The following is a 125,742-nucleotide window of genomic DNA, read 5'->3' on the forward strand; positions in this document are numbered from 1 at the left end:
GAGTTCATCAGGCTGTTGATTGTGGCCTGTGGAATGTTGTCCCACTCCTCTTCAATGGCTGTGCGAAGTTGCTGGATATTGGCGGGAACTGGAACACGCTGTTGTACACGTCGATCCAGAACATCCCAAACAAGCTCAATGGGTGACATGTCTGGTGAGTATGCAGGCCATGGAAGAACTGGGACATTTTCAGCTTCCAGGAATTGTATACAGATTCTTGCGACATGGCCATTATCATGCTAAAACATGAGGTGATGGTGGCGGATGAATGGCACGACAATGGGCCTCACGAAATTGTCACGGTATCTCTGTGCATTCAAATTGCCATCCCTAAAATGCAATTTGTTTGTTGTCTGTAGTTTACGCCTGCCCATACCATAATCCCACCGCCACCATGGGGCACTCTGTTCACAACCTTGACATCAGCAAACCGCTCACCCACATGACGCCATACATGTGGTCTGCTGATATGAGGCCGGTTGGTACTGCCAAATTCCCTAAAATGACGTTGGAGGCGGCTTATGGTAGAGAAATGAACATTAAATTCTCTGGCAACAGCTCTGGTGGACATTCCTGCCGTCAGCATGCCAATTGCACTCCCCCTCAAAACTTGAGACATCTGTGGCATTGTGTTGTGTGACAGAACTGCACATTTTAGAGTGGCCTTTTATTGTCCCCAGCACAAGGTGCACCTGTGTAATGATCATGCTGTTTAATCAGCTTCTTGATATGCCACACCTGTCAGGTGGATGGATTATCTTGGCAAAGTAGAAATGTTCAGGGATGTAAACAAATGTGTGCACATTTGAGAGAAATAAGCTTTTTGTGCATATTGAACATTTCAGGATATTTTATTTCAACTCATGAAACAGGGGACCAACCCTTTACTTGTTGAGTTTATATTTATTTTCAGTGTATTTTAACGTTCTAAATCACTGTGATGACTATCAGCCCATGTGGGCAAGGTTACCAGGCTATGCAAAAATGTTTTATCACAACATTAGAACCACTGGGTCTCTCATATCACCTCCTTCAGGGCAGTTAGTACAATCCTTTTCTGTGTCAGATATCAGATGCCGTGTCATGTGGGCTATTCTCTTTGGTGGACCTCTTGGTGCCTGTCAACTACTATTGTTCAGTCATTATTGCATGAATGGGGGATAGAGAAACATTGCTCTAAGAGAAAGTCTGAAGACTGGTGATGCTATGTCAGTGTGGTAGATCTTTCCCTGACTATATAGTTCCCATTAACACACTTCTCTGGGTACACTAGGCTGCAATAGGCTCCTCCATAGGGACATTACACTGAAGTCATGACTCACTGTCATCTACACAACCACCTTGCCTATAATTGTCTTCACTACTAAATTGTGTGTGGTGGATGAAAGTATGGGGTCAATGGGGGTAATCGATAGCTGGTCTATCCGACCTGATGTTTACCAGGTTAAAAACCATTAGATCAAATCAAACTTTAGTTAAAGTGCATTTAAAATTGTAACACTTTAAAGTAACAGAAAACAGCAGTCCCAGATTTATGTAAACAATTTATTCTCAACTATGTACAGATCCAAGCAGTGATTACCGTTAACATCCATCACATCATACAAATGTCTTTACAAAATTACTACAGTACAATATAGATTCTTTGCATGATCCAAAATATTTGGTGGCCCCAACAATTATTATTTTACATTAAAAAAGGTCCAATGCAGCAGTTTTTTAAAAATCTCACTATCAAATCATTCCTGGGTAACAATTAAGTACATTTTAGTCATTTAGCGGACGCTCTTATCCAGAGCGACTTACAGGAGCAATTAGGGTTAAGTGCCTTGCTTGAGGGCACAGACCCGGTTACTGGCCCAACACTCTTAACCGCTAGGTTACCTGCCGCCCTTACTGTGTTTGTTTTCAATTAAACTGGTCCAAAAGAAACAAAAATTGCTTCTTAGCAAAGATCAATTTCTCAGGCAAGAATTTTGCTTGGACTGTCTGGGAGTGGGGAGGGGAAAACTTAAAATGTACTGTTATTGGCAGAGAGGTTTGTAACCTTCTTTCTTATTGGTCTATTAACTAATTTACCTCATGGTGATGTCACCATGGAAAGCCAAAACTCCATCCCACCAAAACAGGCTGAAATTTCAGGCAGTCTTTTCAAACAGCTCTTACACTAAAAGGGCATTATCATTTTCACAGTATTATTCCAACCTCATAGTGTGGAAATATATATAAAACACAGTTAAATAAAGTTTGACTGCACTGGGCCTTTAAAATTCAGCAGCATATATATAAATAAATCACTAGTTTCTTACATTATTCAGCAAAAAGGGTGAAGGCAGACTTGGAGAAATTCTAGTCAAGTTTTTTTTTCTCAAGGCTAAATGAAAGTCACAGGCTATTGTTAGAGGTGTTCTTTAAAGGAGACATTCTACTGCGGTTGGTTGGTGCTGTAAAAATAAACTAGGGGGGCCTCCCGAGTGGCGCAGCGGTCTAAGACACTGCATTGCAGTACTTGAGGCGTCACTACAGCCCCGGGTTCGATCCCAGGCTGTGTCACAACCGGCCGTGACCGGGAGTCCCTTAGGGCGTCGTCTGGGTTAGGGGGTTTGGCCGGGGGGGCTTTACTTGGCTCATCGCGCTCTAGCAACTCCTTGTGGCGGGCTGGTCGCCAGTTGAACAGTTTTTCCTCCAACACATTGGTGCGGCTGGCTTCCGGGTTAAGCGGGCGGGTGTTAAAGAGCGCGGTTTGGCGGGTCATGTTTCGGAGGACGCATGCCTTTTCCGAGCCCGTTGGGGAGTTGCAGCGATGAGACAAGATTGCAATTGGATATCACGAAATTGGGGAGAAAAAGGGGGTAAAAATGTTATATATAAAATTACAATTAACAAAGAGACAAAGATTTTTAATAAAGCATTTTTGCCCCCTCTTCTTCAAAATGAAAGACCTCAATTTGCAAACAAATCTAAGAAGCCATGAGCATATTTGCTTTTCGCTTATTGTGCAAGGTCTTTTTTCCATTATTAAAAATAACCAGACATTATGAATCACCATCAAAATCATCCAGTTGTTATCAAGGCATCATGTACACATATTACATTTTAACACCTTCTAGAAATGTCTTACAATCACTTTGCCACAGTTGCATTAATTATGTGTAAGTTCTCTTCCTAATTTCATATTCCTCAAAGTTATAAGTCAATTTGAATGTCTGTGTATATCTAGTTGAAATGATTCTTTGACACCGACTCTGGGTGTGTGTAAGTCTGTCTCTTACTGGTGAGCTAGCACACATATCAAACGCACACTAGAACTGAACACCCATGGACAGGAGAGGCTTACTAATCTCTTATCGGTAAAGGGAGATGGAAAAAGGCATACATTTGGAAAACAATAACACGAAACAACGGTAAACACAACCTCCTGAGGTTACTACAAACAAATATTCAAGTAGAGAAACTACATCATAGCAGCGGCAATATCGGTACGACAGCACACCAACAGCGATTGTTTTATGTATTTTTTTCATACTTTTTGGGGCGGTTTTGCAGACACAGATAAAGCGAAGTCCTGGACTAAACAAATATTTCAATGGATATTCTCCATTCACCATTGCTTTTTAGTCTAGCACTAGGTTTAACCTGTGTCTCGGTAACCGGCCCTTTATGTTTTGTTTTTAATTCAGTGTGATAAGTAGTGGTAGGACAGAACCAATCAAGCCATGCTTCTTCCAATTTTCGACATGCCAAACAGCTGGAATGTGACAAAGACAAAATAATTTCAACTTCAGGACACGACAGACGTGGCACAAAAACAACGACTACAGAAACAAGTGCCTCCATATATCCCATGATGTCTTATTTGTGTTACTTGACATTAGCCTGGTCAAGTGAAAAGGAACAATCCAGTTTGGATCCAGGCTAACTTGACATACCCCATGTTTTACTAGTGTTAAAATGTCCCATTAACTACAGGTTACCTATGAGCAAAACCCCCATCCAATATTTTAATCATCAATATACAGTAAAAAAAATAAAAAATAAAAAAAAAAGGTATCTTAGTTTGTTGGCTTTGGAAAGGTTTTGTGGCAATATCTGCAGTGCATCATCTCCAGGCTTAGTTTACACCAATTATCGTATAGAGAATTTCTGATATTGGAATCGTATCTTTAAAACAGGTCAAATAAAAACAAACAAGTTTTAAAATATATATAAATAGAAAGGACTATATCATATTGAATACCCAGTGAAGTAATACATTTGAGGTGTTTAGTGTTATAAGTCTCCTGTAAATGAATACTTTGTGAGTACCTAAATATGTGGGTCTACTACAGTATGCATTTATGGGTAGTCTGTTCGAAACAAGTGCTTCTAATGTGCTTTGTGAGGGGGGCAAAATACTAGAATGATTACTCTGACTTACAGACTGAATCTGATTGGTTGGTTGGGCATAAAACTGCATTTTCCCCCACCATGGGATAAATTCAGGCAATCAACGACTTCAAGACTTTTGCACTTTACGGAGTCAAAACAATAACACTCCAAAACAAAAAGGAACCAAAAATATTTGTATCTTTAAGTTCTAGCTTCACAGTATTTAACAAGATAACAATACATTTGGATGTGGGCTACAGGTAAAAGGTTAAGGGAAAAAAATGCTCCTGCAGGTATGTATGAAATAAAAAAAGTTTAACTTTCAAAGTAAAGGTCCAATATTGTATGTCAACTAAATGGTTTGGGAAGTAAAGAGCCACCAACATGCAAGGGATCAAGCGTTAGAGCACCCTGCATTCAAAACGGTCATTACATTCATCCTCAAAGATCATGCTTTTAACACAAAAAGCAAACCAACGACAACAATAACAGAAAAAAAACAACAGTACATAAAAAAATCATTTAAAAACATTGCTTGCTGTTGAGTTTTGGATTGACAACCAACCAAGGTCACAGACAGACACACTATCAAGACAGTGTTATAGTCCTAGTAATAATAATAATAATAATAATACTCAAGGAACAAAGGATGGACACCTCCAGCTAAAGCCCTTTCTCTACCCCTCTCCCTACTCCCCTCCCTCCTCTGACAAGGTTAGCAATACGTTCCCAAGTATTGTTTTCACAAATGTGAGAAAGCTGGAAATTGAGATTTGAAACAATGTGAGTAAAGAGTCAGGTAAGCATCTAAGAGTCGGACATTATGGATGCTAGTAAAACGTCCATGCACACAGAGAACACGTCACTTCCACAGCACAGAACGGAACAGAGGCAGCCTGAGAAAGTTATGACATGTATGAAGCAGTGTTCACGGTCTCTTTTTAGAATCAATACCAAAACCCTGCTAGATGGATTCGACTAGATGAGAATATCAAGATCGTTTCCAGAGTTGTTTGTTTTCTATACTGTTTGTAAACCAAGTTCCTGCTAGACATTGAATGGAAAGCCTCCGGTAAACAAAGGGGTGGTGGGGGGACAAAACTGAAAAGGGAGAAACCACATGGTTGTTTAAGAAACCTTATCACAGGGCTATACAAGAAATCCCACAACTATCCGATGACGCGACACACATCACTCTTACGTTGTACACCCACTGTCCCCACTTCCCACTTTGACGCAAGCATGCTACTTAGTCATTTCCCCCGTTTATAAGACAAGTCACTTTCAACCACAACAAATAAAAATCATATGCACTTCTTCTGTCTGTGATGTGTGATTGACTGACTGCTTTAGGCAACCCAGCTTCTGACCTGCCTAAACATATTAAAACTCTGATATTACTCTAAATATGCCACTGACAAGCTTTTACATTAACTCAATGTAATTACTTTGACGACTACAAGAAAATACATGCTATTCTTATTCTAAGATATGTAGAGGCAGTTTCCCAAATAAAAAGTAAAAACTTGCTGGTTCGATTTTTTTAAATGAATGATAGTATCAGCATTTACTCTACTCTATTGCCCTCCGTTGCTGTTGTTTGGCTATCAGCCGTCCTGGCTGTTGAGGATACGTATGTTGTCTTTGAGACCTTTTTACGTCATTTCCATGCGACTTCCTGATTTTATAACCACCCCTACATAAATTCTATGGTTGGTCTCCACCAGTCTAGTTCTACGCCAACTCCCTCCCTCCCCCTACCTTTGAGTGGCACGTTCCGGCCGATACGTATTGATTTAAAAGCTCTTCTTCACTGACCGCTGGTGCTCAAATCAGCGCTACCCCCTCGGTAAGTATAAAACCATGATTTTACCACAACTAAACGACAAAAGTTTTTACAGAGCTTTGTATAGTTTTTTTCCCCTTGTTTTTATTGTTTTGTTTAATGTCGCTGGAGAGCTTGGATGAAAGAAAGAAAAAAAATGGCTAACCTGACATCTTTTCATTACTGATTGTGATGTTGAAATGAAATTTTCCTCCCTTGATAAAGTTGGCCCACCGGTCCCTGTGCCCCCCTCGCCTGTTGCGTGGGGGGGGGCGTTGAGTGCCTCGGCTAGCTAACACCTCCCTCCCACCCCGCCCGTCCAGAAGGTTGAGGAGGGGTCACGGTCTGCACCCCCTTCCCTCCCCAGCTGGCAGACCCTACCCCCAGTAAAGGGTAACATGTTCCCTGGGTATAAGAGGTTCCCCGTCCGTCGTCTCCCATAGCGAATGACCTGGTAGGAGAGAGACAGAGGGAGACCAATATTAATGGAAAAAAAGATACTTTTTTAAGCCCATCCCCCACACATACAGTCCCTTCAGAAAGTATTCAAACCCTTCACTTTTCCATTGTTGTTACAGCCCGAATTCAAAATTGATTAAATATATTTTTCACCCATCTACACACAATACCCCATAATGACAAAGTGAAAACATGCTTTTAGACATTTCTAATTTATTGAAAATGAAATACAGAAATATCTCATTTACATGTATTCACACCCGAGTCAATACTTTGTAGAAGCACCTTTGGCAGCGATTTCAGCTGTGAGACTTCCTTGATAACTCTCTAAGAGCTTTCCCCACACCAGGATTGTGCAACATTTGCCCATTATTATTTTCAGAATTCTTCAAGCTCTGTCAAATTGGTTGTTGATCATTGCTAGACAACCATTTTCAAGTCTTGCCATAGATTTTCAAGTAGATCTAATTAAAAAACTGTAACTCAGCCACTCAGGAACACTCACTGTCTTCTTGGTAAGCAACACCAGTGTAGATTTGGCCTTGTGTTTTAGGTTATTGTCCTGCTGAAAGGTGAATTCATCTCCCAGTGTCTGGTAGAAAGCAGACTGAACCAGGTTTTCCTTTAGGATTTTGCCTGTGCTTAGCTCCATTCGGTTTCTTTTTTTATCCTGAAAAACTTCCCAGTCCTTAACAACTACAAGCATACCCAACATATGATACCAGCCACCACTATGCTTGAAAATATGGAGAGTGGTCCTCAGTAAGGTGTTGTATTGGGTTTGCCCCAAACGTAACACTTTCTATCCAAGGCAAAAAGTTAATTGCTTTGCCACATTTTTTGCAGTATTAATTTAGTGCCTTGTTGCAAACAGGATGCATGTTTTGGAATACACTACATTACCAAAAGTACAGTGCATTCGGAAAGTATTCAGACCCCTTTACTTTTTGCACTTTGTTACGTTACAGCCTTATTTTTAAAAATGATTAAATTGTTTTTCCCCTCATCAATCTACACAATATAGCCCATAACGACAAAGCAAAAACAGGTTTTTAGACATTTTGGCACATTTATAAAATAAAGAATACGGAAATATCACATTTACAAAATTATTCAGACCCTATACTCAGTACTTTGTTGGAGCACCTTTGGCAGCAATTACAGCTTCGAGTCTTCTTGGGTATGACGCTACAAGCTTGGCAAACCTGTATTTGGGGAGTTTCTCCCATTCTTCTCTGCAGATCCTGTAGAGTTCTGTCAGGTTGGATGGGTAGCGTCGCTGCACAGCTCTTTTCAGGTCTCTCCAGAGATGTTCGATTGGGTTGAAGTCCGGGCTCTGGCTGGGCCACTCAAGGACATTCAGAGACTTGTCCCGAAGCCACTCCTGCGTTGTCTGGGCTGTGTGCTTAGGGTCGTTGTCCTGTTGGAAGGTGAACCGTCGCCCCAGTCTGAGTTCCTGAACGCTCTGGAGAAGGTTTTCATCAAAGATGTCTCTGTACATTGCTCCGTTCATCTATCCCTTGATCCTGACTAGTCTCCCAGTCCCAGCCACTGAAAAACATCCCCACAGCATGATACTGCCACCACCATGCTTCACCGTAGGGATGGTGCCATGTTTCCTCCAGACATGACACTTGGCATTCAGGCCAAAGAGTTCAATCTTGGTTTCATCAGACCAGATAATCTTGTTTCTCATGGTCTGAGAATCCTTTAGGTGCCTTTTGGCAAATTCCAAGCGGGCTGTCATGTGCCTTTTACTGAGGAGTGGCTTCCGTCTGGCCACTCTACCATAAAGGCCTGATTGGTGGAGTGCTGCAAAGATCGTTGTCCTTCTGGAAGGTTCTCCCATCTCCACAGAGGAACTCTGGAGCTCTGTCAGAGTGACCATCGGGTTCTTGTTCACCTCCCTGACCAAGGCCCTTCTCCCCCGATTGCTCAGTTTGGCCAGGCGGCCAGCTCTAGGAAGAGTCTTGGTGGTTCCAAACTTCTTCCATTTAAGAATGATGGAGGCCACTGTATTCTTGGGGACCTTCAATGTTTTGGTACCATTCCCCAGATCTGTGCCTCGACACAATTCTGTCTCGGAGCTCTACGGACAATTCATTCGACCCCATGGCTTGGTTTTTGCCCTGACATGCGCAATTATATCCAATCAATTGAATTTACCACAGGTGGACTCCAATCAAGTTGTAGAAACATCAAGGATGATCAATGGAAACAGAATGCACCTTAGCTCAATTTAGAGTCTCATAGCAAAGGGTCTGAATACCTATGTAAATAAGGTATTTCTGTTTTTAATTCTTTATGAATTTGCAAAAAAAATCTACAAACCTGTTTTCACTTTGTCATTATGATATATTGTGTGTAGATTGATGAGGGACAAAAAAAATCAATTTTAGAATAAGGCTGTAATGTAACAAAATGTGGAAAAAGTCGAGGGGTCTGAATACTTTTGAATGCACTGTATGTGGACACCTGCTCGTCGAACATCTCATTCCAAAATCATGGGCATTAATATGGAGTTGGTCCCACCTTTGCCTCCACTCGTCTGGGAAGGCTTTCCATTAGATGTTGGAACACTGCTGCAGGGACTTGCTTCCATTCTGCCACAATCGCATTAGTGAGGTCGGGCACTGATGTTGGGCGATTAGGCCTGGCTCGCAGTCATCGTTCCAATTCATCCCAAAGGTGTTCGATGGGGTTGAAGTCAGAGCTCTGTGCAGGCCAGTACAGTTCTTCCACACCGATCTCGACAAACCATTTCTGTATGGACCTTGCTTTGTGCACGGGGACATGGTCATGCTGAAACAGGACTTTCCCCAAACTGTTGCCACAAAGTTGGAAGCACAGAATCGTCTAGAATGTCATTGTATGCTGTAGCGTTAAGATTTCACTTCACTGGAACTACGGGGCTTAGCCCGAACCATGAAAAACAACCCCAGAATATTATTCCTCCTCCAGCAAACTTTACAGTTGGCACGATGTAGTCGGGCAGGTAGCGTTCTCCTGGCATCTGCCAAACCCAGATTCGTCTGTCGGACTGCCAGATGGTGAAGCGTGATTCATCACTCCAGAGAATGCGCTTCCACTGCTCCATAGTCCAATGGCGGCGAGCTTTACAGCACTCCAGCCGACGCTTGGCATTGTGCATGGTGATCTTAGGCTTGTGTGCGGCTGCTCGGCCATGGAAACCCATTTCATGAAGCTCCCGATGAACCGTTCTCGTGCTGACTTTGCTTCCATAGGCAGTTTGGAACTCGGTAGTGAGTGTTGCATCCGAGGACAGATGATTTTTACGCGCTGAGCTCTTCAGCACTTGGCGGTCCCGTTCTGTGAGCTTGTGTGACCTACCACTTCGCGGCTGAGCCGTTCCTAGACGTTTCCACTTCACAATAACCGGGGCAGCTCTAGCAGGGCAGACATTTTACAAACGGACTTGTTGGAATGGTGGTATCCTATGACGGCGCCACGTTGAATGTCACTGAGCTCTTCAGTAAGGCCATTCTACTGCCAATGTTTGTCTATGGAGACTGCATGGCTGTGTACTCGATTTTATACACCTGTCAGCAACAGGTGTGGCTGAAATAGCCGAATCAACTAATTTGAAGGGGTGTCCACATACTTTTGTATGTATTGTGGTTGAATCTGTGTTTGAAATTCACTGCTCGACTGAAGGACCTTACAGATTAATTGTACGTATAGGGTACAGAGATAAGGTAGTCATTCAAAAATCATGTTAAACACTATTATTGCACACAGAATGAGTCCATGCAACTTATTATGTGACTCGTTAAGCAAATCTTTACTCATTAACATATTTATGCTTGCCATAACAAAGTGGTTAATACTTATTGGCTCAAGACATTTCAACTTTAAATTAATTTGTAAAAATGTCAAAAAACAAACTTCCACTTTGACATTGTGGGGTATTGTGTATAGGCCAGTAACAAAAAATCTCAATTTAATCCATTTTAAATTCAGGCTGTAAGGCAACATAATGTGGAAAAAGTCAAGGGGTGTGAATACTTTCTGAAGGCACTGTATATCAACTTTGTTTTGCTTGCTTATCATTTTGCTTAAATAAGGTGGCTGACAAACTGAAGAGACACGAAAGTACCTTAGATCTGACATCTCAGCTCTAATTAGATTTTCAACCATTTTTAAACATGAATATGCGACGTACCCCCTTGAACAGGCCTGTTCCTATGGAAAGCATTACACCCCGTAGAAGGCCGCCAGTCGTTCCTTCAGAGGCAGAGGGAACTGGTCTGAGAAACGCCTCCAGTTTTCCTCGCCCACCTGGTTCTTGAACCCATGGAGGATCTGAAAATATCAACACATAATTAGAATGTACACACAAAGCTATGCACGCACATGCATGGATCAGGATATTCTCATCTTCTCCTTTCTCACACACAGGTACTCAGTCTCGTAGACTAGGCCCTACATGGTACATAGGCCTTTTCGCAATTGGATTTGCTCAACTCCTGCGTCCTCTCTCCTCCGTCCACGCTGGCCTCCTTTTGAAAAAGGTCAAAGGTAATCGAGGATAGGCGTGGCGGCGAGGAGAAGGAACGTGGACGAAAATGCGCTTGTATGAAATGAGACTCTCCGTCTCCACTCGCGCGTCATCAAGCAAATTACGTTTACAGGGGTGGAATCCCAAAATAAATGTGTAAAGTCAAAACTAATGTAGCTAGTTGGGCAAGAAATGTTGTAGATGAAAGTATAAATAGCATATTGTTTTTAAATGTTTGAATGCTGTTCTCCTTCGAGAAAACAACTGCTTCAAAGGGGGTGTGGCGGATATCAAAACTCTTCCGCGAAGGACTCGGGTAGGATACACATGAATATCCTAGATGAAAGGTGGCTATCAATGAGGGGAGGACACTCTCCCGTTCGCCTACTAACAATTTGACACTCTCCTCGACCACTTATCTGTTTCCGGGTCACGGAGGAGAGAGGACGGAGGACAGAATTTTGCCTAAATGAAAAAAAGGCCACAGTCATGATCAGTTTTTACCTTGCCAAACATGTCTCGCAGATCATCCTTTGGATTTACCCACGAGGCCACTGCATCACAGAAAAATATAAAATCCTGGAGGAAATGAGAAAAAGTCTGGCTTGAGACAACAGTTTTCCAACTAACATCCTTCACTAATGGGGCCATCTAACCAGTAATGCAGTTCCTTTATTTTTCTTAGTCCTCAACTGATGGGGCCATGAAAAGAAGTGCAGTTTATACGTTATCCTCAAGAGGGCAGCAATGCCCAGGGGCCTCACCTGCACCACTCCTCCTGGGTTGACACTGATCATAGTGCAGATGCCTCGGAACGCTGAGTCTTTCTCCTCATTGTCTCTTATGTTCCGTAGAGAGGTGCACCTGCCAACAGGAACAGCCACGTTTTACACCAGGCCAGAGAGGCTGCCTTTAAGTACTGCATAGCATTACAATTCAAAACCCTTATAGCACTCTGAAGTTACCATTGACTGTATTCAATAAGTTACTTGTACTTGCATAGGTATACCATATTACTTTTACCGTATTTTCCGCACTATAAGGCGCACCGGAGTATAAGCCGCAGCAGCTAAATTGAATGATATTGAATGATGTGTACATATATAAGCCGCACTGGACTATAAGCCGCAGGTGTTTTAATGTTTAATTACCATATGAAAGCTTTTTTTGACTTTTTGCATTGAGACAGTTCTTCCCGCTGGCGTCTCCAACGTCTCACCATTGACTCATTGATGCCAAGGCTACGTGCAGCAGCTCTATTTCCTTCTTTTACAGCCAGATTGACTGCCTTTAACTTAAAAGCTGCATCATATGCATTTCTACGTTTGTTTTCCATAATGAGGGTTTGTGCATGAAAACTTCCTTTGCACAAACTGTCTCGCTCTCGTAATGTCTGTCTGTCTTGCTCTCATTCTGTCTCTCGTACCACTCTCGGTTCCACTTTTACTTTTGCGCGCTACCTGTCTCACTCTTTTCCGGCCTCCAGCTTTTCCTGCTGGAGCCCGCCGCTTAAAGGTGGGGGGCGCGGACCGGTCATAGAGCCCATAGAGTTAAAGTTGGTGGACTGTAACCTGTAAAATCCATAGATTTAGGAGGTCTTCTAGTGGCCGTTAGCTGTAAAAATCCATAGATTAACCGCACCGTTATATAAGCCGCAGGGTCGAAAAATTGGAAAAAAAGGCGCGGCTTATAGTCCGAAAATTACGGTACTTTTCACTAATACATTCTAACATAATTCAAAAACATAAATTCCACTATGAAAATGTAATTTATAAGTAAAATACCTTCCAAAATATAAAAATACTACATATTGCCTCAAAGGGTATTGTTGATTATATGTTACTGTAAAAAAGTACTAAATAGAACCTATAGTATATTAAAAGTAAACTTGCCATTTTTACTCCATACATGTGAATTCAATCTACGACCATTTAGATATTTCAAAGATTTGATACTACCGGAAGTACTTTAACAAAGACTACTTAGTTACAGTGCCTTGCAAAAGTATTCATCCCCCTTGGCGTTTTTCCTATTTTGTTGCATTACAACCTGTAATTTAAATGGATTTATATTTGGATTGCATGTAAATGGACATTCACAAAATAGTCCAAATTGGTGAAGTGAAATGAAAACAATTACTTGTTTCAAGAAATTCTACAAAATCAATAACGGAAAAGTGGTGCGTGCATATGTATTCACCCCCTTTGCTATGAAGCCCCTAAATAAGCTCTGGTGCAACCAATTAATTACCTTCAGAAGTCACATAATTAGTTAAATAAAGTCCACCTGTGTGCAATCTAAGTGTCACATGATCTGTCACAGGATCTCAGTATATATACACACCTGTTCTGAAAGGCCCCAGAGTCTACAACACCACTAAGCAAGGGGCACCACCAAGCAAGCGGCACCATGAAGACCAAGGAGCTCTCCAAACAGGTCAGGGACAAAGTTGTGGAGAAGTACAGATCAGGGTTGGGTTATAAAAAAATATCCGAAACTTTGAACATCCCACGGAGCACCATTAAATCCATTATTAAAAAATTTAAAGAATATGGCACCACAACAAACCTGCCAAGAGAGGGCCGCCCACCAAAACTCACGGACCAGGCAAGGAGGGCATTAATCAGAGGCAACAAAGAGACCAAAGATAACCCTGAAGGAGCAGCAAAGCTCCACAGCGGAGATTGGAGTATCTGTCCATAGGACCACATTAAGCCGTACACTCCACAGAGCTGGGCTTTACAGAAGAGTGGCCAGAAAAAAAGCCATTGCTTAAAGAAAAAAATAAGCAAACGTTTGGTGTTCACCAAAAGGCATGTGGGAGACTCCCCAAACATATGGAAGAAGGTACTCTGGTCAGATGAGACTAAAATTGAGCTTTTTGGCCATCAAGGAAAACGCTATGTCTTGCGCAAACCCAACACCTCTCATCACCCCGAGAACACCATCCCAACAGTGAAGCATGGTGGTGGCAGCATTATGCTGTGGGGATGTTTTTCATCGGCAGGGACTGGGAAACTGGTCAGAATTGAAGGAATGATGGATGGCGCTAAATACAGGGACATTCTTGAGGGAAACCTGTTTCGGTCTTCCAGAGATTTGAGACTGGGACGGAGGTTCACCTTCCAGCAGGACAATGACCCTAAGCATACTGCTAAAGCAACACTCGACTGGTTTAAGGGGAAACATTTAAATGTCTTGGAATGGCCTAGTCAAAGCCCAGACCTCCATCCAATTGAGAATCTGTGGTATGACTTAAAGATTGCTGTACACCAGCGGAACCCATCCAACTTGAAGGAGCTGGAGCAGTTTTGCCTTGAGGAATGGGCAAAAATCCCAGTGGCTAGATATATCAAGCTTATAGAGACATACCCCAAGAGACTTGCAGCTGTAATTGCTGCAAAAGGTGGCTCTACAAAGTATTGACTTTGGGGGGGTGAATAGTTATGCACGCTCAAGTTTTCTGTTTTCATTTTCCATCTTCAAAGTGGTAGGCATGTTGTGTAAATCAAATGATACAAACCCCCCAAAAATCTATTTTAATTCCAGGTTGTAAGGCAACAAAATAAGAAAGCCACTGTATGTACAACACATTCTTGTGGGGAGAAAATGATTTCTCTCAAGTTATCTAAAACGGTATCAGAATTGTGCATGCACATCAAACAAACCTGTCATTCTGAGACTGTGTGTGAAGGCACTTAACTCTATTCACTTACACGTGAGTCACTAAAACTGCTTTATCACTTAAAATAACTTCCATTTGGCCCATATGGCATTCAGGCAAGCCTTTACTATAGCACCTTATCAATGCCAATTTCTTTTGAAATATTAACTTTTTTCTTAAAGGAAGTTTTGAGGAATTCTGGGATAGGCACATGCAGCTGGAGGACTATTGGACGAGATGGGGGTTTGGGAATAATCCGGGAATACTTTTGGGAATTATTTTGGAATGCGTCTGGAATTTTTGGGAAGCCATTTGTTTTCCCTTTTTCTTTCTGAACCAGCAGGCATGTGACAATCTGATCCCATGCACTAATTAGTAGTTAGTGACAATTAACAACGACAAAAAAAATGCTAAATAAATAAACCAATAATGTATCAAATACATGAAGGTGCTACTGAGGCAAAATAAATCACAGACTGAGGGGACCTAAAAGAGGACAAGATTAGTCACATGGTTGGCAATTGATTACGGACTGATTCAGGAGAAACAGAAAATACTTATTTTAGAAAGAAAGATGATGAAGAGACAGAGAAAGACAGTGACAGGGAAGGAAAGCGAGAGTGACAGGACAGGGAGAGACAGACGCGGAGAAAGAGAAAATGAATTAAATAAAAATATATTGAATAATACACACCAGGGTCTTATAAACTGCTGTAGCATGGGTGCCACCTCTTGAGGACAAACGTAACCAAGACGACCAATTGTTATTGCTAAGGTAACGCAATCACGGATATACACCACCAAACGCCAACCAAGACATGAGCAATGAGGAGGAGGAGAAAAAATAAAGAAAAAACAAACAAACAACTCAGAAACATAAATCAACAGAATCTGTGCATGATATTAAACAGAAGAATTCACTAGTGTTGATTACTACTGCCCCGCTCACTACTGGGGGAAAAATGTAAGATAGTATGACACTCTAAAAACAAACAACTAATTTAAGGGAGAACACTTTGACAACACAATATCAAATCAAACGGCAACATGCCTGCTCGGACGTCAGAAATATGACATCAGAAGTATGAATGGTGAAATGGCCTCTGTTCTCTTGCAACAAACTCCTCTCTCCCAAATGTTAAATGAATGATCTTCATCTAAATGTAAAAGTGTAAATGTGAAGTCATTAATGTTTATACAGTTATTATTCCTCTCAAAGTTGGCAGCTGGGAATTGAGCTTTCATAGGTTTCTCCCTTAAACTCACAAAAAGGTTCATCTTTCCATAAGAAACAGAAACGTTCTTTCTTTTGGTTGTAAAAGAAATGACAGTACTCCAAGCCAACTACATGGAAGGAGACTAGTATCCAGCACAGCAGGTTCTTATGAAGAGGCAGAGAGGAGCGAGGACCTAAGTTTAAGAGACACAAAACGATGCAACATTCTCATTAAGAAACAGGAATTTATGAACAGTCCAATGAGACATGCAGAAAGCAGATGATAGGCTCATTAGAAATTGAGTTCAGTGCAGGATAGGCTGATTTGTTTCAAATGAGGGTGGAGGGGAGGAGTTATAGCTATATATGGCCTCAAACCCAATCCACCTCAATTTCAGTGTTTAGCGTTGATGTGACTTTATATGCGTGTGTTTTAAAAGTGCTCTGAATTATCAAATTGGTGAGCTATAAGATAATCAACATGGATACAGTGGGGGAAAAAAGTATTTAGTCAGCCACCAATTGTGCAAGTTCTCCCACTTAAAAAGATGAGAGAGGCCTGTAATTTTCATCATAGGTACACGTCAACTATGACAGACAAATTGAGAGAAAAAAATCCAGAAAATCACATTGTAGGATTTTTAATGAATTTATTTGCAAATTATGGTGGAAAATAAGTATTTGGTCACCTACAAACAAGCAAGATTTCTGGCTCTCACAGACCTGTAACTTCTTCTTTAAGAGGCTCCTCTGTCCTCCACTCGTTACCTGTATTAATGGCACCTGTTTGAACTTGTTATCAGTATAAAAGACACCTGTCCACAACCTCAAACAGTCACACTCCAAACTCCACTATGGCCAAGACCAAAGAGCTGTCAAAGGACACCAGAAACAAAATTGTAGACCTGCACCAGGCTGGGAAGACTGAATCTGCAATAGGTAAGCAGCTTGGTATGAAGAAATCAACTGTGGGAGCAATTATTAGGAAATGGAAGACATACAAGACCACTGATAATCTCCCTCGATCTGGGGCTCCACGCAAGATCTCACCCCGTGGGGTCAAAATGATCACAAGAACGGTAAGCAAAAATCCCAGAACCACACGGGGGGACCTAGTGAATGACCTGCAGAGAGCTGGGACCAAAGTAACAAAGCCTACCATCAGTAACACACTACGCCGCCAGGGACTCAAATCCTGCAGTGCAAGACGTGTCCCCCCTGCTTAAGCCAGTACATGTCCAGGCCCGTCTGAAGTTTGCTAGAGTGCATTTGGATGATCCAGAAGAGGATTGGGAGAATGTCATATGGTCAGATGAAACCAAAATATAACTTTTTGGTAAAAACTCAACTCGTCGTGTTTGGAGGACAAAGAATGCTGAGTTGCATCCAAAGAACACCATACCTACTGTGAAGCATGGGGGTGGAAACATCATGCTTTGGGGCTGTTTTTCTGCAAAGGGACCAGGACGACTGATCCGTGTAAAGGAAAGAATGAATGGGGCCATGTATCGTGAGATTTTGAGTGAAAACCTCCTTCTATCAGCAAGGGCATTGAAGATGAAACGTGGCTGGGTCTTTCAGCATGACAATGATCCCAAACACACCGCCCGGGCAACGAAGGAGTGGCTTCGTAAGAAGCATTTCAAGGTCCTGGAGTGGCCTAGCCAGTCTCCAGATCTCAACCCCATAGAAAATCTTTGGAGGGAGTTGAAAGTCCGTGTTGCCCAGCGACAGCCCCAAAACATCACTGCTCTAGAGGAGATCTGCATGGAGGAATGGGCCAAAATACCAGCAACAGTGTGTGAAAACCTTGTGAAGACTTACAGAAAACGTTTGACCTGTGTCATTGCCAACAAAGGGTATATAACAAAGTATTGAGAAACTTTTGTTATTGACCAAATACTTATTTTCCACCATAATTTGCAAATAAATTCATTAAAAATCCTACAATGTGATGTTCTGGATTTTTTTTTCTCATTTTGTCTGTCATAGTTGACGTGTACCTATGATGAAAATTACAGGCCTCTCTCATCTTTTTAAGTGGGAGAACTTGCACAATTGGTGGCTGACTAAATACTTTTTTTCCCCACTGTATATTTCTGAATGTTTTGATTGGTTAGGGGAAAAATGTTGATTGGGAAACCAAATGGAAACAAAGAGGTTTATGTTTCGATTTATCATACTAAAATAGAATGGCAGTGGTCTGAGCTCAACAGCATAGTGCTATGGCTCCATCAACTCATCACGTATCCTGCATCAAACACTTGCCATCCTTTAACTAAACAACATTCAACATCTATTGGCAGATATGCATTCACATTTAAAAAACAGTAACTAAAAACAACAAATAAACTGACAAACAGAACAACATCTACAAATTCCCCAGTTTCCCTGGTAGGGATAGTTAAGCAGGTTACACTTCACCCTCATTTTGGCTCAGTGGTTCTAGTTTATGACGGGCGGCCATTTTGGCTTTCCCAAGCACAGTCTCCAATTCGAATAGAGCTTCTAAATAAGAGCAGAGTGTAACTGAAGGTTTGTTTGCTAAGTGTAGGTGCTATAACATTTCAACACCACAAAAATGTTTAGGGTGGGATTAACTCTTTTCTCAATCAGCAAAGAAGACTAGTTATTATTATTAATTATTATTATCCGAGTGTTCAGTAAACATTCAGTTTGTCAAATTAACCGTATGAAAACTCTAAGCATTTAGCTGTAAGTGAGGTTGGGAGACACTCATCTGTCTCAGTTAAGGCCTCACTGTCACCTACTGATGCTGCTCAACACTTCAACTTTACTTCAATGGAAATACAGCTAGAAAAACCTGACAACCATAGGCACAATAGAATCAATTCATTTCAGTTAATCACGCCAAGACTGTACACTTACAGGGTTCGCTCGGTTTTTAAACTTACTCTATAGCTAGGTTTCCATCCAATTGGCAACAGATTTTCATGCTAATATTCTAAAATCCGCATAAAAACAATATGCACATTTTCCCACCAGAGATGTGTTTCCATCAAATTGACTTGTAAAAGGCGGTGGGTGATGACATAGTGCACATAAAATAACTTTTGCGGTTAAAAAATACAAGTTAAATGGGTTTCCATCGCATTTTCAACTCTACTGATGGTTTTGTCACAACAAATGTTGCGTTATATCGCTAATGTTCCCTCTCTGGTCTTCGCATGTGTGCTCCAACCAACAGCTCGCAGATACAATGCAGGTAGGCTATCTACATGATGAGATTATGGATAAGAGCACACATTTTTTTTCTTGTCAAAGCGGCAGTCAAGCATCGATCATCATGTCACCAGAATAAGACCCTCAATATTTATTGGAAAGGAGCATCAAGCTCATCACCGTGCACTTTCACCACCCAGTGAAGTTCCTCATCATTTATTTAATCTGTAGCCTAATAAACTGCATGTTTTCCCGAGTCGTAGTGGGAGGACTACATAACATATCATCGCGTGACTCCGAGTTAACTTCGATATGATGGTTATTATATCAATATTTGTGCATAAAGGGATTTCAACCTTGCCTGGCTACCCAGAGTCCTTACTCCAGCCAAACGCTACGCCACGCCCATGGACATTAGTTTCTTCTCTGAAATGAGTCTGGATCTGAGTACCTCCCTGACCCTTCACCGAATGCGAACACATTCAGGGCCATCTGATTGGTCCAGAAACCGATGGGTTGGGCCAGAGCCAGAACACACGTGGGTAAAGTGGCAGTTTGAAAATTCGCCATTGGCTTTGATAATCTGATAGGTTGAATATGATCCAATCAATGAGGACTGTTTTGTACAATGCCCCTCGTGCCCTTCGTCACCACAAACTACTTCAATGATTGCAGTCTCAGACTAAAGTAGGTAGCGAATGACAGAGCAGCAGAATAATTTAGTGTGAGTCGTCAGTCTAGTTTCCGCCACCATTTCTCGCATAATTAATTTTACCAACAAAAAGATCCCACCTTGTCTAGCACATTTTGTTTTGTCGACATTTGGAAAGTTCACCGACAAATGTGCTGTTTCCATCAGGCCTGTCATGACATTTTTTATCCAACATTTACTTTACTCGCATAAAAGGATGGAAACCTGGTTAGTGAGGAACAAAATTTGTATCTATCAATCTCTCTTTATCACTCTCTCTTTCCACCTGAGCAACATTACATTTACTTCAGCAGGGATCCAACAACCCATAAACACAGCCTCTAAGCCATAGATCAGTTGGTAGGAGTAGTTGGGATATTTGGGCGAAACCGGCGAAACCTGTAAGGCCCAGGGCTTGGGGAGCCTTTCAGATAGAGATGAATGGCCTCATCTCAATTCAGAGGGTGCGTCCCAATAATCTCTCCTTCATCCTGAAGTGTGCACTCGTTCACTACCCCCCAAAAACGAAAAACGCATTGGATTAGTCTTGGCACGGGCTAGGTGGAGTTTTCATATACCAGTCATTTCCTGTCAAATCCATGAAGGGAAGTGAACAAGTGCACACTTTGGGAGAAGGGAGGGACGATTGGGATGCGCTCAGAGTAGGCCTGACGGACTGTGCAACACCTCCCTGTGCTGTGGCTGGCGGGCTCAGCAAAGCGCCACCTTGTGGTACCTGTGTTCTCCAGCAGGGTCTTTGGGGTGTTGGGCCTGTTGATGATCTCAACCAGCTGGTGCAGCACCATGGCCACGTAGGGCTGCATCTCAGCGCCTGGGGAGAGGCCGGAAAAATGAAGGTCCGTGAGTGAGGCCGTGGGTGTGAATGCAAGTGTGAGTGCGTGTGTGTGTTCATTAGAATGCATGTAAGCTGGTGTGTGTGTGACCGTTTTGTGACATTTTGTGGACACTCACCCATTTGTATAGATATCTCTCCGATTGCCCATGTTGCATTGTTGCACACCGATATCAATTCTGGGTTCAGATTAGTGCCTAATATAGGCATGAAATCAGCTGCACAGGAGAGAAAGAGGCTTATACCATCGGTAATTGATAAGCTCACATTTGGACTACTAGGCAGTGTGTTACTGCCAATGTGGTGTAAGAGAAAAGAGTACGTACCAATGCATGGCTTTACGTGCTGGAAACAAGCCTTAGTCAGGTCACCCAGCAGAGCAAAGGAGCTCTGACGCACCTCAGGCATTTTGTCCTGAATGAGAGGAAGAGAAAGAAAGAAAGAGGGGGAGAGAGAAAGAGAGAGGGGGAGAGAGAGAGGAAGAGGAAGAGAGAGTAGAGAGAATTTTGCTTGATAACAAATACGATTTTATTTACAGTTACTTTACATTAGTGGCGGGGCTCTATAATAATTGTTTTCCAGTGCCAAGACAGACAACTGTGATGGTAGCCTATGACTTAAAAAGTAAGCCATTTCATCTAACATATCCAGGAAATGCATGATTGATATTTTGATGTGCAACCTTTGATGTTGGATCCAGAATTATCAGATTTCTTTTGGCGCTTCATATTGGCCTATAGGCTATATTATTCACTACCTGAGGAAGTGGGAACGCAAAACACTTAGCTAGATTGTTAACTCTAAATATGATATTGTTGCTAGATAGCCATGTAGGCTAATTGATTAATAATTCTGTAAATGTAGCCTGACTGTCCTACAAAAACTTTCCAGCGCCAAGCCTAGGCTACTTGATGTAGGCCTATTCACTGCAAACGGTGCGCTCCGCTCTGCAGGCGCATCAAAACCATACTAACTACAGCCTACTCCGGTTGTAAAGTGGTGCCATGAACTTAATATTAAGAGGTGAGAAATTCATTATATAAAACACAGAAAGATGTGACTCTCCTCTATGTAACTAGAACAGCAGTTGCTTTGAAAACTGTATTTTTCCCGCAATAGCATTTTGAGCAACGGTCATACGCTTGTGCTTCTCAGAATGCATCTCTCCCTCCTCCTTGCGCAGAGTGGGGAGAGAGAGTGAGAATGGCTCGCTCAGACAGCAGCCGACAGCGAAATCGGTAATATTCGGTTTATCGTCCCAGCTCTAGGTGAGGACACTGGTTACCTGCATGCACTGGTACATGAGCGTGAGGATGTTGCTAGGGGCGACCAGCTGCTCGATGTTGCCGCCCAACCCTTCAGCCAACCCGCTAAGCAGGTCCAGGGCCACAATCATAAAGTCCTTATCAGGGGCCTCGTACTGGTCTGGCTGGGACTGGTGGAGCTGGATGGAGAGCGAGGGGGGAGGGGGTAAAAAAAAGGTAGACGGACGATAGAGGAAGTGAGAGAGTGTGTGGATTAGAATTGGGAAAGGAGAGATTGGAAACAATTAGATGCCACATTCCCCAAGCATGACACCCCACTGCGAGCAGATAAGTCTTCCAAATGTTCTCACACACACACACAAACAAACAATCTGTGCCAATTGCCTCTCCATGGTGTTCAGTGCCAACTCACGCAGCCAGTTGGCACAAACAAGATATTGTTTACAGACAAGAAAAAAAGCAAGGCGCTACACAAACAGTCACTTATGCAACAGACTGATTAGGTGAGCCAGAATCCAGGCAGAAAATGTACATAATTCACTAGACAGACACTGTGTAGGCCTTTAAAAATTAATTGTATCCATTTTAGAATAAGGCTGTAACGTAACAAAATGTGGAAAAAGTCAAGGGGTCTGAATACTTTCCAAATGCACTGCGTGCGTGCGTGTCTCACCATAGCCTGAGCGAGGGTCTTCTGCACCAGGTTAACACAGCGCTGGTACACAGGCTCACAGTAGGGCAGGAAACCACTCTGGAGCGCCGTGGCTACTGACGACAGGCACTGAGAGAGGGATGGAGAGAGAGAGAGAGAAAGAAGGACAGAGATGGGGGGGAAGAAAGGGAAAGAAAGAGTTGGGGTGATTGAGAGAAAGGGGAAGTGACAAAAGAGAGGACATAAGAGGAATAAATAATATTATACTTGATAACCTCAGTTACAGTGGCTTGCGAAAGTATTCACCCCCCCATGGCATTTTTCCAATTTTGTTGCCTTAAAACCTGGAATTAAAATGGATTTTTGGGGGGTTTGTATCATTTGATTTACACAACATGCCTACCACTTTGAAGATACAAAATAGTTTTTGGGGTGAAACAAGAAATAAGACAAAAAAAACAGAAAACTTGAGCATGCATAACTATTCACTGTAGGGATGGTGTTCTCGGGGAGAGGTGTTGGGTTTGCGCCAGACATAGCGTTTTCCTTGTTGGCCAAAAAGCTCAATTTTAGTCTCATCTAACCAGAGTACCTTCTTCCATATGTTTGGGGAGTCTCCCACATGCCTTTTGGTGAACACCAAACGTGTTAGCTTATTTTTTTCTTTAAGCAATGGCTTTTTTTCTGATACGTCAATCTCCGCTGTGGAGCTCTGCAGCTCCTTCAGGGTTATCGTTGGTCTCTTTGTTGCCTTTCTGATTAATGCCCTCCTTGCATGGTCTTTGAGTTTTGGTGGGCGGCCCTCTCTTGGCATGTTTGTTGTGGTGCCATATTTACATTTACATTTACATTTTAGTCATTTAGCAAACGCTCTTATCCAGAGCGACTTACAGTTAGTGAATAAATATTTATTTATTACTTTTTTAATACTGGCCCCCCGTGGGAATCGAACCCACAACTCTGGCGTTGCAAACGCCATGCTCTATCAACTGAGCTACATCCCTGCCGGCCATTCCCTCCCCTACCCTGGACGACGCTGGGCCAATTGTGCGCCGCCCATGATTCTCCCGGTCGCGGCCGGCTGCGACAGAGCCTGGATTTAAATGGTGCTCCATGGGATGTTCAAAGTTTTAGATATTTTTTTATAACCCAACCCTGATCTGTACTTCTCCACAACTTTGTCCCTGACCTGTTTGGAGAGCTCCTTGGTCTTCATTGTGTCACTTGCTTGGTGGTGCCCCTTGCTTAGTGGTGTTGCAGACTCTGGGGCCTTTCAGAACAGGTGTATATATACTGAGATCATGTGACACTTAGATTGCACACAGGTGGACTTTATTTAACTAATTATGTGACTTCTGAAGGTAATTGGTTGCACCAGAGCTTATTTTGGGGCTTCATACATATGCACGCACCACTTTTCCGTTATTTATTTAGTATAATTTTTTGAAACAAGTAATTTTTTTAATTTCACTTCACCAATTTGGATTATTTTGTGTATGTCCATTATATGAAATCCAAATAAAAATCCATTTAAATTACAGGTTGTAATGCAACAAAATAGGAAAAACGCCAAGGGGGGTGAATACTTTTGCAAGGCACTGTACAGGTAGTAATTTATCGTTTTACAGGGTAAGCATTTGTTGTCGGTAAAGTGTGGGAAACTCCTCGAGGCGGTTAGTAGGGTTTTAAAGGGAGGGTATATTACTGGACACTTTTAAAGTTTACCAGTAAACTACAAGAATTCTGGTATCTTTCAAGGATTTCATTTAATCTATCACAAGACATCTAGTGGCCCTTTTGGGTACTTCAGATTATCACAGGTGTCTGTCATTATCTCTGGCCCTATGTGTGGCATGATCTCATGTAAAGTATATGAAATAAATAAGATGATTTTAAAATAAAAATAGAATGACAACGCTGTAAAACATTATCCTAAATATTACCCTAAATGAATACCATTGGGATTTAATGTGAGGGTTTCAGCATGAAATATCCTTTATATTTTCTTACACACTTATTTTACTATGTCAATATGTGACTCGTTTCAGGAAACTAGGCGTATGTCGTCATCACTACTTTACAGGAGAGGCATTTGAACATAAACAATTATTTTTAATCAAAACGCATTTGCAGAAATGCCTTCTGGAACATGTGAACTTTCATGTGCCTTAATAACGAACTTGTATGTCATCTGTAAATACGAATAGAACTGTTACATTACGAGCCTCGTTGGTTTAGCCTCGGAAAAAGACAGGAACCTTGCCGCTAGCAATGATTGGCTGAGAATGTATGGGCTGGACATGTCAAGAGATTAATTCTGATTGGTCTGCCATTTAGCACGCTTATGTCTATAACATGAGCTGCTCAGTATGTGTAGGTAATCCTTTCTAACGCAGCTATTTTGAAAGATATCCCGAAGAACTGCATAAGTGTTGCTAATGCTCTCCAATTTCTGGAGAACAGAGTTTTGAAATCAGTGGAATGCCCGGTGGAAGCAGAGTATGATAGCTAAGGAGATGGAGAAAAGTCTGGCGTTTGATTGCATATATTGTGGAGGGAGTCGAAAAGAGAACACAAAGAAGAAGGCTGTGGAATAAAACACTTGTCTCCGAGTTACATCTTCAAACTAAGGGCAACCATGGCATCCATGACAGAGGGAGAAGCGTTCATCCATGTATACGGGTAAAAGAGTCTAGCTAGCTACATTCAGATTTTATACGTTTCTAATTTTGTCAGAAAGTCATTTTCATTGCAAGTTAAAACGTACTGTTAGCTAGCTAGCTAACGTTAGCTGACTGGCTCGCTAGCTAACGTTATGTGTATGATCTGTGTAGTAATATTATTCATCAGAGCCATTTGCATTGCTAGTTATAGCCTAATGTTAGCTAGCTAGCTAACATTGAACCTAGTTAGTTGATTAGCTTTAGCTACCAGCAGATTCATACAGGGTAGTAATGTTATGAGTTGGGATTATGTTTCATTGTTTAGCTAGCTAGCTACATGTTTAAACAAAAGACTCCACTATGCAAGTAACCATTTCACTGTACCGTTTACACCTTCTGTATCCTGTGCATGTGACAAATAAACGTTGATTTTATTTGATATAGTGTGTGTTTACCAGAGACGGTAATGTATAGAACAACATGACCTGCACCTAAGTCAAATTAGGATATAACGTTAGGCCAACAAGACAGTGTCCAAGTTCAAAAATTATCCGGTAGAAGAATGCCCTGCTTTTATTTTGTCACACTCACAACCGTAAGCTATTATCTGTAATTAGTTCGCCATTAACTTGTAAATAATGATCTGGTTGTGAGTTTATTTTCCTGTAATAACAAATACAAATTAGCTAAAGATAAGACGTTGTCAGCTATATGATATGGTAATTATTTGTACTGGCTAGCCAGCTAACGTAACGTTAGCTAGCTAACAAGCTAGAAACGAATCAAAACATTGTTTAAGAAAGTTGCTTTTAGTTGCCTGGTTTGCTAGATTGACATATACTAAATTCATTTTAAACGGATGGGTTTACTGGTGTTAAAATACACCAATTATGCTATTTTGGACAACCAGGCTGCTGATGTCATGCAGCCTGTTATTTTTGTGTTTATACTTTTTCATAACGACAACGACAAGTTTGATGTCAGACGACAATAGAATGTTCATGATGTCACTGCGACAACAGTCTACAAACATGTCGATAGACGTAGCATAAACCAGCCTTTAGTCTTAAAATCTTTGGTTGTTTAGTACACTACCATACTCACTCTGTATAGAACATGGCCTCCTATGTGAATCCTTAAAGAGATGGGTGGGGCTACGGCTTAAGAGGGTGTGGACGATGCTGAATGGGTGTAGACAAAGGAGAGCTCTCCAATAGGTGTAGCAAAACATTCAAGGGCCATTTTCTCAAAAGTGGGGTTACAAAGTTGATCAACTTTCAAAACAGAATTACTTTCCCATTGTTCCTCAACTGTAGTGTATGACATACCATTTTCTAGCTCTGATTCTCTATTTTTATCCAATGTAAAAAAAACACCATTTAACATTTTGCGACGTAAGGCCGAATCGAGCAAGTCGGTCACATATGTATTTTGGTCAATGTTTTGGTGTCAAACTGGTGACAGTTGTGAAAAAAGTCAATAGTTGGAAGAGTTGCAGAGTTAATTGCAAATAATGCCATTGTTGATTAGATGCTTTTTTTTATTAATTAGGATACTTCCTCTTGAACCTTATGGTCTATCTAATAGAAACTCATGGACAATGTGGACACAGATATGAAACAATTAAGACTATATATGAATACGTTTAAAAAAAAGTTATTCAAGTATAAATTACCAGAGTTACAATAGATCGACATATATTTACTCTTAATTACCTAAATTACTGAAGATTCCGGTAACTTTGGTAAACTACCTGTAGCTTTGCAACCCTAATGGTGAGGCTCACCTCTAGTAAAGGGAACAGATCCTTGTCTTCATCCTTCAACTGGTTCCACTTTGCTATCAGCGGAGGCATCAGCATCTGAATGTACTCCTAAACACATACAGTAGAACACACATTAGCAATCACAATCCGACACACACCTGAAAGGGGAAATCAAATGCAAGTGTAGATGCTGTATTGCTCAAGTCATTGCTGTGTGTGTGGGAGACGTCATTGGCGGAATGTGTGTGTGTGTGTGTGTCTAAAGATGAGAAAGATTCCTAAAGGAACAATGTTTCCCCCCTCCCCACAAATGTTTTGTCACAGTGCATCTGGCTCACCGGCTCTTTCACCTCGTTAATGATCAAATCAAATCAAATGTGTCACATGCGCCGAATACAACAGGTGTAGACCTTACCGTGAAATGCTTACTTACAAGCCCTTAACCAACAATGCAGTTCAATAAATAAAGTTAAGAAAATACCCTAACTAAAGTAAACAAATCTAATCAAAAAGTAACTCAAGAAAATTACATAACAATAATGAGGCTATATACAAGGGGTACCGGTACAGAGTCAATGTGCGGGGGTACAGGTTAGTCGAGGTACAGTGACTATGCATCGATACAGTGGCTTTCGAAAGTATTCACCCCCTTGGCATTTTTCCTATTTTGTTGCCTTACAACCTGGAATTAAAATGGATTTTTTGGGGGTTTGTATCATTTGATTTACGCAACATGCCTACCACTTTGAAGATGCAAAATATTTTTTATTGTGAAACAAACAAGAAATAAGACAAAAAAACACTTGAGTGTGCATAACTATTCACCCCTCCAAAGTCAATACTTTGTAGAGCCACCTTTTGCAGCAATTACAGCTGCAAGTCTCTTGGGGTATGTCTCTATAAGCTTGGCACATTTAGCCACTGGGATTTTTGCCCATTATTCAAGGCAAAACTGCTCCAGCTCCTTCAAGTTGGATGGGTTCCGCTGGTGTACAGCAATCTTTAAGTCATACCACAGAATCTCAATTGGATTGAGGTCTGGGCTTTGACTAGGCCATTCCAAGACATTTAAATGTTTCCCCTTAAACCACTCAAGTGTTGCTTTAGCAGTATGCTTAAGGTCATTGTCCTGCTGGAAGGTGAACCTCCGTCCCAGTCTCAAATCTCTGGAAGACTAAAACAGGTTTCCCTCAATAATTTCCCTGTATTTAGCGCCATCCATCATTCCTTCAATTCTGACCAGTTTCCCAGTTCCTGCCGATGAAAAACTTCCCCACAGCATGATGCTGCCACCACCATGCTTCACTGTTGTGATGGTGTTCTCGGGGTGATGAGAGGTGTTGGGTTTGCGCCAGACATAGCGTTTTCCTTGATGGCCAAAAAGCTAAATTTTTGTCTCACCTGACCAGAGTACCTTCTTCCATATATTTGGGGAGTCTCCCACGGCTTAATGTGGTCCTATGGACAGATACTCCTTCAGGGTTATTTTTGTCTCTTTGTTGCCTCTCTGATTAATGCCCTCCTTGCCTGGTCCGTGAGTTTTGGTGGGCGGCCCTCTCTTGGCAGGTTTGTTGTGGTGCCATATTCTTTCCATTTTTTAATAATGGATTTAAATGGTGCTCAATGGGATGTTCAAAGTTTCAGATATTTGTTTATAACCCAACCCTGTACTTCTCCACAACTTTGTCCCTGACCTGTTTGGAGAGCTCCTTGGTCTTCATGGTGCCACTTGCTTGGTGGGGCCCCTTGCTTAGTGGTGTTGCAGACTCTGGGGCCTTTCAGAACAGGTGTATATATACTGAGATCATGTGACACTTAGATTGCACACAGGTGGACTTTATTTAACTAATTATGTGACTTTTGAAGGTAATTGGTTGCACCAGAACTTATTTAGGGGCTTCATAGCAAAGGGGGTGAATACATATGCATGCACCACTTTTTCTTTCTTAATTTCTTTGAATTCTTTGAAACAAGTTATTTTTTTCATTTCACTTCACCAATTTGGACTATTTTGTGTATGTCCATTACATGAAATCCAAATAAAAATCAATTTAAATTACAGGTTGTAATGCAACAAAATAGGAAAAACGCCAAGGGGGATGAATATTTTTGCAAGGCACTGTAATAAACAGCGAGTAGCAACAGGGGGGGGGGTCAATGTAAATAGTCTGGGTGGCCATTTGATTAATTGTTCATCAGTCTTATGGCTTGGGGGTAGAAGCTGTTAAGGAGCCTTTTGGTCCTAGACATGGAGCTCCGGTACCGCTTGCCGTGCGGTAGCAGAGAGAGCAGTCTATGACTTGGGTGACTGGAGTCTTTCACCATTTTTTGGCCCTTCGTCTGACACCGCCTGGTATAGAGGTCCTGGATGGCAGGAAGCTTGGCCCCAGTGATGTTCTGGACCGTACGCACTACCCTCTGAAAAGATTTGGCATGGGTCCCCAGATTCTCATAAAGTTATACAGCTGCACCATCGAGAGCATTCTGACCGGTTGCATCACCGCCTGTTATGGCAACTTCTCGGCGTCTGACCGTAAGGCGCTAGGAAGCTTGGCCCCAGTGATGTACTGGGCCGTACGCACTACCCTCTGTAGCGCGTACGGCCCAGTACATCACTGGGGCCAAGCTTCCTGACCGTAAGGCGCTACCCTCTATAGCACCTTACGGTCAGATGCCGAGCAGTTGAAATACCAGGCAGTGATGCAACCGGTCAGGATGCTCTCGATGGTACAGCTGTATAACTTTTTGAGAATCTGGGGACCCATGCCAAATCTTTTCAAACTACTGAGGGGGAAAAGGTGTTGTCGTGCCCTCTTCACAACTGTCTTGGTGTGTTTGGACCATGATAGTTTGTTGGTGATGTGGACACCAAGGAACTTGAAACTCTCGACCCGCTCCACTTCAGCCCCGTCGATGTTAATGGTGGCCTGTTCGGCCTTCCTTTTCCTATAGTCCACAATCAGCTCCTTTGTCTTGCTCACATTGAGGGAGAGGTTGATGTCCTGGTACCACACTGCCAGGTCTCGGACCTCCTCCCTATAGGCTGTCTCATTGTTGTCGGTGATCAGGCCCACCACTGTTGTGTCGTCGGCAAACTTAATGATGGTGTTGGAGTCGTGCTTGGCCACGCAGACGTGGGTGAACAGGGAGTACAGGAGGGGACTAAGCAAGCACCCCTGATGCAAGTGTTTCTTAGTTCTTCAGTCTGTTGCATGTAGAATATCCTAGCCTATTCATTGATGATAGGCCCTGCTTTACTGAAGTTGCGAGACATTGCAAGCCAAGAAATTGCAAAATACAGAGTTCCATTGCGAGATACAACTTTTGATTGCTGATAGATAGGCCTAGTGCACGGTTCTGATTCCGTCTGCCTGGTGGCCGACCTGAATGTACTTTGCCCCTCCCTTCTCTCTCCGTCCCTCGCTATGAAAGATGCTAGTGTTTGTGTTCTCGGAAGTACGGTAACTAATCAGTCTCCTCCATTCCAAATATACGGAATATTAGTAGTCGATTCCTAGCGTAAGATGTTTTCTTCTAGTAAATGTCTTGGTAAGTCACGGTATTTAACAAACTTTAAAGCACTTTTTTAGGATAGAGTGGTCTGCGCGCAGGCAGCTCAAGATTATTTCATTGACAGTTCTGGTCGCCATAGAAGGTTCCGTGTCGGCATTTAAGAAGCTGTAGTGTACCCTTACAAACAAACGTGCCATAGCCGAGGTGCTTTCAAGGGTATATTCTTAAGAGTCTACTGACGAACCAGCGCATCAATCTAAGTAAATAATAAAAAAATCCCCATCACAATCCTTCAATTTAGAAGAGATATTTTTAACACGGGCTGTGTCTCAATCCGCCACATCTGCCTATGTCTGCCTTCCGCATCTGCAGTGGAAGGTGGCCGAGCTACAGCGGTGTTTGTCAGACCATGAGTCATCTTCTCACAAAAACTTCTGTAGCGTCCAAAACGTTTGGCCTCTGTGGAAAGGGGAGACTCTCACGAACAAGATGGTGTTCTCTGTTTTGCTCTACAACCCCCACAAGTGCCATTGGCGGATGCGGTTTTGCACCCCATGCAAAAAAACATATCTCTAGCTTAAACGTTAAGCAAAATGTTCCATTTATCACATCCCTAGTATCTATGTGTGTGTCTGTGTATACCGGCTTGTTGAGGTGGTGTCCCACAGAGTCAGCGAGCGTCCCTATAGCGTCGTACAGTATGAGCAGGTTCTTGTGTTGGTACTTGCTGAAGGCAAACACCAGCGTGTCCAGAATATAGGCCAGGTAGGGAACCAACTCTGTACACGCCTCCTCTTCCAGAGTGGCAAAGGCACTAAGAGAGGGGAGAGAGAGAAGAGAGAGGAGGGATGGGGGAGGGGAGGGGAGAGAGAGGGGGGAGGGGAGGGGAGAGAGAGAAAGGGGTGAGAGGAAAAACAAAGAGTAGTTTAGAACAGCACTTTGCAATCAAGCTGTTCAAAAACGTTTCATTGGATCAACCATTAGTCACAATGATCATCATACTTCCACTCCCAAGGACAGTCATCGCTAGCTTGAGTTGTAAAACCAAAAGCCACTTTTACTGGTTATCTATCGATCATTTACACACACACAAAAAATACCGGACACATCTGGTCAAACGTAACGACAGCAAACCGCAAACTGACCGCAACTGAACCACAGCCAACCCCCCTCTCACCTGCAGGCGGCCTCCTGCACCCTCTTGTTGGAGTCAAGGATGCGTTTGAGCAGCTCGGTCATCAGGGGCTTCAGGTAGGTGTCAGGTGGCTGGCTGACCACCCAGTGGGCATAGCGACTCAGGGTCCAGCAGGTGATGGAGCGCACCAGGGCCTTCTTATCACTCAGACACTGCACCAGGTGGGGGATGAGCTCTGGCAGGTAGGTAATCATACCCTGCATACAACCTGGAGGAGGAAGGTGGGTGTTATTACTATAATTAACATGTATGTCAATGATGTCTGCTGGTTTCAAAGTTTACATATAGAAGATATTCTAGCATTGCCATTGGACAATCAGTAACCACTCCCAGGTGAGTCTCATCCTCCCTCCAAAGTCTCTTTCTCCTATCTCTTTCGGGCATAACACTTCCTTCCCTTTCTCTCCTCTGGTTTCTCCCCCCACCTTAGGGGTTAGGGTACTATAACAGGACCTTACCCTCAGCGATAGCCCCCAGAACCAGTATTCCAGACTCCTTGATGACCCACTCTGGGTGGAAGAGGAGCTCTTTGAGGAGAGGCAGGATGGGGAGGAGCAGGTCGTCTCTGAACACGTTAGCCAACACGTCCAACGCCGCTGCTGAACACTTACCTGGAGACAGACAGCGAGAGAGGGACATGTAAACATAGAGAGGTACACAGACAGGCACACACAAAAAAAGGTCAATAATATTGATGGCATAGTCTACATATGTGGGGTAAGGCTGGAAGAGAGACGGCAAGAGAAAGAGAACGAGAAAACGAGTGGATGGAGATTGGAGAGGAGGGAGAGAGAGCTAGGGAAATCGTGAATGAGGAAAGAAAACTGAGTAAGTGAGACAAAGGCAGAGAAAAACAGATAATCAGAGGTCCACTCACGGAGGTTCCAGTCAGAGATGGTGTCGTCATCGTCCAGGTCATCGTCTTCATCGTCGTCTTCCTCAATGCCGTCCCGTTCACCCTCGTGTTGCTGGGCAACCGTACGGGAGCGGTGGAACCTGGGCCTGATGTCCTGCTCGTTGTCAGGGATGGCCTCATCATCCTCCTCCACGTCACCCTGACACACACACACACACACACAGGTATGCAATTCTAATTATTTATACTACTTTAAGACAATGAGCTGCCTTTAGGCTGTAGCTGGGTAGCTGTCAGTTCACCTATCAGACTCTAATCATACAAACAGACAGAGACACATACATATTTATGCATCTTTAAATATTAATATCATTGTAACCATAGTGACTGGCCAGTGACGGGCGATACTCCTACCTTAGGACCAACACACACCCAATATTGAGAGACAGCCATGCACACCCACAAGATTGATTTGCCTGGCCTGCCAATACCCTCCACCCTCTCCCTCCCCCAGGGTTGAGGTGTGATGTGTCCAGTACATCTTAATCACAGTCTCCAGTCCAGCAGCAGGCTAGCAGGCCACAGATCCATTTCCTGGCTCATACTCGGAGCAGACTGACCTTGAGCAGAATGATGTCGATCTCCGAATACTTCATCCCGTTGACGAGCACCGGAGTCAGCCTGAAAACAGACAGGGGGGGGGGAGCGGTAGCAAGGACAGGCCACATTAATACGTCAGCATTGTCACCACCGTGGAACAGATGAGCACTAACAGACAGGATAAGGACAGTACACCCAGGGGTGAGATCTACAATGACTTAGTGTGGGATTGGAGCTAATATTATAGCTAAAGCTTTGATATGGAGGCTGGTGTTGTACTGTGTGTGTGTCACAAAGCATTTGTGCTGCTATGACAGTCTTTTCTTTCCCAAATGCCATCTCTAACATTCTTGTAGCATCATCTGTGAGCTGTTCTCTGTGTGTCTGTGTGTGTGTGTGTGTGTGTGTATATATATATATATTGTGTTACTCACTTGGAGAGGTGGTTACACAGAACATCCTTACAGACAGGTTGTTCAGCCAGGGTCAGCCAGAACTCACAGGCCTCCAGAGCCACGTTCTCATCCTGGTCCTGAGTCCTCTGCAGCATGTACTGAGGAGGAGAGGACCATGGGAAAATGAGTCCTTTTGCATTATACTTGTAGTGCACTTCCTCCATCATTATTCAGGATCCATTTCAAGGCCACAAGCTGGGCAGCCACAATCACCCAACTGATTATGGATCAAACTGGCTGGAAAATATAGCTTTTGGCCACAAGGTGGCAGCTTGAGCTCATTTGATGAAATACTTAGCTGAATCTATTCTATTGGTTCGTTTTCCTCACTTCTTTCCTCTCTATATCCCTCCCCCTCTCCATCTCTTCCTCCCTTCATCTCAACCTCCTTCGCTCCCCCTACCTCAACCTCCTTTCCTCCCCCTACATCTCCCTCCTCTAAACCCATGGTTGTCCCAGTCCTACCCCACAAAGCCCCAGTTCCAGCACCAGTCCTACCCCACCCAGGCCCAGCCCCACCCTACCCAACCCCAGTCCTACCCCACCCAGCCCCAGCCCTACCCCACCCAGTCCTACCCCACCCAGCCCCAGTCCAATGCCACCCAGACCCATTCCTAGCCCCAGTACCCAAGTCCCAGTCTCACCTCTATGATGCTGTGCATGTGTGGTAGGAGACGGTCCATGCGGACCTCCAGCAGCATGACCAGAGCTCTGCACACATTCTTCCTCACCTCAGGTTCCTCATCAGTCGCCAGGGCAAATAGGTTCTACAGGGAGGGAAGGGGGTCAAACATCGTACACCCATGTACCCATACTAGTCTCAAAGGGGCTATTATTCCTCACTTGACATGATTTGTTAAAACATTACTAATGAATCTAAAAGATTGGCCAAATGATCAGCTTCCACCATATTGTTTTCACCGGTCAAATACTTTCTAATCAGTGCAGATGAAAGGAAGGAGACGAGATGAGGACACATTTTGAGGTAATTGAGATAGAGCCATGGAAAGGTTACTTGAGTTCAGACAATAATGTCTTCATGTGCGTCCTGAGGTCTGACCTGACCTGTACCACTTACGACTACTGAGCCTCTAGCCATCTACCAACCACCTGAGCCTCCACTGACCAGGACCATCTCCTTTTACTCAACGCCTGTTATCAACTCTGTCCTTTTGCCTGTTATCACATAACAAAGAACTCCAGTGAAAATAGCTCTATAAAAAACACCCTACAGAAATAAACCAATTCAGAGTGTGTAAATCGGATTCTATGTGACCTGTGCCTCTTCTACGTCGAGTACCCGCTCTCTCAACCCCACAGCTAAAGACAGAGGGACTCAACAGCAGCCTTTTCTTTATCTCTTATCCGCCTGCAATATTCTTCTGCCTGTCATGTGTTGTCAATGTCACTGTGCTGGGTGCATCTGTCCTCATCCAGTGCCCAGCTGGCTGGAATTTAAGCTCATCAGTGGTTAACCTGATCTACTTCCAACGGCTTACCAGCCCTGATCCAATCGGAGGAATTGGGGTTTGTGTACTGAACTGAAGCTAGGGTAGAACAGTGTGGGGCTGCCTAGAGGCTCAGCGCTAACCCACTGACCCACTGCACTGAGAGCTAAGGCCATATACCTGCCTGCCTGCCTGATGCCTTCTGGGTCTTATGGCTGGGATGGGTGTGTGTGTGTGTGATGATGATGTCTAAATGGCCATGTGTGATTGTCAGGAGATGTAGGAGAGGTGTTGTGTGTGTCAAGGGGGTATGCACTAGTTGGGTGGGCTCTGTATGTTTGTGCACATGGTATATGACTTGTTTGCATGACGTAGGAGCCACAGGAGGCTCATGGCATGTGTCTGACTTTGTGGGCATATTAGACAGTCACAGGGCTGTCTGGGGGTTATGGGATGTCAGAGTGTATAGGTCAGAGGTCACTGCGGGGTCAGACTTGCCTCAATGAAGCCATCGATGTGCAGCATGAGGGCCTGGGTCCTACTTATGATGAACTGGTTGACGCAGGCGATGGCATGAGACCTGCAACACAACAAGACAACAGACCCTTTAAAACCTTAACTTCACACAACCTAAATTCACATGTTCCCCCTCATCAATGCTGCCTCGGTCTCTGTTCCTCCCCCCACCTCCCTTTTCTATCCACGTTTTCCCCCCAGTCTCCAATCTGGGATCTCAGACCTTGATAACACCAAAGGATGGATACAAATCAGAGAGAAAGTTTTATCTATAAGCCTGAGGAAAGAGGGATCTGAGGGGCCATTTTGGATCAAAGCGCCTGTGAATGTAGCTGGATCTTAAAAATAAAACAATATACTTGCTATGGGTTGTTTTGGGAGCGATTAGAGGAGGGGCAAGGTCTTGGCTCCCCCAGGAGTGAGGAGTGAGGGAAAGAGGCAAGGCTATGAGCAGGGAGAGAGAGGGAGGCACAGTACACTCATCCTAGAGTACAGTCATTCCTTCTAGGGACTTTTCCTTACCACTGTGCTTCAGCTTGCTATTTGGGGTCTAGGCCAGGTTATTGTAGGGTGTCAAAACAAAAACAAATATTTTGACCAAAGGGTAAGATATGTTAATTGTGTAGATACTCCTCTAAAGAAAACCAATGGTCCAAACCTCATGTCTTTATCATAATCCGTTCAAAAGGTTATTGGTGTTTTAACCCTTTTAGGATGGCCAAAATTAGGGTAACTAAATCAATGGAGGCCCCCCAAAAATCTGGAAAATATAATTGTCAGCTAGGCTGGATGCTGTCAGAGAATTAAGGCTAACTGAAAGGCTAACCGTTGAACTAGTCATCTTTCTTCTCAAATCCGGAGGACATAAAACAATAGAGGTAAGATGGATATCGATTTTCATATTAATACGAAATTCCTGTTATTTTTCGAAGATTTCTCACAAAAACACTGAAATATCAACGGTGCACTGAGCGTACTGCAAGCTTTTTATTTTCAAAGACTTTTACATTTAATTCAGAAGTTGCAGCGAGAAAGCGGCACCGCTCTGTCAACAGAACTCTGTGCTTATTATCGGAACTATTAGGTTACGAAATCCGACATTTTGGATATAATGTTGATATGTTAGAGAAATACTGAACGAACGATTCAGAACATGAAGAATCATATTTGTCTTTGTTAAAATGTATTTTATGACAAAAGGAAGTGAAATGTCCTCACCAAAGTGCATTTTCACCCACTCTGGAGTGGGTGCACACCCTACACATTGTGACAACTGCTGTTGTAAAAAAAGGCTTTATAAATATATTTGGTTTAATTTGATCAGGAAGTAAGGGCTGTTAAGGAAGCTCATTGGCCAAGGAGTGAGGGAGAGAGAGAGAGAAGGCAGTGAGCAGGGGGACCGGGAGAGTTTACCAGTACCTGATCTTCGGGCTGCTGTGCTTGAAGAACTGCAGGAACTTTGGGATCATGACATTGAGCGGACGGTCCAACACGTCACTGTCCAAGACCTCTGCTGAGTCCTCACAGATTTTCTGAAGAGCTCCAAACGCCCCCTGAAAGATTGGGGGGGGAGAGAGAAAGAGTGAGATATAGAAAGATAGCAAGAGACAGGAGGAAGGGATAGAGAGATGAAAAGAGAGGGGGTGAAGGGTTAACCAATATGTTTCAGGGTCAGAGTCGCCTCAAAGACAGGAGATGGAGCACAGACCATATGGACAGTAAACATGTCATACTCCATCAACCCTGAGTCAACCTATAAAAAAAGACAAGTACTGTATCTAACGTCAGCACAAGGATAAACACATAAACCAGACCCGGCTGGCCACTCAGGAAATGAACAGCAGGAGGTATTGGTGAATTTGAAGGTGAAACATAAAACAGCTACAGTGTAGGCCTAATCATGTGAGAGGCAGTCAGACTGTATACTGTAGTCGTTCTATAACGACTACAGTAAAGAAAGCTTTCACCATCAAAGTCAACAGCGCTTCCGTGATACACAGAATGGCACACATGCACACTAAACTGAGTCCAGCAAGTGTCCACTTGGCCGAGCGGACAGATGTACACTACATGACCAAAAGTATGTGGACACCTGCTCGTCAAACATCTCATTCCAAAATCATGGGCATTAATATGGAGTTGGTCCCCCCTTTGCTGCTATAACAGCCTCCACTCTTCTGGGAATGCTTTCCAAATCAAATTTTATTGATCACATACACATATTTAGCAGATGTTATTGCGGGTGTAGCGAAATGCTTGTGTTCCAAGCTCCATCAGTGCAGTAGTATCTAACAATTCACAACAATACACACAAATCTAAAGTAATATAATGGAATTAAGAAATATATCAATATTAGGATGAGCAATGTCGGAGTGGCATTGACTAAAATACAGTAGAATAGAATACAGTATATACAGTACCAGTCAAAAGTTTGGACACACCTACTCATTCAAGGGTTTTTCTTTATTTTTACATTGTAGAATAATAGTGAAGACATCAAAACAATGAAATAACACATACGGAATCATGTAGTAACCAAAAAAGTGTTAAATAAAAATATATTTTAGATTTTAGATTCTTCAAAGTAGCCACCCTTTGCCTTGATGACAGCTTTGCACACTCTTGGCATTCTCTCAACCAGCTTCACCTGGAATGCTTTTCCAACAGTCTTGAAGGAGTTCCACCATATGCTGAGCACTTGTTGGCTGCTTTTCCTTCACTCTGCATTCCAACTCATCCCAAACCATCTCAATTGAGTTGAGGTCGGATGATTGTGGAGGCCAGGTCATCTGATGTAGCACTCCATCACTATTCTTGGTCAAATAGCCCTTACACAGCCTGGAGGTGTGTTGGGTCATTGTCCTGTTGAAAAACAAATGATAGCCCCACTAAGCCCAACCCAGATGGGATGGCGTACCGCTGCAGAATGCTGTGATAGCCATGCTGGTTAAATGTGCCTTGAATTCTAAATAAATCACCTACAGTGTCACCAGCAAAGCACCCCCACACCATCACACCTCCTCCTCCATGCTTCACGGTGGGAACCACACATGCAGAGATCATCCGTTCACCTACTCTGCGTCTCACAAAGACACGGCGGTTGGAACTAAAAATCTCATAATTTGGACTCATCAGACCAAAGGACAAATTTCCACCGGTCTAATGTCCATTGCTCATGTTTCTTGGTCCAAGCAAGTCTCTTCTTATTATTGGTGTCCTTTAGTAGTGGTTTCTTTGCAGCAATTCGACCATGAAGGCCTGATTCACGCAGTCTCCTCTGAACAGTTGATGTTGAGATGTGTCTGTTACTTGAACTCTGTCAAGCATTTATTTGGGCTGCATTTTCTGAGGCTGTTAACTCTAATGAACGTATCCTCTGCAGCAGAGGTAACTCTGGGTCTTCCTTGCATGTGGCGGTCCTCATGAGAGCCAGTTTCATCATAGCGCTTGATGGTTTTTGCGACTGCACTTGAAGAAACTTTCAAAATTCTTGACATTTTCGGGATTGACTAACCTTCATGTCTTAAAGTAACGATCGACTGTTGTTTCTCTGCTTATTTGAGCTGTTCTTGCCATAATATGGACTTGGTCTTTTACCAAATATGTATACCACCCCTACCTTGTCACAACACAACTGATTGGCTCAAATGCATTAAGAAGGAAATACATTCTACAAGTTAACAAGGCACACCTGTTAATTGAAATGCATTCCAGGTGACTACCTCATGAAGCTGGTTGAGAGAATGCCAAGAGTGTGCAAAGCTGTCATCAAGGCAAAGGGTGTCTACTTTGAAGGATGTCAAATATAAAATATACCTTGATTTTTTTAACCCTTTTTTGGTTACTAAATTATTCCATATGTGTTATTTCATAGTTTTGATGTCTTCACTATTATTTCTACAATGTAGAAAATAGTAAAAATAAAGAAAAACCCTGGAATAAGTAGGTGTGTCCAAACTTTTGACTGGTACTGTACATATGAAATGAGTAAAGCAGTATGTAAACATTATTAAAGTGACTAGTGTTTCCATGTCTATGTACAGTGGGGAGAACAAGTATTTGATACACTGCCGATTTTGCAGGTTTTCCTACTTACAAAGCATGTAGAGGTCTGTAATTTTTATCATAGGTACACTTCAACTGTGAGAGACGGAATCTAAAACAAAAATCCAGAAAATCACATTGTATGATTTTTAAGTAATTAATTTACATTTTATTGCATGACATAAGTATTTGATCACCTACCAACCAGTAAGAATTCCGGCTCTCACAGACCTGTTAGTTTTTCTTTAAGAAGCCCTCCTGTTCTCCACTCATTACCTGTATTAACTGCACCTGTTTGAACTCATTACCATTATAAAATACACCTGTCCACACACTCAATCAAACAGACTCCAACCTCTCCACAATGGCCAAGACCAGAGAGCTGTGTAAGGACATCAGGGATAAAATTGTAGACCTGCACAAGGCTGGGATGGGCTACAGGACAATTAGGCAAGCAGCTTGGTGAGAAGGCAACAACTGTTGGCGCAATTATTAGAAAATTGAAGAAGTTCAAGATGACGGTCAATCACCCTCGGTCTGGGGCTCCATGCAAGATCTCACCTCGTGGGGCATCAATGATCATGAGGAAGGTGAGGGATCAGCCCAGAACTACACGGCAGGACCTGGCCAATGACCTGAAGAGAGCTGGGACCACAGTCTCAAAGAAAACCATTAGTAACACACTACGCCGTCATGGATTAAAATCCTGCAGCGCACGCAAGGTCCCCCTGCTCAAGCCAGCGCATGTCCAGACCCGTCTGAAGTTTGCAAATGACCATCTGGATGATCCAGAGGAGGAATGGGAGAAGGTCATGTGGTCTGATGAGACAAAAATATAGCTTTTGGTCTAAACTCCACTCGCCGTGTTTGGAGGAAGAAGAAGGATGAGTACAAACCCAAGAACACCATCCCAACCGTGAAGCATGGAGGTGGAAACATCATTCTTTGGGGATGCTTTTCTGCAAAGGGGACAGGACGACTGCACCATATTGAGGGGAGGATGGATGGGGCCATGTATCGCGAGATCTTGGCCAACAACCTCCTTCCCTCAGTAAGAGCATTGAAGATGGGTCGTGGCTGGGTCTTCCAGCATGACAACGACCCGAAACACACAGCCAGGGCAACTAAGGAGTGGCTCCGTAAGAAGCATCTCAAGGTCCTGGAGTGGCCTAGCCAGTCTCCAGACCTGAACCCAATAGAAAATCTTTGGAGGGAGCTGAAAGTCTGTATTGCCCAGCGACAGCCCCGAAACCTGAAGGATCTGGAGAAGGTCTGTATGGAGGAGTGGGCCAAAATCCCTGCTGCAGTGTGTGCAAACCTGGTCAAGACCTACAGGAAATGTATGATCTCTGTAATTGCAAACAAAGGTTTCTGTACCAAATATTAAGTTCTGCTTTTCTGATGTATCAAATACTTATGTCATGCAATAAAATGCAAATTAATTACTTAAAAATCATACAATGTGATTTTCTGGATTTTTGTTTTAGATTCCATCTCTCACAGTTGAAGTGTACCTATGATAAAAATTACAGACCTCTTCATGCTTTGTAAGTAGGAAAACCTGCAAAATCGGCAGTGTATCAAATACTTGTTCTCCCCACTGTATATGGGGCACCAGCCTCTAAGGTGCAGGGTTGAGTAACCAGGTGGTTGCCGGCTAGTGATGGCTATTTAACAGTCTGAAAGCCTTGAGATAGAAGCTGTTTTTCAGTCTCTCGGTCCCAGCTTTGATACACCTGTACTGACCACTAGATGTTGAAACATTGCTGCAGGGACTTGCTTCCAATCAGCCAGAAGAGCATTAATGAGGTCGGACACTGATGTTGGGCGATTAGGCCTGGCTCGCAGTTGGCGTTACAATTCATCCGAAAGGTGTTCTGTGCAGACCAGTCAAGTTCTTCCACACCAATCTTGACAAACCATTACTTTATGGTCCTCGCTTTGTGCATGGGGGCATTGTCATGCTGAAAAAGGAAAGGGCCTTCCCCAAACTGTTGCCACAAAGTTGGAAGCACAGAATTGCCTAGAATGTCATTGTATGTTGTAGCGTTAAGATTTCCCTTCACTGAAACTAAGGGGCCTAGCCCGAACCATGAAATCAGCCCCAGACCATTATTCCTTCTCCACCAAACTTTACAGGTGGCACTATGCATCGGGGCAGGTAGCGTTCACCTGGCATCCGCCAAACCCAGATTCGTCTGTCGGACTGCCAGATAGTGAAGCGTGATTCATCACTCCAGAGAACTTGTTACCACTGCTCCAGAGTCCAATGGCGGTGAGCTTTACACCACTCCAGACGACGCTTGGCATTGCGCATGGTGATCTTAGTCTTGTGTGCGGCTGCTCGACCATGGAAACCCATTTAATGAAGCTCCCGACTAACAGTTCTTTGCTGACATTGCTTCCAGAGGCAGTTTGGAACTCTGTAGTGCGTGTTGCAACCGAGGACACAAGAGTTTTACATGCTACACGCTTCAGCACCCGTTCTGTGAGCTTGTGTGGCCTACCACTTTGCGGCTGAGCCGTTGTTGCTCCTAAACGTGTTGCTCCTAAACGTTTCCACTTCGCAATAACAGCACTTGCAGTTGATCGGGGCAGCTCTAGCAGGGCAGAAATTTGACGAACTGACTTGTTGAAAAGGTGGCATCCTATGATGGTGCCACGTTGAAAGTCACTGAGCTCTTCAGTAAGGCCATTCTACTGCCAATGTTTGTCTATGGAGATTGCATGGCGGTGTGCTCGATTTAATACACCTGTCAGCATTGGGTGTGGCTGAAAAAGCCAAATCCAATCATTTTAAAGGGTGTCCACATACTATTGTATATATATATATATATATATATATATAGTGTTTCAATGAGAGCCACATATGACCACGTGTCTATGCACTAAGCAGCAGAGCGTAAAGCTTGACTACTGTACAGGAGTGTCTTATCTTCCACTTGTAAGATATGTAATATTTTCTCCCAACCTCTCTTTGTCACTCAATGCCCTTGAGCCCACAACTAGCAAACATCACAGCTGTCCATTAAATACAGTGCCTTTAGAAAGTATTCACACTCTGGACTTTTTCCACATTTTGTTGCATTACAGCCTGTATTTAAAATGGATTACATTTAGGAATTTGTCACTGGCCTACACATACACACAATATCCCATAATGTCAAAGTGGAATTATGTTGTTCAAAATGTTAACAAATTAATACTAATGTAAAAGCTGAAATGTCTTGAGTAAGTATTCAACCCCTTTGTTATGGCAAGCCTAAACAAGTTCAGGAGTAAAAATGTGCTTAAGTCACATAACAAGCTGCATGGACTCTGCATGGACTCTGTGTGCAATAATAGTGTTATTATTTTTTGAATGACTACCTTATCTCTGTACCGCACACATACAGATAATTGTAAGGTCCCTCAGTCGAGCAGTGAATTTCAAAATAGATTTAACTACAAAGACCAGGGAGGTTTTCCATTGCCTCGCAAAGGGCACCTATTGGTAGATTTAAAAAAAACATTGAATATCCCTTTGAGCATGGTGAAGTTATTAAATTACACTTTGGACGGTGTATCAATACACACAGTAACTACAAAGATACAGGCGTCCTTCCTAACTCAGTTGCCGGAGAGGAAGGAAACCGCTCAGTGATTTCACCATGAGGCCAATGGGGACTTAAAACAGTTACAGAGTTGAATTGCTGTGATAGGAGAAAACTGAGGATGGATCAACAACATTGTTGTTCCTCCACAATACTAACCTAATTGACAGAGTGAAAAGAAGGAAGCCTGTACAGAATAAAAATATTCCAAAACATGCATCCTGTTTGCAACAAGGCAGTAAGGTAATACTGCAAAAAATGTGGCAGGAAATTAACTTTTTGTCCTGAATACTAAGTGTTATGTTTGGGGCAAATCCAATACAACACATTCCTGAGTACCACCCTCCATATTTTCAAGCATAGTGGTGGCTGCATCATGTTATGGGTATGCTTATAATCGTTAAGGACTGGGGAGTTTTTCAGGAGAAAAAATAAACAGAATGGAACTAGAGGAAAACCTGTTTCAGTCTGCTTTCCACCAGACACTGGGAGATGAATTCACCTTTCAGCAGGACAATAACCTAAAACACAAGGCGAAATCTACACTGGAGTTGCTTACCAAGAAAACCGTGAATGTTCCTGAGTGGCCGAGTTAGTTGACTTAAATCTACTTGAAAATCCATGGCAAGACCTGAAAATGGTTGTCTATCAATGATCAACAACCAATTTGACAGAGCTTGAAGAATTTAAAAAAAATTAAATGTGTACATATTGCACAATCCAGGTGTGCAGAGCTCTTAGAGACTTACCCAGAAAGACTCACAGCTGTAATCATTGCCAAAGATGCTTCTACAACGTATTGACTCACCGGTGTGAATACTTATGTAAATTAGATATTTAATTTTCAATACATTTGCTAACATTTCTAAAAACATGCTTTCACTGTCATTGTGGGGTAAAGTGTGTTGATGGGTGAGAAAAAAAATATATTTTATCCATTTTGAATTCAGACTGTAACAACAAAATGTGGAATAAGTCAAGAGGTATGAATCCTTTCTGAAGGCACTGCACACACAAATACGCACAAGCCCCTTGAAAAGCTCCATTGTCCAAATCTAACGAGGACATTGACGTTGTAAGCCTGCATCATGTTTGAATGCAGCTGATGTGAAGTTGTGTCTGTATCTGTAAATAATGATAATGCAGCCTTGGAACATCTCTGCCCAGGGAAATATATACTTGATTGACAGCAGTGGCAGGCAAGTTCAATATGCCGGCAGTCGTACATCACACACACGGAGAGGAATCGAATGCAACAAAGAGCACGGCGGCTGTGGCAGCGGTGCTGTCTGGGGGTCGTTTCCTAGGTAACCATTTCCAGGGTGGGCGCTCTTTCCTTCCAACCAGTCAGCTTAGAGACTGAGACCGAGACAACGTGGTTAAAGAAAATATGAGGTTTCTGTCTGTATGAGAGACAGCCGGTCCAACCAAGGTTAAACCAAGGTCAACAATGATATAGCACACAAGGAAGTGGATGCAGCCTATTAGGATGGAGACTGTGTAGGCAAAGGTTAAAGATATTTATAAACCGGGTGGGTCGAGCCCTGAATGCTGATTGGCTGAAAGGTATATCAGACCATATACCACGGTTATGATGAAACATCTATTTTTACTGTTCTAATTTCGTTGGTAACCAGTTTATAATAGCAATAAATCACCTCTGAGGGCTGAGGGCTGTTTCCAGGCACTCCGCGTTGTGTCCTGCTTAAGAACAGCCCTTAGCTTAATTATTGCTTAATTATACCACAGCGTTGTTAAATACTAATTTCAGATTGGCTAGAAGGACATTCTAGAGTGGTCATTATATTTTGTGAGAGATTTATTATGTTTATAATTGATGGGATGACTAACTTAGAAAGAATGCATTCTTGACTGGGCTAATGTAGGTTGTGACACCTGGCAAGCTGTGATTGATGTGAAGAGCTGTTTTAGGAGGTAAAGGGAGATAGGGATTTGTGTCTCCAGATGCTGGAATATACTGGTTCTTTGTGATCTGTGAACCTTCCTTGGACGTAGGAATGGTGTCTAAGGGAGCTGGCTCTTCTCACTATGACAGGTTGTTATGATATGGACATATGCCTGGTAACAGAGATGCATCAACGGATTGACTGAGTAAGTCTAAACCACGCTCAAGTCTCTACTCTAATTGGTCAGCAGAGAGGTGGGAAACTCCCTCTGTCAGAGTATTTGAGCAAGAACCCAGAACAATGGGTTAGTTCTCTGGGGTGCCCTGCGAGGTATTTCAGAGAGCCCGTATATACGAAACATCATATTTACCATTGAAGGTTTTTGCATTAATTAAAATAACTAGTATATCTTAGAAGTCGTGTTGACCTCTTTTGTTCCTAATACCAGATTTGAATTGACGCAACTTTGACAATTTACTGTAGATATACAGGACAGCATTGTCTCACATCAGACAGTGATTCAAATTCACTTTCGAATTCACAAATTCAAATTCAGACGGCCGTCATGCTGATCTGTCTGATTACTTGCAAACACTCATGAGATTGCTAAAAATAAGTTTGGCCAGTTTCTAAACCTTTAGACCCGATTAAGTGCTTCTGCACATGAGCTTAGCTAGTGTAGCACATGGGGATTTGTGACACGTACTCCTTAGCCTTAAGTGTCCCGCTTGCGTCGCCTCATTATCTAGCTTTTGAGGTGGCCGGATCAGCTAAGACGCTTGAGTGCGGTCACGTGTGTTTGTGAGGCAGAAGACCCGAGTTTGTGCCAGGTATGGGCCAAAATAGGAGGAAGTGGTACTTGCTAAGCAGCGTGACGGCGTTTACACTAGCCAACGTCGCCATTGCATCGTCTACAAGTGTTATAGGGGATTTCTATTGAAGAAGCAGTGTCTGCCTATTTTCATACTGTACCGTGTTCATACTGCTACAATATGCTGCCCTAACTAGGGGTGTGAATGTTTAAACGACAGTGGGATCGTTAACGTTTAGAAAAAATCCCTAACCGAAAAACCTAAAATCACAGTGCAGTTATCACAAAACTACCACTAACAGGCCCCGATCATCATAAAGGGAAAAATATAAATAAATGCTGTAACATTAGTAGGAGATATGCATCTTTCAAAAGATTTGCCACGGATCGAAAGCGCTCTGCACGTCATCATCGTTAGCAGTTAGAAAAATGGCAGAGTGAGACAGCAGCGAAGCCCTGTATGGCAACAGCCTACTTTGAGAAGTTACATGAGAAGGTGATGAAATGCAAACTTTGCTAGGTGGAATTGAGCTACATTGGCAGTACAGGTGCGATGCTGAAAGGGATGATAACCCGTAGAAAATCACAGCGCTGATTACTGAAACGATTGCAGTAATGCACTTGATATGCAGCCAATGTGAGAATGTCGGCTTTAATACCCTAATGGCATATCTAGAAACAAGCCTTGTTAGACGTCTATGAATACGCTGTCATACATCACTGCAACGAGCAATCACATTGATGAGAAGTGGGACGAAGTACGTACTGAAAACTGAGAACATGGAGGACAGGCACACAACAGAGAAACTAAAACTGCATTAATCCCATTGTTGCGGAGTGGAAGGTGTGTGCCGTCTGGTAGGGGTTTCCACTAGATACGACAGCCACAACGTCAATATATAATTTTGGGGGGGCTATATTGTAAAAATGTATGAAAACAAATGTATATTTTTGGCCTTAATTTAAGGTTAGAGTTAGGCATAAGGTTAGCAGTGTGGTTAATGTTAGGGTTAGGTTTAAAATCACATTTTAAGAAGATATATTGTAGAAATACGCAGGCGTTATGACTTTGTGGTTGTTGTAACTGGTGACTACCGGTAGGTAGTAGCCAGGACTGCGGCAGATTGAACTGCATTGCCCCCTAACGGTCATACTCAGAACCACATCTGAATTGTGAGCTCGTCATTTTACATGTTTTCATTTATTTATGATATTTGTTTTAATGGCACTTTAACCGTTAAGACAAATGTTACATCCCTAGTCCTAACATTTGATAAATGTTACCAAGATGACGTCACCCACTGAACCCCCTTTCATCCTCAAAAGAGTAGGAGTTAATCTTACCAAAAACGATAAACCTGTAGCTAATATTTACGTTTTTCTTCATGAGCATGTCTTCACTACCTAATTCTACATCTAGCTAAGGTGTTTGTGGTGGTAGAATCAGTATTTATGAAATTTGAAATGTGCAGGAAAATCTAGTAGTATCTGCTTGCTGGCTGAAACAGTCTCAAATCAAGCCATATGAAACGAAAAAGGGAGGGATGCTAACAACGCCAGTTCACACACTCAATGCTGAATACTCCCTCTAGCTAGCGCAGAAGTTGTAGCTAATGCACAAAGGTTATCTCGTTAGCCAACTGTTACAAAGTAGCGAGGCACAGTGCCAGCTTCTGTCAGAGTCAAATACATGCCAATTTCTGAGAACAGTCTCATAACTTTGGTGCCATACAACTTCATCAACAACCTGGCAAACTAGCTACCGTTTGGCCATTCAAACAAGCTTGCTCAGCTGATCGAGCTTGGTTTGCCGCCAGTGCGTCATAGCTACTAAGGGCGAGAGCGGAGTGATTTTGAAAATTAAGAACTAGTGTTAGGCGGATGAGAAAAATCTATTTTTTTATTAATTCCAAGTCCTACAAGACAGATAGGTTGAGGGACGAGCTGTGAGCAGGAGTGACGACATCTGACGTGACACAATGTACGGGACAGTTGGAAAGATATAGGACACCTCTGAAGTAGTTCCAACAATAGGCGCCTTTTTACCGTTCTAAAGCACTGCACCATGCAGAACATACTTGCTACAAAGTTACAGAAAGCTAAACAACAACCACACAAACTGAAATTGGATACATTGTAAATGCAGGTCCAGCAAGGTAAAACTTCGCTAGCTAGCAGTCATTCATTTGTTTTTGCAGAGACATATTTTTTGCAGCTTCTGATGACTGGGACAGGTGTGTGTGTGTGTGTGTGTGTGTGTGTGTGTGTGTGTGTGAAAAGAGAAAGCAGGAGGGCAGTCAGACTAAGAGCACATTGCAATGAACCTGGACAGTCCTTGTAAGACTAAGAGCCTTGCTGTGGAAATGTGCAAGAATGACAACTATGCTAAATAATCCGAGCCTGTTGAGAGGAGAGAGAACGGGGTTAAATAAACAACTAATTGTAATACTTCTTTATCCTCTCAGTTAGAAAGCTATGTTCAGACACAACATGGTAGTCTATACAGTACACTGTACAGTGTCTGAATGAGCAAGCACCAGCCAGAGCTACACTCGGTTGTTCGGTCAGTCGACAGCAACACACACACCAACACCTTCCAACCGCCAGGCCGGCTGTTAATCACCACAGTAAAAACTGCTCTCCAGCAAAACCATCAGCCAACATTCTATAAGTGTGAGGTGACATCACACACACATACACACCTGCTCTGGTCTTTTTATAGCCAGAGGGGCGCGAGAGGATAGAGAGAAAGGGGTGACAGAGGGGAGAGAGAGGAGAACGGGAACAAGAGGGGGAAATAGGAGAGAAGGGTTGAGAGAGGAGAGAGAGGGGTAGAGAGAAGAGAGAGAAGGGTTATAGAGGGCCCCTCAGACTGCTTTGAGGAGACAGAACAGGATGGGATCGGACGCGGTCTGTGGTCGTAGTGACTGCTGTGCTGACAGACACCTGTGTGGAGTTAGCATTAGGGTTGAGTGATGACTGGAATGACACATCGTCCCATCCAAACATTGTTGATATACTATTGTATAGTCTACAAAAAGTCCCACTGTACCTAACATCATTACTGTACTTTAGACATACAAGTTACCAAACCCGGTCTCAGGGATGGCTATCTCTGGAAATTCCTTTGATCTCTACTGAGTTTGGTAAATCAGCTTTTAGTTTTCTTGCACCTTATTTTTGGAACAATCTTCAAAATGTTCCTAAATTTGATGTTTTGGTGCCTCTACAGTCGTGGTCAAAAGTTTTGAGAATGACACAAGTATTGGTCTTCACAAAGTTTGCTGCTTCAGTGTTTTTAGATATTTTTGTCAGATGTTACTATGGTGTACTGAAGTATAATTACAAGCATTCCATAAGTGTCAAAGGCTTTTATTGACAATTACATTAAGTTTATGCAAAGAGTCAATATTTGCAGTGTTGACCCTTCTTTTTCATGACCTCTGCAATCCGCCCTGACATGCTGTCAATTAACTTCTGGGCCACATCCTGACTGATGGCAGCCCATTCTTGCATAATCAATGCTTGGAGTTTGTCAGAATTTGTGGGTTTTTGTTTGTCCTTCCGCCTCTTGAGGATCGACCACAAGTTCTCAATGGGATTAAGGTCTGGGGAGTTTCCTGGCCATGGACCAAAATGTCGATGTTTTGTTCCCCGAGCCACTTAATTATCACTTTTGCCTTATGGCAAGGTGCTCCATCATGCTGGAAAAGGCATTGTTCGTCACCAAACTGTTCTTGGATGGTTGGGAGAAGTTGCTCTCGGAGGATGTGTTGGTACCATTCTTTATTCTTGGCTGTGTTCTTAGGTAAAATTGTGAGTGAGCTCACTCCCTTGGCTGAGAAGCAACCCCACACATGAATGGGCTCAGGATGCTTTACTGTTGGCATGACACAGGACTGATGGTAGCGCTCACCTTGTCTTCTCCGGACAAGCTTTTTTCCGGATGCCCCAAACAATCGGAAAGGGGATTCATCAGAGAAAATGACTTTACCCCAGTCCTCAGCAGTCCAATCCCTGTACCTTTTGCAGAATATCAGTCTGTCCCTGATGTTTTTCCTGGAGAGAAGTGTCTTCCTCGCTGCCCTTCTTGACACCAGGCCATCCTCCAAAAGTCTTCGCCTCACTGTGCGTGCAGATGCACTCACACCTGCCTGCTGCCATTCCTGAGCAAGCTCTGCACTGGTGGTGCCCCGATCCCGCAGCTGAATCAACTTTAGGAGACGGTACTGGAGCTTGCTGGACTTTCTTGGGCGCCCTGAAGCCTTCTTCACAACAATTGAACCTCTCTCCTTTAAGTTCTTGATGATCCGATAAATGGTTGATTTAGGTGCAATCTTACTAGCAGCAAAATCCTTGCCTGTGAAGCCCTTTTTGTACAAAGCAATGATGACGGCACATGTTTCCTTGCAGGTAACCATGGTTAACGTGGTCCTCTGTAGCTCAGTTGGTAGAGCACGGCGCTTGTAATGCCAAGGTAGTGGGTTCGATCCCCGGGACCACCCATACACAAAAAATGTATGCAGGCATGACTGTAAGTCGCTTTGGATAAAAGCGTCTGCTAAATGGCATATTATATTATATTATATTATAAGAACAATGATTTCAAGCACCACCCTCCTTTTAAAACTTCCAGTCTGTTATTCTAACTCAATCAGCATGACAGAGTGATCTCCAGCCTTGTCCTCGTCAACACTCTCACCTGTGTTAACAAGAGAATCACTGACATGTCAGCTGGTCCTTTTGTGTCAGGGCTGAAATGCAGTGGAAATGTTTTTGGGGATTAAGTTCATTTTCATGGCAAAGAGGGACTTTGCAATTAATTACAATTCATCTGATCACTCTTCATAACATTCTGGAGTATATGCAAATTGCCATCATAAAAAATGAGGCAGCAGACTTTGTGAAAATTAACATTTGTGTCATTCTCAAAACTTTTGACCACGACTGTAGGCCAATTCAGAAAGCTGATTGAGGACCTTATTACTGATGAATGTGTTTGTTTTTTATGACCGTGTTTTTCCTTTTTGCTTGCATTTTGTATTTATATTTGGATGTGTGCATTTTCTGTAATTTCTGTAATTCAGGGCTCATCTGTAAAAGAGACCTTGGTCTCAGTATGACTCCGTGATAAAATAAAGGTTAGATAAATAAAGAACATTTAGGCTATGGCAATTAGGGAAAAGGCCATTTGGCATGTCGCCCTGCTGTGTGATCAGTGCCAGACTCCAGCGGTACAGTAAAGTTCAAATATGCTAAACAATCATTTGGGACATCACGGTGTTGTCACCATCGACGATGGCTGTCAAACATCGTCGATAGATGATGCAATCGTAAAATCGCCCAACCCTAGTTAGTGTTCCATTCCACACTGCAGTAGAGTCCACTCAGCTCACAGGGATCTCAATGCAGCGGGACTGAGACTCATCGCTCACGCTCACACTGGAGAGAGCAGGAGAGGGCTAAATACAGGCAATGAGACTGCAGAACAGAAACTCAGATTGTGTCTTTGAGAGCACTGCAGATTTGAACACACTTATAGTGTGCGTGCAATGCAGATTTGAACATGCACAGCTCAAAACAACACATCAGTGTGTGATGTGGATAATCTAGTAATAGGCTAACCGCTAAAGGATCATCTTTATGTATAAAACACACACTGCTCATAGCCAAATCAGAGCCACACCACTCAGTGCCAATAGCACTGCCTGTGAGACCCAGCAGACTTAGAGGTCTTCAATTCTCATCACACAATATGCTACCCAGAGCCCTGTCCCACGCAAAGCTGTTAGGACCGCTGCCAAAGAGCTCAGTCAGTGGAATGCCTTTTTACACACACACACACACACACACACACACACACACAGCAATAGCCACACACAAACACAGCGATAGCCACACACGCACGCGCACACACACACACAAATGTACCAGTCAGCTAGAGTTTACAAGTCCAACGGCTGTCTGTAACATGATCCGGCTGAGGCTCATTCATTAGCTCTGAATAACTCACATCAATCACTGCCATATTAGGCCTACTGTTAATACGCTACATGAATACAATTCTTATACTCTGATGAATGCAGCTACTCTTTCAGCAAATTAAACAGCAGAAGTAGGCTACACAGATCTCATGGTTCCACTTCTAAACCGAATGACGAGGTTCCTCTAGCCGAGTACCCCAAAACCTAGGAGTACCCCCGTCTGCCTGAAGAGTATTACCAAAACACACACAATCACAACTCCCTCCAGCTCCACCACAGAAAATAACTGAGCTAAATCTCTGCTTCTGAACCAGCTCTGTGTTGGAGGAACACCCTGTGGTAATACTGAGAGCCATTGTACAGGCTGTCCTTTGGGAAGTCTGCCAGGCCCAGGCCCAGGCGTACAGGGCAACTTTCTCTCCCTTCGGCTTTACTTGGATTCCCTTTGATGGAGCGAAGATTGTGTCCCATTGAAGATAGCATTGGGACATATTTAAGTGTTACGTCATAACAGAGTGATCTATGCTTCCGTGGTATTATTGTAGAATACATTTAAAAAAGTAAATTATCAATGGCATGCAGCTTGCGTAGCTCTGAATGAGCTATTGACACACACACACGCACGCATGCACGCACGCACGCACGCTCGCTCCTGTTCAAAGAGATGGTAAAAGGAAGTGGAGAGACTAATCTGTCATCGAGCCAAGATTAGGTCATTCTGAAGTACAAAAGGTCGTGTGCTGTCTGTGTCCAATCAACACTACACACAAGTGAGTAAGAAAATGACAGCGTATGTCTAGGCTTTACTGTATATGAATGCATGTAGGTGTGTGTCTGTCTGTGTGTGTCGGTGTCTGGATCTGTATGTGTGTGGGTGTGTGTGTGTGTCCTTCAGAACACAGTGATTAAGGCTGGAAATTGCCAGGGACGATAGAATATATTGGATTCTCACGATTCTATATGTATTGCGAGTCGATACTGCGTATTTATTGCAATTTGATACTGCGTATTTATTGCAATTTGGTGTTCCAAATATATTGCTCACTATATGTCTGCTGCAGAGAGACAAAATAACATGCTGAAAACATGTTGACTATTTAAAACAAGAAGATGGAGAACAAGCTATATGATGAAAAATACTGGAGTTTTGGCGCAGGTACAGCAGACTAGTCCTAGCTAACGCCATATTATATTTTTTACAAATCGATCGTGTGAGTCAAAGCATCGCTATAATATCATCCAAAATAATATAACGATATTTAACTGCGTCAATTCCCCCCCCCCCCCATCACTAGTGTATATGAACAACTGTGTGTGCGCGCGCGTGTGTAGCACCCTCAAATCAGCTCATTTGTGAGGCGCGAGTGCTTTATATTTACTGCTGCTGGCAAGCCGCCAGGGGCCACCGCAAAGCATCCAGGGACAGCCAGGCTATTTTGGGGGCTGTTGCAAGGGAGTGCTTATCCACGATGCAACTCTGCATGAGCAGCACGCAGCGCCAGGCTTGCTGCAAAGTATGACACCCCAATCAAATGTTATTTAAAATACCCTAGCCTCCATGCAAACTCACTCCATTCAATCCTTTGTAATTTGATCATCAAATCTACTTAGTGTATTTTTTCTAACCCCCTCCATACCCTTTACCTGACTTGACTATCTATGAGCACAGCATAGCCACACACACACACACACACACACACACACACACACACACACACACACACACACACACACACACACACACACACACACACACACACACACACACACACACACTGCAGAGAGAGGGCTAAAAATCAGGACACACCCATAACTCCAGGCATGTCAGAGAGGAGAGAGAGCTGTGAGAGGGGACTGGGTGACCAACAGCAGATGGAGTAAGAACTGAGGGGTATACTATGATTGAAGCGAGACCTGAACAAAAATAAAATGCAACATCTATCTATGGATTTCACATGACTGGGCAGGGGCGCAGCCATAGGTGGCCTGGGAGGGCATAGGCCCACTCACCTGGGAGCCAGGACCAGCCAATCAGTTTTTCCCCCAAAAAAGGGCTTTATTACAGACAGAAATACTTCAGTTTCATCAGCTGTCCGGGTGGCTGGTCTCCGACGATCCCGCAGGTGAAGGTCCTGGGCTGGCATGGCTACACGTGGTCTGCGGTTGTGAGGCCGGTTGTACGTACTGCCAAATTCTCTAAAATGACATTGGAGGGGGCTTATGGTAGAGAAATTCAATTCAATTCTCTAGCTACAGCTTTCGTGAACGTTCCTGCAGTCAGTATGCCAATTGCACGCTCTCTCAAAACTTGAGACATCTGTGGCATTGTGTTGTGTGACAAAACCGCACATTTTAGAGTGGCCTTTAATTGTCCCCAGCACAAGGGGCATCTGTGTAATAATCATGCTGTTTAATCAGCTTGTTAATATGCAACACCTGTCAGGTGGATGGATTATCTTGGCAAAGGAGAAATGCTGACTAACAGGGATGTAAACAAATTTGTGCACAAAATTGGAGATTAATAAGCTTTTTGTGCGTATGGAAAATTCCAGGGATTTTTTATTTCAGCTCATGAAACATGGGACCAACAATGTTGCATTGATATTTTTGTTCAGTATACTTATGTCTTTATCAAGTCATTCCCCCCAGGGCTCAAAATTAAGGGTGTCCTGTCATTCCTGGGACGAAAAAAAATATTTATACTGTTCAAAATAGACTAAAAAAGGTTGATGAAAAAAAGGTTGATGCAACAGATCAGACCGTTTACCTTAAAATGCTGATCGTTTAATTTCTTCATATTATACGCTCAACGAACCATGCCTCAAGTATGTCGACAGAATCAAGCCTTTAGACGTCAATTATCATTCATTATATTTGCATCAGCTTGGACAAGAGGCTGTAGCCAATATGCATATCACCTACACTTTGACATGTAGGCTTTTTTTATTTATGTACAGTGCATTCGGAAAGTACTCAGACCCCTAGACTTTTTCCACTTTGTTACGTTACAGCATTATTCTAAAATTGATGAAATATGTTTTGTTCCTCATCAATCTACACACAATACCCCATAATGACAAAGTGAAAACAGGTTTTTAGAAATGTTAGCAAATGTATTAAAAACAAAAAACAGAAATACATTATTTACATAAGTATTCAGACCCTTTGCTATGAGACTCGAAATTGAGCTCAGGTGCATCCTGTTTCCATTGCTCATCCTTGAGATGTTTCTACAACTTGATTGGAGTCCACCTGTGGTAAATTAAATTGATTGGACATGATTTGGAAAGGCACACACCTGACTATACAAGGTCCCACAGTTGACAGTGCATGTCAGAGCAAAAACCAAGCCATGAGGTCGAAGGAATTGTGCGTAGAGCTCCGAGACAGGATTGTGTCGAGGCACATATCTGGGGAAGCGTACCAAAACATTTCTGCAGCTTTGAAGGTCCCCAAGAACACAGTGGCCTCCATCATTTGTTTGGAAGTTTGGAACCACCAAGACGCTTCCTAGAACTGGCCGCCCGGCCAAACTGAGCAATCGGGGGAGAAGGGCCTTGGTCAGGGAGGTGACCAAGAACCCGATGGTCACTCTGACAGAGCGCCAGAGTTCCCCTGTGGAGATGGGAGACCTTCCAGAAGGACAACCATCTCTGCAGCACTCCACCAATCAGGCCTTTTGGTAGAGTGGCCAAACGGACGCCACTCCTCAGTAAAAAGACCCTGACAGCCCGCTTGGAGTTTGCCAAAAAGCACCTAAAGGACTCAGACCATGAGAAACAAGATTCTCTGGTCTGATGAAACCAAGATTGAACTCTTTGGTCTGAATGCCAAGTGTCACGTCTGGAGGAAATCTGACACCATCCCTACGGTGAAGCACGGTGGTGGCAGAATCATGCTGTGGATAAGTTTTTCAGCAGCAGCGACTGGGAGACTAGTCTGGAGGTAGAGAGAGATCGTTGATGAAAACCTGCTCCAGAGCGCTCAGGACCTCAGACTGGAGCGAAGGTTCACCTTCCAACAGGACAACGACCCTTAGCACACAGCCAAGACAATGCAGGAGTGGCTTCGGGACAATGTCCTTCAGTAGCCCAGCCAGAGCCAGGACTTGAACCCGATCGAACGTCTCTTGGATGTAACATAACAAAATGTGAAAAAAGTCAAGGGGTCTGAATACTTTCCGAATGCACTGTATATGAAAATTCGATTAGAATATTATTCAAAATGTTGGCCTCACTGATCCAATTTGGATCGGAGTAATTGCGATTTGTGTGTGATTGTTTTTTTTACTTATCCATTAGGACAACTCAAATCTATATACTTCTTGACCTACTTATTATTTTTTACTTGTCCCAGACAAGAGAGTACAAAGTGTTAATGTCGAGCTCTGCACTACATTCGGGATAAATGGAGTTAGCCCTGAGTTAGCCTGCCCGGGAACAGATTAGTTCTGAAGGATTCGTTGCCATATACAGTGGGGAGAACAAGTATTTGATACACTGCCGATTTTGCAGGTTTTCCTACTTACAAAGAATGTAGAGGTCTGTAATTTTTATCATAGGTACACTTTAACTGTGAGAAACGGAATCTAAAACAAAAATCCAGAAAATCACATTGTATGATTTTTAAGTAATTAATTTGCATTTTATTGCATGACATAAGTATTTTGATACATCAGAAAAGCAGAACTTAATATTTGGTACAGAAACCTTTGTTTGCAATTACAGAGATCATACATTTCCTGTAGGTGTTGACCAGGTTTGCACACACTGCAGCAGGGATTTTGGCCCACTCCTCCATACAGACCTTCTCCAGATCCTTCAGGTTTCGGGGCTGTTGCTGGGCAATACGGACTTTCAGCTCCCTCCAAAGATTTTCTATTGGGCTCAGGTCTGGAGACTGGCTAGGCCACTCCAGGACCTTGAGATGCTTCTCTACGCAGCCACTCCTTAGTTGCCCTGGCTGTGTGTTTCTGGTTGTTGTCATGCTGGAAGACCCAGCCACAACCCATCTTCAATGCTCTTACTGAGGGAAGGAGGTTGTTGGCCAAGATCTCGCGATACATGGCCCCATCCATCCTCCCCTCAATACGGTGCAGTCGTCCTGTCCCCTTTGCAGAAAAGCATCCCCAAAGAATGATGTTTCCACCTCCATGCTTCACGGTTGGGATGGTGTTCTTGGGGTTGTACTCATCCTTCTTCTTCCTCCAAACACGGCGAGTGGAGTTTAGACCAAAAAGCTCTATTTTTGTCTCATCAGACCACATGACCTTCTCCCATTCCTCCTCTGGATCATCCAGATGGTCATTGGCAAACTTCAGACGGGCCTGGACATGCGCTGGCTTGAGCAGGGGGACCTTGCGTGCGCTGCAGGATTTTAATCCATGACGGCGTAGTGTGTTACTAATGGTTTTCTTTGAGACTGTGGTCCCAGCTCTCTTCAGGTCATTGACCAGGTCCTGCCGTGTAGTTCTGGGCTGATCCCTCACCTTCCTCATGATCATTGATGCCCCACGAGGTGAGATCTTGCATGGAGCCCCAGACCGAGGGTGATTGACCGTCATCTTGAACTTCTTCCATTTTCTTCCAGTTGTTGCCTTCTCACCAAGCTGCTTGCCTATTGTCCTGTAACCCATCCCAGCCGTGTGCAGGTCTACAATTTTATCCCTGATGTCCTTACACAGCTCTCTGGTCTTGGCCATTGTGGAGAGGTTGGAGTCTGTTTGATTGAGTGTGTGGACAGGTATCTTTTATACAGGTAACGAGTTCAAACAGGTGCAGTTAATACCGGTAATGAGTGGTGAACAGGAGGGCTTCTTAAAGAAAAACTAACAGGTCTGTGAGCCGCGGAATTCTTACTGGTTGTTAGGTGATCAAATACTTATGTCATGCAATAAAATGCAAATTAATTACTTAAAAATCATACAATGTGATTTTCTGGATTTTTGTTTTAGATTCCGTCTCTCACAGTTGAAGTGTACCTATGATAAAAATTACAGACCTCTACATGCTTTGTAAGTAGGAAAACCTGCAAAATCGGCAGTGTATCAAATACTTGTTCTCCCCACTGTACATTTACCTGTCTGAAAGGTGAGCCACTTTCATAGTATCGGTTATCCAGAGTTGAACTCAGAGTTGACCAAAGTTACCTCGCTACCTTCTCAAATCACATTGGTCTTTGGTCTTAAATGTCCCAAACATGGCATGATGACACATCAACTGAATTAATTAAGATCACACATCTGACTGATCGATTGATTAACCACAGATCTGCTGTGTCAACTAGGAGAGGGCATCAAGGGATACTGTGAGATTCCCTTGAGATTCTGACATAAAAATGGATAGCGTTTTTATGTCTCTGCATGCAGTATGAAGGAAGTTAGTGTTAGTTTTGAGAGCCAATGCTAACTAGCGTTAGCACAATGACTGGAAGTGTAAAAGTACAGTAGCATTGTATCCCTCCCTTTAACCTTACTAACTCTTCTTGCAATAATCAGTCATTCTAATAGTTAGTAACACTAATAGTAGGGCAACCACCCAACATTGACACAGAGTATGATTAAGTGCTAAGAATATTCCCCCCCCCCAAAAAAAGCTTAAGAACAACACCACTTTGATGTTGTTGGCTTGCTCGTAACGGAAGACTGTATTCTTGGCAATGGCGAGAGCCAGTCAGGAAATGAGGTCAGATTATATTCACTGGTATAAAAGGGAGGCAGAGAGAGCGAAAGAGGGAGAGGGATAATATAAGTGATTTCATGTTGAATAAGCTGCAGTTTTGGGTTAGTTCCTATCCAGCTGTGAGTTTTTGCCTTCAGCTGAGCCGGTCAGCAGGACTCCATCCAGATGCTGCTTTATCTGACCCCCCCCTCCCTAGAGACGTGCACACAGACACACACACACACACAAAGTCACCTACATATGTATTGCTTGTGTCTGGTATTGAATGTGAAAAAGGACAAGACAACCAGACTCAAATGGTCAAGGTCACTCATTCAAACACAGATCATCTTTGATTAATCCACAGATTACAGCGACGAGACAACGACTCTCCAGCCAACCTCGATCCTAAACCAACCTCACTAGCAGTCATGAGACAGTATTAGTAGTACAATTGTAAACCTGAGCTCCCAGACAGTCTAGTCCAGTTTTATCCTAACCTAGTCCTCTCCTCACAATATTTAGTAGCGCATTATGACAGTTCAGAAAACCTCCGCTCACAGACAGACCCAGCAGCCCAGTCCTGTGTTAACCTAGTTCGTCACCTCACAGTAGTGATATAGACATATAGCTCAGCTCACAGACCCAGCAGCCCAGACCCCATCCTAGTCTAGTTCCTCACCTCACAGGTGTTGTAGTCATCAGAGTCCAGCAGGAGGCAGAGTTTGGGCAGCAGCTCAGGCCAGTTCTGCAGCTCCCCTTTGGAGGCGATGGTGGTGATGAGGATACCTGGGTCAGGAGAGAGAGAAGAGAGAGAGACAGAGACCGACAGAGAGAGAGAGAGAGAGAGCGAGAGAGAGGACAGAGAGACAGAGATGAGACAGGTCTCCTCGAAGCAACTCTACAATCAATCAACCCTCCCTTATAACAATCACCTCAGTGCTTAGTCATCATCATCAGGATTGGCAGAGCTAATATCCTGCACTTTGAGTCAGTTTATGATAGGTGATTCACACACTCCTGTTTGTTAATTTCTGTCAGATGTGTGGTAACCATGGCAACAGAGCCCTGGCACAGTCTGTTGCCTGCCTGCTGACTGATAAGGAGGCACCATGAAAACACATTTGGTTATCTCAACAAGCCAGCTGGCTAATCAAACCTTCAGAAATAACCATGCAGCCAGACACCAGCGAGATGGAGGGAGTTCTATTACCCTGAGCCGCGGTGTACCAGTCTATGCCCTGTGACGTGAACAGGCAAAAGCGGTGAGGGAGGAGCGCCCTTCTCAAATCAAACAATCAGGGGACTCGTCATGTTGGCAATAGACTTATATTTTCCATAAAATATGTAAGATTTTTGGGAAGGTGGGAAGGCAGATATTTATTTTATTTTTTTTGCAATCACTTTTGCATGGGAAACAATTAATCCTACTCATTACTCCACGTGCATAATCTAGCCTATGCTACGGCACTTTTGTTTTGAGCGGATTTCGCCGTGGGCTTTCAACAGGGCACCTGGCTCACACCTACAAGGCAGCCCGGTTCCAAAAAGAAAGCAATCACTTTTCACCCGGTGCAAACTTCTCCCACAGAGGTAACCCGGGCCAGATAATCGAATCCCCTCAATGACTCAAAGTTTCAGGTCAATACAGTACGAGTCATAATAGCCATAAAACACGGTGGTCAAACATTTTAATGGTTCCAATAGTTTTTTCACAATTCATTTTTCCATGTTGTGATTTGGTGTAGGCTTACCCTCTTGTGACTTTTTGATAACTGTGTAAATCTCTTTCGGACAAGGTGACTTTTATCAATATATTTGTCTGTAGTCACTCCTCAAAGATGAAATGCTAATTAGCCGCTAATGTGGCTATCATACAGAACTACACATGCCTGTCCCATGCTTCACGTAAGTCACCAGGGCTATGATGATCTGGACGAAACCGAGGCAAAGGTAAGAATATCGGGATCATTTAGCGGACGCTCTTATCCAGAGCAAATTAGAGGCGCAATTAGTGTTAAGTGCCTTGCTCAAGGGCACAGAGATTTTTCACCTAGTCAGCTCGGGATTTAAACCAGCAACCTTTCGGTTACTGGCCCAATGCTCTTAACCGCTAGTTAGTTAGCAACATTAGCCTAGTTAGATGGCTACATTAGCCGTCTATTTGTCTAGCCCTTTAAATGCATGAGAAATTGGGTCATAAAACAAGTTTTATAAACCAACAGTCCGACTTGCTAGTTAACTAGCTAACTAAAATGGTGAAGCTAAGCGTTCTTGATAATGTTTGTTTGTGTCTGTCTGTGGGTGAGGGGTGGGTACTTCAAGTACTATTTGACTAGCTAGCTGTATTATTTTGGTCTGGTTTATTGAGAGGTTTCAGAGATGGACTGATTCGCATGCTCGAGTCAACAGTGTGCTAACTTTACTGCGGGAAGACATTGATCTGTTTACCCTCTGGACAGCAGATGCTTATTAGTACAACTATAGGCACATTTATGTAACATTATTTAGTCCTACCTGCTATGGTGGGTTTTTAATTCATTGGTATTCACACGTTGGTTTTTGAGGTAAAGTTACTGTGATGTTATTGATGCCAAATTGCAAACCTTATTTGCACCTTCTCTATTCTAGAACCAATGGGTGCGCGCCTGAGGCTTATCACCTTTAAACCAGGTAAGCGGTTTCAACCTGGAACCAATGTTCCCTCTAAGCTGCGCGTCGGCGCGCAGCTCGCCAGGGACTGCTGCGAAAAAACACACACACACACACACACACACACACACACACACATTAGCCTTTTCAGAGAAGCACAAAATTGAACTTCACTCAACTTTCTAGAGTTTTCCCCGTTAGTTAACACTAACAACGTTTCATTTTACTCTGGGAATTGTGATGGAATCAACACAGTATTAGCCACTATCAATGCAACCTACCGAAACAAAACGAACTATGCAAGACATTTTGTTAGTTATAGGCAGAGCACACCGGAGTAGGATTCTATTGCATTGACAGGCACGACTCAGGCCCGTACACTACACAGACCGGTGCGCCTGTCACGGAATCAGCCGAGGCTGCTCCTCCTCCTTGCTCGGGCAGGCTTCGGCGTTCGTCGTCCCCGGAGTACTAGCTGCCACCGATCTATGTTTCGGTGTTTGACTTGTTTTGTCCTGATTGTGTACACCTGTTCCCCATTATGTTGTATTGTATTCCCTATTTAACCCTCTGTCGTTCATTGTGTGTTGTGTGTTATTGTATTCGTCATCGGCAGTGTTCATGTGCGGGTTATTTGAATCCTCCTTGTGTGGAGATAGTTTTTCTACTCTGGTTACTTTCGAGTAAAGTACGTTTCCAGTAAGCTCTGTGTCCTGCGTTTGACTTCGCCCACCGCATTCACCGTCGCATTCTGACAGCGCCATTACCAATCAGAGCTGCAGTAGGCCTTTATGCAATTTGACCATTGCCATATATGGATTTGTGCCATTCACTTTGAACTGGACTGTGTTTACAGCATGAGCAGTCACGATTATTATGCGCTTGCTTTGAGATCAAAGCGAGAGCTGCATGTAGCCACATGCGCACATTTGTTCATATTCTTTGCTAGTTTTATTTTCTTTTTTATTTAACTAGGCAAGTCAGTTAAGAACAAATTCTTATTTACAATGACGGCCTACACCGGCCAAACCCGGACGACCCTGGGCCAAGTGTGCGCCGCCCTATGGGACTCCCAATCACGGACGGTTGTGATACAGCCTGGAACCAGGGGGTCTGTAGTGACGCCTCAAGCACTGAGATGCAGTGCCTTAGACCGCTGCGCCACTCGGGTGAGTTAGTGAGTTATTAGCCCAGTTATAGCTCATTTGTAGTCGGCAATTTTTTCACGTATTAAAAGGGGCAGTGTTGTATTTTGAGACAGGCTTGAATAAGCCAAGTAGCCAATAGGCAGAGGGTAGCATAATTTGTCTGATTCTCTGTAATAATGGTATGGGAATAAAAAATGAATTTTATTTTGTAAAGTGGTTTCTTGCATCAAACACCACAAAATGTTCAGTCACCTCCTTGTCTGAAGGACAAGTGGATAAACAAGTTCATGTCAAGCCCTGCATGTTTTTTTCAAAAGTTTAATGGAATGTAAGCCTACATTGAACGCCACACATTGGCTGCTACTGTAGGCTGAATGATAGAACAGCTATTTCCATGTTCAAATTTTATGGGATGCATTTTCTCCATTGTTTTTGATGGTAGGCCACTCTGGTAGGCCTACATTATGATCAAATAACCACAGTAAAACAGTATATTAAAGCGGGTACAGCCTCAAGTGTTCACAGTAAACGTGCGCCGGAAGTTGCACAGAAATTTGCGCTCAGCAGACCAAAAAATTTGCTCAGTGCCTAAAAATATTAGAGGGAACATTGCCTGGAACACCATTCTCCTGCTTTGGTCTGTTTCAGTCATCGAAGAGAAGAAGTGTGTGAAGGGTTTTGTAATCAGGTATGAGCTGGGCTGGAACAAAAGCTTATACACTCCTGCCATTCAGATCTGGAGCTGTACACCCTTTTAAGTCATTATTCTGCACTACGGGTACAATGGAATTGATATACACTGAGTGTACAAAACATTAAGAACACCTGCTCTTTCCATGACAGACTGGCCAGGTGAATCCAGATGAAAGCTATGATCCCTTATTGAGGTCACTTGTTAAATCCACTTCAAAATCAGTGTTGATGAAGGGACATGGATTGTGTATGTGTGCCATTCAAAGGTTGAATGGGCAAGACAAAAGATTTAAGTGCCTTTGAACAGGGTATGGTAGTAGGTGCCAGGTGCACCGGTTTGTGTCAAGAATGGTGCACCACCCAAAGGGGGGGGACGACGACACTCAATTTTAGGAAGGTCTTCCTAATTTTTGGTATACTCATTGAGTGACACCAAAGCGGCGGCTGCTGCTAAGAAGTACAGCAGAGTAATTTGTAGCATCGTATTGCTTAGTTTATCATTTGTGTCAACTTTGAATTCAATCTAAGCCACAGGTTGTTAATGTCCTCCATTTTGTACACAGACCCGAAGATATTCAAGCAGGACATTGAGAGCAAATATCCCAAGTCTCCAATGGTCCCAAAACTGGATGATGTGCAGGGCTAAGTGACCACACACTCAAATGGACCTACAGTCGGGTTAAGACTCTTCCATCATTTAAACACAATAGACATAGTGTAAACCACCATGTTGTCAACAAAATGCTGTCCTCTATGCTTAAGTTGTGTATGGCTCGATTTGTGGAAAATGCTGTGATCACTCAGTCTTTCATGTTGTGATTCACAGACACACAAAAACCACCATTTGAATGCTGCAACTGCGACGGAAGGACGTTGAGGGACTGAGTATGACTGGACATGGGAGGGACGGATACTTGTGACAATGACCTACAAGGAGTGCAGAAGCACACCAGCATCCCCATGTTATGTTTATTCCATGGCCAACCATACCTCTAGCTACTCCTTATTCCACACTATGCATTCTATGCCCCATAGTTCCTCAACTTCGGACACTTTGGAACTCTCCATCTTATCTCTATAAACCCTCCCTACCTTCACCTATAAATGACAAGGGTGTTGACATGCATATAGGCATGGCTTCTTGGTTTTAAGTCTGTTAAGTGTGCATTTCTGTTTCTCATTACGCTGGTGTTGACCTAATATTTTATATTAAACCTACCTTACGCATCCAGTTGTTTCTCCATTTGTAACTCACCCACCAAAAATCACAATATGCTGTTTTACGTTGTGTTATTTGTGCTGGACTAATTCCTATAACGGAAAAGCAGAAGAATCTGTGCGCTCTCAGATAGTAATAATAGTTCATATGGTGCTCATTGATGTCCCAGGTTTGTGGCATTGATGAATAAATAATTGAATCTTTACTTCAGGTCAGATGTTTATATGTTACGTTAGGTATAAAAGGCATATGTATGCATTGTTAACTATTTTGATTTCTTTCAAACAATGTAATTGTTGGAGTTCATGTGTTTGACGTGATTGATGAGTGACTAGGTGCATTCTTGTCAAATAAATATACTTATTCATTCATGATTATGGAAACATTCTGCAATGAGTTAATCTGGCTTTGAATCTGGCTAGCTTCTTCAAATATAGAAAACTAGCCTATTCATCGCACATTGTAAACATCTGACTGCTACTAGCATAGTATTCTGTACAAGACCAGGGCTCCAGATTGCGACCATTTAGTCACATTTTGCAACCATTTGACTTGACTGTGCGAATTACATTTTTAATTGGACGCATCAATGCAAGCTGAAGATTCATTACATAGTCACCTCACTCAAAATCCCCGCTCTCCCTCTCCCCCGATGTGCGCTCCAGGAGAGAGAAAAAAGGCTTCGGATTGTAGAACATTTCAAAATCCAATTGCGGGAAATACAGTTTTGGAAGCAACTACTGCTGTTCTCAGCTTTCTGTTGGTATAATTTTGAAAAATGCTAATCGGCCACTGCAAGTGCATAGTGTAGCCGCTACAACTGCAAAGTTTTTTTAGGACATTACATTTGCTGTTAGATTAATACATGACTACTAGCAGTAGGTATTATATTTAGTGTTAGTAATCTAGTTAATGTGTTTTGAGTTTTCACTTCCTCGTGGTGAATTAGCCACAAAATAAATTAGCCTATGGTATATAAAGATGTAGGCAAATGTATCTCTAAATTCTGGAGCCCTATTTTAACAGTAAAATATGACAACACACTACTGTCAACCCACAATTCAGGATAATCACTGGATTATGTTGCTGTAAGTGCTGTTATTGTGAAGTGGAAACGTCTAGGAGCAACAATGGCTCAGCCGCGAAGTGGTAGACCACACAAGCTTACAGAATGGGACCACCGAGTGCTGAAGCGCGTAGCGCGTCAAAATCGTCTGTCCAAACTATTGGAACCATTTTCATATTTGACTGCTAGGTTTTATGGGTATTATGACATCAACACTGTTACACCTGTGAATAAAAATAACCTGAATACGTCATGCTACGGTATGGTTTAAAATGAACCCCACGCTAAAGCCTGATGGACATCCATAAAACGAGTCTACTGTAGCAGCTTGGCTTGTGGTACAAGATGACTGACACACAATAAAAGCAATTCAAATGCAATTTATTTATTTTTCAACTAGCCTGATCAAAAGCGGGCAAGCCATACATACAGTTGAAGTCGGAAGTTTACATACACCTTAGCCAACTACATTTAAACTGAGTTTTTCACAATTCCTGACATTTAATCCTAGTAACATTTCCCTGTCTTAGGTCAGTTAGGATCACCACTTTATTTTAAGAATGTGAAATGTCAGAATAATAGTAGAGCGAATGATTTATTTCAGCTTTTATTCCTTTCATCACATTCCCAGTGGGTCAGAAGTTTACATACACTCAATTAGTATTTGGTAGCATTGCCTTTAAATTGTTTAACTTGGGTCAAATGTTTCGGGTAGCCTTCCACAAGCTTCCCACAATAAGTTGGGTGAATTTTGGCCCATTCCTCCTGACAGAGCTGGTGTAACTGAGTCAGGTTTGTAGGCCTCCTTGCTTGCACATGCTTTTTCAGTTCTGCCTACACATTTTCTATAGGATGGAGGTCAGGGCTTTGTGATGGCCACTCCAATACCTTGACTTTGTTGTCCATTTTGCCACAACTTTGGAAGTATGCTTGGGGTCATTGTCCATTTGGAAGACCCATTTGCGACCAAGCTTTAACTTCCTGACTGATGTCTTGAGATGTTGTTTCAATATATCCACATAATTATCCTTCCTCATGATGCCATTTATTTTGTGAAGTGCACCAGCCCCTCCTGCAGCAAAGCACCCCCACAGCATGATGCTGCCACCCCCGTGCTTCACGGTTGGGATGATGTTTTTCGGCTTGCAAGTGTCCCCCTTTTTCCTCCAAACATAACGATGGTCATTATGGCCAAACAGTTCTATTTTTGTTTCATCAGACCAGAGGACATTTCTCCAAAAAGTACAATCTTTGTCCCCATGTGCAGTTGCAAACCGTAATCTGTCTTTTTTATGGCGGTTTTGGAGCAGTGGCTTCTTCCTTGCTGAGCGGCCTTTCAGGTTATGTCGATATTTTACATTTTAGTCATTTAGCAGACGCTCTTATCCAGAGCGACTTACAGTTAGTGAGTGCATACATTTTTTCATACTGGCCCCCCGTGGGAAACGAACCCACAACCCTGGCGTTGCAAGCGCCATGCTCTACCAACTGAGCTACACGGGGCCCAATAGGACTTGTTTTACTGTGGATATAGATACTTTTGTACCTGTTTCCTCCAGCATCTTCACAAGGTCCTTTGCTGTTGTTCTGGGATTGATTTGCACTTTTCGCACCAAAGTACGTTCATCTCTGGGAGACAGAACGCGTCTCCTTCCTGAGCGGTATGACGGCTGCGTGGTCCCATGGTGTTTATACTTGCGTACTATTGTTTGTACAGATGAACGTGGTACCTTCAGGCGTTTGGAAATTGCTCCCAAGGATGAACCAGACTTGTGGAGGTCCACAAATTTTTTTTCTGAGGTCTTGGCTGATTTCTTTTGATTTTCCCATAATGTCAAGCAAAGAGGCACTGAGTTTGAAAGTAGGCCTTGAAATACATCCACAGTTACACCTCCAATTGACTCAAATGATGTCAATTAGCCTATGAGAAGCTTCTAAAGCCATGACACCATTTTCTGGAATTTTCCAAGCTGTTTAAAGGCACAGTCAACTTAGTGTATGTAAACTTCTGACCCACTGGAATTGTGATACAGTGAATTAATCTGTCTGTGTAAATAATTGTTGGAAAAATTACTTTGTGTCATGCACAAAGTAGATGACCTAACCGACTTGCCAAAACTATAGTTTGTTAACAAGAAATTTGTGGAGTGGTCGAAAAACAAGTTTTTTAATGACTCGGACCTAAGTGAACGTAAACTTCCGACTTCAACTGTACATGGTATCAATACATTATTAAGTGCTTGTGACAAAAGGGGTTTGCCTGAGCAACATAGAAAGAGCAAACTGTGTAGAATTTAAAACAACCAAGACTGTTTTGATGGCCTCCCGAGTGGTGCAGCGGTCTAAGGCACTGCATCGCAGTGCTAGAGGCGTTACTACAGACCCTGGGTCATTCCCGGGCTGTGCCAGAATCGGCCGTGGACGGGAGTCCCATAGGACGGCGCACAATTGGCCCAGCCTCGTCCGGGTTGGGGGAGGGTTTGGCCAGGGAGGCTTTACTTGGCTCATTGCGCCCTAGAGACTCCTTGTGGCAGGCCAGGTGCCTGCGGGCTGACCCTGGTCGCCAGTTGAACAGTTTTTCCTCCGACACATTGGTGCGGCTGTCTTCCGGGTTAAGCTGGCGTGTGTTAAGGAGAGCGGTTAGGCGGGTCATGTTTCGGAGGACGCATGACTCCACCTTCGCTTCTTCCGAGCCGTTGGGAGTTGCAGCGATGAGACAAGATCGAAGTTGGGGAGAAAAGGGGAGTAAAATACACAAAAAAATACTTTTGATCTGGTCTCATCTAGCCTGGTCTGTCTCTTGACCTGGCCTGGTCCTAGATCGGTTTGTAATGTGCTGTCATCTCATATGGTCAGTGTCATGCCAAACATATACGAGTTGGCTATACAGCACAAACAGATCTGGAAACCAGGCTATTTCCTGAACCTCTATGGCAGGGTTCCCCAACTGGCGGACCCCGGGCCAAAATGGTTTTATTTGGCCCCCAAGTTTTCTGAGCAAATCAAAACAAAAATATATACAGTACCAGTCCAAAGTTTGGACACACCTACTCAGTCAAGGGTTTTTCTTTACTTTTACTATTTTCTACATTGTAGAATAGTGAAGACATCCAAACTATGAAATAACACATATGGAATCATGTAGTAACCAAAAAAGTGTTAAACAGATTCTTCAAAGTAGCCACCGTTTTCCTTGATGACAGCTTTGCACACTCTTGGCATTCTCTCAACCAGCTTCACCTGGAATGCTTTTCCAACAGTCTTGAAGGAGTTCCCACATATGCTGAGCACTTGTTGGCTGCTTTTCCTTCACTCCAACTCATCCCAAACCATCTCAATTGGGTTGAGGTCGGGGGATTGTGGAGGCCAGGTCATCTGATGCAGCACTCCATCACTCTCCTTCTTGGTCAATTAGCCCTTACACAGCCTGGAGGTGTGTTGGGTCATTGTCCTGTTGAAAAACAAATGATAGTCCCACTAAACCCAAACCAGATGGGATGGCGTATTGCCGCAGCATGCTGTGGTAGCCATGCTGGTTAAGTGTGCCTTGAATTCTAAATAAATCACTGAGAGTGTAACCAGCAAAGCACCAACACAACTCCTCCTCCATGCTTCACGGTGGGAACCACACATGAGGAGATCATCCGTTCACCTACTCTGCGTCTCACAAAGACATGGTGGTTGGAACCAAAAATCTCAAATTTGGACTCATCAGACCAAAGGACAGATTTCCATCGGTCTTAAGTCCATTGCTCGTGTTTCTTGGTCCAAGCAGGTCTCTTCTTATTATTGGTGTCCTTTAGTAGTGGTTTCTTTGCAGCAATTCGACCATGAAGGCCTTATTCACGCAGTCTCCTCTGAACAGTTGACTCTGCACCGGTACCCCCCTGTATATAGCCTCCCTACTGTTATTTTATTTTACTGCTGCTCTTCAGTTATTTGATTATTTATTTTTTGCTTAACACTTTTTTTATTTGTTTTACTTTGCATTGTTGGTTAAGGGCTTGTAAGTAAGCATTTCACTGTAATGTGTACACCTGTTGTAGTCGGTGCATGTGGCAAATAAAATTTGATTTGATGTTGAGATGTGTCTGTTACTTGAACTCTGTCAAGCATTTATTTGGGCTGCAATTCTGAGGCTGGTAACTCTAATGAATTTATCCTCGGCAGCAGAGGTAACACTGGGTCTTCCATTCCTGTGGCGGTCCTCATGAGAGCCAGTTTCATCATAGCGCTTGATGGTTTTTGCGACTGCACTTGAAGAAACTTTCAAAGTCCTTGAAATTTTCCGGATTGACTGACCTTCATGTCTTAAAGTAAAGATGGACTGTCGTTTCTATTTGCTAATTTGAGCTGTTCTTGCCATAATATGGACTTGGTCTTTTACCAAATAGGGCTATCGTCTGTAGCTTGTCACAACACAACTGATTGGCTCAAACTCATTAAGAAGGAAAGAAATTCCACAAATTAACTTTTAACAAGGCACACCTGTTAATTGAAATGCACTCCAGGTGACTACCTCATGAAGCTGGTTGAGAGAATGCCAAGAGTGTGCAAAGCTGTCATCAAGGCAAAGGGTGGCTACTTTGAACAATCTAAAATATATTTTGATTTGTATAACACTTTTTTGGTTACTACATGATTCCATGTGTTATTTCATAGTTTTGATGTCTTCACTATTATTCTACAATGTAGAAAATAGTAAAAATAAAGAAAAACCCTGGAATGAGTAGGTGTCAACTTTTGACTGGTACTGTATTATTATTATTATTATTATTATTATTATTATTATTATTATTAGACATGAGACTAAAAACGCCAGGAAATCAGCTCCAAGTGATTTTAATTTAGGAAATCTGTTCCAAGTATTCCCACGCATAACAGAAAGACACGTGATCTTACACAAATGTAAGCAAGGTTTTAAATTATATTTTAGTCAAATATTATATCTGTTTGGGCTTCTTGCGGTCAATTTGCAGTCTACAAGTTATTTGTAATTATGTTCCGGCCCACCGACCATCTGCTCAAGACAAAAATTATAATAATCAGCCCACGGCTGAATCTAGTTGATGATCCCTGCTCGGTCTTAATTTATCTTTATTTAACCAGATACAGTGCAGTCTGCTTACAGTGTATTTGGTTATAGTGATCAAATTGTCCAGCATGGACGTGATCACGATAAGAGGAGAGCACTATAATTCAATGAGGACGACGTTCTCTGTTACAAATGCAGGCTGACACTTACCCACGGTGGCTCGGATGAGGGGTGAGGAGTCTCCGATGTTCTGCAGACACTCGCTCTTGATGAAGTCAGACACTCCATTGGGGAAGTTCTGGTAGTGGGCCTTCACATTGTTCTTCAGAATCAGACCACTCAGAGACCGGGTCGGCTCATCTGGAGAGAAGGGGAGGTGGGGGGCAGTCGATTTAGTGGCAGGTAGCTTAGTGGTTAAGAGCGTTGTGCCAGTAACCGAAAGGTCGCTGGTTCTAATCCCCGAGCCGACTAGGTGAAAAATCTGTTGATGTGCCCTTGAGTAAGGCACTTAACCCTAATTGCTCATGTAAGTCGCTCTGGATAAGAGCGTCTGCTAAATGACTAAAATGTAAATGTAAATGTAAATTCAATTTTCTATTAAGTCAATGTATGATTAGTCTATCAGCCGAAATGCATAAATTGAATTAGGACTAAACATCCGATGAAGATTTTCCCCAATTAACACGGAATTCTAATTTGTCTCCAACACTTTGTTTTAATAGAATTAATGCAACTTGGCCTAACTTCTACATGATGCATTTGATTGGCGTCTAAAAACACTAAACAAACATATAAAACGCAACATGTAAAGTGTTGGTCCCATGTTTCATAAGCTAAAATAAAAACATCCCAGAAATATTCCATATGCACAAAAAGCTTATTTCTCTCAAATTGCTCACAAATTTGTTTACATCCCTGTTAATGAGCATTTCTCCTTTGCCAAGATAATCCATCCACCTGACAGTTGTGGCATATTAAGAAGCTGATTAAACAGCATGATCATTACACAGGTGCAGCTTGTGCTGGGGACAAAAAAAGGCCACTCTAAAATGTGTAGTTTTGTCACAACACAATGCCAAAGATGTCTCAAGTTGAGGGAGCGTGCAATTGGAATGCTGACTGCAGGATTGTCCACCAGAGCGGTTGCCAAATAATTGAATGTTCATTTCTCCACAATAAGCAGACTCCAAAGTCGTTTCAGAGAATTTGGCAGTACGTCCAACCGGCCTCACAACTGCAGACCACATGTAACCACGCCAGCCCAATACCTACACATCCGGCTTCTTCACCTGCGGGATCGTCGGAGACCAGCCACCCAGACAGTTGATGAAACTGTGTGTTTGCACAACCAAAGAATTTCTGCACAAACTGTCAGAAACCGTCTCAGGGAAGCTCATCTGCGTCGTCCTCACCAGGGTCTTGACCTGACTGCAGTTCGGCATCGTAACAGACTTCAGTGGGAAAATGCTCACCGTCGATGGCCACTGGCACACTGGAGAAGTGTGCTCTTCACGGATGAATCCAGGTTTCAACTGTATCGGGCAGATGGCAGTGTGTTCCAGTTCCCGCCAATATCCAGCAACTTCGCACAGCCATTGAAGAGGAGTGGGACAACATTCCACAGGCCACAATCAACAGCCTGATCAACTCTATGCGAAGGAGATGTGTTACGCTTTATAAAAGGCAAATGGTGGTCACACCAGATACGGACTGGTTTTCTGATCCAAGCACCTACCTTTTTTTTAAGGTATCCATGACCAACAGATGCATATCTGTATTCCCAGTCATGTGAAATCCAGAGATTATGGTGTAATGAATTGATTTCAATTGAATGATTTCCTTATATGAACTGTAACTCCGTAAAATCTTTGAAATTATTGCATGTTGCATTTAGCTTAGTGGGTAAGAGTGTTGTGCCAGTAACCGAAAGGTCGCTGGTTCTAATCCCCGAGCCGACTAGGTGAAAAATCTGTCGATGTGCCCTTAAGCAAGGCACTTAACCCTAATTGCTCCTGTAAGTCGCTCTGGATAAGAGCGTCTGCTAAATGACAAAAAAAAACAAAAAAAACATGTTTATATTTGTTCATTGTAGAATGGAGTTTGAATACACTATTTAGTACACTACAGACAAACAGGTTAAACAACTAAAAGTGAGAAGGGGGTTGCTGTATAGCAATGACTTACACTACTAGAAAACCAAAACATACACAAACAAAATTCCATACCCTCTCTACACAGTACATGGGGCACTCAACCAGCTACACCAAAATAAGGGAAGCCTGTAGCTAGATTCCTGTGTATGCTGAAGAAAACAAACAGTGTGACCTCATAGCAGAAGGCTGAGAAGGCATTAGAAAAGCTGGATAGCAACAGCAAATCAGCCAATGGCAAATCATTGCTTTCACTGGCTTCTCAAAGTTAATTTTCTTTGACTCATTCCCCGAACACAACATTGCAATGCTCTGCTTGCTGTAGCATAACAACTAGGCCTACAATCAAAGGCATAGCCTCAGTCATTGTTTATGTTTTATCAAAGGTCTTTTCAGCATAATGATTGTGTTAGGTAGCAAGGAACAGTTTCCCTTAATACTAATGAATGGGCAATACCCAGTGTTATTTTACTGTCTGATAATTCTCCTTCAAATTTCATTACCGCTGCTTCTCTCGACCCAGAGCAGTGTAACAAATGCCATCCTCAAAAGGCAATGGCTCATCATCAGCCTAAACCGTTGGGTCATCTATTCTCCTGTACACAAACAGGTTGTCAGGCTGGTCAGGAGTTGAGTGGCGCCCGGCCGGGCATTAGGTTTAAAATTTGAGTGACCCATATTCTAGTGGTGTGGTGCCACATCAGTGACAGCACATTTTATTTTATTTATTAGGATCCCCATTAGCCAACGCCAACGGCGACTGTGAGTCTTACTGGGGTCTGACAGAACTAAAAAGACATTACAGACAAAATACTTTATATACATTTAAAAACATTAACATGTAGTGTGTTAGCGTGCGCGCACCTATCAGTTACACATACACTGAACAAAAATATCAAACGCAACACGTAAAGTGTTGGTCCCATTTTCCATGAGCTGAAATAAAATATCACTGACATTTTCCATACGCACAAAAAGCTTATTTCTCTCTAATTTTGTGCACAAATTTGTTTACATCCCTGTTAGTGAGCATATCTCATTTGCCAAGATAATCCATCCACCTGACAGGTGTGGCATATCAAGAAGCTGATTAAACAGCATGATCATTACACAGGTGCATCTTGTGCTGGGGACAATAAAAGGCAGTTTTGTCACACAACACAATGCCACAGCTGTCTCAAGTTGAGGGAGCGTGCAATTGGCATGCTGACTGCTGGAATGTTCAACAGAACTGTTGCCAGAGAATTGAATGTTCATTTCACGACCATAAGCTGCCGCCATAGTCATGTTAGAGAATTTGGCAGTAAGTCCAACCAGCCTCACAACCGCCGACCACGTGTAACCACGCCAGCCCAGGACCTTCACATCCGGCTTATTCACCTGCGGGATCGCCTGAGGAAGGGGAGGGGGGGTGCTGAGGAGTATTTCTGTCTGAAATAAAGCCCTTTTGTGCAGAAAAACTCATTCTGATTGGCTGGGCCTGGCTCCCCAGTGGGTGGACCTGGCTCCCAATTGGGTGGGCCTATGCCCTCCCAATCACACCCATGGCTGCACCCCTGCCCAGTCATGTGACATCCATAGATTAGGGCATTATTTATTTATTTCATTTGACTGATTTCCTTCTATGAACTGTAACTCAGTAAAATCTTTGAAATTGTTGCATGTTACGTTTATATTTTTGTTCAGTATACATGTCAGTACATACACACAACAAGTAGGTCACATGGGGGAGAGGCGTTGTGCTGTTGCTTTATTTATTTGAAACCAGGTTTGCTGTTCACCTGCACTATATAAGATGGAAGGGAGTTCCATGCACTCATCGCTCTATATAATACTGTACGTTTCGTTGAATTTGTTCTGGACCTGGGGACTGTGAAAAGACCCCTGGTGGCATGTCTGGTGGGGTAAGTGTGTGTGTGTAAGTTGACTATGCAAACAATTTGGAATTTCCAACACATTAATGTTTCTTATAAAACAAGTGACGCAGTCAGTCTTTCCTCAACTCTTCGCCAAGAGTGACTGGCATGCATAGTATTAATATTAGCCCTCTGATTACTATGAAGAGCAAGACGTGCCGCTCTGTTCTGGGCCAGCTGCAGCTTAACTAGGTCCTTCTTTGCAGCACTTGACCATATGACTGGACAATAATCAAGATAAAACTAGAGCCTGCAGGACTTGCTTTGTGGAGTGTGGTGTCAAAAAAGCAGAGCATCTCTTTATTACAGACAGACCTCTCCCCATCTTTAAAACCATTGAATCTATATGTTTTTACCGTAACAGTTCACAATCTAAGGTAACACCAAGTAATTTAGTCTCAACTTGTTCAACAGCCACACCATTCATTACCAGATTCATCTGAGGTGTAGAACATAGGGAATGATTTGTACCAAATACAATGCTCTTAGTTTCAGCGGTGTTCAGGACCAGTTTATTACTGGCCACCCATTCCTAAACAGACTGCAACTCTTTGTTAAGGGTTTCAGTGACTTCATTAGCTGTGGTTGCTGATGCTTATATATGGTTGAATCAGCATATATGGACACACATGCTTTGTTTAATGCCAGTGGCAGGTCATAAAGACAGACACCGGCCACGGGGTTCTCCGCCAGGGTTCTCCACTCCTAGAACAGACAGACGTGTCGCTCCCGTCACTAGACTAGGCGGTCAGAACTTTGTCCCCAGGCTAATTTGCTAGCAGAGAGAGAGAGAGCTGGATAGTGGGCGAGATAAGCCTGTGTGTGACTGCCAGCGACCATACTGTAGCCTTCAGTAGTCTTTGTGCCAATACGCAGTAAAGCGAAACAAGCTACAGGATGTTGGCGTAAATATGAGATGGAGAATGAGGGTGGCGGGGTAAATACCTTACCTTCTGATTTCAACTTTGTCAGCACGAATATTAAGTAGTTGTTGAAGTCTGGGTATTGGTTGAGGTGTTCCAGTCTCTTTAGAGTATATTGTTAAGGAAAGGACGGAGCCCACATTGGGTGCACAACCATAGGGGTAGACATGCAGTGTGTGCTGTATTCACAACAACAAGCTGTTTGTAAAGGTTGGTAAACAGCAACTAGTGTTAAATGGTTTTTAGAGGGCATCAATGGACACCATGAATAACTCGTCAGAAATCAGTCACAGTTATCATAGGATGCTCAACAGGCTGGTGCTGTGCAGTCTGAGCACATAGACAAATAGAAGCACTTGGCAATTCAACAACATCGACCAAACAGTAAGACCTCTAATCTGCATGACATAAATGGACAATATCGCATCACATAAACACTACACTATGTAGGTGACTTATAACGACGTTATAACACAACATAAACAAAGTCTTGCACGTTATTGAATGCACACACCAACATGAATGATTCGAATGCACCTTGATACTGTAACACATTTATTGTACGATGATGACAATGTTACAATGTGACCGTGAGGCTCGTATACATGATCCCTGCCACGAGCGGGTGGCTGGCTGAGAAATCACGTTCCTACACTCACAGGTTCAGCAAGATGTCAAGACCAAAATGATAACGTTGTTTTCAGCTTTCTTTCCCCTTTCTAACATTGTATGACGGGAAAGAATCGAAAGCATACTGGGGGCGACAGGGGGATGACTCGTTCTAAACACAGGCTTGCAGTTTCTTTGTTGATTTAAGCCCAAAGGGTCAGCAACAACTAGTAGCTACACTGTACCCGCTAACATTACATTATTTCAAAAACACTACTCGGAGATCGAAGGATTTGAGATTATACGAAAACGAAACTGTCCTAGGGAAAACATTTGTTTTAAAGAATACTGGATTAACTAGAGATTGATAGCTACTGCATGACACCCCGTTTATAACATTCCCATCATCCTAGTATTTGGCTGATTCAATAGAAAAGTATATTTGTAACATTGTAGCTAGCTAGCTACACGCAGTGACTGTATCCGAAGCCCTGTACAGAATAGAAGCCTAGCGCGTGCCCTACCCGAGTGTAATGTTAGCCAAGCCAAGCTAACCGCACAAACTACCACAAAAACACCTCGAATCTACCATCAGAGAGGTCTAAACTTGCATGTTTAGCCGAGAGCGAAGGATACTTGCTGGACGGATCTTTGAGTGGACGTATCGGGAGACTGGGACTCTTTCAAAAGCTGTAGAATTTGCTGAAGTCCTTGCTCGTCTGGTTTCCACTCGCACTCCATCTTGGTTTGCTGCAATGAGATGAGAGGGAGAATGCAAAACTGTCAACACACACTGTAAATTAACGTTGTCCACAGTTGAAGAGAAGCCCTTTGCTAAGCGGTGTGACTTTTACATATTGTTTCACCTACCCGATATATCGTTGGCTTTCTTCCTCAAATGCTACTGTGTGTAATTTATTGACATGGGCCTGTCAGCGCAGGGACATTCCGTTTTCGCAACAAGCTACTCATGTGGATTCATCGCGCATTTATGATCCAACTGTGCTATGAAGTCTACAAGGTCCTAGTGCTCCTCCATTATTTCACTCTGACGGAGAATGGTGCAATTGCGGACAAAGCCGCAGGAGATAGGGGTGCTGAGGGTGCTGCAGCACCCCCTGATTTTTTAAAATAAAATTACAACAACAAAAATTATCACAAAAGTAGTGCACCAGGCCTTTACTAGTCTGTAGCATGGGCAAACATTTTTCTCAGCATCGCAGCTATGATTGTGGCCTGAAATTCAGGGCGTTCCTTCTACATTGACATTTTAGTCATTTAGCAGACACTCTTATCCAGAGCGACTTACAGTTAGTGAGTGCATACATTTTTCATACTGGCCCCCCGTGGGAATCGAACCCACAACCCTGGCGTTGCAAGCACCATGCTCTACCAACTGAGCTACAGGGGACTTTCTATTGGTCCATTTTTAAGCTAGGACTGTACACAGGCAGGAGGCAGGGGCCCTCAAGTACAGTAGGTGGCGGTAACCGCGGTTAAACCCCACAGAAGAAGAAGAGACGGGGGTGACAACGATAGCAGCACAGATAGAACAAGGAGCAGTTAGGATTAGTTATAAATATATTTGACGGTAGCTAGCTAGTTAAGACACCAGTAGACAGTGTCCTTCGCCCCTGCCTGTTGGTCACTGCTTTCTCGCAGTTCTGTTAATGACGGCGACTGCAGGTGTTCGGCAGGCCTTAGCGAAGGACACTGCGTGCAAGCTAGCTAACTAGGAGGATTCCGATAGACAGCAGGCTGGAGGTGGGGGCGACACCAGTAGCTAGCTAGCTAGGACACCTTTAGATAGTGTCCTTCACCCCCAAAAAAGTCAGATAATGCTTTTATTTCCCTTTTGACCCACATTTTAATCGTATAGACAATCAGGGGAAATCCAGAATATCAAAAGTGTCACACAAGCATGAAGATGGTGTCCTCGAGGGGGGGTGTTCATGCAGGAACCAATGGGATCAAATCAAATGTTATTTGTCACATGCTTCGCAAATAGCAGGTGTAGACTAACCGTGAAATGCTTACTTACATCAATGCAGAGAGAAAAATTGAAAAAGAATAACACAAGGAATAAATACACAATGAGTAACAATAACTTGGCTATATACATGGGGTACCAGTATTAAGTCGAAGCTCGCAGATGCAGGAATGCCTACATGCAGGAACGCCCCTAATTGCAGGTTGGAATCACACACCGGAGGATGCTGGTGGGGGGAGCTATAGGAGGATGGGCATGGAATTATTGGAACGTAGTCAAACGTGGTTTCCATGTGTTTGATGTGTTTGATACCGTTCCATTTATTCCACTTCAGCCATTACAATGAGCCCATCCTCCTATAGCTCCTCCCACCAGCCTCCTCTCTCACACACTATTGCTCAGGGCCCAGTTTCCTAAAAGCATCTTAAGGCTAAGTTCATCAATGGGGATGGAACAGGAGTGAGAGTTCCGATCGAGGACTAATGCCGCGGGGAGAAAGACAGACAGGTGGGGAGCGTTTTGAGATGGAGTTACGCCGAGATGCCCTCGGGCCGCAAGCAAAGTTGGGAGAAGAGGAATACTGGTGCAGAGCTACATTTTAGTGGTAGGACGAAAGAGGAAGAAGAGATCGAAGAAAATTAGGAAAGCAGAGGTTGGATTTGAATTTGAGGAAGATGGCGATAAAAGTGGAGATGGGGTGTCGAAGAACATCGGTGTCAAGTTCAAACAGAGTGAGTCGTGAGGTGAAATGGAAGTGGATGAGGGTGAGTTAAATGAGGTGGAAGGTGCGGTGAAGAGCTCGGAGCCCAAGCATGACATCGATGGACATGATAAAGAAGAATCTGGTCCAGAAGGAGTGACCAGCTCTAGGAAGAGTCTTGGTGGTTCCAAACTTCTTCCATTTAAGAATGATGGAGGCAACTGTGTTCTTGGGGACCCTTCTCCCCATCCAACCTGACAGAGCTTGAGAGGATCTGCAGAGAAGAATGGAACTCCCCAAATACAGGTGTGCCAAGCTTGTAGTGTCAAATCAAATCAAATCAACAACAAAAAAGTGTCACGTGCGCCGAATACAACAGGTGTAGAACCTTACAGTGAAATGCTTACTTACAAGCCCTTAACCACCATACCCAAGAACACTCGAGGCTGTAATCACTGCCAAAGGTGCTTCAACAAAGTACTGAGTAAAGGTTCTGAATACTTATGTAAATATGATATTTCCGTTTTTTATTTTTAATACATTTGCAAACATTTCTAAAAACGTGCTTTTGCTTTGTCATTATTGGGTATTGTGTGTAGATTGATGAGGGGGGAAAACAATGTAATCCATTTTAGAATAAGGCTGTAACGTAACAAAATCTTGAAGAAGTGAATAGTTTCCGAATGCACTGTATATATATTTTTTGTTTGGTTCCCCTTTCCCATTTTGAATCACAAAGTGTAATGGATCTATACTATAGTTCAGTTGGTGGCGGTAATGCAACATATTGGATGCCAATCGCCGTTAAACCTCGCTGAAGAAGAAGAAGTTAATCAATGGTTCTAACTATGAACTTCTCATCCGCTACTGGTTGGACAAGTGTAGTGTTTGTCACGCAATATGGAAGAGAGTCGTGTCTCGTCAGAGATCGCATTTATTTAGGGATATTAATATGACCTTTTCATTGAACACAGGAGAAACATATTGTTTCAGTTGATAATAAAACATTTCTCGTTTAGTTACTTTTGCCTCAACTTCTTTCTAACTTTCTAGGAGGTCAAGCTCAGCCAAAAACTAGGCTATACTTATTAGCCAATGTGTTTTATTGAACATACTATTAATAGAAAGATAGCTACTGTGATTTGTAAATGTGTTGCAAAAATCTGACCAATAAGAGGCCATATTGAAATATGTAAACGCCTTCATTTTTCAATGTGTGAAACCCATGAAGGCGATGGACCAAAACTACTCCAGGAGATGTGCTTCAAAGGTAGGATTAACAAAGGCCTATCTCAATTTAATCACTTGTTCTAGTGTATACTGTTGGTGCTCCTAACATAAAGTTGAGAGCACCAGTTCTACCAATGAAAAACGATTCAACCATTGTTAAATTCTCTTTGATTCAACACTGCTCTCTGCTGGTCCGAAGTAGAGTACAATGAAAACGTGAATGTAAATCTATCGCGAGAATTCATTTCCAAGTAGGGCTCGTTGAAAAGAGCTGTAAATAAGTGTACTGACTGTGCAGTTTGCCAGATCTCACAGTAATGTTACTCCATTAGCCCGATAAGCAAACGTTTAGAGCTGTCGAATGTATACCATGATTAGGTAGCTAGATGTTGCAGAGCTCGCTGATGCAGAGCTACATTTTAGTGGTAGAACTAAGTTTTGTTTCAGGGGCCGCTTAAACAGTCCGTGAAATTTGGACCAGTTTGACAAGCAACTGCTGATACTGACCGGACTGGAAGCATTTGTTTTGACTTCATCAGGCATCGTTCTCCACGACGGTCTAACGAAGGCTCCTCGTATAACGTAAAAGAAGATAAACATGAGCTTTCTATTGTGAGTATTCGTCTCCCGCTTATTATTTTGATTTGCTTGTTCAATGTGCCTGCCTTTTCAAGTGAACGCGTTACCATTTCCACCGTTGTTGGCTATGTTAACGTTAGCTAGTTAAGCTAACACATATAGCTAACTAGGTTAAGTTAGTTAGTTGGCTAACAACATGTAAACCCAGGCTAGCTAGCTGAGTGTCTGCAGTGAGTAACTAGCTAAGCTGTTGGTTGGTTAGGTAACTAGCGCTAGGTCTATAACGTTAGCTGAGCGCTGCCTTGTATAAAATACTAACTTACAATTTCTAGATAGCTAGTTAGTCTAGCTAGCCAACGTTAGCTATTATAAATATTATCTATTGCTAGCTAACTAGCTAGCTACCCAAATGTGCTATGACTCTCTGTGGTGTAGCTAAAGCATTAGCAATTTTGTGGCATTAATTTAACTACCAAGATGCAAGTAAATAGGCCTTAGTTATTAGCTGCCCATGTCTATCTAGCTTGTTAAAAAGATAAGTCGTTTTACGTTCTGAGTTTTTTGTCTCTTTTCCTGTTGACATAACGTTGTTAAACAAACACTGGAATTAAAATCTTAGCTAGCTAAGTTGTTAGCTCAATTGCTAGTTAGCTGACCGTATCAAAGAGATAATTTTGACTGCTATATATTCAGAGGGTGTGAGGTCAGCTTTTGTTATTGTTGAAATCAGATTATATGCTATTTTCTATTCCATAACAATTTCCTTCAATCAAATAAATGAGTAGCCTACTGTATCACTCCCTACTTCACTTCCTTATTTCCCTTTCTGATACACACACACACACTTGATCCAACTCATTGTCTTTCCATTCTAATTTCTCCCACAGTGGCAATCGGTCGTCCAAGACCTTCAAGCCCAAGAAGAACATCCCAGAGGGATCTCACCAGTATGAGCTGTTGAAACATGCAGAGGCTACACTGGGCAGTGGGAACTTACGCATGGCTGTCATGCTGCCTGATGGGGAAGACTTGAACGAGTGGGTGGCTGTCAACAGTAAGGAACAAGTCTACTTCTCTATCCAATAAACACCACTAACATAGTAGGCCTAAAAAACAACTTTGACTGTTAAACAGAGCTCATCGTCCACTCCTGTGGGTGCTTTGTTTGCTGTCTCTGGTCTTCCACCAAGACCAATGACTCGTCCGGCGGATGTCTCGCATCCTCTGGCACACACAAACACATTCTCTCTTACACACACACACACACACACACACAGATGACCTCTGTCACTCAGTGGACCGACTGTTTAGGTTTCTGCTGTGAGATTTGCAAATAAAGAACCAGGCTACGCTAACATCATTAAGCCAGAGCTCAGTCTGTGAAAAAGTATTTCTGAGTTGTTGTTCCTCATATTTCAATTTAGAATGGGAGGATGGTTTGACAGGTGGAACTTTCAGAACATTGCTAATTTACTGACCTCAGTGTGTATTAGATTACATTATTTGTTTTCATGTGTGTTTGAGAGAGGAATGCATGGGCGTCTAGCTATTTGTGGACCCTGAGCAAGATTTAATTTGCAGTACACTGCGTATAGGGAGAGGTGACTGGAGGGGTGGAGGAATGTGAGAGTGCCTTTGTGCCCCTTATGTCAGTTAACACACTAATTAGATCGGAGATCACACACTAGCACTTTTATTTCCTTCAATATGAATGTTGTCTGTAGGATATAAAATGCTCTGAAGCTCAGCTAACATGTCTTTCATGATGCCACATGTCCTTGTTATTTTATTTATTTCCACAGCTGTAGATTTCTTCAACCAAATCAACATGCTCTATGGTACCATAACAGACTTCTGCACTGAAGAGAGCTGTCCTGTCATGTCTGCTGGGCCCAAGTAAGTGTGGGTGTGGTTGTGTAGGTACGTGCATGTGCTTGCTTGCCTTTTTTTTCATGTGTCATAATGATAATTGCCATTCATGAAACTTCTCTTCTGTAGATATGAGTATCATTGGGCAGATGGAACCAACATCAAAAAGCCGATAAAATGTTCAGCTCCCAAGTACATTGATTACCTAATGACCTGGGTGCAGGACCAGCTCGATGACGAGACACTCTTCCCATCTAAGATAGGTATGAGTTCATGTCTGTCATGTTTTGCCATAACCATGTCTTTCACATTGCACCATAACTTATCAGAAGATCTTTTATACCCCATCTCTGTTTAATCTGTATAGTTTGTACCCTTGACTTTGCCCTCAAGGTGTCCCGTTCAAGCGGAACTTCATGTCGGTGGCTAAGACCATCCTGAAGCGCCTGTTCAGGGTCTACGCCCACATCTACCACCAGCACTTTGACTCTGTGATGCAGCTGCAGGAGGAGGCCCACCTCAACACCTCCTTCAAACACTTCATATTCTTCGTTCAGGTACTGGACTGGAGCCCACTATCAATGTAGCCTGGTTCCCAAGTCTATTATTTCAGTACTGGAACCCATCTTCATGAACTTCACAGGAATCACTAGGCCTCTCATTTCTTGGTAATTGCAGTGGTGGAAAAAGTACCCTATTGTCATACTTGAGTAAAAGTAAAGATACCTTAATAGAAAATAGTAAAAGTGAAAGTCAGCCAGTAAAATACTACTTCAGTAAAAGTATTTGGTTTTAAATAATACTTAAGTATCAACAGTAAATGTAATTGCTAAAATGTACTTAAGTATCCTCTGTAGCTCAATTGGTAGAGCATGGCGCTTGTAACGCCAGGGTAGTGGGTTCGATCCCCGGGACCACCCATACGTAAAAATGTATGCATGCATGACTGTAAGTCACTTTGGATAAAAGCGTCTGCTAAATGGCATATTTTATTATTATTATATCAAAAGTAAAAGTACAAGTATAAATCATTTCAAATTCCTTATATTAAGCAAAGCAGACGGCCACATTTTCAAGTTTATTTTTATGGATAGCCACGGGCACACCAACTCTCAGACATAATTTACAAACAAAGTATGTGTTTAGTGAGTCCGCCACATCAGAGGCAGTAGGGATGACCAGGGATGTTCTCTTGATAAATGTGTGAATTAGACAATTTTCCAAATGTAATGAGTACTTTTGGGTGTCAGGGAAAATGTATGGAGGAAAAAGTACATCATTTTCTTTAGGAATGTAGTGAAGTAAAAGTTGTCCAAAATATTAATAGTACAGTACAAATACCCAAAAAACTACTTAAGTAGTACTTTAAAGCATTTTTACATAAATACTTTACGCCACTGGGTAATTGTATAGTGCTGGCAAGGTTACGTTAAAAGATAAAGATGGAAATACCTGGTTCCCAGTCTAGCATATCTGTTTTAGCTAGATATGATGTTGAATCAAACAAAGTTGGAACCAGGTTATCCTCAGAGTATGCGACAAAGAACTGGAGGCCATGACCCTTTGAGTAGGACTGAGACATAAAGATAATAACAATTGATTGGGTTTATATAGCGCTTTTCCAGATGCTCAAAGTGCTTTGCAATGTAAAGGGAAACTCACCTTATCCACCACCAATCTGTAGCAATCGCCTGCTTTAACCCAAGTCTTCTCTTTTTGTATTTTTAAGGAGTTTAACTTGATTGACAGGAAAGAGCTGGTCCCACTACAGGAGTTGATTGAGAAGCTGACCACCAAGGACAGATAAACCCAGGCTGACTGATCCTTTAAAACTGTGATGGGCTACTATTATTTTTGCACAGATACCCCTTCTGCCCTATATGTATACAGCATATGCTAACTTTGGGGACATGTTCTCTAGAAAGCCAGGTAAGTACGGAAGAGTCTTGCACTGTTATGGGCACTATACTACTGCCTGAGCCGGTATGTGCTCTATAGTTGGATGTGCTCTATGGTTGCAATTTGGACGTATCCCTAAAACTGAAATCACTATGTATTGGCGTCCTCTGTTTGTATATTTATATGATTAACATTTGTCATCTGCTCGTATTGAAATCTACCACTACAGATTGCACATTTAAACAGAGGGTATGTAGGAAAGTTCAAGGGACTACATAACTATTTGAGCATATTGGTCACATTGTGATTTGCCTCAAAACATATGGTCATTTTGTAAAAGTCTGTTTTCAACAATATAATACTGGGAATCCAGTAAATTGCCAAAGCTTTATTTGATGGGCCACATACAGTATACAAGTAAAATATTGTGTTTGAGGTCACAAGTTTCTCATGTTCTCCCCATAGAATGTTCTGGCTAATAAGCCACCGAGTGAAATATAACAGCACATTCAGTGCTATCTGTTTCAATAGTGTGATGATTCCCTATGCCTTTGTAAGGTCTGAGTAATGTATTGCTGTGCTGCAGACTGCTGAGGGATGGAATCCAAAATGAAAATGTTTACTATGCAAGAAGACATGCCACTCTTCAAAGTTTCAATGATTACTATTTTCCATTCATACAGATGGGAATAAATGCTTTTCTTTCTGTGTGTTATTCAGAGTTAGTGGTGTTACTTTAAAGTGGTAGATGTTGGGACTGAGACACGTTGCTATTGGATGACTTAAATATAGACCGACTACAGTATGCAGTAAGACATGAAAGCAATTGAATACGTTGTTTAAATGCCATTTTATCTTGCTATCTTTTCAGGAAGATTTGATATGGAGATGTAACTAACTTCTGTTCAGAAATCCACACTGTAAATAGCACATTTCTGGCCTTATTGTTGTATGATATCATATTTTGGTAGCCGGCATGGACTGGTAGTTGTAGGTCTAAATAATTTAGAATGTTATTAGGTCTCTTTTAGAGGTTGTTCCTTCTCCCCTTTTCACCATGTCATAGTCCCTTCTTCCTTATATCATTGCGTTATTTTATAACTTTAGAAAATTAACATGAATGTGATTGTGTTGATCAGAAGCTGGTAAAGCAACAAAGCCATCTGCCATGCTTCACTGAGAACATCGCAGCAGAATTTGATCCCCTGTCTATACACTTCCTTCAGAAAGTATTCATACACCTTGACTTATTCCACATTTTGTTGTTACATCCTGAATTCAAAATGGATTAAATTGTTGTTTTTCTCACCCATTTACACACAATACCCCATCATGACAAAGTGAAAACATGTTTTTAGAAATGTTTTCACATTTGTTGAAACTGAAATACAGAAATATCTCATTTACATAAGTATTCACACCCCAGAGGCAATACTTTGTAGAAGCACCTTTGGCAGCGATTACAGCTGTGAGTCTTTCTTTCTAGGTAAGTCTCTAAGAGCTTTCCATACCTGGATTGTGCAACATTTGCCCATAATAATTTTTGAAATTCTTCAAGCTCTGTCAAATTGGTTGTTAATCATTGCTAGACAACCACTTTCAGGTCTTGCCATAGATTTTCAAGTAGATTTAAGTCAACTGTAACTCTGCCACTTAGGAACTATCAATGTCGTCTTGGTAAGCAACTCCAGTGTAGATTTGGCCTTGTGTTTTAGGTTATTGTCCTGCTGAATTCATCTCCCAGTGTCTGGTCTAAAGCAGACTGAACCAGGTTTGCCTCTACGATTTTGCCTGTGCTTAGCTCCATTCTGTTTCTTTTTTATTCTGAAAAACTCCCCAGTCTTTTAACGATTACAAGCATACCCATAGCATGATGCAGCCACCACTATGCATGAAAATATAGAGAGTGGTACTCCGTAATGTGTTGTATTGGATTAGCCCCAAACATAACACTTTGTATTCAGGACAAAAAGTGAATTGCTTGCCACATTTTTTGCAGTATTACTTTAGTGCCTTGTAATTAGGATGCATGTTTTGGAATATTTTTATTCTATATAGGCTTCCTTCTTTTCACTCTGTCAGTTAGGTTAGTATTGTGGAGTAACTACAATGTTGTTGCTCCATCCGCAGTGTTCTACTATCACAGCCATTAAACTCTTAACTGTTTTAAAGTCACCATTGGCCTCATGGTGAAATCCCTGAGTGGTTTCCTTCCTCTGCTACAACTGAGTTAGGAAGAATGCCTGTATTTTGTAGTGACTGGGTGTATTGACACACCATCCAAAATGTAATTAATAACTTCACCATGCTCAAAGGGATATTCAATGTCTGCTTTAAAAAATATATATATATACCCATTATTATCTACCAAAAGGTGCCCTTCTTTGCAAGGCATTGGAAAACCTCCCTGGTCTTTGTGGTTGAATCTGTGTTTGAAACAAAATCTCAATTTAATCCATTTTAAAATCAGGCTGTAACACAACAAAATGTGGAAATAGTCAAGGGGCACTGTATATTCCCCTTACTGTAATATAGAGAATGTTTTGATGAATGAGTTGTAAATAATGAATTGGATGAGGGCGTTGAAAGTTACTGAACTGTAATATGCTGAATCCTGTTTATAAGGCAAATAAAGGTGTTTGACCAGTGCCTAGTTTGTCTCACTTTTGTGGAAAAGAAAGTAGACTCGGTATCATGTAGTTTGTGGTGATCAAATCATTCATATTCGTTGATAATATGCTGTATAGGGACATTGTAACCAGTGGTGAGACAAATGTATCTACACAAACCGTAAAATAGTAGGCGGACCTACAGTATCTCCCGCTCCCACACCGAGACGGAACGGGACACGCCTGGTGCCCAAATGGGTGACTTATGTCGCGCAGCTGAGAGTCGTGTGTTGGGACGAATGGATTTGGTTTAGTCAGTCGTCCTGATAAGCCCTTTCCGCCCTTCACAGTTTAACCTCGTCCCAGGCTCGAATTGCTGGCGTATAGAGCCTGGTAACAGTGTGGGACTGTTTGGAATTTAGGGGGTGTGGATTTACTGAGTGACATGCTAATCAATTCAAATTCTGCGCGAATCACACAGCTATGAGGTGTGGGTCTAAATCGAGGCGGCAGAGGTTCGACACTAGTTAACACATCCACAAAGTCATAAACCCTGCCTATTTCTAAAATCTATCTTCTTACAATATGATTTTAAACAGAATCCTAACCACAGTGCTAACCTTAAATTAAGACCAAAAATGTGTAGCCAATTTTGACTGTGGCTAAAATGGCAAAAATCGCCAATCAAAATAAATGTTCTATCACATTAACCATATTATTTTGGGGAAGCCCAATTCATTCTGAGTTCAGACCAAAAGTTTATATGTGAAAATGAGTGGACTGGCATTTCGGGCAAATGCCAGATGGGCTGGTCCATTTTTTGCCTATTGGGCCTGTCAAGTTTTTGGGCCAAAATGATCATTATCTGGCTAATAATAGGGGCCTCAAGGAATAACATGGATTTCCTCTGCTTGCACCAAAGACAGTACAGTATGGAGATAGGCTAAAATGTATTCTCTAATAGAAATCCCCGATCACACTTGTAGGCGATGTCATCGGATCGAATGGTGGTCTCGCGCCAACTGTGCATGTGCAGGCCTTCAAATCAAAGGCACTCCTTCGATATAAAGTTATTTGTGACGAAATTGAAAACATGTCAGTTTGTCACTTTCATGAGGTTGGAGTAATAACATGTTCAACTACTTAAGACATTGGCTCGAATCTCGGTTGTGCCTTTAGAATTTGAGAAAATTAACAACTAGGGAAGAATCTTTCACTCTAAGAGAGAGAGGGAGGAAGAATGTGCGCTTGAGAAATGGCAGGAAAAATGGCAGGAAAAAGGGAGAAGGTTTGGTAAAGAAGAATGGTAGGAAATGTAAGCAAAGTGAGTTGAAGACAGGAGGAGAAATGGAAGTGAATGAGGGTGAAGTATCGGAGGTGGTAGGTGTGGTGAAGTACTCGGAGCCAGAGGCTAGCACCGAGGGTCAGGATAAAGATGAGTCCGTGACAGTAGGAGTGAAGTTTTTGGAAAAAGTGGACCCTTGCCTTTTGGCTGATCCATTTGTGGTTTCAAGATGGGTGAAAAAAATCATTGGGTAAAGTGGAATCTGTGAGGGTAACCAGAAGTGGTCTAGTGATAATTGTTTGTTTCTGTTGGGCAGAGGGAGAAGGCGCTCAGAGTTAAACAAATGGGGTAAAGAATTGTGAATTGTTTCGCTCTCAAGAAAAGGGTGCCATTGAAGGAGTGATTACTGGGGTAGCAGTAAATGTAAAAGTTGACCAACTGAAGGGGAAGATTCCCGGTGTTTGTGATGCTCGTCGTTTGGTGAGACGCGAACAGTCTGTTCTTTTGAGTTTTGAAGTTGAGTCTTTGCCTGATAAAGTGAAGTTAGGGTATATAAGTTATCCTGTACGAGCTTATGTGCCGAATACATTACGATGTTACAGGTGTCAAACTTATGGGCATGTGGCAGCAGTATGTAGGAGGGAGGTTCCAAGGTGTGAGAAGTGTGCAGAAGGGCATGAAACAAAGGAATGTGTAGCATTGGGGAAAGTAGTGGTATGTGCTAATTGTAGGGGTGCCCATGGGGCTGGGGATCAGAAATGTCCTGTGCGAGAGAGGCAGGTTGAGGTTTCCATGGTAAGAGTAGTGAAGAAGTTGTCATATGCTGAGGCAGTGAAGAAAGCAGATGAAGATGGGTCAAGGGGGAGGAGTGGTGAGAGTAGTAGAGATGTACCAATGCAGAGGGATAGGACAACAAGTGATATATGTTTCAGTAAGATTGGATTTTTAGCGTTTATAGCAATGGTTATTAATTGTACTACAGGGATGGAACATAAGTCTAAGAAAATTGAGGTTGTGGTGGCAGCTGCAGAGAGGTATTTGGGTGTGCGAGACTTGACATCAGAAGAGTTACAGGGAGTGATAAGTGGTGATGTCCCATCATTTCAGGTTGAGGGCATGAGGTAGGAATGAATATATTTAAATAGTGGGGAAGGGTGGTGTTAATTATTAATAATAATTTTGAATTTGTGAGTGTAGTGTTAGATGGTAGGGTATTTCTTTATTTTATTTTTCAAGCAAAATATAAGGGAGTTGTACTCCAGTCTAGTAGGTGGCGGTAATGCAACACATTGGATGCCAACCGCCGTTAAACCTCATTGAAGAAGAAGAAGAAGAAGAAGAAGAAGGGTGCGTTCGAGCGAATCACTTGTCAAGTCGGTGACAATCGTCATCGGTGACAATCGTCATGGCATTAACGTCTAACGTTACATTTTTATTTATTTAAAAAAAAACTAACAATTACTCAGATAAAAACATAATTATTCTGAACACTCCCAAGTCCCAACTTCGGCAGACAAGTTTCAAATCTCGCTGAAGTTCCCACGGGGGCCCAGTATGAAAAATCTATGCACTAACTGTAAGTCACTCTGGATAAGACCGTCTGCTAAATGACTAAAATGTAAATGTAAGTTTGTTGCCACATACATAAACTACCTAGCTGTAAAGGGCTCATCAGGATGACTGACTATACTGAACTGACTGGACCGAATCCGTACAGTGTCACTCGATTCTTCTTCTATGGTATAATGGTGGTCCGTTTAAGGTGCATGTCGCTACCTACTGTGCTGGACTGTGGTCAATCACGGTTTACATGAGCTCTACATCGATATATATATAAAATAATAATAAAAAAACAACTAAATCTTCCTACCTAACTCTGTACTATAAAGAAAATAAAAAAGAGCCCTACTAACTTCTAACAGACCCTCCCCCATCCCCAAAATCAATATTTCCCTCTCTTCAACATATAACAACACATGCTCCACCATTTTCGACCACACTCCAGACACAAACCATTCACGTTTACTCTCTACTCGACTCTCGCTGCGCAACAGACGTAAACAATTTGGGCACCAGGCGTGTCCGTACAGGACCGTATAGCGATTAGTTACCGGAGTGTAACTCCAGTTCTATATCGTGGAGCTCCGCCCCATAGGGGAGCTCTGCTCCTAGTGGTTTACCCTCTGCCCTAAGGCAGCAACAGCCTGAAACAAAATTATGCACACACCTGCAGCCAATGGAAGCACAGGTGTCCCTATAAGAGGGGATGCCTCCCCTCAATCAGCCTCCCATTATCTTCAGCGACTGGACGACTAGACTGAAGAAGCCAAGAAGAGACGAAGAGAAGACTCAGGAAGAAATCGCCGTCGATGAGCCAGCCATCGACGTCTTCTAATATGAGCACACCAGGAGATTTTCCACCCCCAAAAGCCCTTTTCAGGGCTCAGTGCCGATGTACCTCCATGGCATCTGCGGACCCCCACGACCTCTGTTTCGTGTGTTTGGGGCCGCAGCATGCCAAGGAAGGGACCGGCAATCCCCTAATTGCGCCTCCTGCGCCCTCCTTCCTATGAAGGTGAGGAAGCAGCGTTGGGCGTTTTTAGGGGAGGATATCCCCCTAGAGGATGTACTGTCTCTTCTCGCCTCTGCTTCAGAGGCGTCGACGGACAGTGCTGACTCAGGGGATGACAAGGAGAAGGACGCAGAGATGGATGTTCCAATGGAACAATCCGACCCTCTGACGCCAACCTTCAAGACCCCCTTCCCTTTGGGGAGTGAGAGGTCTTATGGCTCCTTGTGCGATGACGACACGGGCTCTGTTACGTCAGCAGCCCTGTCCTTCGCAGCGGCCTCTCTGCGTTCGGACTTCCCCGGACTCATTGAGAGAGCCGCGAATCGACTTGAGATAGCGCTGCCCCCTGTCCCCCCCCCCCTGTGGAGGTCGACATGATGGAAGGCGGTCCTTATTCTCGACCGAGAAAGGCAGCTGAGCCAATGGCTCCTGCTATGCCTTCTCTCGGGAAATATGTCGAGGGCTCGTGGGATACACCCCTAGCGGCGCGTTCGCCGGCCAGAGTGTACACCCCATTCACGAGAGTGGCTGGACATGAGTGGGCTGCCAAGGGAATCCCTAGGCTCGAGAGCGCCATGGCGGCGTATCTAGTGCCGGGTTCGAGTCTCTGGGCGGCCTCCAAGAAAGCCACCTTGCCAGCACAAAAGGACAGACTCATAGCACAGCTGGCTGAGAAGTCCTTTACGCTGGGAGCCCAAGCTGTGTCAGCGGCTAACAACATTGCCCTCCTCGCGGCCTCCCTATCCCGTCTAACAACGGGTAGGTCTGAGTTGACCAGCGAGGAGGTTGAAGAGGCGTCCAGGATTTCTGGCGCTATTCTTCACCTGACACAGGCGTCAGCGATATGCGCAGGCCGGTCCATGGCCACCTCGGTGGTCATGGAACGTAACCTCTGGCTGTCAATGACGGCCATGAAGGAGACGGACAGAGCCTCGCTGCTGAACGATCCCGTCTCTAGCGAGGGCCTCTTTGGGGTCGCCGTTAAAGAGGCAACGGAGCGTTTCGGCAAGCTAGACGAGGAGAGGAAGCACCTGGCTAAACACCTGCCGTTGGCAGACAAGTCTAGTCGGGCTTCAACTAACCCGTCAACCTCTAACGCCCCCAGTAGAACTACAGGGAGGCGACGGGCCAGGCGACAGGCGCCGACCACCGACAGCAGGCGAGCGGGCTCGGCCCCCCCAGCGACGACAGTGGTGGCGACGATTCCGCCGGCGAGAGAGGTCGTCACGAAACCGTCCTGGCAGCACCAGAAGGTCAGGCAGAAACGATGGCGTCAATGACGGGACGAGGGGGAGAGGACGGATGGCGGCTCGGCGCTGGACGCGACAGAGCCCACTGTTCCCCCCCACCCTATTGTTCAGGGCATGGAGGGAAATGTTTATTGTTGTTATGTGAATAAAGAGTTGGCTCCCACTGACATTGTCACAAAAGAGCCCTTTCTCCATGACACATTGCAGAGTACTTCACGTCCTATGAATTTCTCCCACCATCCTGAGTGTAGCTCAACCCACCGAGGGTGCGTAGTTGAACACACACAGGAGAGGAAGGAGAAAAGGGTAGCAAGGCGTAGCCTTAGCTCACCTAATAAAGATATTTTACTACAGACTCCTAGGAGCTCTGTAGTAAAGGTCTCACATAGCAGGCAGCTGTCTCAGTCTAAGTATGACATGAAGACGCAGCTGCTAGCTGGGAATGACGCCTTGCTTCAGGCTAACGCCTCAGCCAGCGCAGTTCAGACCCGTGCGACGTTCACGGAGGGCCGAAATACTAGAGTTACAGGTGTAACCAATGTATGGGCTCCCCCGGTTAATTCAGAACGTAACAATACCCACTGCTCTGAGTACAGCTCACCACACCTAGAGTGTGCAGTTGAGCAACCTCATGAGACCAGTGAAAAAGAGGTATTGTGGCGCCACCTTGTGGTACCAGTTAGAGACCACACTTTCCAGACTCTGTTGAGTACTGCAGTGGACGGATCTCATGGCAAGCAGCAGTCTCAGTCAGACAATGACATGATGACGCAATTGCTATCCGGGGAGGGCGCTCTGTCTCAGGTTAATACCTCAGTCAGTGTAGCTCAAAACCGTGCTACGTTCACGGAGGGCCGGAATACTAGAGTTACAGACGTAACTGACGTATCAAGGCCTCCGATTCTCTCAGAACGTGCTGATGTTTCCTCTCCCTTTCGAGGGGGGCCCGCCTTGGGCTATTCCACCAACCCAGTGTTGGGGAAATAGCGCGGCGAGGGCCATAGAGGAATACAGGTCCTTCCTACTGGATGCACCACAGCTTCGTGCGCGCCCTGCTTTCTCTGCATTGCTGGCAGTGGCAACGGCTGTACCCTCTCACGCTGGCTAGAACAGACGTTGCAGAAGGGTTATGCCCTCCAATTCCATCGGACCCCACCCCCGTTCAGGGAGGTGGTGGAGACGGTGATGAAAACGCCAGACAAAGTGGCCGCTCTGATGTCAGAGATTACGGAACTTTTGGCGAAGGAGGCGGTCACAGTAGTTCCCCGGGAGCAAAGGAACAAAGGGCTATATTCGCCTTATTTCCTAGTGCCCAAAAAGACGGGGGGAGTGAGGCCGATTTTGGATTTACGCATTCTCAACGAGAGCATAACCAAACGGCCCTTCCGAATGCTGACGACAAAACGCCTACTGGAATGTGTCCAGAAAGGAGACTTTTGTACAAGCATAGACCTAAAGGACGCGTACTTCCATGTGCCGATACAATCGCGTCACAGGAAGTTTCTGCGGTTCGCCTTTCAAGGGGTGGCATACGAGTTCACGAGGATGCCATTCGGGTACGCCCTGGCACCTCGAACGTTTTCCAAATGTGTGGAGGCGGCATTGGAACCGTTGCGTCGTCAAGGGATACGGCTATTAGCCTACCTAGACGACCTGCTGGTTCTCGCCCCGTCAGCAGAGCTGGCGTTCACTCACACAACACAGACGGTGATTCATCTTACACATCTGGGGTTCGCTGTGAATTGGAAAAAGAGCGCGCCCTGGCCCAGTCATCAGATTGTCTACCTGGGGCTACAGCTAGACACTGTAATGATGAGGGCTCGAATTTCAGACCCTCGAAGGGTAGCATTGTTGCTAGCCCTGAGGAAGTGTCATCCGAATCGCACAGTGACGGCGCTGTCGATCATGTCACTTTTGGGTCTCATGTCGTCAGCCCACTCTGTGGTTCCGCTGGGACTTCTGCACATGCACAGAATACAGCGATGGTTCGCCCAACTAAGACTAGACCCAGTGCGTCAACGTCATCGGTTGGTGGTGGTTCCTCTCTCGCTAAGAGCAGACCTGGACTTTTGGAGGAATCCGAGCGTTCTCACGCACGGAGTCCCGATGGGCAAGGTGTCATCCTACATTCCAGTGTTTACAGATGCTTCTTTGACTGGATGGGGAGGGACATGTCAGACTCAAGCGATAGGAGGTGTGTGGCCTCAATCAGGTCGTCACATAAACCTCTTGGAGTTGGAAACGGTTCGACTGGTTCTGACCCACTTCGCGCCTACCCTTCGGGGTCGCGATGTGCTGGTCTGGTCAGACAACCGGACCACAGTGGCTCACATAAATCGCCAGGGAGGAGTCAGGTCTCCTGTTCTCCACCGGGCGGCAGAGGAATTGTGGCTGTGGGCTCACAAGCACCTTCGCTCGTTGAGAGCAGCACACATTCCGGGCTACTTGAACGTAGGAGCAGACCTCATGTCAAGAGGGGGTCCTCGAGACGACGAGTGGTGTCTGCATCCGGACATTGTTCTCCAAATTTGGGAACAGTTCGGGAGAGCCGAAGTGGATCTATTCGCGTCACGCGTGAACGCGCAATGTCCCCTATGGTTCTCCCTGAGGGAACAGGACGAACCACCACTGGGAAGAGACACATTCGCGCACTACCCGTGGCCGAAAGTTCTCCTGTATGCATTCCCTCCGCTGTCTTGCATTCTCCCACTGCTAGCCAGGGTGAGATCAGGAGGGCTGTCAATAATATTGATAGCCCCCGATCGACCAGGGGCTCCGTGGTTTGCGGAGATGAGTCAGATGTTGATTGCGCCACCTTGGCCAATTCCACATCGACGGGACGCGTTGACCCAGGCGGGAAGCTCGATAGGGCAGTGGCCCATAATCGGCCAACCACTGAAGGCTTGGTTCCTGAATGGGACAGGTTGAGGCGCCGTGGGTTATCTGATGCAGTGATCAGAACCATACAGGGTGCACGAGCCGGTTCCACTTCTAGGATGTATACCAGCAGATGGAACGTTTTTTCACGATGGTGTGACACACAGGGTGTGGACCCCATGAACTGTCAGGTTGAGAGTGTGCTCTCTTTTCTGCAGTTTATGTTTGATAAGCAGAAATCGCCCTCCACCATTAGAGTGTTTGCAGCGGCGATTTCAGCTGGTCATGAGGGGTTTGGCGGAACGAATGTGTTCAGCCACCCTCTAGTGAAACGTTTCTTATTGGGAACGCGGCAGCTTAGGCCAATGCCTAGAGCCACGCTGCCCCAGTGGGATTTGGCTTTGGTACTCGAGGCGCTATGTAAGTCGCCGTTCGAGCCATTGAATCAAATACCCCTCAAGATGCTGTCTATCAAGACGGCACTGTTGCTCGCTTTGACTACCGCTAAGCGTGTCAGTGATTTGTGTGCTCTGTCGACGAGACCCGACTGCCTGGCCATTAATGGTGATCTGAGCAGAGCGGTGTTACGTCCTAACCCGGCATTTGTGCCGAAGGTTATTAACAGTGCATATAGATCACAGACCGTGGAGTTGTGGGCTTTTTCTCCCCCTCCTCATGGGGAGAGGAGTGAGGAAAAGCTTCATTGTCTGTGCCCAGTGCGCGCTTTGGCGTGTTACGTTGAGCGCACAGCAGCGATTAGGTCATCGCCTCAGCTGTTTGTGTGTCACGGTGCGGCTGCATTAGGTAGACCACTTTCAAAACAGCGATTGTCTCATTGGCTTTGTGAAGGCATTGAGACAGCTTACGAGGCAGCGGGGCGAAAATTGCCTCAGGGTATCAGAGCTCACTCCACTCGTGGAGTAGCAGCTTCTACTCCCCTTTTCAGAGGAACAGGGGTAGAGGATATTTGTAGAGCAGCGTCATGGTCGACACCGTCTCCATTTATCCGTTTCTATCTCTTAGATATGTCTTCTAACTCTTTGGCTCGATCTGTACTCAGCGTGGCTGAAGGGAGATCTTGAGCAAGAAAGAGAGAAAAAAGCAGGACTGTGGATGTAGGTTTCAATCAGGTCCGCTTTGGTTAGGAAGACGTATTTTTGATGGATATGTTTTCTAACTCTTTGGCTCTGTCTGTACTCAGCAAAGCTGAAAGGAGATTTTGAGCCAGGAAGAGAGGATAAAGTAGGACTGTGGACACAGGTTTCCATCAGGTCCGCTTTGGTTAGGAAAACATGTTTTGTGATAGATAGGCTTTCTATCTCTCTGGCTCGATTTGTACTCAGCATAGCTGAAGGGGAATCTTGAGCTAGAAGAGAGAAAAAGCAGGACGATGGACACAGGTTTCTATCAGGTCCGCTTTGGATAGGAAAGCATATCTTGTGGCATGACTCCTGACCGACAGGTTCAGTACAGTAGAGGCATGTATTGACTTGACAGAATGTGATGTCATCTATCTGATTGTTCAGTTTAGTATGATTTATGTTTTGTTCCTGCCCACTAATCTCTGGGATTCCATTGAGTGAGTGAGGCGGTCTACCGTGTACACAATGTAGAGTGACACTTGGTGTCATTCCATTAGTGGTCGGTAGTGTTTTCACAGGATATTGAGGCACATCTATCTGCTAGTACAGATTAGTATAGCTTCTATTCTGGTGATCTGCCCACTAGTCAGTGGCATTGCCATTGAACTAGGTGGGGCGGGTCTTTAACCGATGACGCGGTATATTGTGACGCCCGTATGGGTTATTAGTTGCAGTACTGCGGGAATTGGTTGCAGCCATTGCTAGGCTTGACCTTTTCATTTTTTAATGGGAAGTGTTAGGCTCGGCAGGGAGTACATTTTGGAGCGCTACGCTCCGCCTTAAACCACTAGGAGCAGAGCTCCCCTATGGGGCGGAGCTCCACGATATAGAACGATTAGTTACCGGAGTGTAACTCCAGTTCTATGAGTGGAGCGGAGCCCCATAGACTTAAGGCCTGCCGACCCTCTCTAGTCTCGCTGAAGATAATATCTCGGGAGGCTGATTGAGGGGAGGCATCCCCTCTTATAGGGACACCTGTGCTTCCATTGGCTGCAGGTGTGTGCATCATTTTGTTTCAGGCTGTTGCTGCCTTAGGGCAGAGGGTAAACCACTCATAGAACTGGAGTTACACTCCGGTAACTAATCGTTCTATGAGTGGAGCGGAGCCCCATAGGGGAGCTCTGCTCCTAGTGGTTTACCCTCTGCCCTAAGGCAGCAACAGCCTGAAACAAAATTATGCACACACCTGCAGCCAATGGTAGCACAGGTGTCCCTATAAGAGGGGATGCCTCCCCTCAATCAGCCTCCCGAGATATTATCTTCAGCGAGACTAGAGAGGGTCAGATAACCCACGGCGCCTCAACCTGTCCCATTCAGGAACCAAGCCTTCAGTGGTTGGCCGATTATGGGCCACTGCCCTATCGAGCCTCCCGCCTGGGTCAACGCGTCCCGTCGATGTGGAATTGGCCAAGGTGGCGCAATCAACATCTGACTCATCTCCGCAAACCACGGAGCCCCTGGTCGATCGGGGGCTATCAATATTATTGACAACCCTTCTGATCTCACCCTGGCTAGCAGTGGGAGAATGCAAGACAGCGGAGGGAATGCATACAGGAGAACTTTCGGCCACGGGTAGTGCGCGAATGCGTCTCTTCCCAGTGGTGGTTCGTCCTGTTCCCTCAGGGAGAACCATAGGGGACATTGCGCGTTCACACGTGACGCGAATAGATCCACCTCGGCTCTCCCGAACTGTTCCCAAATTTGGAGAACAATGTCCGGATGCAGACACCACTCGTCGTCTCGAGGACCCCCTCTTGACATGAGGTCTGCTCCTACGTTCAAGTAGCCCGGAATGTGTGCTGCTCTCAACGAGCGAAGGTGCTTGTGAGCCCACAGCCACAATTCCTCTGCTGCCCGGTGGAGAACAGGAGACCTGACTCCCCCCTGGCGATTTATGTGAGCCACTGTGGTCCGGTTGTCTGACCAGACCAGCACATCGCGACCCCGAAGGGTAGGCGCGAAGTGGGTCAGAACCAGTCGAACCGTTTCCAACTCCAAGAGGTTTATGTGACGACCTGATTGAGGCCACACACCTCCTATCGCTTGAGTCTGACATGTCCCTCCCCGTCCAGTCAGAGAGGCATCTGTAAACACTGGAATGTAGGATGACACCTTGCCCATCGGGACTCCGTGCGTGAGAACGCTCGGATTCCTCCAATAGTCCAGGTCTGCTCTTAGCGAGAGAGGAACCACCACCAACCGATGACGTTGACGCACTGGGTCTAGTCTTAGTTGGGCGAACCATCGCTGTATTCTGCGCATGTGCAGAAGTCCCAGCGGAACCACAGAGTGGGCTGACGACATGAGACCCAAAAGTGACATGATCGACAGCACCGTCACTGTGCGATTCGGACGACACTTCCTCAGGGCTAGCAACAATGCTACCCTTCGAGGGTCCGAAATTCGAGCCCTCATCATTACAGTGTCTAGCTGTAGCCCCAGGTAGACAATCTGATGACTCTGCCAGGGGGCGCTCTTTTTCCAATTCACAGCGAACCCCAGACGTGTGAGAAAATCACTGTCTGTGTTGTGTGAGTGAACGCCAGCTCTGCTGACGGGGCGAGAACCAGCAGGTCGTCTAGGTAGGCTAATAGCCGTATCCCTTGACGACGCAACGGTTCCAATGCCGCCTCCACACATTTGGAAAACGTTCGAGGTGCCAGGGCGTACCCGAATGGCATCCTCGTGAACTCGTATGCCACCCCTTGAAAGGCGAACCGCAGAAACTTCCTGTGACGCGATTGTATCGGCACATGGAAGTACGCGTCCTTTAGGTCTATGCTTGTACAAAAGTCTCCTTTCTGGACACATTCCAGTAGGCGTTTTGTCGTCAGCATTCGGAAGGGCCGTTTGGTTATGCTCTCGTTGAGAATGCGTAAATCCAAAATCGGCCTCACTCCCCCCGTCTTTTTGGGCACTAGGAAATAAGGCGAATATAGCCCTTTATTCCTTTGCTCCCAGGGAACTACTGTGACCGCCTCCTTCGCCAAAAGTTCCGTAATCTCTGACATCAGAGCGGCCACTTTGTCTGGCGTTTTCATCACCGTCTCCACCACTCCCCTGAACGGGGTGGGGTCCGATGGAATTGGAGGGCATAACCCTTCTGCAACGTCTGTTCTAGCCAGCGTGAGAGGGTACAGCTTCGCTGCCACTGCCAGCAATGCAGAGAAAGCGGGCGCGCACGAAGCTGTGGTGCATCCAGTAGGAAGGACCTGTATTCCTCTATGGCCCTCGCCGCCGCTATTCCCCAACACTGGGTTGGTGGAATAGCCCAAGGCGGGCCCCCCTCGAAAGGGAGAGGAAACATCAGCACGTTCTGAGAGAATCGGAGGCCTTGATACGTCAGTTACGTCTGTAACTCTAGTATTTCGGCCATCCGTGAACGTAGCACGGTTTTGAGCTGCACTGACTGAGGTATTAACCTGAGACAGAGCGCCCTCCCCGGATAGCAATTGCGTCATCATGTCATTGTCTGACTGAGACTGCTGCTTGCCATGAGATCCGTCCACTGCAGTACTCAACAGAGTCTGGAAAGTGTGGTATCTAACTGGTACCACAAGGTGGCGCCACAATACCTCTTTTTCACTGGTCTCATGAGGTTGCTCAACTGCACACTCTAGGTGTGGTGAACTGTACTCAGAGCAGTGGGTATTGTTACGTTCTGAATTAACCGGGGGCGCCCATACATTGGTTACACCTGTAACCCTAGTATTTCGGCCCTCCGTGAACGTCGCACGGGTCTGAACTGCGCTGGCTGAGGCGTTAGCCTGAAGCAAGGCGTCATTCCCAGCTAGCGGCTGCGTCTTCATGTCATACTTAGACTGAGACAGCTGCCTGCTATGTGAGACCTTTACTACAGAGCTCCTAGGAGTCTGTAGTAAAATATCTTTATTAGGTGAGCTAAGGCTACGCCTTGCTACCCTTTTCTCCTTCCTCTCCTGTGTGTGTTCAACTACGCACCCTCGGTGGGTTGCGCTACACTCAGGATGGTGGGAGAAATTCATAGGACGTGAAGTACTCTGCAATGTGTCATGGAAAAAGGTCTCTTTTGTGACAATGTCAGTGGGAGCCAACTCTTTATTCACATAACAACAATAAACATTTCCCTCCATGCCCTGAACAATAGGGTGGGGGGGAACAGTGGGCTCTGTCGCGTCCAGCGCCGAGCCGTCATCCGTCCTCTCCCCCTCGTCCCGTCATTGACGCCGTCGTTTCTGGCTGACCTTCTGGTGCTGCCAGGACGGTTTCGTGACGACCTCTCTCGCCGGCGGAATCGTCGCCACCACTGTCGTCGCTGGGGGGGCCGAGCCCGCTCGCCTGCTGTCGGTGGTAGGCGCCTGTCGCCTGGCCCGTCGCCTCCCTGTAGTTCTACTGGGGGCGTTAGAGGTTGACGGGTTAGTTGAAGCCCGGCTAGACTTGCCTGCCAACGGCAGGTGTTTAGCCAGGTGCTTCCTCTCCTCGTCTAGCTTGCCGAAACGCTCCGTTGCCTCTTTAACGGCAACCCCAAAGAGGCCCTCGCTAGAGACGGGAGCGTTCAGCAGCGAGGCTCTGTCCGTCTCCTTCATGGCCGTCATTGACAGCCAGAGGTGACGTTCCATGACCACCGAGGTGGCCATGGACCGGCCTGCGCAGATTGCTGACGCCTGTGTCAGGTGAAGAATAGCGCCAGAAATCCTGGAAGCCTCTTCAACCTCCTCGCTGGTCAACTCAGACCTACCCGTTGTTAGACGGGATAGGGAGGCCGCGAGGAGGGCAATGTTGTTAGCCGCTGACACAGCCTGGGCTCCCAGCGTAAAGGACTTCTCAGCCAGCTGTGCTGTGAGTCTGTCCTTTTGTGCTGGCAAGGTGTCTTTCTTGGAGGCCGCCCAGAGACTCGAACCCGGCACCAGATACACCGCCATGGCGCTCTCGAGCCTAGGGATTCCCTTGGCAGCCCACTCACGTCCAGCCACTCTCGTGAATGGGGTGTACACTCTGGCCGGTGAACGCGCCGCCAGGGTTGTATCCCACGAGCCCTCGACATATTTCCCGAGAGAAGGCATAGCAGGAGCCATTGGCTCAGCTGCCTTTCTCGGTCGAGAGTAGGGGCCGCCCTCCATCATGTCGACCTCCACAGGGGGGGGAGCAGGGGGCAGCGCTATCTCAAGTCGATTCGCGGCTCTCTCAATGAGTTCGGGGAAGTCCGAACGCAGAGAGGCCGCTGCGAAGGACAGGGCTGCTGACGTAACAGAGCCCGTGTCGTCATCGCACAAGGAGCCATAAGACCTCTCACTCCCCAAAGGGAAGGGGGTCTTGAAGGTTGGCGTCAGAGGGTCGGATTGTTCCATTGGAACATCCATCTCTGCGTCCTTCTCCTTGTCATCCCCTGAGTCAGCACTGTCCGTCGACGCCTCTGAAGCAGAGGCGAGAAGAGACAGTACATCCTCTAGGGGGATATCCTCCCTAAAAAACGCCCAACGCTGCTTCCTCACCTTCATAGGAAGGAGGGCGCAGGAGGCGCAATTAGGGGGATTGCCGGTCCCTTCCTTGGCATGCTGCGGCCCCAAACACACGAAACAGAGGTCGTGGGGGTCCGCAGATGCCATGGAGGTACATCGGCACTGAGCCCTGAAAAGGGCTTTTGGGGGTGGAAAATCTCCTGGTGTGCTCATATTAGAAGACGTCGATGGCTGGCTCATCGACGGCGATTTCTTCCTGAGTCTTCTCTTCGTCTCTTCTTGGCTTCTTCAGTCTAGTCGTCCAGTCGCTGAATGGGAGGCTGATTGAGGGGAGGCATCCCCTCTTATAGGGACACCTGTGCTCCCATTGGCTGCAGGTGTGTGCATAATTTTGTTTCAGGCTGTTGCTGCCTTAGGGCAGAGGGTAAACCACTAGGAGCAGAGCTCCCCTATGGGGCGGAGCTCCACGATATAGAACTGTCTCACTGTTCTATCTGTGGTTTAGCCTCTCCACACAGGGACTGTTTACCCATGATAGGCTACAGTATGTGACTGACAGCTGTTGCCGCCAAAGTTTCAAACATCACAAAGCGAGAGCTCAATCAGAACTGTACTACACTCCCGACGACTGTAACGAAACTTTGGATTTCCAGAAAAATTTAACAAATATCTCTATGTCGCCGAAGAGAGGTTGTCACAGCCTACAAAACGACAGTATGGAGAAGAGAATTAAACAAATTTCAATAGAAGGCAATATTGGTAAGTACAATTGTCACCACCTTGTATGTAGTTAGCAAGAAAACTCGACTTATTTAGCTTAGCTAGCAAGTTTTGCACAATTAATCAAATTGCTAAAAGTTTCTTACCTTATGTTGCGTTGTTGATGAAATGAAACAAAGTAGAATAGCGCGCGTGCATCAGCTATGACACAAATTACATAGCTATATGGCCCACTACTGTTACAATTTTAAGCAATACTCTAGTTACACTATACATACAAAAGTATGTGGACACCCCATCAAATTAGTGGATTTGGCTATTTCAGCCACACCCGTTGCTGACAGGTGTATAAAATTGAGCACACAGCCATGCAATCTCCATAGACAAACATTGGCAGTAGAATGGCCTTACTGAAGAACTCAGTGACAACGTGGCACTGTCATAGGATGACACCTTTCCAACAAGTCAGTTCGTCAAATTTCTGCCCTGCTAGAGCTGCCCCAGTCAACTGTAAGTGCTGTTATTGTGAAGTGGAAACGTCTAGGAACAACAACGGCTCAGCCACCAACTGGTAGGAGTGCGTAGCACGTAAAATCACCTGTTCTTGGTTGCAACACTCACTACTGAGTTCCAAACTGCCTCTGGAAGCAACATCGGCACAATAACTGTTCCTCGGGAGCTTCATGAAATGGGTTTCTATAGCCGAGCAGCCGCACACAAGCCTAAGATCACCATGCGCATGTCAAGCGTCGGCTGGAGTGGTGTAAAGCTCGCTACCATTGGACTCTGAAGCAGTGGAAACATGTTCTCTGGAGTGATGAATCACACTTCACCATCTGGCAGTCTGACGGGCGAATCTGGGTTTGGTAGATGCCAGGAGAACGCTACCTGCCTGAATGCATAGTGCCAACTGTAAAGTTTGGTGGAGGAGGAATAATGGTCTGGGGCTGTTTTTCATGGTTCTGTCAGTAATTCTTGCCTCAATATATTTCATGATGTGTAACAACTTGTGGAATGATGTGCCAAATCTTGATTTAGTGCATTATTATAGGGTAAGCCGCCTCAATATTTGCAGCCATAGGTGATAATATCTTTCTAGTAGTGGAATAATTATAATGTTACAGTATGATTTAAATTGAGAAAGCTGATCCAAAAACCGCGCAGCCTTTCTTTCGATCCTATCAGTATCGACACTACAGTGGGGAAAAAAAGTATTTAGTCAGCCACCAATTGTGCAAGTTCTCCCACTTAAAAAGATGAGAGAGGCCTGTAATTTTCATCATAGGTACACGTCAACTATGACAGACAAAATGAGAAATGTTTTTCCAGAAAATCACATTGTAGGATTTGTAATGAATTTATTTGCAAACTATGGTGGAAAATAAGTATTTGGTCAATAACAAAAGTTTCTCAATACTTTGTTATATACCCTTTGTTGACAATGACACAGGTCAAACGTTTTCTGTAAGTCTTCACAAGGTTTTCACACACTGTTGCTGGTATTTTGGCCCATTCCTCCATGCAGATCTCCTCTAGAGCAGTGATGTTTTGGGGCTGTCGCTGGGCAACACAGACTTTCAACTCCCTCCAAAGATTTTCTATGGGGTTGAGATCTGGAGACTGGCTAGGCCACTCCAGGACCTTGAAATGCTTCTTACGAAGCCACTCCTTCGTTGCCCGGGCGGTGTGTTTGGGATCATTGTCATGCTGAAAGACCCAGCCACGTTTAATCTTCAATGCCCTTGCTGATAGAAGGAGGTTTTCACTCAAAATCTCACGATACATGGCCCCATTCATTCTTTCCTTTACACGGATCAGTCGTCCTGGTCCCTTTGCAGAAAAACAGCCCCAAAGCATGATGTTTCCACCCCCATGCTTCACAGTAGGTATGGTGTTCTTTGGATGCAACTCAGCATTCTTTGTCCTCCAAACACGACGAGTTGAGTTTTTACCAAAAAGTTATATTTTGGTTTCATCTGACCATATGACATTCTCCCAATCCTCTTCTGGATCATCCAAATGCACTCTAGCAAACTTCAGACGGGCCTGGACATGTACTGGCTTAAGCAGGGTGACACGTCTCGCACTGCAGGATTTGAGTCCCTGGCGGCGTAGTGTGTTACTGATGGTAGGCTTTGTTACTTTGGTCCCAGCTCTCTGCAGGTCATTCACTAGGTTCCCCCGTGTGGTTCTGGGATTTTTGCTCACCGTTCTTGTGATCATTTTGACCCCACGGGGTGAGATCTTGCGTGGAGCCCCAGATCGAGGGAGATTATCAGTGGTCTTGTATGTCTTCCATTTCCTAATAATTGCTCCCACAGTTGATTTCTTCCAACCAAGCTGCTTACCTATTGCAGATTCAGTCTTCCCAGCCTGGTGCAGGTCTACAATTTTGTTTCTGGTGTCCTTTGACAGCTCTTTGGTCTTGGCCATAGTGGAGTTTGGAGTGTGACTGTTTGAGGTTGTGGACAGGTGTCTTTTATACTGATAACAAGTTCAAACAGGTGCCATTAATACAGGTAACGAGTGGAGGACAGAGGAGCCTCTTAAAGAAGAAGTTACAGGTCTGTGAGAGCCAGAAATCTTGCTTGTTTGTAGGTGACCAAATACTTATTTTCCACCATAATTTGCAAATAAATTCATTAAAAATCCTACAATGTGATTTTCTGGATTTTCTTTTCTCAATTTGTCTGTCATAGTTGACGTGTACCTATGATGAAAATTACAGGCCTCTCTCATCTTTTTAAGTGGGAGAACTTGCACAATTAGGGCTGACTAAATACTTTTTTTCCCCACTGTATGTCTCAACGACGCACTTAGCGAACGTTCTCTCTGCGTGGTGTTTTGGGAAACGCATGCTACATCTTCGGCCATTGTAGGACAGATGCATCGTTAAAACACTCATAAGCTTAAGTTCCATCGCTATCGCGAAACCGGGCCCCATTCTGTTGTGTATGTAAATATCTTAACATTTGTTCCCTAACGCCCACACGATCAGACTGAGCATTTCAAGGGCCAAAGGATGCTCAGGGAAAGAAATTATTACAAATATATTTTGGAGTTATTTTCATTAAACACATACAGTGATGATTTAAAAAAGTAAATTACCAAGACTGCATGGCGGGATTTAAATGTAGTCGTTGTGCATAGCGTTGTATGGTTTGTTTAACTTTGCAGTCATTGGTTTTTCTTTGACATAAAGTGAAAAATCAGAGTCTCCGTTTCATTGTGTTACCGTGGAATTGCCCAGTAGTAAATGTTCTTCTTCTACTACTTCTATGAGTAGGTAAACAAACTGAAAGGGTGCATACAGGTATGACGGGTATAAAGCCAATGTTGGCGATTTACTGCCACCTGCAGTTATGGAATGTTTGCTCACGAGTATAATTCATTTTCGGATCCCTCCTGATGACCTGGATGGAATTATGTGATCCTTCCTTAACCCATAGGAAGTCCCACCCAGTTGACTACTTAAAAATGGTGAAAGTCCTCAATGGTGCCGCCCATGCTAAAATGGGGCTTTTGGGCACTAGATTCTAGGCTTGGGCGGTATACCGTATATACCATATACCGGGGTATTTGGAAAAAGCCATGGGATGGTTTTTCAATACCGTCAATACCTCAACTATTTATTAGAAATGTTTCAATAAATTATAGTATTTGTAGCTACTTTTTAAATTAACACCTGCAGTCAACTTGTGCAATATGTTAGGAGATAAAGCAAATTGCGCTATTCATTTCACCTGTCACATTATTTTACATTATGAAGCTTACTGTAGTTCCTCAGAACAGTTGAGCCAGTCACGTGTTTGTAAATAGCACAATGGGAGAAAGCTGAAAGCCGGTGAGTCCTTAGCGTTCTATATCTATCGGCGAGTCTCTGTTGTGCAGCGCACATGAGGTGATGAAGTTACGCTTCTATGCAATTCACTACTGAATGTTTGCCGTCAGATATCTTATAATGGCTTTCTGCCAGAAGTCAAAGAGCTCTGGATGAGTTATTTTTTCCCTGTGCTTCCTATTAGCGTTTGTAAAATGATAATATCTTTCTAGTAGTGGAATAGCATTTTTTTTTTCTCCTCGGTTCTTCTCCCCTCTGCGCCGTGTACATATGCTGCTCTTCCTTCAGAAAAGCATGCATCACAACTTTGTTCATTTGCACAATTTCTCTTATTTACTTTCGCTTGTAAATGTCTACACTCACCGAAAATGACATTCGATAGCTACTAGCTATGCTTGTATAACTTTATGGGCTGGATTTGTCTGTCTTTGCAATTAGTTTATGTTCGTTTTCGCTCATTAGCATTTAGCTAACAGCGTTTATGTGAAAAGACGACAATTTGGCGTCACGAAATGGATGATTGAGTCTGCCTGCAGAGCTTTCCAGTGAGGGTCTGCGAGGAAAACCAGAGGCGCATTTTATGAAGCATGAGGGAAATTCCCGTCTGACCAAAAGACGACGAGGACCCGCCCAGACCAGACCCTTACTGTGAGCTGCCCAGGAGGAGACACATAATCCGCGAACAATTGAGGGACACGTAAACTGATTTTAGGAAGTCAATTTAAATGAATTTGTATAAAAATTATAATAAAACTTAACATAAAAATGAAGGAAATGATGTATGTGGTCTGGGACCACTGTAGTCTGGGACTACTAGAAAATAACATAGTCTCTGGGAGACTATAGTAGTCTGGGAAAACTGAGTCAAGGTAGAGAAGCCCCACCGACAGCTGTCAATAGGCATTTCTGGGAATTGTCTATGTGGTCTGGGACCACTGTAGTCTGGGACTACTGAGTGTGTTTGGATAATACGTTTTGATATATAACGTTATCTAGGGGTTCCGTCCACCACCGCCCAATCATAGTCTGGGACTACTAGTAATAGCACGAGGTGTTATTGAGCACAGGGTGTTGTTTTATATGTATAAGAAGTAGCAGCAAGTCTATAGGCATTTCTGGGAATTGTCTATGTGGTCTGGGACCACTCTACCATCGTTTCTGGGAGGCTAGAGAACCACCGTTGAAGATAGATATTATTATTATTTTTATATTATTATATTATTATTATTTTATTATTATAGATATGGTGCATAGGATGTAACGACGGAGAATCGTTGAAGATGCACATGGAGTGCTGTGGATGTGAATACCTAAGATTTATAACGTTATATAGGGATTCTGTGTGATGTGAAAGAGGTGCGTGTCTGAGTGAATACCCCAACCAGTTCTGTGTGCGCTGAGTTTTTAAAAAAATCTATAAAGTTATCTAGGGGTTCTGTCCACCACCGCCCGTCTATCTACAGGTAGTGAGCACTGACAGGAAAAGCCATTGAAAAGTTTGAGAGGGTAACAGCTGAGATGGGTAAGGGCTGTTTATTGATGCCCCCGGACACTGAGATTTCCTCGAGAACATGATATGTGTACGTATCGGGCTGGCTGCGCTGTGATCGTTGCTGGTGGTGATGTGAATACCTAAGTTGATTTATAATGTTCTATAAGTATTCTGTGTGATGTGAAGATATGAAAGGAGAGAGTACTATTACCGAATATGCTGTATGAATGTAAAATGGGTTACTAGAGATTTGATAAAGTAACAATGGAAACAAATTAAATAATATACAACTTGCATACCCACACGCAGACGTATGTAAGTGGTGTAAAAAGTATTCTGAGAAATGTTCAGAGTGGTCCCTTTATGGATCATTTGATAAAGATAAGGTTAAAGCATTGTATGACTGTCTAAAGGGCCTGGGAAGTAAAGTCTCAGACAAAGATTGGCACATATCCACTTTTGGTAAAAGTACAGGACCTGACTTACCCCTAACCAATAAAACTATAAACGCTTATGGGATTCCCCCTTTTGGACCTAGACTTGGCACTCCGGTACCGCTTGCTGTGTGGTAGCAGAGAGAACAGTCTATGACTAGGGTGGCTGGAGTCTTTGACAATTTTGAGGGCCTTCCTCTGACACCGCCTGGTATAGAGGTCCTGGATGGCAGGAAGCTTTGCCCCAGTGATGTACTGGGCCGTACGCACTACCCTCTGTAGTGCCTTGCGGTCGGAGGCCAAGCAGTTGCCATACCAGGCGGTGATGCAACCAGTCAGGATGCTCTCGATGGTGCAGCTGTAGAATTTTTTGGAGGTTCTGAGGCCCCATGCCAAATCTTTTTAGTCTCCTGAGGGGAATAGGCTTTGTCGTGCCCTCTTCACGACTGTCTTGGTGTGTTTGGACCATGATAGTTCGTTGGTGATGTGGACACCAAGGAACTTGAAGCTCTCAACCTGTTCTACTACAGCCCCGTCGATGAGAATGGGGGCGTGCTCACTCCTCTTTTTTTTTTTTCCTGTAGTCCACAATCATCTCCTCTTGGTCACGTTGAGGGAGAGGTTGTTATCCTGGCACCACACGGCCAGGTCTCTGACCTCCTCCCTATAGGCTGTCTCATCGTTGTCGGTGATCAGGCCTACCACTGTTGTGTCGTCGGCAAACTTAATGATGGTGTTGGAGTCGTGCCTGGCCATGCAGTCATGGGTGAACAGGGAGTACAGGAGGGGACTGAGCACGCACCCCTGAGGGGCCCCCGTGTTGAGGATCAGTGTGGCAGATGTGTTGTTACCTACCCTTACCACCTGGGGGCGGCCCGTCAGGAAGTCCAGGATCCAGTTGCAGAGGGAGGTGTTTAGTCCCAGGATCCTTAGCTTAGTGATGAGGTTTGAGGGCACTATGGTGTTGAATGCTGAGCTGTAGTCAATGAATAGCATTCTCACGTAGGTGTTCCTCTTGTCCAGGTGGGAAAGGGCAGTGTGGAGTGCAATAGAGATTGCATCATCTGTGGATCTGTTGGGGTGGTATGCAAATTAGAGTGGGTCTAGGGTTTCTGGGATAATGGTGTTGATGTGAGCCATGACCAGCCTTTCAAAGCACTTCATGGCTACAGACGTCAGTGCTACGGGTTGGTAGTCATTTAGGCAGGTTATCTTAGTGTCCTTGGGCACGGGGACTATGGTGGTCTGCTTGAAACATGTTGGAATTACAGACTCAGTCAGGGACATGTTGAAAATGTCAGTGAAGACACTTGCCAGTTGGTCAGCACATGCTCGGAGTACACGTCCTGGTAATCCGTCTGGCCCTGCGGCCTTGTGAATGTTGACCTGCTTAAAAGTCTTACTCACATCGGCTACGGAGAGCGTGATCACATAGTCATCCGGAACAGCTGGTGCTCTCATGCATGCTTCAGTGTTGCTTGCCTCGAAGCGAGCATAGAAGTGGTTTAGCTCGTCTGGAAGTCTTGTGTCACTGGGCAGCTTCCCTTTGTAGTCTGTAATAGTTTTCAAGCCCTGCCACATCCGACGAGCGTCAGAGCCGGTGTAGTACGATTCAATCTTAGTCCTGTATTGACTCTTTGCCTGTTTGATGGTTCGTCGGAGGGCATAGCGGGATTTCTTATAAGCGTCCGGGTTAGAGTCCGGCTCCTTGAAAGCGGCAGCTCTACTCTTTAGCTCAGTGCGGATGTTGCCTGTAATCCATGGCTTCTGGTTGGGGTATGTACGTACGGTCACTGTGGGGATGACATCATCGATGCACTTATTGATGAAGCCAGTGACTGATGTGGTGTACTCCTCAATGCTATCTGAAGAATCCCGGAACATGTTCCAGTCTGTGCCAGAAAAACAGTCCTGTAGCTTAGCATCTGCGTCATCTGACCACTTTTTTGTTAACCGAGTCACTGGTGCTTCCTGCTTTAGTTTTTGCTTATAAGCAGGAATCAGGAGGATATAATTATGGTCAGATTTGCCAAATGGAGGGTGAGGGAGGGCTTTGTACGCGTCTCTGTGTGTGGAGTAAAGGTGGTCTAGAGTTTTTTTTTTTCCTCTGGTTGCACATTTAACATGCTGGTAGAAATTAGGTAGAACAGATTTAAGTTTCCCTGCATTAAAGTCCCCAGCCACTAGGAGCGCTGCCTCTGGATGAGCGTTTTCCTGTTCAATTATGGCCTTATACAGCTCATTCAGTGCAATCTTAATGCCAGCATTGGTTAGTGGTGGTAAATAGACAGCTATGAAAAATATAGATGAAAACCCTCTTGGTAAATAGTGTGGTCTACAGCTTATCATAAGATACTCTACCTCAGGCGAGCAAAACCTCAAGACTTCCTTAGTATTTGATTTTGTGCCCCAGCTGTTGTTTACAAATATACACAGACCGCCACCCCTTGTCTTACCGGAGTCAGCCGTTCTATCCTGCCGATGTAGTGTATAGCCCGCTAGCTGTATGTTGTCCATGTCGTCGTTCAGCCACGACTCGGTGAAACATAAGATATTACAGTTTTTAATGTCCCGTTGGTAGGAAAACCGTAATCTTAGGTCATCCAATTTATTCTCAAATGATTGAACATTGGCTAATAGGATTGATGGAAGAGGCAGTTTACTCGCTTGCTGTCGGATCCTTACAAGGCACCCCGACCTACGTCCATGATATCTCTGTCTCTTTCTCATGCGAATGACAGGGATTTGGGCCTTGTCGGGTGTCTGTAGGATATCCTTCGCGTCTGACTTGTTGAAGAAAAAATCTTAGTCCAATACGAGGTGAGTAATCGCTGTCCTGATATCCAGAAGCTATTTTTGGTTATAAGAGACAATGGCAGAAACATTATGTACAGAATAAATTACAAATAACGCGGAAAAACACATATAATAGTACAATTGGTTAGAGGGCTGTAAAACGGCAGCCATTTTCTGCTAGCTCAGTTATAATACATGTTGATACATGTATGATACATGTTGATCCCAGAAAGAAACTCTAGTCTCGAGAGCTACCTTAAAAAGGAAGCTCCCTCCAAAGTTTATATTTTCCCTTCTGAATTGGCCGATGTATTTTATAAATTTGGCTCATTACATGTTAATCTTAAAATAATATACATTATTAAGTGTGAAGCAGAAAGTGAATATCCAACAGAAATTGGTTATACATATGTAGAGTAACATTGTTAGGGTAGACTAAAATGAAAACTATGCCTTCCAATATGGAGAAAGTTATCATGTTTGTTTTAAACCTTTACAATAGGGTTAAAAGCGGAAAATTGTTTGAGAGTGATCCGTGTATATTAGCAGTAGTGATTGAGAGGGTCTTCCTATTGGGAAGAAAAGGAGAGTCCTAGTTGAAGGAAACAGATATGGAGACTAGTGAAAGTAACAAAGTGAATGGTAATATTAGTGGCTTTCAGATAGCGCTCTAATAATGCAGTCTTAGTAATTTGAAGAGTAAATGTTTCAATACAAGGTCACATGACGAACAGAGGGATTGAGCCTGGGACTGATATTAAATTAGAGGCTGCCATCTGTTGTTTGGTTGAAGATAAGCTTCCCGTGGACAAATAGATAAGCCGCCAGTGAAAGTGAGTGGTACTCACTGAACTCAAACAGGCTGTAAGGGACACAGTGGGACATTTCTGGACAGTGGTATGAATAATTGAATAAGAGGCGTTTTTGACAATTTCAAATTATTATTACTCAATTCTATAGTTTGGGTAACACCAGTGATTCAACTAAAAAGGTAATGTCATAAAAAAAAAGAAATCTGTTTCCATTACGTGGAACTGTGTCCAAAATTGAAGTAGATCCAAGTAAATGTTTTTAGTACCGAATATTGAGCTGATAAGCCAGCACCAACTTGTTGAAGGACCTAGCAGATTTGTTAAACAACCGGTTTCATATTTTGACTAGTTGATGTCACATGGACCATCAGAACAGAACATATGTCAATCCAACAGGTCAAAATGATAAGATTACAAGAAAGGGGCTCTGGGATTGTTTACTTTAGAAGGTGCCTATTCCGCTTAATGGGACACTGTATCATCTGATGTGTCTGAAGTATGATTCTGGATATGCATGGTTTTATCAAGACTTCCTGCCCAAGATGCAGTAAGCTTGATTAAGATTAAGAATTTTTAGGACTGATTTAAGATGTAGCATAGTGAAAACGAAGTACATGTTTATTTTCTTTCTTCCGGGACTGATGGAATGTCCACTACCAAGTTTTCTGATGAGTTTACCAATGGTTCTGTATCTCTCCCTTTGAAAGGCTTCCTGAGGTAGGTGCCTTAGGAGAGCAGTTAGTGAGACTGTGTACTATACAGTATAGAGGTACCTGGATCCGGCTGTTAAGGGAGCTCCCAATTTAAGCCTGGCCATTGTGTTTGTTTTTACCCTACGTTTTACCACACACGCCAGCACCCACACACATCCCACCTGTTAATGAATATTTGTTAGTGGTGTTAATACTGTGTTTGATTTATTGTGTGGGGTCTTTTTATTTGTTTTTTTTTTGTGGGTTTTTCACGGGTTAGAAAGGATCCAGCTTAAAGGGCACACAAATTACATTTTCTGAAGTATCTATTGTCAGAGTTGTGGTTGTACACGTAAATTCTCCTGATAAGAAATGTACTGAAAAACCCAATGTAAACCTGGTACGTGTTTGAAATATCTTTAAATAATGAGTCTGAAGTACAGGGAAAGAAACACTCACGTAATGGGGTTGAATGACCTCTGACCTCTGTTCTGACTTTCTGGTGGGGCCTGATCACCCTCACTGGAAAGGCTAGAGACATTGGGTGAGATTTAAATGTAATATGTAAACACTGATAATTAGGAAGAAGTTTATAATTTATCAATAGTCCTATGTGTGATTCGGACCACGAGTAGTAGAGGGAGAGCGTTGCCCATGAATGAGGGACACCTGTCTCTAGTCTATTTCACTATTTCTTGAATTACCTTATGGGATACAATTATTTCCTTATGGAGTTATCAAGGGTTGTAATTCTAATTGTATTTGTTATTCTGATTCGTTTATTATTTTATTTAACCGCCAGTGTTTTATTTTATTTGTTTGGGACGCATGAATCACGATGTGAGTCATGTGTCCAAAGGTGGAATTACCAGTCCCCTGGGGCCCTTTGGTAAATATGCAAATTGATTTTGTTCACTGCCTGTAAAAGGAAAAAATATGTGTTGATAATGGTTGACAGTTACTCCAAATGGATTGAAGTTTTCCCCAGGTCAAACACTTTCTTACAAATAGCTAGTAATGTCTCTGTACTACAGAATGTATCAGATTGTTGGGTTTGTGGATTGTTACCAGACAGTGCTGAAACAATGCCATGTGGACCAAAGCAGGTAACCTTACAGACAGAGAGCTTGATTGGGTAAAGGATAAGATGTTTTATATGAAGAAGTGTATTGCGTTTTTTAATTTTTTTTATTAAGTGTTTTTTTGCTTCAATACAAATCTCGCCAGATTGGGTCTGCTGGATGGTCGGGATTACTCCCTAAGGATTAGCCCTCAGACTCCCTGACCCTGTAACTCTGCGGTGAGGTCACAATGTGATAGGGGAGTATAAGCCAATTTCCAAAAATTGTTTCAACAGTGTTGTTATTCTCTTTGACATTTGTCTTAAAAATGTGTATTTAGAATATTGGTAGTAGTAATAATTTGTCATACAGTAAATCGTTTATCTGGATTTCCTGAATCAGAAATGCCCTAAACTAAACTATTGCTCTGGTCTGTCCTCTCTCAAGGTTATGGCAAAGGTGACCACAGATGGTATCTATATTCATGGAAGGGATCATTCGACCGAGAACAGTGTCAGCCTCACCACCTCTAACCGGCTGAAGTAATGGCGATAGTGTTCACTATGGCCTGGCGTTCACCACTTTTACCTGAGAAATGAAGACGCCAGAAGAATGAGTGCCGGGAAGGAGGGGGGTGGTCAACCGTGCCCGTACTTTATTTAGGCTTGTCCAAAATTGTTTATTTGGGGTATCAGGTTGATTGTGGAGGTCTGCACACTGCGAAATGTATAGTAATTTAGACAAAAAATGCATTGAGATACCAATCTGTCATTAACATGCCACTCGCGACAAAAGCTCCAGCTGAACTGTCATTGCCAGAATCCATGAATGAAATTGTGTAATGAAGCATATGTGTAACTGTATGAAGCAAAGATCTTAAGTTAAAACATTCTACTGCAATGGTTTTACAAGTAAGGGCTATGGAATAACGATCAGTTAATAGTTGGATTGTACAACCCAGAATGAAGGGTTTGAAGGTGTCTGTGGTTTTATGCGTTGATTTTGTTTACTTATAATGATGTATTTTGATAGAACCTCATTTGATAGAAGCTATAATCTGATGCTTACCTTAAAATTGAACGAGAGGGAAAATGTTGTTGTCTGAAGAGATTGCATTGAATTGTACACATCATCTCCTCTCCCTCTATCTTGGTTCGTGCAGGTGACTGTGACCAATTGGCAGTACGCCCAGAATATTGTTCTGGGAACAAAAGGGATATCTCAGTTTCAAGGTCTCAGCTTGGAGAGAAGAAGCTTTGTGAGGTATTGGTCGGTCACATGCAGGAACCAAATGTTAATGATTCATTAATTATGAATAATGAATAAGCTAAATTGTGCAAATATATCTGTGTAAGCAGTATATAAGATAACTAATGGGACTGCCCCGGCAGAGCTCCCGACCGATGTGTACTATGGTGCATTAAGTTTGTTGGAACCTCTCCAGTTTGCTGATAATAAAGAATGATTCATTTAAGTTTGACTTTGAGTCCCTGGTGGTAATTTCCACGACAGTCCACACTCACCGAAAATGACATTAGATAGCTACTAGCTATGCTTGTATAACTTTATTAGCAGGATTTGCCTGTCTTTGCAATTAGTTTGTTAGTTTTCGCTCATTAGCATTTAGCTAACAGCGTTACACTGAACAAAAATATAAACACATCATGTAAAGTGTTGTTTCATGAGCTGAAATAAAAGATCCCAGAAATGTTCCATATGCACAAAAAACGTATTTCTCTAAAATATTGTGCACAAATTTGTTGACATCCCTGTTAGTGAGCATTTATCCTTTGCCATGATAAACCATCCACCTGACAGGTGTGGCATATCAAGAAGCTGATTAAACAGCATGACCGTTGCACCGGTGCACCTTGTGCTGGGGACAATAAAAGGCCACTCTAAAATGTGCAGTTTTGTCACACAACACAATGCCACAGATGTCTCAAGTTTTGAGGGATCGTGCAATTGGCATGCTGACTGCTGGAATGTCCACCAGAGCTGTTGCCAGATAATTGAATGTTAATTTCTCGACCATAAGCCGCCTCCAACGTCATTTTAAAGATTTTGACCGCACGTCCAATTGGCCTCACAACCCTCAACCACGTGTATGGCGTCGTGTGGGCGAGCGGTTTGCTGATGTCAACGTTGTGAACAGAGTGCCCCATGGTGGCGGTGGGGTTATGGTATAGGCAGGCATAAGCTACAAACAACGAATTTTATCTATAGCAATATGAATGCACAGAGATACCGTGAAGAGATCCTCAGGCCCATTGTTGTGCCATTCACCCGCCGTCATCACCTCATGTTTTAGCATGATAATGCACGGGCCCATGTCGCGAAGATCTGTACACAATTCCTGGAAGCTGAAAATGTGCGTACTCACAAGACATGTCACCCATTGAGAATGTTTGGGATGCTCTGGATCGGCATGTACTACAGCGTGTTTCAGTTCCTGCCTATATCTATGCGAAGGAGATGTGTCGCGCTGCATGAGGCAAATGGTGTTCACACGAGATACTGACTGGTTTTCTGTTCCACGGCCCTACTTTTTTTGTTGTTGTGACCAACCAATGCACATCTGTATTCCCAGTCATGTGAAATCCATAGATTAGGGCCTAATTCATTTATTTAAATTGACTAATTTCCTTATATGAACTTGAATTCAGTAACATTTTTGAAATTGTTGCATGTTGGGTTTATATTTTTGTTCAGTATAGTTTGTGCTAATTTTGTTAGCATTTTGGTAAAAAAGGCCCAATGGGCTTTTCTTGCATTTTAACGTCCCCTTGTGTGCTATGCTGGTAATACTGTGGGATGAGAGAAGGACGGTATGATGATATGTCAATCTGAATACCGCCCAAGCCTGCTAGAGTCCTCTATCTATCTCTATGGTGGAAATGGAAACTTACTTCCACATCCTTTCTCTGCAGCGACAGGGAAAACTAAATTTGTGTGCCTTCTTGAAGAACAGAGCAATGACTGGGAGGTAGTTCCCGAACCGATCGCCAGGTGGTGCAATGTGCAAACACAACAAAGCGAGTTTGAAGTAGGCATCTGACTTTCATCCCATCCCTCAAATGTGTGTGTCCAATGGCTGTGATGAATGACTACTAGATAGACTGACTGACAGACATCGCTACCGGTCAGAAGTTTTAGAACACCTACTCATTCAAGGGGTTTTCTTTATTTTTACTATTTTCTACATTGTAGAATAATAGTGAAGACATCAAAACTATGAAATAACACATATGAAATCATGTAGTTATATGCTGAGCACTTGTTGGCTGCTTTTCCTTCACTCTGCGGTCCGACTCATCCCAAACGATCTCAATTTGGTTGAGGTCGGGGGATTGTGGAGGCCAGGTCATCTGATGCAGCACTCCATCATGCTCCTTCTTGGTAAAATAGCCCTTACACAGCCTGGAGGTGTGTTGGGTCATTGTCCTGTTGAAAAACAAATGATAGCCCATTAAGCCCAAACCAGGTGGGATGGCGTATCGCTGCAGAATGGTGTGGTAGTCATGCTGGTTAAGTGTGCCTTGAATTCTAAATAAATCACAGACAGTGTCACCAGCAAAGCACCTCCACACCATAACACCTCCTCCTCCATGCGTTACGGTGGGAAATACACATGCAGAGATCATCCGTTCACCCTCACCGTGTGAACCAAAAATCTCCAGTTTGGACTCCAGACCAAAGGACAAATGTCCACCGGTCTAATGTTTTTTTCTCTCTTTTTATTTGTCTTTCATCATCTTTTTTTCATGTTTTTCATTTTCATTTTTTTGGGGGTGTAGATCAGCTTTAATATTGCAGTTAGATTGTAACTTCCATCAATGTAATTGTCTGCATCACTTCCAATCCCCCATATGTTTTTTTTCTTCATATATATATATATATATATATATATATATATATATATATATATATATATATATATATATATACATACATACATACATACATACATACATACATACAAATACATACATATATATACATATACATACATATATATACATATCCTTTTAAAAATATATTTCCCTTTATTACTTTCCAACCCCACCACCCCTTCCCTAATTGAAGTAAACTAGTGAACAAAAATGCTTAGGCCTCTACTTCCAGCTTATACATACTATATACATTTTATGGACACAGTCAATTTTAAAATAATTATATTTTGTTTGTTTTTAATCCTGAACTTCCTCTACCCTCAACCTCTCCGATCATTTCCATTATGTCCATCCGGTTTCCTTCTATATGCAATATCTTTCTAACTGTGCTCTTTCACAAAAGCTCTCAACCTATAACCTATATACTTATTATGGACACAGTATGCTTTACATTAGTTATCTAGTTGTTATTAGTTGTTGTTAGTTGTTATTAGTCCCATCCTTCAGCACCATTCAACACCTCCCCTATCTCTTAACACCATCCATATTGGATTTCTATTTGCCATTTATTTTTCAACTGTACTGTGATGTTTCACAAAAGTTATGAACCCTTCTATTCTCATTGTTTCTACAGGTTGTAAATTGAAAATAAACATTTTTGCTAAAAGTATTATTATATTATTGATCGATTTGACTATGACTTTTCAGATCACCCAGTAGTGCTATCTGCAGGGTTAGCTCCAGGTAAATATTGCAATCCTTCAGCCATTCCTGGACCTGTGACCAAAAACAAGCTACAAATGGACAGTACCAAAACACATGATCTAATGATTCTGTCTCTTCGCAGCAGAATCTGCCATTCTAATGTTAATTGCTCGTGTTTCTTGGCCCAAGCAAGTCTCTTCTTCTGATTGGTGTCCTTTAGTAGTGGATCTTTGCAGCAATTCGACCATGAAGGCCTGATTCATACAGTCTCCTCTGAACAGTTGATGTTGAGATGTGTTTGTTACTTGAACTCTGTGAATCATTTATTTGGGCTGCAATTTCTGAGGCTGGTAACTCTAATGAACTTATCCTCTGCAGCAGAGGTAACTCTGGGTCTTCCATTCCTGTGACGGTCCTCATGAGAGCCAGTTCCATCATAGCGCTTGATGGTTTTTGTGACTGCACTTCTTGAAATGTTCCGTATTGACTGACCTTCATGTCTTAAAGTAATGATGGACTGTCATTTCTCTTTGCTTATTTGAGCTGTTCTTGCCATAATATGGACTTGGTCTTTTACCAAATAGGGCTATCTTCTGTATACCACCCCTACCTTGTCACAACACAACTGATTGGCTCAAACGCATTAAGAAGTAAAGAAATTCATAAATTAACTTTTAACAAGGCACACCTGTTAATTGAAATGCATTCCAGCTGACTACCTAATGAAGCTGGTTGAGAGAATGTCAAGAGTGTTCAAAGCTGTCATCAAGGCAAAGGGTGTTTATTTTAAGAATCTCAAATCTAAAATATATTTTGATTTGTTTAACACTTTTTTGGTTACTACATGATTCCATATATGTTATTTCATAGTTTTGATGTCTTCACTATTATTCTACAATGTAGAAAATAGTAAAAATAAAGAGAAACCCTTGAATGAGTAGGTGTTCTAAAACTTTTGACTGGTAGTGTACTTTAAAAAATAGTTGCACAGTTTGAGAGGAGAGCTGGCAAGTAAGCATTTCATTTTACTGTGTACACTACGCTGTATTCTGTGCATATGACAAATACACTTTAATTTGATTTCACACACACACACACAGATACATAGACGTACTAACCCATGCAAAAAGTTCAGATGCTAAGATCGACCACTTCTTACATGGCTTACATGTTTGGCTCAGGGCTGAATCTTTCTAACCTGCAGATACAGTGGTTTCAGAAAGTATTCATACCCCTTGACTTATTCCCAAAACAATTGTGTTACAGCCTGAATTCAAAATGGATCAAATATATGTTTGTTCTCACCCATCTACACACAATACCCCATAATGACAAAGTAAAAACATTTTGCAAATGTATTGAAAATTAAATACAGAAATGTCTAATTTACATAAGTATTCACACGGCTGAGTCAATACTTTGTAGAAGCACCTTTGGCGGTGATTACAGCTTTGAGTTGTCTTGGGGATGTCTGTATCAGCTTTGCACATCTGGATTTGGGGATTTTCTCCCATTCTTCCCTGCAGAGTTTCTCAGCTCTGTTAAGTTAGATGGGGAGCAGCGGTGAACAGAAATCGTGAAGTCTTTCCACAGAATTGATCTGAAATGAGATAAGGGGTGCGTCCCAAATGGCACTGTATTACTTATATAGTGCACTGCTTTTGACCAGGGCCCTTAGGACTCTGGTTGTAAGTAGGGAATATGGTGCCATTTGGAATGTAGCCTAGATATCATTATTCACTGCAGGAGTGAACTGATGGTGATTCTTCACCGGTGAAACCAGTCAGAGAGGAACCCTGAATTTTGCCATAATGACACCGCTGTGAGTAAAGATCTAGTCAGAGATGGTGTATGGATAGATGTTAAAAAGTCAGTGTTGTGTAGATGCATCTTTTTCTGTTTGTGTGATAGCTGTGTGTGTTAAAATGATAGACAGTTGACATTTTCATTTGACATAGGCCCACCCTATCTCAAAAGAGACATCCAAGTAGTATGACGGTGTGCATTGAGAGAGAGGAGAGAGAGTGTGTGTGTGTGTGTGTGTGTGTGTGTGTGTGTGTGTGTGTGTGTGTGTGTGTGTGTGTGTGTGTGTGTGTAAACACTGTTTCTCCTGGGATATTATTCAGCAGCGGTGGCACATTTCCTGCAATTTTACAAATGTTGCTATGGCTTATGCTGTGTTCTCATGCTATCTGAGTGACATTTTGGGAATTTTAGATTCTCTCTGACTGTCTAGTTTTTATTTTGGTGGTTGTTAGTTCTCAAATATGATCTTATTTAAAAAATGTATAACTCCATTATCTTTTCTAAATACTTTATATCTGGTTTTAGTCATTTAAGTTTACACTGAAAACATTTTACCATCCTGATTATTATATATTTTTTTAATTACACAAATTTGGCCCTCCGCTGCTGGGAAACACTGGTATATATGTGTGTGTGTGCCTGTACATGCTGTGTTTAGAATACAGCAGCTGCCATCTGTCCCACTCTGCACTGGGGGAAAGATGGCCCAGGGGGAAAGATGGCCCCACCCTGAACAGCTGAGTATGGAGACAGGGCATGGCACCACTACTAAACACCACTACACCCTAGGCTGCCCCACCCACCATACATCACCCTGGTGCAATCTCTAGTTCAATCATGTCAAATATGTCTGTCTCTGTCTCTCACTTACCCACTCTTTCAGTTCCTTAATCTAAATAGTCAGCTAGTTTTGTCCTCTGTATTTGATCTCATATCAAGATGTGTACTGACATTACAGTTACACCACATGGTGAATAAATACAATGCCCACCCCCAACACTCTCCAACCATCATTAGAATCAGGCAGGCTCTCCATGTACCTTGGGATGTTTTCTTTGAGAAAGTGCGTCTCCATTTCTACACTGACCACAAGAGGGCATGATGCACCCAGGTATGACTGAATTGGAGAGAGGTTTTGAATCATGAGTTATGGGTGCACTGACTGCTTGTATCAAACGTTGTGAATTTACTGGCATTGTCCCAAACCAGAAACACATTCCATAACCTGTGGTCAGATTGGACCACCTAACCAACCGAATATATAAAGAGAGTTAGTCTCGGGTGCCTTTCCATCACAGCCTGCAGCTTAATGGCACATTCTCCATGGCAGCCTTGAAGAGCTCAGCACACCCATCTGTCTCTTGCTCTGGAAGTTCCTCCAGCTGAGTGGAGGTGCCAGTTATCTGCCTCTGCCGTGCTGCCATACTCCAAGAGCATGTGTAGGTTCTGCATCTTGTCGCCGATGGCTCTGATGTCTTCTCCAGCTTCTTAAGGAGGACCACTAGCTCCAGTGTTCGATGATGAACACATAGGCCTTCAGCAAGGATTTGTGGTTCCCCAGAAGCTCCTTCTGATCCTGGACACGCTTGGCAGGTGGTTCAAAGGTGTCCAGGAACTAAGAGAGCACATCCATGTGCTCTACCAGCCACTCCACAGCACTGACCCACGACCTCCACAGCACTGACCCACGACCTCCACAGCACTGACCCACGACCTCTTCAGCACTGACCCACGACCTCCACAGCACTGACCCACGAGCACCACCAGGGCCCAGATTCACAAAACACTTCTTATGCAAACATTTAAGAAGCTTCTTAGGGAAAAAAAAAAAGAAGTTCATAAGATAGTTCGTAAGTGCAATTCCTCAACAATATCTTAAGATTTAATGATTTTCTTACGAACTTCTTCTCAAATAAAATAATCAATACTGAAACTTTCAGATTAAGTTTGTGTGTGAATTAAACATGTTCAATTGCTTTCATTAGCTTTTTCTCTCACTGCCCTGAGTTTAAGACAAGAGTTTAGCTATCTTGGAATTAAGAACATTTCCAATAATCTAATTTCTTCTTAACTTTTTGCTTAGGAGAAACATAAGAAATAGTGCAAGAAAATGTCCAATAACCTTTTTGAGGAATAGCAACTTTGCTTAACCTTCTTCTTAAGTCCATAGTTAAGGAAGAAATGTCAGTTAAGAATAAACTTTTACAAAGCTGTGCGTAGCACTCTCCCTCTCACACACACTCTCCCTCTCATTTATGTTATTTTATTGTACATTTTAAAGAAAGTATTGGGGGGGACGAATCGACCTGTTCTGAATATGTTCCCCCATCCCCCATGGCAATTTCGCCTATGGAATACACACACACAAACATTATTCTACACACACAATACAGTATAAAACATTTCATTCTTCTGACTGTGATTACTCTTTGATTATAACTGTATTGCTGTGGTAGTTCTGTGGTTTGTAGAATTTGGTGTGCAAGGGTATACCTGTAACTTGTATTGTATCTCCCTTAGCTCCAGTATTAAACCCACCCTTTCCTCTTTATCCCCAGGAGCTGACCACGTTCCAGAAGATTGGTGGTAACGTGCTGCAGATGATGTATGAGAAGCCAGAGAGGTGGGCCTACACCTTCCAGACTTACGCCTGCATGAGCAGGGTCCGCACCCAGATGAAAGCCACCAATGGGAAGCTCAGAGAGGCAGAGAACCCTGTGCAGTTCTTCGAGAGGTCCATCTACAGCGACAGGTATGGACGAACCGGAAATTTCACCAGGAGAGTCATGCCTTCTTTGATATGATACCAAAGATAGTGTTTAGAATTCTATTGCCATGGAAAGAGTTCTCAAAATATTTTTTTTTGCTGTAAGTATGTGATCTGTACAGCATCCACATGAAGTGAACAGTGCCTCTAAGCACCCCCTTCTCGTCTGTCCTATGTTGTTGTTTTGTCTGTGTCCAGGTACATCTTTGCAGCGAACCTGTATGAGAATGAGAGTCTGAATGAGACAGAGTGGTCTATCTACCAGGACTGGCACGGCTGGCTCCACAAACAGTTTGGGAAACGCATCGAGCTGGACGGCATTATCTACCTTCGAGCCGCACCAGAGGTCAGCAACTAACTTAACCTCGCTACATGTTCATTAGGAACTTATCGTACAAAACATTTCAATTGTATTGTAGTAGATTATATAATGTAGCCTATTGGCTTTATATTTGTACTGCCATACACCTTATTTAAAAAAGAAAGAAATAGAAAATGTACACTTTACATTAATGTGCACTTATACCTGTGTAATAACACTGCAATTACAATGGTACTTCTCTTGTGTGTGTGTAGAGATGCATGGAGAGGCTGCATCTGGGAGGCAGAGAGGAGGAACAGAGCATTCCTCTGGAGTACCTGGAGAAACTCCACTTCGAACACGAGAGCTGGCTGCAGCACAAAACCATACGGCGAGAGAGGTAGGAAGGAAGTGTTGGTGGGATTGTGAACGAGGAAGGGAGGGAGGAAGGGAGTGTTACGGAAGGGAGTAGGTTGAGGTAAGGACGTGCGTGTGTGTGGGAGCATTAAATACAAAGCTTACATTTTGACATTTCTATACTACTAACGTGTTGTATAGATGGATGAGACAGGAAACAGGCTTGTTTCTCAGGCCTATTTTGAGTTGTGAATTTCCTTACAAAGACGGAAATAACCTTTAAATAACAAGGAAACAACCAGTAAATAGCCTGACCTGAGAAAATAAGATGTTGTTTATTGCATAAGCATTTGTGTGTGTGTGTGTGTGTGTGTGTGTGTGTGTGTGTGTGTGTGTGTGAGTGTGTGTGTGTGTGTGTGTGTGTGTGTGTGTGTGTGTGTGTGGGTGGTGCCTGCGTGTGTGCGTGCGTTGTTGAAGTCACTAACCATATGTCGCATTCCTTCCTGGTCCTTACCCACAGCATGGTATATGAGTATCTGAACGACGTGCTCATTCTGAAGCTGGATGCCAACAAAGATTTCAAAGGGGACAAGGTCAAGGGTGCCTTCATGGTGGAAAAAGTAAGAAGACGTATCAATGTGTTTAAATGGATATTGGTCATTATTTTTAGTGCAGCAGTGTCTTTCAGAAATAGAAAGATGTGACTATATTTAGCTGTTATTTTGTTAAGTTGATTTATGAACACATGCTGTTTGGAGGACACCGGCAGTAGTGAAAAACATCCTGTTATCACTGAGTACAGTTGAGGTTATTAGTAGATGGATGTTCGATTCCCACGGGGGGCCAGTATGAAAATGTATGCACTCACTAACTGTAAGTCGCTCTGGATAAGAGCGTCTGCTAAATGACTAAAATGTAATAAATATATGTTGATGAAGACACACACACATGCACATATGCTTCACTTATGGAAATGAGGCCTGAAGAGCTGCTAATGTAGCTGTTTCACATTAAGGGTAAACACCAGTGCTATGCCTGATATCATGAAAAAGCTATCAGTAAAACACACACGCACCTATTGCTTCCTGTCCAGTTGCAGCACTGTCATCCTCTGGCACGTCCAAGCTTAGCTCCACATTGGGTCCACATCAAACGCTTGCACTGACCTGACAAACCATTTACACTAACGTTAATATCCATATTCATTATGCGCTAACCAGTGGTGCGTGTCCCCAGTCCGGCACGGCCCGTGCCTGCTCCTCACACCAAACCAATGGTGCGTGTCTCCAGTCCGGTACGGCCAGTGCCTACTCCCCGCACCAAACCAGTGGTGCGTGGGGGGATTGCCGGTCCAAGCCCAGACGTCAGCCCCTCTCCAGGGTCGGGGCCTCCCATACCAGGGTCCAGACAGGGCTTGGTGCATCGTGGGAGGACTGAGAGGGGAAGCATCGCGCCGAGGTCCAGACCGGACCAGGGAGGCAGTAATGGAGAGGACATCACGCCCGGAGCCGGAGCCGCCACCGAGGCTAGATGCCCACCCGGACCCTCCCCTGTTAAGTTAGGTTTTGCGGCCGGAGTCCGCACCTTTGGGGGGGGTACTGTCACGCCCTGACCTTTAATGCCTGTTGTTTCTTGTTGGTTTGGTCAGGGTGTGAATATCTATGTGTACATCTAGTATGTTTAGGTCTATGTTGGCCGGGTGTGGTTCCCAATCAAAGGCAGCGGTCGATCATTGTCTCTGATTGGGGATCAAACTTAGGCAGCCATGTTGCCTACCTATGTTGTGGGATCTTGTTTCTGTGTGTTTGGCTTGTTTGATGTTAGCCTGTAGAACTTCACGTTACGTTGCTTTTGTTGTTTTGTTCGGTGTTTATTCAATAAACGAACATGTACGTTGCACCTTGGTCCAATCCTGTACTCAACGAACGTGACACATGGGTACTATAAAACGTTTGTATAGCTTGGTTTCACCTTCATGTCCTGTCTGTGTTTTATTTATCAATATGAATCAGAAAAGGAAAAACCTGAATATGTATTTCTTTATCGGTAATCATTTGCACCTAAAATAATAAAGGGCTACCAGTATAAAGGAAACTAAGGACGTTTTTTGTGATTCTTGAGGAAACAAAAATTCCCAGTAGGTCCCTGTGAAGCCTACCTGAAGTGCTGTGAACAGCATATGCCCATCAGATGGAGCTAGGCCTACTCAACTACCTGTCTAGAGGGCTGGTCTGAGCCCTATGGTCTGAGCCCTATGGTCTGGGCCCTATGGTCTGGGCCCTATGGTCTGGGTCCTATGGTCTGAGCCCTATGGTCTGGGCCCTATGGTCTGGGCCCTATGGTCTGGGTCCTATGGTCTGGGCCCTATGGTCTGGGCCCTATGGTCTGAGCCCTATGGTCTGAGCCCTATGGTCTGGGCCCTATGGTCTGGGTCCTATGGTCTGAGCCCTATGGTCTGAGCCCTATGGTCTGGGCCCTATGGTCTGGGCCCTATGGTCTGGGTCCTATG

The 125,742-nt window shown here is 43.7% G+C and overlaps 3 protein-coding genes across 4 annotated transcripts; 2 read left to right on the plus strand and 1 right to left on the minus strand.

Annotated features, from left to right (window-relative positions):
- Positions 1–6,519: 6,519 nt before the first annotated feature.
- tnpo1 (transportin 1) lies at positions 6,520–77,085 on the minus strand. Of its 2 annotated transcripts, XM_041850494.2 has the most exons (25): positions 76,987–77,085; positions 76,753–76,866; positions 75,535–75,610; positions 70,729–70,878; positions 59,388–59,494; positions 37,126–37,259; positions 35,689–35,770; positions 34,387–34,509; positions 33,722–33,840; positions 33,308–33,368; positions 32,709–32,886; positions 32,290–32,442; positions 31,814–32,039; positions 31,279–31,450; positions 27,145–27,231; positions 22,717–22,824; positions 22,064–22,222; positions 21,105–21,192; positions 20,898–20,996; positions 20,662–20,757; positions 15,530–15,605; positions 11,936–12,035; positions 11,676–11,750; positions 10,836–10,975; positions 6,520–6,644 (listed from the first exon to the last, which is right to left on the minus strand). In XM_041850494.2, the coding sequence occupies exons 2-24, from the start codon at positions 76,855–76,857 to the stop codon at positions 10,868–10,870; spliced, it is 2,682 nt and encodes an 893-aa protein (XP_041706428.1). In that variant the 5' UTR covers positions 76,858–76,866; positions 76,987–77,085; the 3' UTR covers positions 6,520–6,644; positions 10,836–10,867. The 2 variants fall into 2 exon arrangements, 1 of the variants encoding a protein (XP_041706428.1); XR_005995757.2 differs by lacking the exons at positions 6,520–6,644; positions 10,836–10,975; positions 15,530–15,605.
- Positions 77,086–80,349: 3,264 nt separating this feature from the next.
- LOC121541462 (MOB kinase activator 1B) lies at positions 80,350–85,098 on the plus strand. Its single transcript, XM_041850493.2, has 6 exons — positions 80,350–80,648; positions 81,503–81,669; positions 82,418–82,511; positions 82,614–82,747; positions 82,878–83,041; positions 84,214–85,098. The coding sequence occupies exons 1-6, from the start codon at positions 80,635–80,637 to the stop codon at positions 84,289–84,291; spliced, it is 651 nt and encodes a 216-aa protein (XP_041706427.1). The 5' UTR covers positions 80,350–80,634; the 3' UTR covers positions 84,292–85,098.
- Positions 85,099–102,230: 17,132 nt separating this feature from the next.
- LOC121542182 (deoxycytidine kinase-like) lies at positions 102,231–124,908 on the plus strand. Its single transcript, XM_041851663.1, has 7 exons — positions 102,231–102,315; positions 116,335–116,450; positions 122,367–122,560; positions 122,774–122,921; positions 123,152–123,267; positions 123,754–123,853; positions 124,882–124,908. Exons 1-7 carry the CDS (start codon positions 102,231–102,233, stop codon positions 124,906–124,908), a joined length of 786 nt encoding a protein of 261 aa, XP_041707597.1.
- Positions 124,909–125,742: the final 834 nt, after the last annotated feature.

This window comes from Coregonus clupeaformis, chromosome 27, assembly GCF_020615455.1.
Source record: "Coregonus clupeaformis isolate EN_2021a chromosome 27, ASM2061545v1, whole genome shotgun sequence".
In the NCBI taxonomy this organism is placed as follows: Eukaryota; Metazoa; Chordata; class Actinopteri; order Salmoniformes; family Salmonidae; genus Coregonus; species Coregonus clupeaformis.

Coding starts and splice junctions, on each gene's coding strand:
- tnpo1 (XM_041850494.2), bottom strand. CDS start 76,857: ATGGAGTGCGAGTGGAAACCAGACGAGCAAGGACTTCAGCAAATTCTA. Junction 32,443..32,708: donor CATCTCTGACTGGAACCTCC/GTGAGTGGACCT, acceptor GTCTGTCTCCAG/GTAAGTGTTCAGCAGCGGCG. Junction 15,606..20,661: donor GACCCTGCTGGAGAACACAG/GTACCACAAGGT, acceptor GCGTTACCTTAG/CAATAACAATTGGTCGTCTT.
- LOC121541462 (XM_041850493.2), top strand. Junction 82,748..82,877: donor ACTCTTCCCATCTAAGATAG/GTATGAGTTCAT, acceptor TTTGCCCTCAAG/GTGTCCCGTTCAAGCGGAAC. Junction 83,042..84,213: donor ACTTCATATTCTTCGTTCAG/GTACTGGACTGG, acceptor TGTATTTTTAAG/GAGTTTAACTTGATTGACAG.
- LOC121542182 (XM_041851663.1), top strand. CDS start 102,231: ATGTCGCCGAAGAGAGGTTGTCACAGCCTACAAAACGACAGTATGGAG. Junction 116,451..122,366: donor CACAACAAAGCGAGTTTGAA/GTAGGCATCTGA, acceptor CTTTATCCCCAG/GAGCTGACCACGTTCCAGAA. Junction 123,268..123,753: donor CTGCAGCACAAAACCATACG/GCGAGAGAGGTA, acceptor CCTTACCCACAG/CATGGTATATGAGTATCTGA.